A 144,179-nucleotide genomic window follows, 5' to 3' on the forward strand; every position below is an offset into this window, starting at 1 on the left:
AAAGCAACAAAACCTGAAGTTCGTGAGATCGATGTGCCTCTGATACTTTTGCAATTATGGGCTTGGGAACGATTTCCAATAATGGCTCCACAACTCCGACAGTAAATGACGCTCAATTAGTTGGACGAGCCTATGGTTCTTTGTATATTATTTTAATTCAATTTAATTTAATATTCTTATATGACTTATCTAGTTAATTTTAAATATAAATTATTAATATAAAAATATAGGTGGAAAGATAATTTGTGTGACTAGGACAGCTACACGTGTAGTTAGTCAATACAGATACATGTTTGATATGCTTCAACCTGATCAGGTGCATTAATACTGAACTAAATTGATTTTTTTATACAAATTTGTAATGTATTTGTCTTTAATAATTATAATATTTTATGTTTCAGATTATTTGGAAGCGTTGCAAAGCTATTATGGACACTTTGCCCAATTTCTGTATAAACGGTCAAAACATATGGCGGACGATAAGTTCTCTCATATGTTTTCACATTGGTTTTGAAGGAAATTGAACACGGGGATTTCCATGAGTAGCGGAAGGATCTTTCCAAATTACAATCGTATATGAACTTTACAATTACATCCAAACGAAAACATGCGGTTATGCATAAAATAGAAATTACAGCATGCTTTACTACAGATCAAGGACAAGAAATAACAAACCTTTGCAGACTCATCTTCAAGTTCCTTGATCACGAATGCTCGATCACAGCAACACAGCAACACACAAATGTTCATCCAACACGACTGCTACACTGCACTCGAACTAAGCGATCACCAAGGTCATGAACACCCCAAACACCGTGAACGGCCTCCATAGAACCTTGACAGTGTCAAGTTGAGTATGACACCACCAAGAAGGTTACCTTGGTATTCTCAGTGTGAAAATCCAGAGGGTGGGCTCTGTGTGGACTTGGTTTGAGGCAGAAAACCGGAGGAACCACAATCGTGTAAACGATTGAGTGAGTGGGAGATGGAACAAACTATTGTATAGGTCGATGCTCAATCGTTTAGGAAAAGTTATTCAATCGTCTAGCAAAAGCTATGCAATCGTTTAGCTCATCATCTAGCTGAGTGTTTATCGTGTAAGAACACTCCATGATCGTTTAGCTAACTCCAAGCCGTCGCTTAGTAAATCTGATTTACTTGACAATTTCTTCGTGAGAATTTGACAAGAATAGAAATTTCAAAAATCAAAATTTTTCTTCCCTTTCTCTTTTTTCTTACTAAAATTAATAAAACATTTTTTCTTTTATCTCATGGTTACCATGAAACCACCAATAACCTCCCACACAATTGATTATTAGAGAAAAAGAGATAATTATCCAATAATTAATATTATTATAAATATAAATGATAACTAACTTATCATAATATATTTAAACCTACAGTTTTAATATTTCATCTCATGATACATATAAATCATAACTCTTTTTCTATTCCATGACACTTAATGTAAATCTCATTTACTTTAATCCTCCATTTGATGTATCTCATACACCATACCAATCATATCATATATAATCGAATTACCTCTTGTTAATTTGAATATTTCAAATCAACACCAAAAACTGATCCTTAACTTGAATCCATTGAGCTACCAATGTGACCTTATGGACTTGTAGCTTGAAGTTCCAATGGTACGTGAATAACAGACTAAACTCTTTAGTCACGGGATCCACCATCCGTTAACTGTCAGACACTCCACTAAAGACCGACAGCTGAACTCTCCTTACCACAAATATATTATGTGTCCATCTTAACCAATCAACAGTGCGACAACCCTTCACAGATCGCTTGTAAGTACAGCTCGGTCAATAACCGTTATACCCCTGTAGTTACATCTAACTCCTTAAGTACCACTAAATCCTCTAATGAACATAAGTCATAGTTCTATTATGAGTGAGTTCTCTCTTCCAAAGAGAAGTTGTGGCCACTATGTTCAAGTCCCGAAATCAACACTTAAGGGAGCAATTTCTCTACTTACCCCTGCTTCGGGGAATGAGTGAATTCTATCTTGTGTATTGAGTTCCTAGTTCCCAAATCAGACAAGTCCCCAGAAAGGTAGGCATGTTGAGTTGGAAATCTGACCACTCTCACCTATACTAATCAAAGGATCACCCTCAAAGGCAGGAGTTCCTAAAACACTAAGGATTGAGGTCGTGTCACCTATGGTTGTTTAGGTGAGATGTAAGTCTCCAGTATCAACAGCATTATATACAGAGTCTAGTCATCTCGTGGTCCGGTCTTATACAAAATCTTTGTATAGGATACCCCGCTCGCATGTCTTCACATGAATGGTCAGGATCTACCATCTGTAGTAGTTTACAACACTTGCAAACCTCAACAAAGCGAGTTGTATTTGTAATGTCACTAGGATCAGGTATCCCACCTTAATCATTATACTATAAACCCATTTAGGTTATCACTTAAGGCATGATCCGCTTGTTTACATAAGATAACCATGGAGCTTTGTTTATTGGATATGAGTAAATGCCAAAATGAAATAACAATTGTTTTATTCATAAAACAATGTGTATAATTACAAACAACGAGACTCCGGGAGAATTAGGACACCAATCCCAACAGGTTTCTAGTAGGGTGTCCCATCGCCTTGTAATACTGAACCCCTACTGCATGACATCGACTTAAGAACTAGAGATTGTCTAATCATTTTATAATTCACAAAGATTGAACAACAGTAACTTCCGTGATATTGCAAATAATTCAAACCAAGTTTTTGCTATATGTAGTAACAACGATAGCTATATGGAGGAGATACATTATATGTACGATATACTTATTGTTCCTCTACCAGTTCCTAGACATAGGGGACCTGTTCGAGAAGAAGAAGATGAGTTTGATGAGGTTGCCCACAATGTGAAAGAATTGCCTCATATGACCCAGACTTAGAGACAAACTAATTATGTTAGTTCGATGATGATGATGTCAGCATTTGGTTCAGGATATTATGATTCAGAGGCTGGTTCATCGTCTTTATACCTGCATGGACATGGGCGCGGCCGTGGAGTGCATAATGAATATTTATATTATGAAGCACATGCAGAAGTACCAGAACAACATCAAGAAGAATCAGAGGAACCTCAAGTTCAAAGTTGACGACGACAACTAGCTCAAAATCGATGGCGTCCGCCTTGTGAGACACATTGATTTTTTTTAATTATTTTAAAATGAATGAGATACATTAAATAGTTGTATTAATATGAACATTTTAATTAACATTTTATTATTTTTTAAATTATGAAATAATACGTGAATGAGAATTTATTTATTTCTATGATGTCTCTTAAGAGTTAAGGAAGTTGATTTTATTTATTATTAAGAAATACAACAACATCCAAACTAAAAAACTAAGGATTCGATCCTCATCTTTTTCTTTTTTTCTTTTTTTTATCGATGACCTATGTTATGTATAAAGTAAGAAAAATTCTTTGGATTTCAAGGGAAAAAAAAAACTTTGCTTAAAATTGTTTGTTTGATTAGAAGAGTCCTCCAAATATTCGAGTCTTGGATTAATGATCAATATTTTTTTTTCTTTGTGGAATATGAATAGAGAATGGTGGTAAAAAAAATAATAAAAATAAAAAATAATGGCCTTTTTCAAGTGTTCAACACCCGACGTGCATTTTTTTTATTTGTTGAGTGTTGAAGTCTCGACATACAGATTTTTTTTTTTTTTTAAAAAATACCATATTTCTTTAAATAGTTTTCAAACTACAATATTTTTCTAATGAGTTTTAAACACTGCAATATTAATCTAAATGAAAATTAATGGAGAATGGCCACGAGACAACAGCTCTCAGGGGTGGCAGGTAGATGTGACGAGACACCTGCTTTATCACAAGTTGGACATGGTACCCACTGACAACAACTATATTTCTCTAGATATTTTGAAAACAATCTTATTTTTTAAAAATATTTTTTAAACTACAATTTAAAAAATATATATATATCCTTTCCAACGGTCTAAATATGTGTTTAACTTCAAATGTTAAATTCCTCTAATTTCAAACTCATTTCAAGAGGGGAATATTGTAGGGCTAAACAGAGAAAAAGCAAAATAAGAAGTTTCATTTTAATAAATGACCATAAAAAATTTGAAACTAGATAAATGGTAAAAAGATTTTCTAAATTATTAATTTCAAATTTTCAATGGACCAAAATAGTCCTATCAAATCTTACTCACTAGTAATTCAAGTTGCGAGATAAAATTAAAATCCTAACTACCTAGATTTCATTGCTATTAAAATAGAAAAAATAAAACATACATAGTATTTAAAAATTATTTAACCCAATTATTAGATATTCTAAACTGGTCATATTCACCATCTAGTAGGCATGAAATAGAAATCTAACAATTTTTTTTTTTTTAAAAAAAAGAGAGGTATTTTTTTAACTTAAATTCACAAAATTAATGGGTATTCAAAGTATTTGTATATAATTTGTAATTGGTTATTTTTTAAAACACAATTACTTAAAAACTAATGTTATTCAATGGCAATCGATAAGAAATATAGTGTAGGTATATTGTAAACTCTAGAAAATATAACAAATACAATGTAGAAATATTGCAAACTCTCGAAAATATAAGAAATAAAATATAATAAATACAGTGTAGAAATATTGTAAACTCTAAAAAATATATGAAATACATGAAGGAACTCTTATTCAAGAGTACCTATGAGCAGAAGCGGATCTATCCAATTCATTGTGACAGAATTTCTATATAAACATTCAAACATACTAAAATGCATTCATAATGCTAAAAATTGACATGCTCAAAAGAACGGTAAATAAGAGATCGGGAGATCATACCAGTTGAAGACTTCTTCTTCACAGAAAATCTCATTTTTGCTGAGATGGTAAGCTATTACTCAGCAAAACCCAATCGTCTACCTCGAACAGTCACCATACAAACAGAAGGAAATGAAGATGACACCACCACTCAGAGCCCTCAATATTCTTGGAGTGAGAATCCAAAGGGTGGACTTTCTTCAGATTTGGTAGAGGGAAGGAGGAAGAGAGATCGTATACAATGATCAAGCAAGTGGGAGATAGACTCGTCTATCGCATAGACAAATTGTTTGATCGTTTAGGTGAAGTATACGGTCGTGTAGGAAAAAAGTAAACGATCGTGTAGAAAAACTAAGCGATCATCTATACGATCGTTTAGTAAACGTTAAATGATCGCTTAGGAAAAAGTAAACGATCATTTAGTAAATAGCGCACGTGGGTGTAATCGTTAAGCGATCGTTTAGCACTATCGTATAGGTAAGCGATCATTCAGGCACTATCGTATAGGCACAAATTTTCTAAGTGATGACACACTTCAACACAATGTCCGTGCATACCATGCTTAACACATCGTGAGCTATTTATGCGTCTCAAAGTGATATTTCAACTTACTCATCCGTTATTAAAACAGAAGAGATGTCGTCCCATTACCCTTTTAACTGTCTAATTAATAGACAATGAATATAATCACATCATATTTATAACTTATGAACTAATATCATATATTAATCATAGTATTTTTCCTCCACTATATATAAATCATATTTATATCTAATTTCCTCCAAATTAATATATCTCATACATAAATTTAATTATATCATATATAATTAACTAGTTCAATTATATCATATATAATCGAACTCCTTCTTGTCAATTTGAACATTTCAAAATGACCCAAAAACTTACTCTAAACTTGTATCCAAGCTACCAAGGGGACCTTATGGACCTATGACTTGAAGTTCCAACGGTTCTTACAAAGTTGTTTACAAACTACAGTCTAGGATTGTATCAGCAACAGCGGAAGCACAAGGATCATCTAAGCACTCTAATTTACTAATTTTGGCAAAATATAAAGCATGCTCTTGCAGAAAACAAGTGAGTTTTATGACATACCTCTTCTAGAACTTCTTCAAAGTTTATTCTCCAACTGCAATCTTCTCTAAATCTTGTTGCAAACCACCTCAAGATCTTCCCCATTATTCTCTTGGTGCTCTAGATTGAGTTGTGGGACTCAAAACTGTTGGGATTGGTGTCTTAATTCTCCTGGAGTCTCGTTGTTTTGTAAAGATACACATTGTTCAATGAATAAAATAAATGTTATTTAATTCTGGCATTTACTCATATCCAATAAACAAAGCTCATTGGTTATCTTATGTGAACTTAAGCATGTATATGTGATATACAAGTGGATGTCTTAGGTGATAACTTAAATCAGTCTGTAGTATAAGGATTAAGGTGGGATACCTGATCCTGGTGACACTACAGATACGGCCTGCTTTGTAGAGGTTTGCAAGTATTGTAAACTACTATAGATGGTAGATCTTGACAATTCATGTGGAGACGTGGAGTGGGGATGTCCTATACAAAGAGTTTGTATAAGACCTGGATCACGAGATGACTAGACTCTGTATATAACGCCGTTGATACTAGAGACTTGTATCTCACCTAAACGACCATAGGTGACACGACCTCAATCCTGAGTGTTTTGGGAACTTCTGTCTTTGAGGGTGGTCCTTTGATTAGTATGGGTGAGAGTGGCCAGATTGCCAACTCAATATGCCTATCTTTTGGAGACTTGTCTGATCTGGGAGCTGAGAACTCAATCCATAAGATGGAATTCACTCATTTCCCGAAGAAGGGATAAGTAGAGAGATTGCTCCCTTAAGGGCTGATTTCGAGGCTTGAACATAGTGGCCATAGCTTCTCTTTGGAAGAGAAGACTCAGTCATAGTAAGACTATGACTTATGTTCATTAGAGGGATCAGTGGTGCTTAAGGAGACAGATGTAACTACAGGGGCATAACAGTTATTAGCCCAGCTATACTTACGAGCGATGTGTGAAGAGTTGTCGCACTACTGATTGGTTAAGATGGACGGGTAATATATCTGTAGTGAGGAAGTTCAACTATCGGTCTTTAGTAGAGTATCTGGCAGTTAACGGATGGTGAATCCTGTGACTAAAGAGTTTAGTCAGTTATTCACGTACCGTTGGAGCTTTGGATCTACAGGTCCATGAGGTTCCCTTGGTAGCTTGGATTCTGTTGAAGATTAGTTCTTGGTGTTAATTTGAAATGTTCAAATTGACAAGATGTATTTTGATTATATATGATATAACCGGCATGATGTATAAGATATATCTAGTGGAGGATTGATGTAAATGAGATTTACATTAAGTACCATGGAATAGAAAAAGAACTATGGTTTATATGTTTCATGAGATGAAATATTAAAACTATAAGTTATAAATATAGTATGATAAGTTGGTTATCATTTATATTTATAATAATATTAATTATTAGATAATTAATTCTTTTTCTTTTAAATAACCAAAGTAGTGGGTGGTTATTGGATCATGCTAACCGTGAGTTTAAAAGAAAATTGGTTTCCTATTTTGAAAAGAGTTTTTTCAAAAGTTTGAAAAGGTTTTTGAGTTTTCTCTCACGAAAAAGAAACTCACGAAGTCATCAATTAAATACAGATTTACTAAACGATGGCTGGGCAAGCTAAACGATTGTGCACGTACGAGCTAAACAATCGTGCAGTGTTTACTAAATGATCGCATAGCTTTGCTAGACGATCACTGGCCCAAGGTAAACAATCGTGTAGAGTCTGTACGCGACATACTGAGCTAAACAATAGACTAAACGATAGCATAGATTTTGCTAGACGATCGCATAGCTTTATCTAAATGATTGGGCATCGACCTATACGATACGTCTTAACCATCTCCCACTTACTGTCACACCCCGTCCCAGACTACCCTCTGAGCCTAGGAAAGGACATGACTGCAGCAGTTATCAACCCTTTTGTTGACACTTACTGCCTAATAACTCTTGCGGAATAACTCTGATACCAACATATAACTCATATACAGTGGATGCCTTGTAGGCCAAAAAATTATTAATTAAAAAACGCAACATATTTAGAGTAATTATATCACTAGATTCACAAGTCCCGATGCCCAAAACCCTAGTATGAACAGTTGTAACATGTGTACAATATTTACAGTAACCACCTAAACAGACGGGTTACGATATCCTTGTTCTTTAGTGGCAGAGTAGATGCAGAGCTATCTCCTGAGGATTTGACCGCTACCTGGGGAAAAGGAAAACATTTGAAGATGAGGTGAGCTTGCTAGCCCAATGAGTGACTTAAGAAAGATAACTGATTCTCATCCAAAAGTCTCAATAAAGAGATTAAATTGAAATATAAACTTCTACAGTAACTTTGTACTGCAATATAAACATTTTCCAAGCATAAAACACATAAAGTTGTTTTTATCAAAAAACATTAAAACTGTTCCTTGGTTGAGAATAACCCTGCTGCGGTTAAATCCCAACACCAACTGCTAGTCAAGAGAGAACCCTTTTGCTCAATCTCTGACTTCAACTACCTACGTGTACGTGGCCATACTAAGTACCGTCATACCTTAGGTCTTCTACTCAGATACCTTCTCTAAACTTGTCCTTTAGTATCGAGTTGCTCAGATACCTTCTCAAATGTCCTTCGATATCAAGTTGGTCGGATACCTTCTCAAATGTCCTTCAGTATCGCGTTTCAAGTAAAACTAGTCATAAATGACTTTTTCTTGAAAGCATGTAAAGTATAACACATATAAAACATGTCTTTAAAGATTCTAACGCATGTTGGGTGTATTTAACACACATAAATAGATTTTCAATAAACTTTTCATACATGCATGCATTTAAAATATAACTCATGGTTTGCTTGGAAATTACTTTGTAAAACTAGCTGACATGAGAATAATCTTTCTTTAAAACATGATTTCTTTAAAACATTGTAAATATTTCAGTCACTCACCTTGATCGTTTAGGAACCTTTCTCTCTAGAAGTTCCTTGTTTACCTTGGGCTCCCTCTTACACCCCTAAAATCCAGATTCAATTTAAAACTCAGATTACTCATAGTTCTAAGCCTTATTTTGAGATACTTCCTTTTACAAACATGTTCTAAAATATCTTATCTGAGCTATGAAATCCTCGTGGTTTGGCCGAAATGCACGAGTATACTGGGAGAACTTCTCGTCCCAAGTTGATGTTGTTTCCAGACTTCACTGTCTACTGCGTCCCCCTTGAAGCTTTATGATCAACGCATGGATTTGCTATCAACGCAATGTTTACTCAGCTTTCCCACTCTTATTAATGTCTTTTGAATTTTGATATGAAAATAAGCCCTTGGCCTTATTTATAGGCATCCAAAAGCTCTCCAAGGTTGACACCTCCTACTTGGTCGCATGTCCAAGTGTTTCTTCCTCACACTATCAACGCAATCTTGTATCAGCGCAACCCAAGGTGTCTTGCTCCCCTTTTACCAACGCATAGCCCTCGACTTTACATGTCTTCTTATGCATCCACTTCATTTGCTTAAGGCTTAAGATTTCTTCCCAATAAGCTACATGTCCGGATGACGTTCTTGAATGCGTCCATCCTCTATATGCGTTCACCTATACACACACGCGTTAACCACAAATGCGCCCATCCAATTACAGCAACCTACTTATGTCTAACGCATAGCACATCACCAACGCATAGCACATCACCAACGCATAGCATATCACCAACGCATAGCACATCACCCAACGCATAGCACATCATCAACGCATAGCACATCACCAACGCATAGCACATCATCAACGCATAGCACATCACCAACGCATAGCACATCACTAATGCATAGCACATCATCAACGCATAGTATTGCACTGTCGCATCCATCGCATCCATCCCTGCTTAACATTGCATAGCACTGCCGCATCCATCGCGTTTATCGCTTCCATCGCTGCTTACCAACGCATAGCATTACCGCGTCCATCGCATCCATCGCTACATACCATCGCATAGCACTGCCGCATGCCTCACACCGCATCAGTGCATACCCTCGCATCACCGCATGCCCTTGCATCGCATGCCCTCGCATCACCACAATCTACCAATGCATTCCTTCGGCCACTAGCATCGATGCATCGCATCACCATGTGACACCAACGCATAGTGCTTGCTGTATACCGTTGACGCATACCTTCGACCGCACAATGTATAGCACCGTCGCATGATGCCAACACATAGTTGCTGCCGCATACCGTCGATGCATACCCCCATCACCGCATGCCATCCATCGTTGCATCCTTCATCGTCGCATGCCATCCATCACCGCATGCTACCAGCACATCCCTTTGGCCGCAAACCATCGGCTGCATACTCTCGCGTCCAACGCATCCATCGCGCCTACCTCTATCACTGCATGCCTCTATCTATCGCATCCATCGTGTCCAACATATCCATCACATCCAACATATCCAATGTCCAACCCCCTTGGATGCGCAACTTGAGGCTGCCGCATGCGTTGTTCTAACCTCTTCCAGACCTTGGCTGCTGCGTGCACTACTAACCTCCCAAATAACCTCTCAAAGTCTAATGGCCAACGCATGGCACATACTAATGCATTATCAAATACTTAGTAAAATTTTACCAATTAAACTCAAAACTACTCAAGGAAATTCTATTCAACACTTAGAAATTTCCTTTTCCTCAACATAGGATTTAACTTTCACTTAGTTAATTCCTCTTAACACCTGCTTAAGTAGAGATAATGGAAATCTGGGTTTCACACTTGCCCAGTTGTGTACGCGATCGTTGTTTCGTCCGTTTGTCTTCCTCATACCAAGTCCGAACAGAGCCCACCCTCTAGATTCTCATATCGAGAATACCAAGGTCGCTTTGTTGGTGGTGTCAGACTCAACCCGATACTGTCGAGGTTTTCTAGAGGCCGTTCGTGTCGCTGAAGACGAGTGCAGAGTTCATTCGTTTTGCGGAGGAATTCGTGACCGAGGAGATCGTTGAGGACGAGTATAAAGTGTTCGTGCAGTGTTGCAGTCGTGTAGATCGAGTGTTCATGGTCCCTGTTGTTCGATCAGAGTGTGCATCGAAGCGTGGAGACGCTTCTGACTATGTGTGTAGAGTTTTACTCTCTATTCCTTTGTATTTTACATGCTGTAATTTCTGTATGAATCGCATAACCGTTTGTATTCAAGTCGACTGTAAATGTTATGTTAATTCATGATTGTAATTTGGAATAGTCTTGTTCCGCTGCTCATAGAAATCTCGAGTTCCAATTTCCTTCAATTCGTATCAGAGCTAAGTTCTCTGATATTCTAAATTACAGATCTGAATTGAACGTTTTTTACAGTCGTGGTGGGTTTCTGCATTTGTAGTTAATCGTTTTCTGCATTTGTGGATGGATTTGATGAACATGTCGGGTTTGATTTCCTTTTTGTTAAAGCTTTCAGTATTACAATGTGTTAATTGTAAAGGCCCCAACGTTTTTGGGCGAAATTAACTTTGCAATCGAGTCTGTAATTCGAAAAGTTCGAGTTCATCAAGTCATTCATGATGAAGCTTTGGCGCATTGCGATGCAGTTCTCAATGAAGAAGATGACCAAACGTTGGTCGGATTGTGTAGCCTCAGGTAAACAATCGTAAGGATTTTACTAAGCAATCATTTAGATTTTTCGTTCTAGACGATCGTGTAGTATTTTCTAATCGATCGTTTAGCTAATGCTAAGCGATGGGATAAATTGTTTACCATATTACGTGGCGTTGGTTGCGCGATCGCATAGGCGCTGGAGGTAGGCGATCGTAGTGGGAACATGCGATGCTCGTCGTTTAGAAGAAAGCGCGTGCTAGACGATCGCGTAGTTAGCAAGCTTCATCGCTTAGTTACTACCTATGCGATCGCGCATATGTGATACGGAGACGTTAGCTAAGCGAACGCTTAGGTGATGATGCTTCGTGGCATCGTAGTCGCTTAGACGATCGCAGAAGGCGGGCATTGTGTGGAGTGTGCTAAGCGATCGTATACTTCAGGCTTCATCGCTTAGTAAAGGTACACGATCGTGTAGTAATAACTAAACGATCGTTTGTATTTTTCTAGACGATCGTATAGTAAATGCTAAATGATCGTTTAACTCTGGGAGCGCTGGTAAGCGATAGAGCAAAGAGTTTGTTTTATCGTCTAGACGATCGAGGGGTGCTTAGTACACGATGGATGGTTGGAGAAGCGATGTCTAAGTGGTTCAAGACCCGGTTCGCCTGTTTGAATCGGAGACTCCTTGTCTTTGTAATAGTTAGCTTTCTTTTTATGTTTTAAGGCAATTTTACCTGGTTCATCAACTTTTATTGCTTATACATGTGATGTATGGTGCTTAGATGTCAAAGTGTTTGTCATATAGTTAAAAACCCACCTTAGGTTATGCAATTATTCATGCATCATGTATTATAAATGTTATAATCTTGCATGAAGAAATTACTTAAAAGCATGCGCATGCATTATGAAATATAAGAGTTATATTTTGCATGTAGTAAGCATTATCATGCATCATCCTTTTCTTATAAACGTTATAGTCTAAGGGTGAATGGAAGCATGTTTTTCTTGTTTCATTGTTGTTTTGTATAAGTGTTATATAAAAGAAGTAACAATGAATAGAAAATGCATTGAGCATGACACTTAGGCCGTTTATAATCATTATGAATGTCTTGCATGTGTTAGCTTCACATTGTGGTGGTTGTTTCCATTTATAAGTGTTATAAAGGAAATTAGACCTAAAATCAACAATTCAAAGTTGCATGCGGACTTAGGGTGAACTCAAGTTTTTTAAAAGGGTTTTAAAATTAGATTGAGATAGACCTAAGTTCAAGTGGTTCTAAAGAGTTTAGTAACCTAGATTAATCTTTTAAAATCGGTTTAATAGGATTAAATTGGTTGGAATAAAAGATTAAATTTGTTGTAAACCTATCTATAAGGGACCTTTTGTCTAAGGCAGGTTCTGGCTAGGCTGGGGTTCTTAAGTCGACGGAAACGTAACATCCCTACCTGGGAACCTACTTGGAAAGGTGAATTAGATAGATTGTCAATAAACATGCGACGTTTTGGTCAAAGACTCCATTAAAGAGTTTAATGGATGATGATCAAAAGTTGTTCAACTATCCAAGGTAAAAGTTACCCTTAGGAAAACCTAAAAGTCACTTAGTTAAAATCATTAGCTGTGTTTTTTCTAAGTAAGCTAAACCCTAGGTTATAAAATACTCAGTGGGAGGATGAGGCATATCAGATATATCTATGATTTCATTCACGTTTGTCCATGTATGTTTACACCGTGAGATTCTTGATTGGCCTCGAGATGCCCTAGGATGCATCCCCCTTCGAATGGTGTTTGCATGAGTCAATATCAAGGTGGACAGAGAGAGTATTTATAGTAAGTGGGTGAAGGGTGTATGCCAACACATCCTATGGTCTCTGTCATTGGTTCAAACCATGAAATCATTCTGTACGCCCCCATGTCGCCTTTGGAGCAGCCCCTTCGGATGGGTTTTGTGCAGTTGGTCAATATCAAGGTGAACTTCAGAAATGGATAGGGTCGCTTTAGGTTTTGCCCCAATCGGATTTTTTCCCTTTGAATTGGCCTTTTGGGACGGACCTCTAGGGCTTAAAATAGCGAGTCACACTTACGGGAGATTGTTAAGTAAGTTAATGATCTCTTGGCCAAATCAATAATGGCTAGTCATTATAGAAACAAGAGTTGTTCTGGTATTAATGACTGGTTGAGATCTTCTCAATTCAGAGGAGGGATAACTGACCTCCCTTCGGCGAATTTTTTCCTAAACCTTTGAAGCATCATTGCAAAACTAGATATCACACGGGGTACATGTTAGTTTTGCTAAAACCTTATTGGATGTTGTTTTGTTTTACAATGGGTATTTGCTTAAAACCTAACATAGCTCAATGTGTTTTTCTTTTCAACAACTCGTTAATATTTCCGTTTAAAGCTTATAAAAATGATCGATTTATTACAGTAGAAAGAATCGTGTGAAATGAATTTCGTGGCAAACGACCTCCATCCCACTACTCTCCAAAAGAGGAGACAAGACAGTAAATATGATTTATTGGTCTTGGAGACATGTCTGGTAGAGAATGATGATTCTACCTGGATCCTTGATTTAGGTGCTACCAATCATGTCAGTTCCTCTTACCAAGGATTTGGTTCCTGGAAAACGTTGCCACAGGGAGAGACGACTCTTCGAGTCGGTAATGGTGAGATAATAGCTGTAGGCAGGCTGAAGTTATTTGTTGACAAGAAACGTTATCTGTTACTGGATAATGTTTTTGTAGTTCCTCATATTAAGATGAACTTAATCTCGGTTTTTTGTCTCATTGAACAAGGTTATACTGTCTTATTTTCTAAGAATAAAGTGTTTATTTTCAAGCATGGAAGGGAGATTGGTTCTGGTTCAATGGAAAATAACTTATATGTTCTAAGGTCGTTAGTCATAAAAGCCTTGTTTAACACTGAAATGTTCAGTACGGCAACAACAGCTAAAAGACCAAAGGTTTCTCCAAAGGAAAACACCCATCTTTGGCATCTAAGGTTAGGTTACATCAACCTCAATAGGATTGAGAAGTTGGTGAAAAGTGAACTTCTAAAGAGTTTAGAAGAAAACTCCTTGCCGGTATGTGAATCATGCCTTGAAGGCAAGATGACCAAACGACCTTTTACTGGAAAAGGTTATAGAGCCAAGGAAGCTTTGGAGCTTGTACATTCAGACTTCTATGGTCCGATGAATGTTAAAGCTCGAGATGGGTATGAATATTTCATCTCTTTCATAGATGATTATTCAGGGTTTGGGTATCTCTTCTTAATGCAATGTAAGTCTGAAGCCCTTGACAAGTTCAAGGAGTGTAAGGCTGAAGTTGAAAACTTGTTAGGTAAGAAGATAAAAACACTACGATCTGATCGTGGTGGAGAGTATATGGATCTCCAATTCCAGAATGATATGATTGAACATGGGATTGTGTCCCAACTCTCGGCCTCAGGTACACCTCAACAAAATGGTGTATCAGAAAGGAGAAACAGGACCTTGTTGAACATGGTTCGGTCTATGATGAGTTATGCTCATCTTTGAGACTCGTTTTGGGGTTATGCAGTGTAGACTGCATGTTATATCTTGAACACCATTCCCTCAAAATATGTATCTGATCACGCTTTGAGTTATGGAGAGGTCGTAAAGGTAGTTTACGCCACTTAAGGATTTGGGGTTGTCTGGCACATGTGCTAGCGACTAATGCAAAGAAGTTGGAACTGCGTTCGAAGGTTTGCCTCTTTGTGGGCTACCCCAAGGAAACGAGAGGAGGATACTTCTATGATTCAAGTGAGAACAAAGTGTTTGTTTCCACTAATGCTATCTTCTTAGAAGAAGATCACATGAGGGATCATAAGCCACGAAGTAAGCTCATTTTACGTGAGATCTCCAGTGAGACTGAGACTGCTGAGGGTTCAACAAGAGTTGTTGAACAGACCGACAGATCAACCAGAGTTATTGAGGTCGAAACGTCCAGTCAACTATCTCAAGAGTTGAGACTGCCTCGATGTAGTGGGAGGGTTATGAACCCACCAGATCGTTACATGGGTTTGACTAAAGCCCATAACGTCATTACAAATGATAGGGTCGAGGATCCATTGTCTTTTAAGAAAGCAATGGAGGATGTTGACAAAGATGAATGGGTTAAGGCCATGAACTAGGAAATGGAGTCTATGTACTTCAATAACATTTGGGAGCTTGTTGATCCACCTGATGGGATCAAACCTATTGGGTGTAAATGGATCTATAAGTGAAAGAGACGTGTAGATGGAAAGGTGCAAACCTTTAAGGCTAGACTCGTGGCAAAGGGTTATACCCAGGTTGAGGGAGTTGACTATGAGGAAACTTTCTTACATGTTGTCATGCTAAAGTCTATCAGGATTCTCCTGTCCATAGCCACATTTTATGATTATGAAATATGGCAAATGGACGTCAAGACTGCCTTTCTGAATGGTAATCTTGAGGAGATCATCTATATGACTCAACCAGAAGGGTTTGTAGTTCCAGATCAAGAGCAAAGAGTTTGCAAGCTTAATAGATCAATTTATGGGCTGAAACAAGCATCTTGATCTTGGAATTTGACACTGCTGTCAAGTCGTTTGGCTTTGACCAGAACGTTGATGAGCCTTGTGTTTACAAGAAGATCATCAACAACTCAGTAGCTTTCCTGGTACTGTATGTGGATGATATTCTACTTATTGGGAATGATGTAGGGTATCTGACTGACATTAAGAGTTGGCTAGTTACCCAGTTCCAAATGAAAGATTTGGGTGAGGCACAGTATGTTCTCGGGATCCAGATCATTCGGGATCGCAAGAACAAACTATTAGCCTGTCTCAGGCATCGTACATTAATCAAATGTTGATCAGGTACAGAATGTAGGATTCTAAGGGGGGGTTTTTACCTTTCAGGCATGGAATTGTTCTGTCTAAGGATCAATGTCCTAAGACACCTCAAGAGGTTGAAGAGATGAAAAGGATTCCCTATACTTCTGCTGTAGGAAGCTTGATGTATTCAATGTTGTGTACCAGACCCAACATTTGTTATGTAATAGGGAATGTCAGTCGTTATCAATCCAATCCAGGATTTGATCAATGTGTCCTAATTCTCTCGGAGTCTCGTTGTTTTGTAAAGATACACATTGTTCAATGAATAAAATAAATGTTATTTAATTTTGGTATTTACTCATATCCAATAAACAAAGCTCCTTGGTTATCTTATGTGAACTTAGGCATGTATATGTGATATACAAGTGGATCATGCCTTAAGTGATAACCTAAATCGATCTGTAGTATAAGGATTGAGGTGGGATACCTGATCCTGGTGACACTACGGATACGACCCGCTTTGTAGAGGTTTACAAGTGTTGTAAACTACTACAGATGGTAGATCCTGACCATTCATGTGGAGACGTAGAGCGAGGTTGTCCTATACAAAGAGTTTGTATAAGACCTGGACAACGAGATGACTAGACTCTGTATATAACGTTGTTGATACTAGAGACTTGCATCTCACCAAAACGACCTCAATCCTGAGTGTTTTGAAAACTCTTGCCTTTGAGTGTGGTCCTTTGATTAGTTGCCAACTCAACATGCCTACCTTCTTGGAGACTTGTCTGATCTTGGAGCTGGGAACTCAATCCACAAGATGGTATTCACTTCTTTCCCGAACCAGGGATAAGTAGAGAGATTGCTCCCTTAATGACTGAATTCGGGGCTTGAACATAGTGGCCACAGCTTCTCTTTAGAAGAGAAGACTAAGTCATAGTAGGACTATGACTTATTTTCATTAGAGGGATCAGTGGTACTTAAGAAGACAGATGTAACTACAGAGCATAACGGTTATTGGCCCAGCTATACTTACGAGCGATCTTTGAAGGGTTGTCGTACTACTAATTGGTTAAGATGGACACATAATATATCTGTAGTGAGGAGAGTTCAGCTGTCGGTCTTTAGTGGAGTGCCTGGCAGTTAACGGATGGTGGATCACTTGATTAAAGAGTTTAGTCAGTTATTCACTATCGTTGGCGCTTCGGATCTACAAGTCCATGAGGTCCCTTTGGTAGCTTGGATTCTGTTGAAGATTAGTTCTTGGTGTTGATTTGAAATGTTCAAATTGACAAGAGGTATTTTGATTATATATGATATAATCGGCATGATGTATAAGATACATCTAGTGGAGGATTAATGTAAATGAGGTTTACATTAAGTACCATGGAATAGAAAAAGAACTATGGTTTATATGTTTCATGAGATGAAATATTAAAACTATAGGTTATAAATATAGTATAATAAGTTGGTTATCATTTATATTTATAATAATATTAATTATTAGATAATTAATTCTTTTTCTTTTAAATAACCAAAGTAGTGGGTGGTTATTGGATCATGGTAACTGTGAGTTTAAAAGGAAATTGGTTTCCTATTTTGAAAAGATGTTTTTTCAAAAGTTTGAAAAGGTTTTTTGAGTTTTCTCTCCTGAAAAAGAAACTCACGAAGTCGTCAAATAAATACAGATTTACTAAACGACGGTTGGGCGAGCTAAACGATCGTGCAGTGTTTATTAAAAGATCGTATAACTTTGCTAGACGATCGTTGTCCCAAGGTAAACGATCGTGTAGAGTCTGTACGCGACAGACCGAGCTAAACGATAGACTAAACCATCGCATAGCTTTTGCTAGACGATCACATAGCTTTATCTAAACGATTGGGCATCGACCTATACGATAGGTCTCAGCCATCTCCCACTTGCCCAATCGTGTACGCGATCGTTGTTTCCTCCGTTCGTCGCCTCATACCAAGTTCGAACAGGGCACACCCTCTAGATTCTCACACCGAGAATACCAAGGTCGCCTTGTTGGTGGTGTCAGACTCAACCCGACATCGTCGAGGTTTTCTGAAGGCCATTCATGGTGCTGTGGAGGCCGTTCGTGTCGCTGAGGATGAGCGCGGAGTTCGTTCGTGTTATGGAGGAGTTCGTGACCGAGGAGATTGTTGAGGACGAGCGCAAAGTGTTCGTGTGGTGTTGCGATCGTGTAGATCGAGTGTTCATGGTCCCTGTTGTTTGATCAGAGTGTGCATCGGAGCGTGGAGACGCTTCTGCATATGTGTGTAGAGTTTTACTCTATATTCCTTTGTATTTTACATGTTGTAATTTCTCTATGAATCGCATAACCGTTTGTATTCAAGTCGACTATAAATGTTATGTTAATTCATGATTGTAATTTGGAATAGTCTTGTTCCGCTACTCAGAAAAATCTCGAGTTCCGATTTCCTTAAAAAACAAGCTTGAATCAAGGGATGAAGAAAAAAAGCTCACAGCAGCAATCTTGTTGAAGAACCCTTTCTTCAACTCGAATTTTCTCTAAAATTCTCTCTTGTTTGCATGCTCGAATTTTACTCCAAACTCTTCATTATATTGCGTATCAACATGGAAGGAAGAGAGTTGCATGAGTTGCAACTCATGCTTGGAGTCAAACAAGGCAAAGTTGAATGTTTTTTGTGTAAGCAAGTAAGGAGATGGATAATGGAAAATATCATTTTCCATTTTAGTGTTTTTTTTTCTCCTTTTCAATTTTATCTCAAAAATCAAAACTTGATTTTAAAATTCATTTTGATTTTAAAACTGAAAAATAAAATTAATTTCATAAATTAATTTTAAATAAAACTTAATTAATTTAATATCAAATATTAAATTAATTTTTATACATATCCATCTTTATATATTTAAATCATATTTAAATATATAAATTCTCCTATTCTGTTTAATTCTAAAATTAAACACGTAATTATATCTCAAATAATTACTAATTCTCTTAATTCTAATTTGAACGCTTCAAATTAACTTATCATGCTATTCTAGAGCTAGTCCGTTATAAGCAAGTAGGGGGACCTTGCGGACCTACAGATCATGGACTCCAACGATCCAAGATTAATTGACTTAACTCATTAGACCAGATTAATCCTCATCCGTTAATTAATGGGTCACTCCACTAGTTGCACTTCCCTCACTGTAGATATATTATGTCCACATGATTTAACCATAATCAGCAAGTCGACCCTTCACAGGTTGTTCGTAATAACGGCTGGGTCAAATATCTGTTTTACCCCCGAGGTTACGTCTTATTCCTCAAGTTCCTACTGATCCTCTAATGAACAACTGGTTTGTGATCCAATCACTAAACCAAACTCTATCAGTCTAGTGAGAGGGTGGGGCCCCTTGTTCAAGACGTGGATTCAATATTTGAGAGAACAACTTTTCTCCTGTCCCTAAATCGGGTAGGCGTGAACTCCATCTTATATCCTATGTCCCCAGCTATCTATTCGGTCTTATCCCTGAAACGGGAGTCTTATTGAGCCGACGCTGTTGAGCCAACCCTTATCTATGCAAATCTAAGGAAAATCCCAAATAAACAGGAGTTCATAGTTAGCTCAGGATTAAGATCGAATTACCTAGGTAATCTAGGTGAAATAGTCAGTCTTATACAATAAACAACGTTATAAAATAAGAGTGACTTATTTCTTGGTCTGATCTTATGCAAACTCATTGCACAGGACGCTCCCACTCCTCATGTCATAACATGTACAAATTAGGATCACATCGTATGTAGCACTTTACAACTCTTTGTAATAACTATAGAGTAGGCCGCATCCGATGGTGTTACCAGAATAAGGTACCCAACCTTATTCATGCACCATAGATCCTTTTGCCTATTTACTCGAACCTGATCCACTCTTATGTCTCCACATAAAGTTCAAGTACTCATACAATAGTCATGGGTCTTAGTTTATTGGATTTAGACTTTCATACAATTTATGAAATCAATAATAAGTATATTGATTATAGAAAATGTTTATCATTTTACAAACTGTGAGTTTTAGGATATAAAATCCAACATACAGGACACGAGACTTTAGGGCACAAACCCCAACAATACAATGTTGTTATATTGTGATCACTTCGGTAAATACTCTATATACGTAAATTAGAATTACCTTTGCAAAAAAAAAAAAAAAATCCTACACTATATTTTAAGAGTATATTACAACTTAACGTGCATTCAAAAAGCGCAAATAAAGGCACAAGAATTAAAATGGAAGATTTAAAAGTATAAATAAAATTATAAAGTTTTTGGATATTCAAACCAACCAGTTAAAAAAGATGCATAATTTTAAAGTATTCTCTTGAAAATTGAAATAAGAACCAAAAGAAGGAAAATAAATCATGGGCTCGTGAAACCGTCTAACGAAATCTCAAGACTAAAGGGCAAAAAAATTGAAAAAATCTCAAACTTTTAGTCAACAATCTAGAAGAGAAATTAAGAAAAAAAATCTATAAGAAATTGAAGAAAAACGATAAGCAACGAGGTATGAGTTTAGAAAGCAAAGCTGATCATGTTTCATGACAGGTGATGTGTTACATGTGATGGGAAAAAAGACGTAAAACAAGGAGGAGAGCAAGAGAAGAAAGAAAATTGAGAATGAAGGGATTTTGAAAACTATATATATATATATACAGTGTAACTAAATTTGGATGAAAGAATCTGTCTTGAGGGTATTTTTGGAATGCGATGATCAATCTACACGTGAGTAGATGTGTTTTGCCAAAATTCTTATTAATTTTGAATTCTGCCAAATATCCAAACAAAACCTAAAATTTTGCTATATTATCCAATTTCATGACAATTTTCGATATAAATTGCAATTAAATTCTGTAGCTGGGCCTGGAAGAAGTGAGACGGAGGCTGAAGCCCAATTAAAATTGGAGCCCGGCCCAATGTTAATTTTTCCATTTTATTTCCCATGCGATTTATGTTTAAATTTTTTTTTTAAAAAAAATGAAATAACAGAACTGCGTGTGGTCCCAGACTCCCAATTCGGCGGTTAGGTTATGGAGAATCTTTGGCGCAATCACGAGGGCGTTGGACTTTAGCACGCGTGGTGGGGCCCACACTCCGCTGGAACCAACTCCTCTTTTTCTAAATTTTAATATTGCCTAATCAACTAACACTCCTTTTGTTTTTTTGTTATACTTCCGTGTATATATAGGTTTAGATAGGGCCACAGGGGTGAGGATGCCATAATTAAACTTAAATTGCAAAAATAATAATAATGATAATATTATGTGAAATAATTTTTAACCATAAAACTGTAAAAAATATTTATACATGATAATAAAATATTACAGTATATATGTAATAGACAGTGATAGACTACTACTATCTATATATATCATTATCATATAGATAGTAGTCTATCGTTGTCTATTAACATCTATAGACTATGATATTTTGATATCATTTGTAAATATTTTAGTTCATTTTTCTATACTTGAAAACCCTAATCATAATATTAAAAAAAAAAACCTAAGAAACATACGAAATAATCCAACTTCAAAATATTGAAATTTACGTACCGTTTTAGTCTAACTTTGAAATATTGTATTAAATTTTTCTCGACATGTCTTTTTTATAATTCCATCGTTATTTTCATATTTTCATGTGCTTAACATCAAAATGACACGCATTTCTATCATTTTATGAAGAAATTAGGAAACATATGAAATAATCAATAAAATATCACTAATGTTATATTAATGATAAATGTTAAACTTGTTTAAAAATGTCAAATGTTTATTTATTAACTTGAACCTTTTGTTTTTATTATTTTTTCAAAAATATCGATATGACATTTTAAACATTGCTCGCTTAATTTTATTTACGAATTTTCTTTTAAATATATTATTTGAGTCTTTTTCTTTTAATAAATCTTAAGTTTAGTATTTCAAAATTAGTTCTTATCGAAATTAGTTAACTACTAATATTAAAATAATATACTAAATATGTGAATATACTTCCAAAATTTATAATAAAAGTTAGGGTTGTAGCAAAAAACCAAACTAATCCGAATTGATTTAATGGTTTGATTTAGTTTTTTAAATATAAAATTGGACATACTGATTTATATTTGGACAAAACCAAAAAGTATTGGTTTGGATCGATTTTTTATTTGAAAAATCAATCAAAACTGAACCAACCATGAACGGTATATATATATATATATCTTTTGAAAATATACTCTAACATTAGGTATCTTTTAGTATTTTAATTATTATTGTGCATATATATTTTTACTATTTAGGAAAAAACCAATTATTATGACGATTGTATGTTTTTTATTTAAAAAGTGCAAATAAAATAACAAAAATGTCAAATTTAAATCTATGAGAAAAAAATAGATCTAATTCTAATTTAAAATTAGTAAAATGAATCAATTCAAAACAAAAGTATAAATAAAAACATGGAAGAAAAATACTAAAAACCAAAAATCAAATCGATAATAAATCGAACCAAATAAAAACCAAATCCATTGGTTTTGTTCTTTATTGAACATTTGGTTGTTTTTTTTTTCTTTTTTTTGTGTAAAACCATCGGTTCTTAGTTAGTCTTCAAAACCGATAAAACTTAATCAACTACCACTTCTAATAAAAAGATGTTGATCAATAATAAGTTTTTCATTCAAAAAATTATAATAAACTGATATTAGGAATTAAATTTAAGATTTATTGAAAATACAGTCATTTGTATACTAACCAAATGTATGTATGTTTGTATAGATAAGCAACATTTTGTTCTAAATTTTCTTCTTTTGAAAAATACTTTTAATTTGTAGATTGTAGGTGGAGTGTTAAAAAGGCAAGGTAGAGATAAGTATGACTTTTCTGCCTCCATCCCCTATCTCCTTCCCAACCCTCATATTATCCTACATCCTACCAAAATTTATTGTAGGTCTCAATTCCGCAAATTAATTTTTCTTTGTATTTTAAACACATTGACTAGATAAAAGAAATTATATTGAATAAATAGCCATTTTAAAAAATTAAACCCATTTTTTTTTTTTTTATCAATTTCTTACCACATATCCATTTTTCTTGATTTTAGACTTGAATTTTTAGACAAATTTCAAAACTAAAAATAAGTTTTTAAAAATGATAATTTTTTTTTAGTTTTCAAAACTTAACTTGAATTTTTAAAACATCGATAAAAAATGACAATAAAATTAAAAATTTAGGGATGAAAAAGATGTTTATAGATTTACTTTTCAAAAACTAAAAACTAAAGATCAAATGGTTGTAAAATTTCATAGACCTATTAAAAATAAAATTGAAATTTCAACATCCTATTACAAATAACCTTCCACATATATATATATATATATATATTAAATAGTTTAGTTCATATTGGATGGACCCATTTATACAAATTTAAAAATTCATATATTTATTAGATATTTTTAAAAATTTAATTATCTATTTAGACATAAATTGAAAATTCAAAAATCTATATAATTGAAAACATATATAAGTTTAAAACATAATTATTAAAAAGTGGGCCCTATTGCTTTGTATGTTTATGGCTTGAAAGGGGATAAAATCAAATGAAAGCATATATATATATCTCTAAAGTGCATGATTTGGCTACTTTAATTAATGGTGATCTCACATTGCCACCACTTAGCAAACCACTTTTCTCTTTTAATGAAAAGCCACTTTCTTTTCTAAACCTTTTTTTTTTTTATTATTATTATTATAGCATCATGGTTCAAGTAACATGACAACAACAACTCCCTAACTAGTTGTGTTATTTTTAAAATAGTAAAAAGAAAAAAGAAAAAAAAATTGACAGAGTGAAGTTGATTTATCATTTTCTGTTTTTAGTTGACAAATTAGTCAATAAATTCAAATGAAATATACTACAATTCTTATTTTTAATACAATACTATTTGATAGTGGTTGGACGCTTAATATTTTGATTGAGAATGTAATGTCTCAATCAATTAAATTATACTAAGTTGGCTACTATTATTTAAATATTAAAATTTTATTACTCATTGATTATGGATTATCATGCATATATATCAAATATCCACAAATATGTGTTATAAAAAATACATGTTTTTATTGTAAATATATACATTTTTTTATTTTTTAAAAAGGCATTATAAACCTTCTAACTCTAAAATGTACCAAGATCATACATTTTCTACACCGTTTTGATTTTTTTCTCTTTTTTTTTAGTAAATTAATCTCTTTTGTTAAACATCATATGTTTCTAAAGAAAACAAAAAAACAGTAAAAAAAAGAAATAAATAATACAACATAGCTTCATTTATCATCACACCGACTCAAGAAAAATTAATCTAACGAGCACATAGTACATCTTAAGAAAAAAACACTTTGATAAGGATATTAACAAAAAATAATCAGAGTCTTAAAATTGTGAATGCAATTTTATTTTTAGAGCATAACTTGACTAGAACATAGTTGTAGATATAGAAAAAAGAAGACAATTCATATCAAATTAAGTCAATCTCGAACTATTAGAAATTAATTGTTTGAATTTTTATATAAATGGAATGCTATATTCTAAAAAAATCAAACGAAGGAGACATATATTTTTAGAAAATATATTAAAAAAAATTTATAAATAGAAAAAATTCAAAAATATTAAAAATTTCCATAAGAAATTAGGGAACTTTTTGCTATTAAAAGTAAATATTTTTATATTCAAAAAGATCTCAAATATATTTGACATATATTAAAAATATGGAACCAAAAAATTCGAAGTTATAATTAATTAGTGCCTAATTAATTTATTTCCAAATCAGACGAAAGAGAATCAAAATCATGGAGTCGATTTTGGTTGGTATGAAATTAATCATTAAATAAAGAAATAAATGTCTCAATAAAATAAAATAAAATAAATAATAGCAAACAAATTGGCGCTAATTTAGGTTCCGTCACGATGACGCCCAGCTTTCCCGCCGCGTACTACACACCAATCAAACATTGACAGCGACGCCGCCAACCATAAGCCTTCATTTCTGATTTTCGCTTTATAAAAGGATTTTTTTTTTTAATGCATACGTTTGATCTAATTTCTATTTAGTTTCTAAGTTTTAAAATGTTATATATTTAATTTTTAAGTTTTAAATTTAATTTTAATTTAGTCTTTAAATTTCAAAATGCTACAATTTTATCTTTAACATTTGAATTTTACTTCAATTTGGTTGCTATGTCTCGAACTTTACACTTTTAATCTCAAAATTTCACTAAATACTCACTTTCCGTTTTTTGAAGTTAATTTATGTTGATAAATTAAAAATCGTTATAGAAATTATAATTAATTAAGCTTCATTATTTTATCACTTTTAAAATTAAATTTAAAATTTTACTTCTAATTATTTTTAATTGATTAATAGAAATTGATGTCAATGATGGCAAATAAGTATTTAATGAAAAATTGAGGTTAAAATGTAAAATCTTTAAATTCGTGGACCAAATTGAAACAAAATTTAAATTTCAAGGATAAAATTGTAATATTTTGAAACTTAGGGACTAAATTAAAACAAAATTTAAAATTAAATAAATATTAAATACAAAGAACATGGAGTATATAGTTGAATAAAAATAAATAGATTATGCTAAAAATGGGTAAAGCGATAATCATAGGATTTTGTTCCTTTAAAAAAAAAAAAAAAAAAACAAAATAGAAAGTAATAATGATAATAATAATAATAATACATGTTTGGTCCCTAGGTTTTGGCTTTAGTTTCAATTTGATGTTATATTTTGTTTATTTTTTACTTTAAAGTATTCAATTTTAGTCGGTTCAATTTCAATAAATCTTATCGATAGTCTCTGTTGGATGAGAAATTTGGACCAATCACAAATTGCCATATCATTCATGACGAAATTCCAAATCATCAAATTTGGGACCAATTAAGAGTTAACATGTGTCCCAATTTGAAGTTGGAGACAAATTCTGATGACGTCACATAGTTTCATTTGATATTATTATTTGGGTTAAAATCCAAATAAGCCCAAAAATGGACTGAATTTGATCTAAATTCAAATCAGACCCAAGTCCAACTAATCGAGCCCAATGACCAGACCCATCGACCAACCAAGCCCAAGCCCACGAGGCCCACCAGAGAACTCTATAAATAGAGGAGCTCTCCTCATTTGTGGGGTCAGCAATTCTACATTCCAGATAGCCTGAAGAGAATTCTCCTAACAATCAGAAGACTCTCAGACTCTTGAAATTGACCACAATTGAAGACTGAAGTCCATCGGAGATACAAGCATTCTTCCAAGACTTCAACTCCAAGAAGATCACGCGCTTCGCTTCCTCAAATCAAGCATACACATTCGAATGAGAGAGAATAAGAGAATCAAGTACTAGATATTGAAACACATCGCACCAAATCAACATCAATATCAACACCAACTCAAATTCAACTCCACGAAACAAGTTTCTCCGGAAGTCTCGTACAAATACTAATCGTCCAAGAAGATCGATAAGCCCAAAGACCAATCATCCAAGAAGATCAACAAGCGCAAAAGCCGATTGTCCAAGAATATCAACAAGTCTAAAGGTCGATCTTCCAAGGAGATCAACAAGTCCAAAGGTCGATTGTCCAAGAAGATTATTAAGCCCAAAGGCCGATCATCCAAGAAAATTAACAAGCCCAAAGACCGGTCATCTAAGAAGATAAACCAACTTAAAGATTAAAGTTTATTTTAAACACATCAAAGAATTATATATTAGAGATTGTACTTGCTATACTAAAATCAATACAAATACAAAGTTCAAATTCCACGAATTAAGTTTCTCTGAAAACCTCGTGCGACTAGTCTTTATTATTAATTTATGGTAGATTTCTCAATATATATGAGTCTTGCATCTAGGATATATTTTTTTTTCATATTGTAGTTATTAAACTTAAAGTATTATAGTTTTCCAACTATTTGTTTGTTTTAAATAGCTAGATATTACTAACATAAGTATAATTTGACTATCATGAATTTCTATTATTAATCTTAAGATCAGATTTTTTATCCCTTACCTCATATGTTGTAAAAAAAAAATGGGGATATTTCTTGTGTCTTTAACAAAAACATCAATAAAGGGACATCTGACATACAAAGTTGAGTTGAATTGGTGATTATTGTCTAGGAAGTTGGATTATATGTGTTTGAGGTGCAGAGTTAAGTCAAGTTGAGTTGGAATGTTTATGCTTGAGGTGCTGAGTAGGGATGTTCAAATTACCTAACAACCCAAAAACTCGGACTACCCAACCTAAAATATAAGAGTTGGGTTGGGTTGGTTTTGTCCTTGGATTGGGTTGAGTTAAACTTTTTCTATTTTTGTTAGGTTGGGTTTGGTCATGGTTTGGCTAAAAAAAAAAATTATTTATATATATTAATAAAAAAAATTATATGTTTCTGTTTGTTTAAAGTTTGATTACTTTGTATTGATTAATTTGTGAAATTTTAATTTTTTTCCTTTTAAAATTGTTATGATATTTGTATTTGTTTAAAGTTTGTAATAAATATCATAGATATTTGGTATTTAACATTTGAATTTTATGAGATTTTAGTTATTAGGCATGTGTTGTAGATAAATTTACATATTATTAATTAAAAAGAACAAAAGTTATAACCCAACAACCTCATCCAATCCAACTGGTTTTAAGGGTTGTGTTGGGTTGGAGACTTTATTTGGATTTGTCAACCCAACCAACTTGAATTTTCGAGTTGTCCAAAAAAAACACCTTCAACCCAACCATGTACACCCCTAGTGCTGAGTTGAGTTGGATTGAGTTAAAAAGTCGGTGTTTCGGGTGTAGAGTTGAGTTGGGTTAGAATATTAAGTGTAGTTTTTCTAGACAAAATTTATTTTGTATTGGATTTTCTTTTGCTATTTTTAAAAAAATAAAATTCAATTGCACATTTTTTCTAAAAATTTTAACACAAAAAATACTTAATCTTTTTCCGTTCTTAAAACACAACAAATTTCTACAAAGTAAACATATACTATATATACACAAATTTTGAATACAATTTACGGACATTCAATTACATAATTTTTTTTCCATTCCTAAACAACAAACATATTTCCAAACAAATGAAATTTTTTTACAACTACTTAGCCCTTAATCATGAGCACTGAAGAAACCTGAAAATTGAGCAACTTTTTACTTTTCCTTCTTGAAAAATATAACATATTTTCACCACACAATTTGAACACTCAATTGCACAACAATTTTATTTACATTTCCAAAGACATGTCACATTTCAATAAAATGAACATTTTTCTCTACTTCCTAACATTCAATTTCTAACACTCAATTAATTTTGATGCAACCATAAATGTTAATAATAATTTTTTTAAAAAAATTCTTATTTGTTTTTTTGCCCATTAATTGGAGGAAATGTGTAATTAGTTTGGGCTCTACAAAAAATATAACAAACTATAATTAGATTAGAATGAAGGTAAATACAAATAAAATTAAAAATAAATATACTAGAACATACCTTGTCTAGAATGAATTAAATCAAAACACTAAGACTTAACGGAGGCAAAATAGAAATGTGATCTAAAGTAAGATGTATGAAACCACATCAATGCAACCTCTAATTTATTATAAAAGAAAGGAAAAGTACCTTTTTTAGCATAGTCTTTCTTTTATAACCATTCTTATTTGAATTTCGAAAAAATGAAAGTCAGAAATGGAAAATAAGAAAATTACAAAAGGATTGCAAAATCTTTTTTTAGTAACCACTCTTTACATACAAATATTGCATTTAACATAGACAAAATACTAGTATTCATATATCCAACAACCCTACAAAAAATAGGGTTGTCATTAAAGGTCTCGTTAGAGGTGACCTTTCGCTGGAGTTGGTTCCCTGATTGAATGTTAGTGTTGGTTGTCAAATGTGGTTGTCACTTGAGTTGATCATCAAAGGTACTCTTCGTCGGAGTTGTCGTTGAAGGTAGTTGTCGGAGCCTAGAGTTGGTCGTGGGAGTTGGCCACACGAAGGTAGTAGTCAGAGTATGTCGTCGAAGTTGTTTATGTGAAGGTGGTCGTTGGAGTTAGTTGCTAGAGTTGTTATCGAAAGTGGTTGGCAAAGCCCGTAGTTCATCGTTGGAGTTGACCGTGCAAATGTGGAAGTTGGAGTATGTTGCCGAAGTTGCTTTTGTACGAAGGTGGTTGTTAGAGTTGATCATCAGAGTTGTCATCTGAGGTGGTGGACGAAGCTCGGAGTTGGTCACAGAATTGGCCACTCGAAGGTGGTCATTAGAGTATGTCATCGGAGTATGGTAACGGTAGTCAGCAATGGTGGTCAATCGGTGGAACCATTAAAAACATTTGAGGAAGAGAGAATTGGGGAGAGTTTGAATGAGTTGGTAAAATAATCAACTCAACTCCACCAACATTTAAAGTTGGTGGGCTAAACACTGGATTGGTAAAAAATACCATGAGTTAGGTTGCTAAATACCCCTTTAGAGTTTTTTTGTTAGAACAACTGCCCTTCCATGGACAAAAGATGACAGCAGCGAACAGTCACGAACTAGGGTTGGCAACGGGGCCAGGGCGGGGAGGGGGAGGGTCCCCTGTCCCCGACCCCTTGGGGGAAATTACCCTCATTCCCGCTCCCGTCCCCACCATTTGAAGACGGGGACGGGGGCGAGGATTCCCCGTCGGGGAAACGGGGTCCTCGCGGGGCCCAATTCCCCATTTCCCCGCGGGGATTCCTGTGAAATCCGAATTTCCATTATTCCTACTTAAGCAGGTGGCTAAGGAAATTAACTAAGTGAGAGTTAAATCTTATGTTGAAGTGAAGGAAATTTCTAAGTGTTGAATAGATTTTCCTTGAGTAGCTTTGAGTTAAGCTTAAATTGATGAAAATTGACTAAGTGTTGGACTAGGCATTACCATGCGTTGGCCATAAAATCTTGGAAAGATTACTTGGGCCAAGGGAGAAGTTGAAGAGGGAGTGACGCATGCCTTGGAGGTTAGACCAACGCATTAGGCTAAATGGATGTGTTTGAGGGTAGTACGTGGTTGAAGGAAGGCAGCCGAGGATGATGCATAGGGGTGGCACGCGGGCATGCGAGGATGCATGGGGTAAGCTAGGACGCGGGGTAAGGCAGGCGCTGGAGGGTGACATGCGTCGATGCACAGCGCCTATGCCAAGTGCCCATGCATCGGAGCCAAGTGCCCATGCCAAGCGCCTATGCGTTGATGCGGCTGAGCGAGCCATGGTAAGTCGACGCGGTCAAGCGCCTATGCGTCGATGTGGCTGAGTGAGGCCATACATTGGCACCGTGCGACCTTGCTATGCGTTGGAGGTTGACGATGGTTTGCATGATGGATACGTTGGACATAGGCCATGAGATGAGCTAGGTTGGATGCATGGTGGTTGGCTCTTGCGATGGTTAAGGCTTGTGATGTGGGTGCGTTGGATGCGATGGACGCGACATGGTAATACTATGCGTTGATGCACTATGCATTGATGATAATCTATGCATTGAAAGGAGTGTTGGTTGTTATCCTAGTTGAACACATATGAAGTTGGATGAACGCATATGAAAGATGAACGCATATGAAGGATGGACGCATTCAAGGACGTCATCCGGACATATGGCTTGTTAGGAAGAATTCTTAAGCCTTTAGTAAAAGAGGTGCATGCATAAGAAGACATGCAAAGTTGAGGCTATGCGTTGGTGAAAGGAGAAGAATACACCTTGGCTTGTGCTGATGTAAGAATGCGTTGATGGTGTGAGGAAAAGACACTTGGACATGCGGCCAAGTAGGAGGTGTCGGTCGTGGAGAAATCTTGGACGCCTATAAATAGGGCCAAGGACTTCTTTTCAGATCAAAATTCAAAAGACATTAAGAAGAGTAGGAAAGCTGAGTAAACATTGCATTGATAGCAAAATCCATGCGTTGATCATAAAACTTCAAGGGGGACGCAGTAGACAGTGAAGTTTGGAAACAACATCAACTTAGGACAAGGAGTTCTCCCAGTATACTCGTGCGTTTGAAGTGATTTCAAATCCACCTGAAAGCTCTGCAAGTCTAGTTTTCAGGGTAGGGCTGCTGGAGAAGAAGCTATAAGGGATCGGGCTGGAAACTTAGGAAAAGATAGAGGGGTCAAGCTGTCGGGTAAGCTTGGGCTAGTCTTGATGTTTTGATTTTTCCGGCCAAACCACAAGAAGTTATGAGCTAAGATTTTGAGGTAAGCTTTCTGAGACATTTATAGCATATTTGTAGAAGACACTATCTCCAGATAAAACCTAGAACTATGAGTAATATGAGCTTTAAGTTGAATCTGGATCGTAGGGTTCAAAAGGGAGCCCGAGGTGACCAAGGAAACATAAGGAACTTCAGAAAGGAAAGTTCCTAACCAAACAAGGTGAATGGTTATTGTGTGCTGTATTGTTGATATAATTTCTATATATAGGTAAATATATATAGGGGATAATTTTAAATTGGCATGATTAGGGATATATGTTTATCTTGTTACTATGCTTGTTAAGATATTACTTGTATGTTTGTGTTGGAAACTGGAATTGTACCCGGGATATATAGTTAGCATGCTTGAAAAGGTACTGGGTGGGAAAATATAGTCGGCTTCGGTTGGCGGGAAATTATAGTCGGTGACGACTGGCAAGAAATATAGTCAAGTTACCTAAGCATAGCTAGCAGGAAAATAGTCGATGTGCACATTTGCGGGATAATAGGGTACAGGGAAAGTCTCCACCGGAATTGTTGATACATTGCTTTAGTGTACGTGTAAAAGTACTGAGGAAAATGTAGGATCATGCTAGGGATAACCAATGGTAAAGCTGGGGATGTTTTTATTATGTGATAACCAGCAGTCAAGCTGGGGAATGATTGTTTTAACCAGCGGTCGAGCTGGGGATTGTCCAGTGGTTTAGCTGGAAAATAATATTGAACTTGTAGTAATGTTCTTGTTGATTATGTATTACTTTCCAAAAGTATATTTTTGTTGACAAAGTTATTTGTTTATTTAAAGGCACCACTCACTGGGCTTTATAGCTCATGTTTTCCATGCTTTATGTTTTATCCTTCCTCCCTCCCAAGTAGCGAAAGATGAGGAGTTCCAGGGTGCTGCTATGGTCAAGATCTGCCACGTGCCACAGTTACACTTCCGGAGGATTTTATAGTTGTTGATTGTAAACTTTGTTGTTAAGACTTGGAGTTGTATAAACATTACTTTGTTGTAATAGAATGGGCCTCCTTAATCCGTTGTTGTTATCTCCTTTATTTAATCAGTTGGTTCTTGAATTTGTTTATTGGCATCAGAGTTATTTCCACAAGAGTTATTAGGCAGTAAGTGTCAACAAAAGGGTTGATAACTGCTGCAGTCACGCCCTTTCTCAGGCTTAGAAGGTAGTCTGGGGCGGGGTGTGAAAATTACCCTACTAATTCCCCGTGGGGATTCCCCAATTTTTTCTTTTAATTTTTTAAGTTTGGGCTTGACTTTTGGGCTTAAATTTAGAATTTATATATTTAATATTGGGCTCACAACACTATAAATCTATAGTATACATTATAAACATATATATAAATAAGTTATTTTATATATTATAAATATATATTTATAAAATATTAAAAATATAAATATATAAAATCGGGGTCGGATCGAGCCGGGGATACCATCCCCATCCCCGCCCCGGCCCGGACGGGGCCCCAAAAAGATTCCCCAATTTGACCCCATCCTCGGTCAAACCGGGAATTTTCCGTCTCGATCGGGGCGGGGCCCTGCGGGAAATTTTGCCAATCCTATCACGAACGATAGTCGTCAGAAAGTAGAACCTGCAAAAAAGAAACTCGTTATAGGCTGAGTCGCGGATCTCGCTTTCTTTAAGAAGTTTCGCGGCCCTGCCCAATGTGCAAGCAGTTCTACATAATTGTTACGCCGTCCCCAGGATAAAACATCCCACAAAATGTACTATCTCGATTAAAACTGCACTGGAACCCGATCCAAAGAACCCACATCCTTTTCAATGATTACTCGATAAACAGAAAAGAAGACAAAATGAAGGTACAATGAGAAGAAACTGAGAGAAGATGTTTGTGATATGTGTTTTTGAAGTTTGAGGCGTACCCTTTATATAAGCCTCGAAGGCCAAGGGAAGATGCCACAAAAACCGTAAAGCCACGCACCACGCAGAGGACTTGACCGAATGTGGAGGACTCGACCGACGCCATTAGTTCACGACACGTGTTGGAGTTGATTTTTGAATTAAAGGATTTTAAAATATAATATAAAATCAAATAATAATTTTTTCAAATAAAAAATATTTTATTTAAGCCTTGCCTGCTCGAATGGACGAACGGTGGCAAGGACGAGCACGTGGAAAGCCCACCAAGCCCATATTTGCCTATTTCCTCACCCCCTCTAAAACTTTGGTATCCCGTGGGGCCCAAATTCATAACCAAAGAATGGGGCATATAAGGGGACCCTCCCTATAGTAAAATAAGCAATGTGGGATTCCCACTTTTCCTTGTCCCAAGTTAAAAACCAAAAAATTTCATTTTGATAAAAATTTTCACCAACAGTCCCCTACTTGAAAATTTTTAAGAACACAAAAAAATAAATTTTCATCGAGAAATATCAATATGTGTAACATTGTGCATAAGCAAAGGTGTCTCATGACTTGAACTTTTATGTAGTGTAGATGATTCAGAATATACTAGAGTAACTCTTGGTTTGAAACTCTATCTCTAACAACATCTCACACACAACATTACTAGGGTGTAGTTCAAAAGATTGTGCTTTAAGGCCTAGCACGTGTATCTCGGTTTAGTGAAAGCTCTAGAGAATTTGCCTAAAATTCTATAGGAAGCGGCCCTCACTTCTACATTCACATAGGTGAGTCTATCAAGAGTACTCATGTAGCTAGGTACCCCACTTGACATCAAGTATAGATCTCATTAAGAACTAAGTTCAACATTTCTTACGCTTCAGGATATCATGCTCAGACTCTAGGTCACAGGAAGGGAACTCTGTGTTCGCTTTAGCATGATTCACTTCATATCATCTATGGTCAGTTATTACTCGTTGGACATGTTTCTTGGAATCTCCAGTCTACAAGTTGGGTTTTCCTCATAGGTGATTCATCTCTCCATAGGCATGAATCTCATCCTTTCTAAGATTTCGAAAACCTTCTCTCTGACCAGTCATTTCCTCAAAGGATCTGCCAAGTTTCGTCAGTTCGTATGTGATCCACTCTAACTGCACCAGTAATGAGGAACTATCTAATGGTACTGTGTGTTGGGTTTTATGTCCTATAACTTGTGGTTTGTAAACAATAAACTCATCCTGTAAATCGATAAAGTTGTTATTGAATATATGAATTGCTTATTTCGTTTTAGAAATAAATCCAATAAACTAAAAGATCCTTGACTATTACATGAGTACTTGAACTTTATGTGGAGACATAAGAGTGGATCAGGTTCGAGTAAATAGTCAACATGATCTATAGTATATGAATAAGATTTGGTGCCTTATTCTGGTAACACTATCAGATGCGACCCACTCTATAGTTGTTACAAGAAGTTGTAAAGTACTACAAACGAAGTGATTCTAATTCGTTCATGTGATGATATGAGGAGTGGGGGCGATGCAATGAGTTTGCTTAAGATCGGACCAAGAAATAAGTCACTCTTACTTTATAACGTTGTTTACTGTTTAAGACTGAGTATTTCAAAATGATGTCCTAGGTAACTTGACCTTAATCCTGAGCTAACTATGAACTTCTGTTTATTTAGGATTATCCTTAGATTTGCATGGGTGAGGGTTGGTTCAACAGTGCCGGCTCAATAAGCCCCCCATTTCAGGGGTAAGACCAGGTAGATAACTAGGGACATAGGGTGCAAAATAAAATTTACTCTTACCTGCTTTCAGAGATAATAGAGAGGTTGTTCCCTTAAGTGCTGACTCGGGTCTTAAACAAAGGGTCCACCCTCTCATTGGCCCAAGAGGGACTCACTTTGATGATCGGATCACAAACCAATTGCTCATTAGAGGATCATTGAGACTTAAGAAACAAGATGTAATCTCAAGGGTAAAACAACCTTTTGACCCAACCATTATTACGAACAATCTGTGAAGGGTTATCCTACCAATTATGGTTATATCGAGTGGACACAATATATCTACAGTGAGGAGAGTGCAACTACAAGGCTTTAGTGGAGTGACCTGGTAGTTAACGAATGGAGGTTAGTGTAAAGAGTTTAGCCAATTAATCTCGGATTATTGTAGCCCATGATTTGTAGGTCCATTAGATCCTCCTATTAGCTTACAAACGGATTAGCCTTAGAATAGCGTGATAAGTTGATTTGAAACGTTCAAATTCGAACAAGAGAATTAGCAATTATATGTGATATAATTACACGTTTAATTTTGAAATTAAACATAATTGGAGAATCGATTAATCTATAAATATGATTTAAATATTAATTTCATGAATAGGGATTCATGGTAATGGAATTGATGATAATTTAATTTAATATTTTATATTAAATTAATAGAATTAATTATTAATTTTATTAAAAAATTGATTATTGAATTAAATTTTGTAAAATTAATAAAATTTCAATTTTAGTTAAAGAATAAAAATTGGAAAAGATTTTGATTTTGAAAATCAATTTCAAAATAAAAAAAAAAATTGAAAATGGAGAAAAATCCCAATGTGGGATTTTCCCACTTTCAAGCAAGAAGGTTAGTCACCTTCTTACACACAATTCCTCCACCAAATTCAAGGGATACCTGGAATCACTTGAAGTATCAGTTTTGCATGAGAGTCACGTAATAAAATCACTCTTGATTGAGTGGAAAAGAAGATGCAATTGCTGAATTGCTGAGTTTTTGAAGGTTGAAGAAGTTGTTCTTCAACTAGCTAAAAAACCAGAAAACCTCTCCCCCAATTCCCTAAGTTCAAGCTCGTTTTGAGTCCCACAACTCAATCTAAGGCTCCTAGAGAATAGTAGAGAAGCTCTAGTGGTGGTCCACAACAAGAATTAGAAAAGATTGCAGCTGAACTTTGAGTTTGAAGAGGATCTTCAAAGGTATATAATGAAACCCTCTTAATATCCTATGGACATGCTTATTTTGATGTCAAAATTAAGGAATTAGAATGATTATTGTGAAGGAAATATGAAACGGGGATCTTCATGAGCAGCGGAAGGGGTCGTTCCAAATTCTATTCAGATTGAACACAAACAATTACAGTCTTAAAACGGAAACTAACAGGTCATGCATAATTAGAAACTAGCATGCTACAAGTGATTCAAGGGATAGAGTATGTGTACCTTTGAAGAACCATTCTTCAAGTATCCCTCAAACAGTCTATAATGTGTCCACAACAACACTCGAACGCAACGAACAGAAACACCAATAGTACGAACAACGAACACAGCCTCCACGAACGTCTGAATGCTCCTCAAACTCAATCGAATCCAACTAGATTTATGAACGAAGTAAGGACACTACCACAAGTATTACCTTGGTATTCTCGATGTGAGAATCCATAAGTTGTGGGCTCTGTATGATTTTGGCTTGAAGAAGAGAGGAGATATGCGATCGAGTAAGTGGGAGATATAAAGTTGTTTATCGCATAGACGATGTCCTCGATCGTTTAGTAAATGAAGCCTATCACATAGACTTTGCTACTCGATCATGTAGCAAGATCAGCTGAGTAACTATCGTATAGTCAACTCTTAACGATCATTTAGTCTCTCAACGACTATCGGTTAGTAAAACAATTTTAATTGATAACCCTTTTCCGTGAGTACTTTTCGAATGGATCAACTTCTAATTTTGGAAAACTAATTTCCTTTTTATCTCTTGATTACCATAAAACTTCCAATAACCTCTCACTCAATCGGTTATTAGAGAAAAAGAATTAATTATCATATAATTAATATATTATAAATAAATATGATAACCAACTTATCACATTATATTTATAACCTATAGTTTTAATATTTCATATATGAAACATACAAACCATAGTTCTTTTTCTATTTTATGGTACTTGATATAAATCATATTTATGTCAATTTCTCCAATTGATGTATCTTATATATCATACCAATTATATCACATATAATTGAATTTCCTTTTGTTAATTTGAACACTTCAAAGTAACCCAAAATCTGATTCTCAACTTGAACCCATTGAGCTGCCAAGGGGACCTTATGGACCTGTAGCTTGAAGCTCCAATGGTACATGAATAACTGACTAAACTCTTTAGTCATAAGATCTACCATCCGTTAACTATCGAGCACTCCACTAAAGATCGATAGCTGCACTTTTCTCACTACACATATATTTTTGTGTCCATATTAACCAATCAACAGTGCGATAACCCTTCACAAATCGCTCGTAAGTGAAGGATCTCTTACCGAAGAGTTCCATGAGCACGTTCAGATCACTCCGATCTCACAGTGACCGAAATATAACAATATACATTCAAACGCACAGTTATGCAAACAAATCTTAATTAACGGCATGCTTTGAACAACAATAAACAAGGGAGATGAGTTGCCATATCAGTTGAAGACAATCTTCAATCTTCGAAACTCAATGCAGCCGAACCCTCCACCCGATCAACCAACGCCCAACAGCAGCATCGATTATAGTAGCACGAAAAACTGCACGAACACGAACGTCGCGGGGACAACACCACCAGAAAAGAGCCTCGGGTATTCTCGGAGTGAGAACCCAAAGCGTGGTCTTTGGTGAATTTGGTAGAGGAAGGAGGAAGCACAGATCGTGTAGGCGATAAGCAAGTGGGAGGGAAAAAGGCACTATTGCATAGCACGATGCTTACCGTTTAGAAGATACTACACGATCGTGTAGGTTTTACCGAACAATCGTTTAGGAAATGGTATATGATCGTTTAGCAAACTTAGCACACACTACGATCGTTTAGAGAAGCTATGTGATCATGTAGGAACTAGTGTGCGATCGTTTAGGCGCGAGGTGGACGATCGTCTAGACGAAGAGCGACTATCGTATAGACTCTCGAAAAACTTAAGCGCTTGTTTTCTATTCACCAACACGATCTTCTATCTTTTCCAGACGAGAGATTCAAAATGAAAACTATTTTCATTTTAATTCATCGATTACAATAACCGACGCCGCCCCATTAACCCACGTCCAAACGTGATTTTTAGGTTAATTATCATATAATTAATCAACTAAAATATTAATAAATATAATCATATTATATTTTTAACCTATAGTTTGATATCACATATCTACTATAGTATTTTCTTCTCTACTTGATATAAATCATATTTATATCTAATTTCCTCCAAAATAATGTATCTCATACATTTAGCCAATTATATCATATATAATTAACCAGTCCAATTATATCATATATAATCGAACTTCCTCTTGTCAATTTGAACATTTCAAATTAACCCAGACACTGGTTCTCGACTTTATCCAAGCTACCTAGTGGACCTAATGAACCTAAGGCTCGAAGCTCCAACGATCCGTGAATAGTTGATTAAGCTCTTTAGCCACAAGATCTACCATCTGTTAACTATCAGGCATTCCACTAAAGACCAACAACAGAACTCTTCTTACCACAGATATATTTCTATGTCCATCAGATATAACCAATCATGAGTACGATGACCCTTCACAGATGCTTGTAAGTACAGCTGGGCCAAATTACTGTTTTGCCTCTGAGTTACATCTTACTCCTTAAGTATCACTTATTCCTCTAATCAATAATACAACATAATCCAACTATGTGTGAACACCTTTTGGGCCAAGAGAAGGTGTGTGGCGCCACATCGTTCAAGCCCCGGAATCAGCCCTTAAGGGAGCTATCTATCTACTTATCCCTACCTCGGGGAAAGAGTGAATTCCATCTAGTGTAGTTGAGTTCCCAGCTTCCAAATCAGATGAATCCCCAAAATGGTAGGTTTGAGTCGGCGACCTGGCCACTCGCACCCATACAAATTAAAGGACCACTCTCAATGACAGGAGTTCCCAACTCACTCAGGATTGAGGTCATGTTACCTATGGTCATCCTAGTGAAGTGAAATCTCTGTTATGAACGGTGTTATATAACAAGACGTTAACACTTTGTGGTCCAGTCTTATACAAACTCTTTGTATAGAACACCCCCGCTCGCATGTCCCCGACACGAATGATCAGGATCAGACCATCTGTGATAAGTCACAACACTTTTAACCATTCCACAAAGCGGGCCGCATCCGTAGCGTTACTAGGATAAGATTTCCCTCCTATATTCATATACAATAGACCATTTTGGTTATCACTCAAGACATGATCCACTTGTATGTCACCACATACATGCTTGAGTCACATACAGATAACTAGGGATTTTATGTTTACCGGTTTGTAGTAAAGCAAATAAAACAAGCAATTGAGCAAAATACAAGATGTGAAGTAAATATCATATATTACACAACACAAGTGTTCGTACAAACTGTTTACAACTATAGGACACGAGACTTTAGGGCATCAACCCCAACAGTAAGTACAGGTGGGTCAATTTACCGTTTTACCCCTGTAGTTACATCTAACTCCTTAAGTACTACTAATTCATCTAATGAACAATAAGTCATAGTCCTACTATGACTAACTCTCCTCTTCCAAAGGGAGGGTGTGATCACTATGTTCAAAACCCGGAATCAGCCTTTAAGGGAGTAATTTATCTACTGACCCCTACTTCGGGGAATGAGTGAATTCCATCTTCTGTAACTGAGTTCCCAGCTCCCCAATCAGAAAAATTCTCAAAAAGGTAGGCTTGTTGAGTTGCAATCTGGCCACTCTCACCCATACTAATCAAAGGACCACCCTCATAGGCATGAGTTTCCAAAACACTCAGGATTAAGGTCATGTCACCTATGGTTATTTAAGTGAGATGTAAGTTTCAATTATCAACGACGTTATATAAAAAGACTAATCATCTCGTGGTCCGGTCTTATACAAACTCTTTGTATAGGACACCCCCGTTTTCATGTCTCCACATAAATTGTCAGGATTAGACCATTTGTAGCACTTTACAAAACTTGTAAATATCTACAAAGCGGGTCGTATCCGTAGTGTCACTAGGATAAGGTATCCCTACTTTATTCTTATACTACAGACCGTTTAAGTTATTACTTAAGGTATGATCCACTTGTATGTCTCACATACATGCTTAAGTTTACATGAAATAACCATGGATCTTAGTTTATTGGATATGAGTAAATGTAAATAAAATAACTCTTATTTTATTAATAACAATGTGTACAAAACTTTTTACAAACTACAAGACTTCAGGAGAATTAGGACACCAATCCCAACATAATGATCATGTTTTCTTTCGTTGCTTGTTTTTGTATCCCAACACTGTGCTTACGACGTATTTGTCGTCTCTTTTCGTTGTAATAATGGTTCTGGACTTTTGTGATTGTTGCAGTACTATCGCAATGGATCAATATGGTTGGTACCGACTTTTCCTATAAGAAAATCTTTGATAGCAGACTTCTAAGCCAGCTATTTCTTCACTATCTATTGCTAGTGCTATCATTTCTGACTCCATCATAGATTAGGCTAAAATAGTCTGTTTCTTGGACTTCCAAGAGATAGCTTCGCCTACTATATTAAAGATATAACCATTTGTAGCCTTTGAATCATCCAAGAGGTAGTTCCAGTCAACATCACTGAACCCTTCTAGGATAACAAGAACTTCTGATAATGTAATCCTAGGCTTTAGGATTTCTTCAAGTATCTCATAACTCTTTCTATAACATTCTAATGCTCTATATCAGGTTTTCTCGTAAACCTACAAAGTAATCCTACAACATAAGCTATATCAGGCCTACTGCAGTCAGTAGCATATCTGAGGCTGCCTATGATGCTCGCATACTTAGTTTGATTAACATGGTCACCAGTGTTCTTGAACATCTTAACGCTAGGGTCATAAGAGCACATGTTGGTTTACATTCAAAGTAATTATATTTCTTTAGAATCTTTTCTACATAGTGAGATTGATTTAAAGAAATTCCCCTTTCAATATCTAGTTATTTTTGTGCCTAAGATTATACTCGCTTCTCCTAAGTTCTTCATATCAAATTTCGCACTCAACATGGATTTCACATCATTTATAACATGCAAGTTCGATCCAAAGATTAACAAATCATCTACATACAAGCATAAGATCGTGCAAAGGTCATTTTCAACCTTGTAGTAGATGAATTTGTCACTTTTATTGACTTTGAAACCTTTGAAGAGAATTTTCGACAAAAGATCCTCTGAGCTGAAGAAAAGATCGTCCTAAATTCTATTTTTATTGAATATAAAGTTTTATAGTAAAACAATAATGAGATATGCATTTACTTAAAATTTCCAGCATGTTTTAAAACAAATACACAGGGTTTCAGAAACCCTTACCTTTGAAGAACCATTTCTTCAAGAACTCCCTCGTACAAACCACGAACGAAACTCCTTCCACGCGGATCTTCATCTTTAAGAACAGACACCACCACTTGAGAACCCTCTGTATTCTTTTGGGATAGAGGATTCAAGCAAGAGTTGTGGGCTTTGCTTGAATCCTTGGAAGAGGGAAGGAGATAGAGAAGAAGAGAGAGAAGAGAATAACTTTTATTCTCTGTGAGTTTTTTCTTAGAGAGAACACTTCTTCTCTGAGAGAACTTAGGAAGAAGATGACACATCCAACTTTTTGAATATCCCACGTTAGTTAACTTGAGGGAATGTAGGGAAGGAGTTATAACTCCCTCCCTTTTTATTAATTTCAATTAAACTAATAAAATAGAATATATATATATATATATATATATATATATATAATAACTACTTTATTATATATATACACTATATGTATATCAGATATAATATATAGCTTATAGTTTTATATTGCATCAAATACAACATAGACTATAAATTTTATTTTCTCTCAACTATGCATGGCATTTAATATAAATCACATTTATATTAAATCCACTTATATGAATCTCATCCATATAAATGATATTTGGATCATGTCCAATTATTTAATTCCTCTCAATATAAATCATATTTATATTTAATTACATGAATCTCATTCATATAATTGGTATTTGAATCATATTCAAATTCTTCTCAATTATAATGTATCAAATACATTATAATTAATTACATCATATATAATTAATTCCCTCAATTAATTTGAACACTTCAAATTAATCCTCGATTAAATCCCTGTTGAGCTATAGAGGGGACCTTATGGACTTGTAGATTGAAGCTCCAACGGTACTTGGATAATTAATTAAACTTTTTAATTAAATTACCCAACATCCGTTAACTGCTGGCCGTTGTACTAAAGACTGACAGCTGCACTCTTCTCACTACAAATAAATTTATGTGTCCATAGGATATAACCAATCAATAGTGCGATGACCCTTCACAAATTGTTCGTAAGTACAATTAGGCCAAAATACTGTTTTGCCCATGTAGTTACATCTAACTCCTTAAGTACCACTGATTCCTCTAATGAACAATAAGTCATAGTTCCACTATGACCAGGTCTCTTTTGGGCCAGGAGAAGGTGTGGGCATTATGTTCAAGACCCGGAATCAGTCCTTAAAAGAGCAATTTATCTACTTGCCCCTGCATCGTACAACTCCACATGAATGATCATGATCAAATGATTTATAGCACTTTACAACACTTGTAACACCTACAAAGCGGGTTATATCCATAGTGTCACCAGGATAAGGTACCCAACCTTGTCCATCTACTACAGACCATTTAGGTTATTATTTAAACAAGATCCACTTGTATGTCTCTACATACTTGTTTAAATTACATGAAATAAACTCGGATCTTAGTTTATCGGATTGAGTATATGCTTATAAAATAACACTTATTTTATTAATAACAATATGTTTATGCAAAGTTTACAAACTACGAGATTACAAGAAGATTTAGGACACCATTCCCAACAACCTTTAGATAAGATTAGGTTATCAAACTTTTCATGTTATTGCTTAGGAGTTTGTTTCAGGCTATAAAGAGATTTATCTAGCTTATAAACCTTATTCTCTTGACCATGGACTATAAATCCCTCAAATTGTTCCATATAAATCTCTTCTTCAAGTTCACTGTTTAGGAAAGCGATTTTTATGTCCATCTGATGTACTACGGTCTACGAGATTATTTAAGAGTAGTTAGAGAAAAAAGTACACAAATTGAGGTAATTCTAGTGACCGGGGAGAATGTGTCAAAGAAGTCTATGTTTTCTCTTTGTCCTAAGTCTTTTACTACTAACTTAGCTTTAAACTTGTCAATTGTTCCATTAGGTCTAAGCTTCTTCCTTAGGATCCATTTGTAACCTATTACTTTGCAACCAAGGGGTGGGTCTACCAAATTCTAAGTCCTATTTGACTCAAGAGAGTCCATTTCATCATTTATAGCTTCTTGCCATTAGTTGGCATCTACAGATGATAGGGCTTATTTTATATCTTTAGGGTCTTCTTCTACGTTATAGGTTTAGAAGTCATCCCCAAAATCCTCGATGGTTCTTGTTCTTTTGCTTCTTCTAAGTTCTGGGTCAGCTTCCTTTATAGAGGTAGGATTTCTAACTAGGGTTAGACTACTAAATCCTGAGCCCCCACTATTTTTCAGTTTAAAGGGAAATCTATCCTCAAAGAAGTCGACATCATTTGACTCAATGATCATTTGGTTTACTAGGTCATAAGACCTATAGGCTTTATTATTTATGGCATAACCTATAAAGACACACTCATAGGCTGTACTAGAAAGCTTTATTCTTTTGGGGTGGAGTTCTTACAAAGGCTAGACAACCCCAAATTCTAAAATACGACAAGTTTGGCCTCTTATTCTTAAGGACTTCGTAAGGTGAAGTTATGCTTTTAGATTTGGTATTTTATTTAGGATATAACTGTTGGGGTTGATGCCCTAAATCTCGTAGGGTTCTATAGTTTGTAAACACTTGTATGAACAAACATTATGTGATTTATAATATATGATATTTTATTCACTTCAGTCTATGAAATATTTGATATTTTAGTTGCATTAATCATAAACCAATAATCTAAGATCCATGATTATCGTTGTAACTTAAACATGTATGTGGAGACATACAAGTGGATCGTGTTTTAAGTGATAACCTAAATGGTCTGTAGTATATGGATAAAGAGGGATACCTTATCCTGGTGACACTACGAGTGTGGCTCGCTTTGTAGGTGTTACAAATGTTGTAAAGTACTACAAATGATCTGATCCTGATCATTCATGTATTAGACATGTGAGTGGGGATATTCTATACAAAGGAGTTTGTATAAGACCGGACTACGAAATATTTAGTCTCGTTATATAACGCCGTTCATAATTGAGACTTTCATTTCATTAGGATGACCGTAGGTAACATGACCTTAATCCTGAGTGAGTTATGAACTCTTACCTATAAGGGCAGTCCTTTGATTTGCATGGGTGAGAGTGGCCAGATTGCCAACTCTACAAGCCTACCACTTTGGGGATTCGTCTTATTGGGGAGTTGGGAACTCAGCTATACAAGATGGAATTCACTCTTTCCCCGAAGCAGCGGTAAGTAGATAAATTACTCCCTTAAGGGCTGATTTCGGGGTTTGAACAATGTGACGCCACACCTTCTCTTGGCCCGAGAAGGGTTTAGTTTTAGTGGGACTATGATCTATTGTTCATTAGAGGAATCAGTGGTACCTAAGGAGTTAGATGTAACTACAGGGGAAAAATAGTAATTTGGCCCAACTATACGTATGAGCGATTTGTGAAGGGTCATCGTACTGTTAATTGGTTATATCCAATGGGCACAGAAATATATATATAGTGTGAAGAATGCAGCTGTCGGTCTTTAGTAGAGCACTCGAAAATTAATGGATGGTGGATAATGTGAAGTTAGTTATTCACGTACCGTTGAAGCTTCAAGCTACAGGTCCATAAGGCCCCTTGGTAGCTCAATGGATTCAAGTTGAGAATCAGTTTTTTGGTTAGTTTGAAATGTTCAAATTAACAAGAGGGAATTTGATTATATAAGTATAATTAAATTAATTAAATTATATATGATATAATTGATATGATGTATTTGATACATTATTATTTGATTGGAGGAATCAATATAAATATGACTTATATTAAATGCCATAAAAAGAGAAAAAGAACTATGGTTTATATATTGTACATGATGCAATATTAAAACTATAGGTTATAAATATGATATGATAAGGTACCTATTGTATTTATTTATAATTTATTAACTATATGATAATTAAAATTTCTTTTTCTCAATAACCGACCTTAGTGGGTGGTTACACCATTCTATGGCAACTGTGAGATAAAAAAGAAATTAGTTTTTCAAATCATTCAACGAAACGTCTCACATAATTGACTATTAAATAATTAATGATAGGATCGAGTTTACTATATGATAGTACTCTTTTCTAAACGACCGAGTATCGATTCTATGCAATAGGCTTCCTTCTTTTATACGATACTTCTGTCGCTTACTCGATCGTTTTACTCCAATCTTTCCCTCTATCCAAAATAAGCCAGAGCCCAAAACTCCTGGATTTTCACACCGAGAATACCAAGACAATCTCATGGTAGTGTTCGTTTCTGATCGAGGATCGAGTTTTACTCGTTGCTGGTGTTCGAGGAAGTTCGAGTTCGAGTTGATCGTTGCATTCGAGTTTATTCAAGGGATATACGTGAAGAAAGAGTTCTTCAAAGGTATTGTGTCTCTTATCCTTTATATTTGATTTGAAGCATGCTGTAATTTATTGATTAATGTATAATTTGTTTAGTATGATTGTAAATGTTTGAATTCTTTCACAATGGAGTTTAGAACGATCCGCTTCCGCTCAAAGATCCTCTATATTTAGAGTTCCTTCAATAACACACGGTGAGAATGATTTCACCCCACCAATAAGATATTGTTGGATCAACACCATTACGCAGTGGAAGAAATCAAGATCCATAAGCACTCTAATTCATTAATTTTGGTTGAAAAGAAACATGCTAAAATAGAGTATAATGGGTTTCAAGAACATACCTTGGCCGAACCAACGAAATCTCCATTTTCAGCAGCAAAATCCTCCGAATCCTTATATAAACCACCACAAGATCTTTCCTACTATCCTCTTGGTGCTCTAGATTGAGTTGTGAGACTCAAAATAAGCTGGAATCAAAGGGAATATGGAGAAAGTTCACTGAACCAACCCATTGAAAAACATCTTCTTCATCCGAATTTTTCAGCAAAAATTCAGTCGGTTCATCATCTCTTTCTTCACTCCAATCTCTTCAATATATTGCAGACTATCATGCAAAGAGATGTGTTGCATGGGATGCAACTCATGCTTGGAGTAAACAAAAGGAGAAGGTGGGTTCCTTGTAAACTAGTTGAAGATGAAAAACCCATTTTCAATTTTGTATAATTTTTCAATTTCCAAAAAATCCAAAATTGATTTTAAAATCAAAATTTATTAATTTTAAAAATTAATTTCATAAATTAATTTTCTAATAAAATTAATAAATAATTATTTAAACAATTTAAATAATTATAATTAATTTAATGTCTAATATTAAATTAATTTTTACACAAATTCATCTTCATATATTTAAATCATATTTAAATATATTTTCTCCAATTCTGTTTGATTCTAATTTGAACGTTTCAAATTAACTTATCACACTACTCTAGAGCTAATCCATTTTCGAGCTAGTAGAGGGACCTCATGGACCTATAGATCATGGGCTCCAACGATCCGAGATTAATCGGCTAAACTAATTAAACCGATCTAATGTCCATTCATTAACTAATGGGTCACTCCACTAAATCCCATAGTTGAACTCCCTCACTGTAGATATATTATGTCCACTCGATATAACCATGATTAGTAAGTTAACCCTTCACAGGTTGTTCATAATAACGGCTGGGTCAAATCTCTGTTTTACCCCCGAAATTACGTCTTGTTCCTTGAGTCCCCACCGATCCCCTAATGAACAATTATTTTGTGATCCAATCACAAAATCGAGTCCCTCTCATGCCAAATGAGAGGGCGGGATCCCTTGTTCAAACCCCAGAATCAGCACTTAAGGGAACAACCTCTCTGCTATCCCTAAAGCGGGTAGGAGCGAATTCTTTCTAGCACCCTATGTCCTCAGATTCAGTCTTACCCCTGAAATGAAAGTCATATTGAACCGGCGCTATTGAGCCAACCCTCACCTATGCAAATCTAAGGGCAATCCCAGATAAACAGGAGTTCATAGTTAGCTCAGGATTAAGGTCAAGTAATCTAGGTCATCGCTTTGAAATAGTCAATCTTAAACAGTAAACAACGTTATAAAGTAAGAGTGACTCATTTCGTGGTCCGATCTTGTACAAACTATTTTGAACAAGGACACCCCCACTCCTCATGTCCAACATGAACGAATTAGGATCACTTCGTTTGTAGCACTTTACAACTCTTTGTAACAACTACAGAGCATGCCGTATCCAATAGTGTTACCAGAATAAGGTACCCAACCTTATCCATGTACTATAGATCATTTTGACTATTTACTCGACCTGATCCACCTTTATGTCTCCACATAAAGTTCAAGTTCTCATCCAATAGTCAAAAGACTTTTAGGTTTATTGGATTTCTATTCAAGTAATAGATCTATTCAATAACACCTTTATTGAATTTTTAGAATAAGCTTCATTGTTTACATACCACGAGTTTTAGGACATAAAACCCAACAAACTCCCACTTGGACTAAAACTCCAGTGATAACTTATACATCCGAGATATAAGACTAAGTTTCTGAGTTTTATAGAGAAATACAATAAACTAGTACATCCCATACCCATCTTTTACCATTCGGTATCTCTATACCCAATATTTCTCCCACTACCCTAGGTTATCTGGTATTCCTAGTCCTACTAGGTAATTCTCAAACACTTTAGCCGAGAGAATTATTGTAAACATTTTAGGTATACAATAGGCTTTTGATAAAACTATAAGGTGATTGCATCTTAATCTCAATAATTGCCAGGAAGCACACTTTCCTCCCACTATATTGAGGTACTCTCAACTTTTTGAGCAAGATGCATCTGACCTGTCTCAACAACTCTTTGTTAACAGTTAGATCTAGAAATCTTTAAACTTTCTATACTTTGATCTATCCATCTAGATATCTGAATATCTACAAATGGCTTTTAACAATTTGATTCTCAACAAAGGTTGCTAGAACAAATATAATTTTTGAAAATGAACATTTCATTTACACAAAAATATATACAATTTGTTCCTTACAAGCTTTAACAGTTAAAAACAAGTAGCAACTTCAGTGAGCTCAGCAAATGGTCCTAGAGTCAAGTTAGCCTAGTTACCTTTTCTCTGCTCTCTTATTGACAAGATATTGAGGGCAGTGTCTCCTCTAGTGCCCTTCATCGTTGCAGTGGAAACATTTCCCTTTGCAGCGTTATCTTTGCCTTTCAATTCAGTAGGAATCTTCTTCCCTTTCTTTTTGCCCTTCTTTACAAGAATATTCTTACTCTTTGAAGAGGAGGCAACATCAGGCTTGGAGGACATTCCTTTCTTCTTGGCAGTAGTAACATTTACTTCTGGCACCAGACCCTTTGTTCTCAACATTGTCTGGTAAGCCTGTAGCTCATTTAGTAGAGTAGTCAAATTTTATTCATTATTGCATTCAGAATTGCAGAAAACTCTTCAGAAGAGATTCAGAATAAAACAAACTTGACTTCTCTCGTTCATGACAACACTGTTTACTTCTGCCATATGAAAGTGGACCATCATGTCTAGGACATGTTCACAAACATTCGTCCCCACTTTGATGCGACTGTTGTAAACGTACTTAATGGCATCCCTTGCAGAGATTCCATAATCTCTTTGGCAGTACTCATGTCCTCATGCTTCTTTTGTCAACACATCAGATAAGCCGGCGAGGATATAAGCACATGCTATATCATTAGCCTTGACCCATTTGTCATATACATCCCTAACATTTCGATTTGTGTTTGAGCTAGGAATGGGAGAACAGTCTTCAGTTAAGACAAACCGAAAATTGTCTATCACAAGTATCATGTTCAAATTTGATTTCTAATTCACATAATTATCCCCAATAAATTAATCTGACACCAACACTTGTATTACTGAACTTGTCATTCTAAAATTAAATATCCAATCAAGTTTTAGCAATTTTAATAATTTACACAAGATTATTCTTTTGCAACGATACTACATCAAGACATTCTTTACTAAATACTACCTCCAGAATAACTATATTTCGATAGTCATTTAGGTATCGCTTTTGGAAAGACATTATTAACACTTAATAATTCTGTTAGTGTAGACTCGCCATTTTCGGACGTCAGACGCCACTAATTACCAAAGAAATCCTAACCATTTCTGGAGCTTGAGTTGTTCCGAATCTTATGTTACAACCCTCCGAGGGGATACCCATTGTTAAATGACTAGCAAAGGGGCACTTAAAGCAAACCAGCAGGCGCAACATAGGAATCTCACGGTTCAAACTAATGTAGGAGATTGCAGGATATGTTGACACATTTCTTTCACCCACTTACTATGAACTACTTCCTCCGTTCACCTTGGTATTGACACATACAAAACACTTTCTGAAGGGAGGTCACTTCTAGGGTGACACGAAGCATCATATGAATCTCACGGTGTGAACTATATGGAGATGTGGCAGTTGAAATCATACCCTCGATTTTTTTATTGAAAAACTTCCCCCTTATTCACCCGAATCTAAATTTAAGCTAAAAAATACTTTCCGAAGGGAGGTCACTTCCAGATTGACACGAAGTACCGCTTAAATCTAGACTGTAAACTGTTAGGGACGAGAGAGCTAAGAATAACATACTGCGTAGGTTATTAATCTCCTGCTGAAGTTTTCTAATAACTCTATCATATAGAAGTTATTCACTACCACTGAAGTATTCTAACGTTTAGGTAACCTTTTACTTAGGTTGTTTTCTGGCTAAATAAAAATAACACTAAATCTATGTGGTTTATCCATGTATAACTCTTATAAATGGACTTAAACCTACGATGTCTAGGTGATAAACACTTCTATTACCTCACATTGCTCACGAATACTCATAAAATTGGTTATCAACGCTCAATTATTTGGTCATAATCCCCAGGTAGGAGGTGTTTTGTAGACCATCAACTTAAATTCCCCCAACCTTCGACAGGATTATATACCGATTGAGTTTATAACCCTAGTTTTACAAGTTTAACAACCTATTTTAACTAATTAAAACAAGTGGTTAACCTACGTGAGCATGCAACTATTCTTTGTTATGGATTTTAAATGTCTAACCTAATTTTATAACAATTTATAAAACTTTAAACATGCTAAACATGCTAAACATCCACAACATACAGGCATTCAATATCTAATATAACACTTAGATTAAATACAAGAAACCCTAACATGCATACTATATATTATAACAAATTATAACATACTTTCTATGCATGTTGCATGCTTCCTATGATGGGATTTTAAATCTAAATCACGTGCTATATGCACATATAAGATTTATTTAATTATAACATACATCCAATGCATAAATAATTAAACACGTACTGATATGGCTTTAGTTTTGGCAAAAACAAGCAAACAAAAGTCTAACTATTACAAAAAGGGCTTCAACACCGCTCGAACCTCTCCAAAACCACTTGAACTGGACCCGAACCTTCTGAACCGGACCAGCAAAGTCTGAACCGGACCAACCACAAACCATTTGAAGCTGAATCGGACCAAACCTCAAGAGAACCGGTTGAATCAGCTGATCTTGCTCTCGCCCAAAATCTCGCTAAGTCAGATCGTTTAGCATTGACGACCATTGTCTGGCATTTTCCTGATCGTTTAGCAACCAACACCTATCGTTTAAAAAAACAACATGATCGTGTAGTGTTTCCTTCTATCGTATAGTGTCATCGTCTAGCACCAGAGGATGCTACACGATCGTTTAGTGTCAAACACTATCACATAGCTCAATCATTTAGCATCGCGTCTTGATCGTTTAGCACGCGCTCGAGGTAAGTGATCGCCCAGTGCTATCGTATAGCAATCGATGCATCGCTCAGCTGCCGTTCATAGGTAAACGATCGCTCAGCGCCATCGCATAGCTCTTCACCACATCGCTTAGATCCCGATCAAAGGTAAACATCGTGCAAGCGATCACTCAGTGCCATCGCATAGCTCTTCGCCGTATCGCTTAGCTCCCACCCAAAGCTACACGATCGTGTTGTTCCATCGTATAGCAAAACAACGTATCACTTACCTCCGGAGGTAGACGATCGTCTAGCGCACAACACCTAAACGATTAACGCCCAAAGCTACATGATCGTTTAAATTTTTCTTCATATCGTGTAACGCATGAAGCTAAATCATCGTTTAGCTACTGAAGCTTAACGACGATATGAATAGAGGCTGATCGTCTGGAATCTACAACTCAGCCCCTTCGCTTGTTTCTTCGAATTACAGCTTAATTTCAACTCTAATGACTCCAAATAAATTACAGACTCTTAGAAAGACATTAAAGCTGATCAAGCAAGAGCCAATTACAAATTTAAACGGGAAATCAAAGAGAAATTAAAGGCCAAAACTCAGAAAACCATATCCTTACAACAGTTTCATATTTTCATACAAAACACCCACCAAACCAGAATTAATCCGAACTGAATGCTTATAAGATGCTCCAATACCAATTGTTGGATCAACACCATCACGCAGTGAAAGAAATCAGGATCTATATGCACTCTAATTCATTAATTTTGGTTGAAAAGAAACATGCTAAAACAGAATATAATGGGTTTCAAGAACATACCTTGACCGAACCAATGAAATCTCAATTTTCAGCTGCAAAATACTCTGAATCCTTGTGTAAACTACTACAAGATCTTCCCTACTATCCTCTTGGTGCTCTAGATTGAGTTGTGGGACTCAAAATAAGCTGAAATCAAAGGGAATATGGAGAAATCTCACTGAACTAACCCATTGAAGAACACCTTATTCAACCGAATTTTTCAGCAAAAATTTAGTCGGTTCATCACCCCTTTCTTCACTCTAATCTCTTCAATATATTGCAGACTATCATGCAAAGAGATGTGCTGCATGGGATGCAGCTCATGCTTGGAGTAAACAAAAGGAGAAGGTGGGTTCCTTTTAAGCTAGTTGAAGATGAAAAACCCATTTTCAATTTTGTGTAATTTTTCAATTTCCAAAAAATCCAAAATTGATTTTAAAATCATATTTTATTTCTAAAATAAAAATTTATTAATTTTACAAATTAATTTCATAAATTAATTTTCTAATAAAATTAATAAATAATTATTTAAACAATTTAAATAATTATAATTAATTTAATATCTAATATTAAATTAATTTTTACACAAATTCATCTTCATATATTTAAATCATATTTAAATATATTTTCTCCAATTCCGTTTGATTCTAATTTGAACGTTTCAAATTAACTTATCATCTACTCTAGAGCTAATCCATTTTCGAGCTAGTAGAGGGACCTCATGGACCTACAGATCATGGGTTTCAACAATCCGAGATTAATCGGCTAAACTCATTAGACTGATCTAATTCCCATTCGTTAACAAATGGGTCTCTCCACTAAAGCCCATAGTTAAACTCCCCTCACTGTAGATATATTATGTCCACTCGATATAACCATGATTAGTAAGTTAACCCTTCACAGGTTGTCCGTAATAACGACTGGGTAAAATCTTTGTTTTATCCCGAAAATTACCTCTTGTTCCTTGAGTTCCCACTGATCCCCTAATGAAAAATTGTTTTGTGATCCAATCACAAAATCGAGTTCCTTTCATGCCAAATGAGAGGGCGGGATCCCTTGTTCAAGCCCTAGAATTAGCACTTAAGGGAACAACCTATCTACTATCCCTAAAGCAGGTAGAAGTGAATTCCCTCTTGCACCCTATATCCCCAGCTATCTATCCAGTCTTACCCCTGAAATGGCAGTCATATTGAGCCGGCGCTGTTGAGCCAACTCTCACCTATGCAAATCTAAGGGCAATCCTAAATAAACAGGAGTTCATAGTTAACTCAGGATTGAAACCTAGGTCATCGCTTTGAAATAGTCAATCTTAAACAGTAAACAACGTTATAAAGTAAGAGTGACTCATTTCGTGGTCCAATCTTGTACGAACTTTTTTGCACAAGGACACCCCCACTCCTCATGTCCAACATGAACGAATTAGGATCACTTTGTTTGTAGCGTTTTACAAATACTTGTAACAGTTACAGAGCAGGCCGTATCCAATAGTGTGACCAGAATAAGGTACCCAACCTTATCCATGTACTATAGATCATTTTGACTATTTACTCGAACCTGATCCACCTTTATGTCTCCACATAAAGTTCAAGTACTCATCCAATAGTCAAGTGACTTTTAGGTTTATTGGATTTCTATTTATGTAATAGATCTATTCAATAATACCTTTATTGAATTTTCAGAATAAGCACCATTGTTTACATACCACGAGTTTTAGGACAAAAAACCCAACAGATGCAACTTCTGAATTGAGTAAAATAGCAACTACTAGCTCAACTAGAGTTCTATTTTTCCTTTCGACTTTTTCGTTCATTTCAAAAGAGTAAGGTGCAGTCTTTTCATGTATTATTCCATGTGAGTTAAAGAATTCATTAAATTCGTTTGAGTCGTACTTAGTTCCTATATCACTACGAAGTCTTTTATCTTTTGGTTATACTGATTTTCTACTTCAGTTACAGACAATTTAAAAGCATCAATCGCATCACTTTTGTTTTCCAACAAATATACAAAGGTGAAATCAGAGAAATCATCAATAAAAGTAATAAAATATCTTTTATTTTTCCTAGTCAAGATACCATCAAATTCACATAAATCATAACAAATTAAATCTGGAGGTTGTCCCTAATTACAAATTTATGCGGAGTCTTAGTTATTTTAGTTTGACTACAATATTCGCATTTATCAAATTCATTCATGGATACCTTAGGAATCATTTCTAACCTACTCAGGTTATTAATTATCTATTTATTTACATGACAGAGTCTAGCATGCCAAATATTAAATGAACACAACATATAAACAGAAGATTTCATCTTATTCATTTCAAGGTTAAGTTTAAACATGTCATCAGTTGCATAGCCTTTTCCTATGAAAACACTATTCTTAGTAAGAGTATATAAGTTTGACCCTATAGTTTGAGTAAAGCTGTTCTTATTGAGGAGATAGCCTAAGACTAGATTCTTCCTTATCTTCAGAGTGTACAGGGTTTACTTCAATGTGAAAGTTTTCTCAAAGGTAAACTTCGACTCCACCTCTCTGGTTCCAACAACTTTCATTGAGTGGTGATCCCCTAACAATATGTTCTTATCCTTAGTTTTAGTGTAAGTTTTAAAAAAGATTAAGGTCGTGACAGACATGGCGGTAGTGCCAGTGTCCATCACCCACCCCTGAGAACCACTGATCACATTTACTTATGTGATCGTTGAAACTAACGATTCTTCTGTCAGGTTCACCTGACCAGTAGGACGATGCCTATTCCTACAGTTCTTAGCAATGTGTCCAGGTTTCTTACAGTTAAAGTAAAGAAACTGTATCATTTCTCCTGATGGGGGTTTTTTCTTCTTTTGATTGTTCTGGTTGCTGTATCCATGATTTTGACCATTTCTCTTGGTTCCCTTTAACTTTTGGTCAGGCTTTATCACGGTAGAGGCAGATCTCCCAGAAACAATATTCACCTCCTCCCTCTGGTCCTGCTTTCGGACTTCCTCCTCAATCCTCAGGCGAGTGATCAGACTCTCCAAGGAAAGCTTATTGGTCTTATGCCTCAAGATGTTCTTAAAATCCTTCCACAAAGGAGGTAATTTGTCAATAATAACGGAAACTTGGAATTGCTCGTTTAGGGGCATATCTTTACTTATTATTTTGTGGGCTATCTTCTGCAGTTCATTGGACTGGGCCTTCACAGATTTGTCATCTGTCATCTGGAACTTTAGGTAACGACTGACGAAATACTTTTTAGACGCGGTCTCCCTAGTATTGTACTTCTTCAATAGAGCGTCCCTTACATCTTTTGCTATCTTCATTGTACTGTAATAATCATACGAATCGTTATAAAATTTTTGCACAAGAAATCCTTTTCTTCCCAGTCAGTTGCATCTTTTATTTGTTGTTCAGTCGGATCTTCCTTTGGGATAGTTGGTTTTTCTGTAGTACAAATGTCAACAATCTTCTTAATTGTGAGAAAAAACAACACCTTCTGTTTCTACCGTTTAAAGTTCGCTCCTTCGAATCAGAATGGACAGTTGAGGTCAGAGGACATAATATCGTTGTGGGTTTCCATGACAACAGCAGTAGATGAATACGTCTTAAAATTTTTGGAACGGTTGCCTTCTGATGGACAAAAGATAACAGTAGAAAACAGTCACGAACGACAGTCGTTAGAAAGTTGAACCTGAAAAAAAGAAACTCGTAACAGGTTGAGTCGTAGATCTCACTATCTTTAAGACGTTTTGCGACTCTGCCCAATGTACAAGCAATTCTACAAAATTTTCACACCGTCCCTAAGACAAAACAACCCAGAAAATATACTGTCTCGATCGGAACTATTGGGTTTTATGTCCTAAAACTTGTGGTATGTAAACAATCGAGCTTATTCTGAAAATTCAATAAAGGTATTACTGAATAGATCTAGTGCTTGAATAGAAATCCAATAAACCTAAAAGTCCCTTGACTATTGGATGAGTACTTGAACTTTATGTGGAAATATAAAGGTGGATCAGGTTTGAGTAAATAGTCAAAAGGATCTATAGTACATGGATAAGGTTGGGTACCTTATTCTGGTAACACTATTGGATATGGTCTGCTTTGTAGTTGTTACAAGGAGTTGTAAAGTGCTACAAACGAAGTGATCCTAATTCGTTCATATTGGACATGAGGAGTGGGGGTGTCCTTGTGCAAAAGACTTTGTACAAGATCAGACCAAGAAATGAGTCACTCTTACTTTATAACGTTGTTTACTGTTTAAGACTGACTATTTCAAGGCGATGACCTAGGTAACTTGATCTTAATCCTGAGCTAACTATGAACTTCTGTTTATCTGAGATTGCCCTTAGATTTGCATAGGTGAGGGTTGGCTTAATAGCACCGGCTCAATATGACTGCCATTTCAAGGGTAAGATTGGATAGATAGCTGGGGACATAGGATGCGAGAGGGAATTCACTCCTACCCGCTTTAGGGATAGTAGAGAGGTTGTTCCCTTAAGTGCTGATTCTGGAGCTTGAACAAGGGATCCCACCCTCTCATTTGGAATGAGATGGACTCGGTTTTATGATTGGATCACAAAACAATTGTTCATTAGGGGATCAGTGGGGACTTAAGGAATAAGAGGTAATTTCAGGGGTAAAACAGAGATTTGACCCAACCTTTATTACGATCAACATGTGAAGTATTAACTTACTAATCATGGTTATACCGAGTGGACATAATATATCTTCAATGAGGGGAGTTCAATTATGGGCTTTAGTGGAGTGACCCATTAGTTAACGAATGGGGGTCAGATCGGTCTAATGAGTTTACAACTAATCTCGGATCGTTGGAGTCCATGATCTGTAAGTCCATGAGGTCCCTTACTAGCTTGGAAATGGATTGGCTCTAGAGTAGTGTGATAAGTTAATTTGAAATTAGAATCAAACGAAATTGGAGAAAATATATTTAAATATGATTTAAATATATGAAGATGAATTTGTAAAAATTAATTTAATATTGGAAATTAAATTAATTAGAATTATTTAAATTGTTTAAATAATTATTTATTAATTTTATTAGAAAATTAATTTATGAAATTAATTTGTAAAATTAATAAATTTTTATTTTAGAAATAAAATATGATTTTAAAATCAAAATAGATATTTGAAAATTGAAAAATTACACAAAATTGAAAATGGGTTTTTTCAAAGTTCATCTTCAACTTGCTCACTAGGAACCTACCATCTCTTCTTTGATTTACTCCAAGCATGAGCTGCATCCCATGCATCACTTCTCTTTGCATGATAGTCTACAATATATTGAAGAGATTAGAGTGAAAAAGGATGAAAAAACCGACTGAATTTTTACTGAAAAATTCGGATGAAGAAGGTGTTCTTCAATGGGTTGGTTCAGTGAGCTTTCTCCATATTCCCTTTGATTCCAGCTTATTTTGATTCTCACAACTCAATCTAGAGTACCAAGAGGATAGTAGGGAAGATCTTGTGGTGGTCTACACAAGGATTCAGAGGATTTTGCAGCTGAAAATGGAGATTTCGTTGGTTCGGGCAAGGTATGTTCTTGAAACTCATTAAACTCTATTTTTAGCATGTTTCTATTCAACCAAAATTAATGAATTAGAATGCTTATGGATCCTGATTTCTTCCGCTGCGTGATGGTGTCGATCCAACATGAACTACATTGAAACCCGATCGAAAGGACCCACACCCTTGATTGCTCGGTAAACAGAAAAGAAGACAAAGGAAGGACGAGGAGAGGGAACTGAGAGAAGATGTTTGTGATATGTGTTTCTGAAGTCTAAGGCGCACCCTTTATATAAGCCTCGAAGGCTAACGGAAGACGCCACGAAAATCGCATAGCCATTGAACGTGCAGTTGTGCAAAGTGCGTGGAGGACTCAATCGGTGCCATCAGCTCATGGCACATGTTGGAGTAGATTTTTGAATTAAAAGATTTAAAAAAATAATAATATTTTTTTCAAATAAAAAAAATTTGCTCACCTCGCCCGGACGACGGTGGCACACGTGTGAAAAGCCCACCAAGCCCACATTTGTCTACCATCTCACCCTTCTAAAACTTTGGTACCCTTGGGGCCTAAATCCATAACCCCCGATAGGGGCATATAAGGGGATCTCCCCTTAGTAAAATAAGTAATGTGGGATTCCCACTTTTCCTTCTTCCAAGTTAAAAACCAAAAATTTTCATTTGGATAAAATTTTTCACCAACATTTTTAAAAAATGGTAAAACTTAGAAACTATGCTTTTTTTCCCTCTTCATCTTCTTCGAAATAGAGGGACAAAAGACAGCTTTATATCGATACAACATGCTACATGACAAGAAAATTGAATCCATGATGACGGTCAACTTTGGTCAACATTGGGTTGAATAGATGCTAACAAATTTGTTTATTTTGAATAATATAAAGAAGAAAAAAAATTGTAAAGCTACCAAATCAATAGACAGAAGAACATCGATCCATGAATGATGGTTTTCAAGTAAGATCTTGGACACGTTAAGTCATCATACATTACATACTATAATGTGAGCAATAAAATTATAGTTTTGTGGACAAAAAAAGAAGCCTAAAACAATGCCTCATCGGATGAAAAGCTTGAATGTCATCAACAAAGGCTTGGAATTTGTTGTTAAAATAGTATCGACTTTCAAATAAGCTCCAAAGAGCCATTGAATCTATTTCAACTGATAAAGGATAAGTCTATACTTCCTCAACTTTAATGATTTTGTCTTGGAGAGTAGTAGCCTCAGTGAGCTCAACAATATCGATGAACTTTAAGGTTTTTTGCATCAAAATGATGGGTTCACCATTAGAATCACGAACAATGACTCCAAAGTCCATCGTTTCATTGTTGAGGGAAGCATTCGAGTTAAGTTTATAATACGAGTTACCCTCAAGGGGCTTCTAGTGATTGGTGCAAATGTCATTAATAGTCAAAAGAAAGGGTATTTAAGGCTATGACATACTTTATCTTATTTGAACAATACATACATCCACCTCCTCAACAAACTCCCAAGCCTAATTGGATAGGGTCAAACCACATCTTCTTAGTCATATCAAACATCGTTGAGATACATACTAATTCCAAATAGCAACTATTATCAATGCGAAAATATGCATTTCCATTGATCGAACTTAGAGCACTGAGACCCTACAAAAAAGAGAAGTAAAGTTAGCGTAATTTGTGTTCATATATGATAACACAAGGAACCAACGTCTTTTAATTTTGCTTGTTTGTTTATAATCCTAGATAATATGGAGCTTTGTTTCAAGAGCATTTTTGTAGAGAGGTCAATAGCCTTAACCGCAAATTTTTCTATGATAAAGATTTACCTTTACAGGAATGACTTCAATAAAAGCATGTAAGTTGTCACAAAAACAATAAATTATTAAAGGACGTTTATACTCCACAGTAGGTGCCACATTTCTTTACTTTGATACTCTATTGATGTAGAGTCTCACAAGCAAGTTATTAAGCTAACTTGTATCTACTTTTAACAAAGTATAACCCTTCTCCAATCATAGTGTTAGAAAAAGCGATCCATGGAGGAAGTGTGAGCTAATGCTTAAAATTAACTTGATGCTACCAAATTCAAACCTTAAGAATAAACGTATGTTTTTTTTTTAAAAAAATGTTGCTAGAAACTTATGAATATATTTTATAAGTAATTCACAAGTAATTGATATTGTTAGTAGTATAAAACTAAATTTGCCTTCACCCACTAATTTGATATCAATCTATATTTCTTTCATTTATATTTACTTTTTAATGGAAAAATGTTGAAATTATTTTCAAATATAACAAAATGTCATCATCTATTCGTGATAGATAATGATGATATGATACACATGTCAGATTTATGCTAATAAACAATAATATTTTCTATATCTATAAATAAGTTGTCTCATTTTTCTATATTTGAAAACATTCATTCTACCTATCAAATTGAATAAAAAATTTAAAAAAGTTTATTATAATTATACAAATTACTAAAGTTTCATTCACATAATTTTTTGAGGTTTTCATTCTTTTTAAAAAAAAATTGGAAAGAGGTTTTTAATTTATTATTGTGGGTTCGCTCACAATTCACCTTTTATCTCATTTCTTAAAAAGTTAAATTCATAATCCATAAAATAAACATAGGGTTGCAATTTGATAAAGACTCTACTAAAATAATAAAAATAATTAAAAAAAACAAAACAAAAAATGATAAAAGACTGAACCAAATTCCCTCTTTCTCTCTCTCTCTTCTAAGCAGCACATGCACTGTGAAAACTAGTGGAAAATGGCGGATGGGTGAAGTCGAAAACCAAATCCCACAAGCAACTATATGCTTTCTTTCTTTCAAGCAGCTGAATCCTTCCATTGATTATCCATTTTCAGTGAAACCCATTTTCCTTATTTCATCATTTACATTCAGAAATTCCTCCATATTCCTTTCTTCTTCTTCTTCTTCTTCTTCTTCTTCTTCTTCTTCCCAATTTTTCCTTCAAACAATTTCCCTCTCTAGAAATTTCTCAGGTCTTCAATGGCGACTCTTGGGGATATTGGGGTTTCAGCATTAATCAATATCATCTCTGCCTTTGTCTTCCTTCTTGCTTTTGCTCTCTTGAGAATTCAACCCATCAACGATAGAGTTTATTTTCCTAAATGGTATATCAATGGCGGACGAAATAGTCCTCGTAGTTCCAGAAATTTTGTTGGGAAATTTGTTAATCTCAACATTTGCACTTATCTCACTTTCTTGAACTGGATGCCTGCGGCTCTGAAGATGAGTGAAACTGAAATTATTACTCATGCTGGGTTTGATTCTGCTGTTTTTCTCAGAATTTACACTCTCGGGTTTGTTCCCCTCCATTTTGCTGATGTCTTGTGTAATTTATCTGATTCCCGTTAAGTTTGAAGATGGTTTATGATTTACAATCTTTTTACCCTGTTGTTCATGTCGTGCTGATTTTGATTTTAAGCACTTTTTTTTTTTTTTTGCATTGTGGATCTTTACTGTTTGGGTTTTTAGGCCATTTGTATGATTTTATTTGGTGGTTATGGTTTTTCCTCTGTTTCATAATGATTTTGTTTTGTGTTTTTGGAGATTTATCTGTTGTGTTCTTCATCTTTGTAAGAGATTTTCGATCTTTTTTCCCAGATTTTGGAAAAAGAAACAGAGTTCTAAAGCGTATGGTTTTTTTTTTTTTTTTTTTTGTTGTTTTTAAACCATTATTTGGTGAAATTATATTTTGGTAACTAGTTTTTTAAAGTTGTACTTTTTGTCTTTTTTTTTTTTTTTTTTTCTTTTCTATATTCTCATCAGGGACCTGTATTTAAAATAAATAAATTAATATATATAAACAATGATATCAATGAGTACAGTAACATTTTCATTGACAAAGTCAGTGCAAAAAAAATAAAAACAGAACTATTTTGAAAATAGTTTCTGAAACAAAACTCTGTTCTTTAGTATTTAGAGCTTGAGATGAGAAAAACGTTTTTGTTTTTAAAAAAGTAAAAATAAAACAAAAATGGTTATCATACGGGATTTTTCTTGGTTTTTATAATTCATAACTCATAAGAAATAAATAACAATTTATAAGGTTTTTCCTCCTTATGCTTATTGGCAGGTTGAAGATATTCTTCCCAATAACCATTGTTGCACTACTTGTTCTCATACCAGTCAATGTGTCTAGTGGGACATTGTTCTTCTTAAGGAAAGAATTGGTTGTAAGCGACATCGATAAGCTTTCGATATCCAATGTTCGTCCTCAATCTATAAGGTGAGCTGTTCTTGTTGTCGTGAAAGACAAAAACATGAACATTACAATTTATTTTTGTGTTAAAAAATGCTCAAATTTGTGCGTTGATGTCACATTAGGGTGAAGTGTCATTTATTTATCATCTATTTTCAATACTTCTCTACATGTTTGATCTCCTATTTTAACTTGAATTAGATTTCATACTATGACTTGTTGGGAAATTCACACTTACTTAACATTTGTTACATTTGAGTTTTAGGTTTTTTGCTCATATAGGATTGGAGTACTTGTTCACCCTATGGATTTGTTACATGCTTTACAAAGAATATGACAATGTAGCACAAATGAGATTGAATTTCTTGGCATCACAACGCAGAAGGGCCGAGCAGTTTACTGTGAGTAAAGAATTTTATTGCTTAATAGTTGTTCTTCTGGCCCTCTGGGAACCATTTTCCAATGTGTTTATCATTGAGAAAATCTTTGCACCGACTTCTTAATGTTATTTTTTTCAGGTGTTGGTTAGAAATGTACCACATTCATCTGGTCGATCCACCTCGGATGTGGTTGATCAGTTCTTTCATAAAAATCATCCCGAACATTATCTTTCTCATCAGGTAATAATATTACTATATAAAAATTTATTTAAAGCAAATTGGGCATGATTCATAGCTCCCCCCACACCGTGCGGGGACCTTTTCTCTAGCTCATGTTTGTTTTTTTAAAATTCATTTCTTGTTTTAGGCTGTATATAATGCCAACAAGTTTGCTAAACTAGCAAAAAAGAGAGCGAGGCTCCAGAATTGGTTGGACTATTATCTACTTAAATTTGAAAGGCATCCGGATAAGAGACCAACTACAAAGGTATCCAAATTCCCATGCACTTGATTCAACTATTTAGTTTCAGTGTATCACATGGGCTGCAAACCTATTGGTTCATTGTTATGGTTAGAGATTAGACCAGTTGAACTATTTCTTTCAGACAGGATGGTTCGGAATTTGCGGTAGAAGAGTTGACGCTATCGAATACTACAAAAAACAAATGAAGGATCTCGATGCCAAAGTAAGTCTTGAAAGCAGATTCAATAGTTCACCGTATTTTATGAATTGGATTCTTAATACATAAAAATTGAGCAATCTAAATTGGGCTTGATGTATTTTTGAACCCCCATGTGTATAGATGGCATTGGAGAGACAGAAAATTATCAAAGATCCAAAAGCAATACTACCAGTTGCTTTCGTTTCATTTGATTCTCGATGGGGTGCTGCAGTTTGTGCACAGACGCAGCAGAGTAAGAATCCCACATTATGGCTGACAAATTGGGCTCCAGAACCTTATGATGTTTATTGGCAGAACCTTGCTATACCATTTGTTTCCTTAAGCATCAGAAAACTAGTTATATCATTATTGGTTTTCGCCCTAGTATTCTTCTACATGATACCAATTGCTTTTGTACAATCACTTGCCAATCTGGAAGGTCTCGAACGAGTCGCTCCTTTCCTAAGGCCCGTGATAGAATTGTAAGTCAATGCACATTGTTCCCTCTGTATCTATGCTCCATAATTTTTGTACTTGGCAACATTTTTATATTTTGATTGTGATCCATTTGAATACCTCCTTATGAGGAATCTTCGAAGGTTGATCATTTAAATTTAATCATGCTATACAGGAAGTTCATCAAGTCATTTTTACAGGGTTTTCTTCCGGGTTTGGCTCTCAAAATATTTCTGTATATACTTCCATCGGTTCTAATGGTCATGTCAAAAATTGAGGGGCATGTAGCAGTTTCTTCCCTTGAAAGAAGGGCCGCGGCGAAGTACTATTATTTTATGCTTGTAAATGTGTTCTTGGGAAGTATTGTGACTGGTACAGCTTTTGAGCAACTGGATTCCTTCATTCACCAATCTCCTACCCAGTAATGCCTCACACCCTTCAATGATATTCAATTTCCCATTCATTTTTCTTATCTCTAATAATGTATATGGACTAAAGATCAAACTTCAAATGGCCCTTCAATCATATTCTTCTTATTATACTGAGCTTCTTATGCATATTTTAATTATTTTTTTTTCCTCATCAAACCTGTTTGCAGAATTCCTCGGACAATTGGAGTTTCCATACCGATGAAGGCTACTTTCTTCATTACATACATAATGGTCGATGGGTGGGCTGGGATAGCAAGCGAGATTCTTCGATTAAGACCGCTGGTCATCTTTCATCTCAAGAATCTCTTTATGGTGAAAACTGAAAGAGATAGAGCGAAGGCAATGGACCCAGGAAGTGTGGAATTTCCCGAAACTTTACCGAGCTTACAATTGTACTTTCTTCTGGGAATTGTGTACGCTGTGGTCACCCCAATTCTTCTCCCATTTATACTCGTCTTCTTTGCATTTGCATACTTGGTATACCGACATCAGGTTTGTCACCTTACACTCTGATTATCTGACTACTCAGAAATGAATTGTTTTTCTCAATGGACACATTAGAAAGAGCAAAAACACTTGGGCACACTTCAATACAACAAGCTGCACAAATTCACTAGAGAACAGAGTATTTTGTTGTAATTGAAAAGCAACACAGTTGACGTTCAGGGATTTATTCGATCCTGTTATTTCTTACGTCTAACTGAATCATGGATTGTATGTGTGGATTTATTTGTGCAGATCATCAATGTATATAATCAGCAATATGAGAGTGTTGGTGCCTTTTGGCCCCATGTCCATAGCCGCATCATAGCAAGCTTGTTGATATCTCAACTACTTTTGTTGGGTTTGCTCAGTACAAAAAAAGCTGCCAATTCTACCCCGCTGCTCGTCGCCCTACCAATACTGACTTTATTCTTCCATAAGTACTGCAAGAACCGATTTGAACCCGCCTTTCGTAAATATCCTCTCGAGGTAAAATCTAAGTACTTCAAATCTAGTTGTTGAAAAGGATCTCAACCAATATGTATTTGATATTTTGATGCGTTTCTTCATGACTTGCTGATACAAGCACATAAAGTCTTGGGATAACATAATTATTATTGAATTGCAATGATTTCATAAGTGTGAAGGTAAAATTATAGCAATTTCTCAAGCATAATTTTAACAACCTTTAAAGTTTGACTCAATATTGAATGTTTGGAAGTACGATGGTAACAAACATTATAATTCTTAGTGGGCTTTTACAGTTTTCCTTGAAGTCTTTGTTAGATTATATAGTATTACTTTTACCTCCACCCATCGGCTAAAGTTTTGGGTCATCTATGATTTAACATGATATCAGAGTAATCAGGAAATCCCGTATTCAAATCCTTGCAATATTATTTTCTCCCTAATTATTGTTAATTTCTATTTGTTGGGTCTTCTACATATTTCAAGCCCACCAGGGAGAGGTAGTGTTAAATTAAATAATATTAAGTTTACCTTCACTCATCAACTCAAGATCTCGGTCAATCAATTATTTAATAATCTTATATTCTTTTGTTTTCTTTTCTCTAGGAAGCGATGGCAAAAGATACACTGGAGAAGAGCACGGAACCCGACCTCAACGTAAAAGCCTTCTTAGCAGATGCTTACTTGCATCCAATTTTCAGGTCTTTTGAGGAAGAAGAATTATCAGAGGTTAAAGTTGAGAAACAAAAGTCTCCAGTACATGATGATAGCTCTGTGAGTGAACTCAGCTCTCCTTCCCCACCACACATTGTTGATAATCATCATCATCATCCACAGTCCCCACCTCATTATATCTATCATCCCCAGTCCCCTCCTCATTTTGTATATCCTTCATATCCTTCACACCAATATGCCTATAGTTATGATCCTGAGCATTAGAACAATTAAAATTAATCAATATAGGAATTGACCCCCCCAAGCTAATAGGTTTAACCAAACTTTATGTTCTTCTTTCATTAATTGTAATTATCATTCTCAATGAAAAATATTTGAGTGTTGTTTAGTTTCATTCTCTTGTCTTTTAATTGATGAGATTGGCCTTGGAAATCATACCAGATGGTTATTATAAGTTTAGGTTTGATTTGGTAACCATTTTGTTTTTAGTTTTTGGTTTTGAAAATTAAATCTATGGACACTATTTCTACCTCTAAATTTCTTCTTTTATTATCTGTTTTTCAACAATGGTTTAAAAAATCAAGTCAAATTTTGAGAACTAAAAAAAATAGCTTTCAAAAAGTTATTTTTGTTTTTAGAAATTGGCTAAGAATTCAACTACTACACTTAAAGAAAAATGTAAACTATTGTAAGAAATGTGAATGAGATAGATTTAATTTTCAAAACCAAAAACCAAATGGTTATCAAATAGGATTTTAGTGTTTCTTTCAAATGGGTTGGAATTTTTCATGTTGATGTATATAATGACTTTATTTTGTTGAATTTGGTTTGGCTTCTTGTTGTTTTTCTAAGATTGTGATTGGAATGGCTCTATATTGAGTTGACAGTTTTTAACTTGGATCACATGATTGTATTAAGTGAATGAAAAACGGTGACAAGAACCGATAATTAATATTAGTCATTATGGCTATCTACTTAGAATTTAATATTGTATGACTTTCTAAGGCAACCAAATATAGTATACTTGGTAGTTATGGTTGTTTGACAATAATGCTTAATTATTGTAAATTGGAAAAGTAGTAACATGTATTGAAATGTTTTTTTATTATATATTGTTGAATGAGAAATTTTAGACCAATCACAAGTTGTCACGTCATTTACTAAATTAATGACGAAATTCCAAATCATTAAATTTGGGCTCAATTAGGAGTTGACATATGTCCTGAATTGAAGTTGAAGACAAATTTCGATGATGCCACGTGGTTTTATCATGACCGTTGAATCACATAAGATTAATTTGACCTAATTTGATATTATTATTTGGGTCAAAGTCCAACTAAGACCAAAAATAGGCTGAATTTGACCCAAATGTTAAATAAGGTCTAAATCCGATTAATTGGGCCTAAAGGCCAAACCCATAGACCAATCAAGTCCACATCCAAATCCAACTAATTGGGCCCAAAGGCCAAACCTATGGATCAACCAAGCTCAAGCCCACATGTGAACTCTATAAATAGAGAAGCTCTTCTCATTTGGAAGGGTCAACAATTCTGCATTCCAACTTAGAGGAAATTCTCTACGATCAGAAGACTCCCTTGACTTCTAAAGTTGACCACACCTGAAGACTGAAGTCCTTCGAAGATACAAGCATTCTAAAGACTGAAGTTCTTTGAAGATACAAGGATTTTTCTACATTCAGAGAGCCCAGAGAATTCATCAATAAGCAAAAGACTCCTAATACTCCTGAAGCTACACTCCTAGAAGACAGAAGACCTTTGAAGACACAAAGACTCTTCCAAGACTTCTTCAAGAACGTTCGGTGTTTTTCTTCTTCAAGTCAAACACATTCACCCAACTAAGAGAGAATCAGAGGATCAAGTACTAGAGATCGAACCACATCGCATCAAATCAACTTCAACATCAACATCAACTCAAGTTCAACTCCACGAAACAAGTTTCTCCGGAAGCCTCGTGTGAACAAATTGGCACGTCCAGTGGGACATCTCTACCTCTCATCTCTCTCTCAGCATCCAAATAAGGCAAATGGCACCTAAGAAGATGGCATCCAAGGCTTCCTCCGCAAACGGCTCATACATGGGACCTTCACCCGCAGCCGCTCAAGAGAAGTCATGCAAGAGTAAGAATAAAGCTCCCTCATTACCCACAACATCTTGAGGCAAATGACGGAATCCCCACAAGGCAGGGTTGTCATCAAGGAAAACCCCCTGTTTGACAATTCTATTTTTGCCTCCAGCAAGCCAAAAAGAGATTCAACGCCAGATGTAATCTTTGTCATGATGGCAGATGTGACGGCAGAAGTGGCCATGGCAGGAATGGAAAGGAAGATTAACTTTCTGATGAAAGCCGTTGAGAAGCGAGACTATGAGATGGCTGTCCTGAGAGAACAAATACAGTCTCGAGAGGCTGCTGAATCCAGCTAAGTACCTACGGTCAAAGCAACTGACAAGGGAAAGACCGTGCTGCAAGAAAACCAAGGGCGACAGTTAGACTCAGTGGCCTCTCTGTCGTTCCAACAACTGCAAGACTTGGTCATGACCTCCATAAGAGCTCAATATGGAGGGTCGGCTCAAACTTCCTTCATGTATTCCAAGCCATACACCTAGAGGATCGACAATCTAATAATGCCTGCAGGGTACCAACCCCCAAAGTTCCAATAATTCAACGGAAAGAGCAACCCAAAGCAACATATCGCCCACTTCGTAGAAACATGCGAGAAACGGGAACAAGGGGAGATCTACTAGTCAAAAAATTCATCAGAACCCTCAAAAGAAACGCTTTTGACTGGTACACAAACTTAGAGCCTGAGGCGATTGACAGCTGGGAGCAACTTGAAAGAGAATTCTTGAATCGCTTCTACAGCACTAGGCGCACCGTCAGCATGATGGAGTTGACAAACGCCAAACAACGGAAAGGGGAGTCGATCGTCGGCTATATCAACCGATGGAGAGCTCTGAGTCTGGATTGCAAAGATCGACTCACCGAATTATCTACTGTAGAAATGTGAACACAGGGGATGCACTGGGAACTCCTCTACATCCTGCAGGGAATAAAGTCTTGTACCTTTGGAGCTAAGTATCGTCAATAAAGGAACGAGGGACTTCTTGAGCCACGAACCGAAGAAAGATAAGAAGGAGGTGAAGGGCACTGAGAAAATTGTGAAAGGTGCCACAAAGGAATCAATAGTCGTTAATACGACCCTGTTGAAGTTCTCCTCGAAAGGGAAAGAGAAGAAGATAGAAAAGAAAGACGAAGGAGGCGAAAGACATTGCCTAACCCTGAAGGAACGATAGGAAAAAGTCTACCTATTCCCCGACTCTGATGTTGTGGATATGCTTGAGCAACTACTATAGAACCACCTTATCCAGCTACCAGAATATAAACGATCGGAACAGGCCAGCAAAGTGGATGATCCCAACTACTGCAAGTATCACAGGGTCGTTAGCTACCCAGTTGAAAAATGTTTTGTACTGAAGGAATTGGTCCTCAAATTGGCCTATGAGAGAAAAATAGAGTTGGATCTAGACGAGGTGGTCCAAATGAATCATGTTGCAGTGACAGTAGCTCCAAACGTGGCGACACCAATCATATATTATGAAGAAAGGGAGAGCTCTGTCCAGTTTGGGACCTTCGAACCTATGGTAGTGCGGTTTCAGCAGGAGGTCCAAGCTACAGATCCTCAAAATGGAGGAGAGCGCGCTGACGATGACGATGACGAAGGTTGGATTCTTGTGGCACGTCGTAAGAAGGAAAAACTGGACTCTACCCAAAAAGAGCTACGCTCTCATAGAAGCTACAAGAGAGAGAGCAAGACACAAAAAAGAAAAGGTAGAAAGAAGGCTTGAAGGCCCAAAGCTGTTGATGAGAGAGACGAGGATGTTCCTCGTCCCAGACGATAGATGACGTTAGCAGATTTCCTCCCGAAGAACTTCTGCAATTGGGGTTCAGAGGAGACACCAGAGGTTGTTGCATGTCATACTGTCAGTATCAGAGAGGACAAAGATACCGTTCTAGGTCCATTAAAGTCGACAGGAGAACCAAAGGGTTCGTCACCATTCAACATAGATGACCTACTTTCACTCCCGCGAGAAGCTAAGATGACCCTCATTGAGGCACTGTTAGAATCCAACGCCTCTGGTGCATCGATCTCCACAGCACGTGCTTATGCCTCGTGTTGCACATCCATAGGCTTCTCAGACGAAGATCTGCTACTAGGATTCAAATTGCATAATAGGCCTTTGTACGTCTCTAGATACATTCAAGAACAGAAAGTGGGTCGAATTCTCATCGACAACGGATCCGCCGTTAATATAATGCCTAAGGCGACTATGAAACAGTTGGGCATACTCATGAAAGAGCTATCAAACAGCAAATTAGTAATTCAGGGTTTCAATCAAGGCAGCCAAAGGACGATAGGCATGATACGCTTAGAGCTCTTCATTGGCTATCTGAAGGCCGACGCGTTGTTTCATGTGATACTCAAAGACCACCTACAAGCTGCTATTGGGACGCCCTTTGATTCATGGGAATGGTGTGATTACATCGACACTACATCATTGTTTTAAGTTTTACCAAGACGGGATTAAGAAGGTTGAAGCAGATTCTAATCCGTTTTTCGAGGCCGAGTCTCACTTCGCAGATGCAAAGTTTTACCTAAAGAGTGAGAATTCCGGTGAGACTATGCCGGCAGAGAACTTGTTGGCAAAGAAAGCAGGTGGATCTCGATCGAGGTCGCTAATAGACACAGAGAAAAGTGCGGGTAGCAAGGTACAAGCCTCCAACCCTAAAGAGAGTAGAATATCCCTCGGTGTTGGAGAAACACCCATGGTGAGGGGCAAAAAATCCTCAAAACCTTCGATTCTACGCTATGTCCCTTGGTCGAGACGAAAAAAGGGTGAATCACCTTTTATGGAATGCTCAAAAGGTTTGCAGGTTGGAGACATAGACATTCTAAAGGAGAGTTTCGTCACACCTCTCACGTCGATAACAAAGCAGGTTGTCCACAAGTTGGAGGCGGAAGTGACAGGGTTAAAGCTACCCGAGAGGCGAATTAAAGACAGATTCGATCCCAAGGCTTACAAGCTGTTGGCGAAGGCGGGCTATGACTTCACAACTCACACTGAGTTCAAGAGTGTGAAGATTTATGAGCAACCCCGATTCTCGCCAATCCAAAAGAAACTTTTGCAAGAAGGACACGTTATACCCACGTCGAGGGCGGGACTCGGATATGAGCCGTCAGAGCCAGTCCGCATAATCAGAAAGGCGAAGGGGAAAGTGGCCAATAGCAATCATATCACTACAAAAGAAATCGATGATACAGGAGAAAAGGAGAGAAAAGATAAAAGAGCCTCAGCCCTCGACCGTATTAGACCGTCTGCCGCACACGCCTTGGTCTTCGAGAGGTTAAGCATGACAAAAACAGAAAGGGAAAGCCCACATACTATTCCCAGAGTTACTCGACGTTCAGTTTTTCGAAGGTTGACTCTGCTAAATGAAGGAAATGAGGAAATCATCTGTCAATCGCCGGTGGTAGAGCGACCGTCGGCCTTCGGGAGACTAGGCGCAGTTACGACGGAGAACGAAGGAAAACCCCACGCTCCTGTTTTTGATCGCCTGAAGCACGAGAGGGCTGAAGATCCCCTCGACCAATATGTCCTTAGTAAGACAAAGGAGAAGGGAAAAACCTGCGCTGATGCCCCCGAAATGACCATGAGAAAGAGGGGGTCGATACCCCAAGCGTCCATCTGGCGACGAATCGACCTTAAAAACGCTGAAGTGTCATTGGATTAGAAGCCATCAGGAGAGGCAAGAAGTAATGGAGAAATCCGTAGTACCGTCCCCTCACGCATGAAGAGAAAGACCTTCGTTACTGTAAGCATAAGTGAGGGCACGCTCAAAGTAAAGAGGCACGACATCGTTTTCACCAATCCTCAGAATGAAAATTTAGAGCAGGAGGAAGGCGAAACTTCATGCCACCACATCACAATCACCGAAGAATCCAAAGAGGCTATGGCTAAAGAGGAAGTGGAGGACGCTCCGCAAGGTCTAGAGGACGGTGGTCAATCCACGGAGGACGAGCTAAAAGAGGTGAATCTGGGCACTGTATAAGAACCGCGTCCGACTTTCATTAGTGCGTCCCTCTCGGAAGAGGAAGAGGACGAGTACATGAGTCTGCTCATCGAATACAGGAATGTTTTTGCCTGGTCATACAAAGAGATGCCGGGACTAGATCTAAAAGTAGCAGTCCATCATCTCGCAATCAAACAGGGGTGTCGACCCATTAAGCAGGCTCAACGACGCTTTCGGCCAGAACTTATCCCCCAGATTGAGGTTGAGGTCAATAAGTTGATTGAGGTTGGGTTCATTCGCAAAGTTAAATATCCAACATAGATAGCCAACATTGTCCCGGTTAGAAAAAAGAATGGACAGCTTCGTGTTTGCGTAGACTTTCGCGACCTAAATAACGCATGCTCGAAAGACGATTTTCCATTGCCCATCACAGAGATCATGGTCGATGCGACAACAGGACATAAGGCCTTATCCTTCATGGACAGATCTTCCGGGTATAACCAGATACGAATGGCCCTCGCAGACGAGGAAATGACGGCATTTCGAACCTCAAAAGGGATATATTGTTACAAAGTAATGCCCTTTGGGTTGAAGAACGTCGACGCTACTTATCAACGTGCCATGCAGAAGGTGTTTGACGATATGTTGCACAAACACGTGGAGTGCTATGTGGATGACCTTGTGGTCAAGACCAAGCGACGACATGACCATTTGAAAGATCTAAGAACCGTATTCGATCGCCTGCGAAAGTACCAGTTAAAGATGAACTCCCTCAAATGCGCGTTCGGCATAACTTCAGGAAAGTTTCTGGGCTTTGTTGTGAGACATCGAGGGATAGAGATAGACCAATCCAAGATCGATGCCATCCAGAAGATGTCAGGCCAAGGAATCTACATGAGTTGAGAATTTTGCAGGGACGTCTGGCCTACATCCAGAGGTTTATTTCTAACCTGGCAGGGGAGTGTCAACCCTTTCAAAGACTGATGAGAAAGAGAGAGAAATTCGAATGGGATAAGGCCTGCCAGAATGCTTTCGATAGCATAAAGAGGTACCTGATTAGTCCTCCTGTCTTAGGAGCCCCAGTAGTGGGCAAGTCGTTGATACTGTACATTGCAGCGCAAGAGAGATCACTTAGGGCACTATTGGCACAAGAAAGAGAAAAGGGAAAAGAAGCGCTCTCTATTACTTAAGTAGGACCTTGAATGGAGCCGAGAGCAATTATTCCCATATAGAGAAGACATGCCTTGCGCTCTTCTTTTCCATAGATAAGTTGAGGCACTACATGTAGGCCTTCACAGTCCACTTAATTGCGAAAGCCGATCCCATCAAGTACGTCTTATCCAGGCCGATCATCTCGGGACGTTTAGCCAAGTGGGCAATCATGCTTCAACAGTACGACATTGTTTATGTACTGCAAAGGGCAGTTAAAGGGCAGACATTGGTTGACTTCCTGGCAAATCACCTAGTTCCATCGGATTGGGAGTTAAGTGAAGACTTGCCCGATGACGACGTTCTCTTCACAGAAACCTCAAGGTTGTGGGTCATATTCTTTGACGGTGTGGCACGAAAAAGTGGTGCAGGGGCAGGTATCGTCCTCATTTCGCCAGAAAAGCACATGTTGCCTTATAGCTTCGCACTTGCCGAGTTATGCTCAAACAACGTCGCTGAATACCAAGCCTTGATAATTGGTCTCCAAATGGCCTTAGAGATTGGAGTAGCTTGTATAGAAATCTTCGGTGACTCAAACTTGATAATCAATCAACGCCAGTACGAGGTGAATCATGACGACTTGAAACCCTACTTCACTTACGCTCGCTAGTTGATGGAGAAGTTCGAAAGCATGGTGTTGGAACATGTCTCGAGGACAGAGAATAAGAAAGCAGATGCCTTGGCAAACCTAGCCACTTCCTTAACGGACCTGGATAATGTGCCCCTTAATATATCGCTTTGGCAGAGATGGGTTCTACATCTGGTTGGGACTACATATGGGGAAACGAATGCGATATCAGTCTACCTAACCAACGAGGAAGACTGGCGGCAGCCCATCATAAATTACCTTGAGCATGGAAGGCTCCTAGATGACCCCCGTCGTAAAATCGAGGTTCGTAGGAGGGCCGCGCATTTCATTTACTACAAAGGGGTCCTATACCGTCGATCCTTTGAAGGACTTTTCCTTCGATGCCTCAGTAAAGAAGAGTCAGCGAAGGCTTTGGAGGAAGCACACTCAGGCGTATGTGGCGCGCATCAAGGTGGACCAAAGCTACAATTCCAGCTAAAAAGAATGGATTACTATTGGCCGGGAATGATCCAGGACTCAATGGATTATGCAAAGAAATGTGAAGCCTGTCAATATCACGCGAATTTCATTCATCAGCCACCCGAGCCTCTACATCTGACCATAACCTCGTGGCCTTCCGAAGCATGGAGGCTTGATCTGGTCGGCCCTATAACACCTAAGTCATCAGCAGGGCACTCCTACATCCTCTTAGCCACTGACTACTTCTCAAGATGGGCTGAGGTTGTGCGCTAAGGGAAGCTAAGAAAGAAAACGTGGTGGATTTTATCCGTACTCATATCATTCATCGGTACGGTATTCCCCATTGGATCGTGACGGATAACGGAAGACAATTCTCCAACTGTTTGATGGACAGGTTGTGTGAAAAATTCAAATTCATGCAGTACAAGTCATCTATGTATAACGCCGCTGCAAATGGGTTGGTTGAGGCATTTAACGAGACATTGTGCAACCTACTGAAAAAAAGTTTCCAAGTCGAAGAGAGATTGACAGGAGAAGATCGGTGAAGCGTTGTGGGCTTATCACACCACTCACCGTACCCCTATAGGAGTCACCTCGTACTCTCTCGTTTATGGGGTAGAAGCTGTCCTTCCTTTGGAAAGAGAAATTCTATCGCTAAGAATGGTGGTGCAAGAAGGGCTCACTACAGAGGACAACGCCAAACTGCAGCTCTAAGAGTTGGAAGCACTGGATGAAAAACGATTAGAAGCTCAACAAACGTTGGAATGTTACCAGGCGCGAATGTCTAAAGCCTTCGATAAGCATGTAAAGCCTCGGTCCTTTCAAGTCAGTGATCTAGTGCTTGCCATAAGGAGACCAATTATCACGACAAGACATACGAGGAATAAGTTTACACCTAAATGGGAGGCCCTACGTCGTCAAAGAAGTCTACACAAATGGAGCGTACGAGATAGTTGATCAAGATGGGCTAAGAATTGGCCCAATCAATGGCAAGTTTCTCGAGAAGTTTTACGCTTAACAAATGTTAAAAAAAAAAAAAAAAAACCCTTTGTACGAACTACGTTACGACTTGATCCCTGTCATTATAAAGGGTACATAGGCAACTTAAAGAAATTTAAGTTTAGTCGCGCATAAAAAAAATCCTTTTTGAACTACGTTATGACTTGATCTCTATCATTAAGAAGGGTATGTAGGCAGCTTGAAAGAAACTTCAAGTTCAGTCCAGTTAAAAAAAAAAAACTTGAACTATGTCATGATTTGAACCCTTTCTTTAAAGGTACGATGGAAACTTAACAAAATTTAAGTTTAGTCCATCAGAAAAGGTACCACAACCACCTAAGTATGATACTACAAGATTGATGTTGATCATCCTCGTTAAAGAATGACATTCCAGATTAAAGATGTTCATCCCTATTGGGGGCAACACAATAGATTGAAGATGTTCATCCTTCGTAAGGAGCCAACACAGTAAATAAAAGACACACACTTGGAATGTGCTTCGCTTCCTCTTTAAAATCAAACTTCGATGCTCTTCAATCTTCAAGTTCAGAGGCTTCATCGATGCTCCTCCATATTCAAGTTTAGAGGCTTCATCGATGCTCCTCCATCTTCAAGTTTAGAGGCTTCATCGATGCTTCATCATCATGCTCAAGTCTGGAAGTTTTGCGATGTCATCTTCACGCTCAAAGTCGCGAAGTCGAGCTCAATGTGAAGATTCATCGATGCTTCGTCAAACTCAAATGCGGAGGATTTGCCGATGCTTTGTCAAACTCAAACGCGAAGGTCCCGTCGATGCTTCTCCATCTTCAAGTTCAAGGTCGGTGTGCATGGCTCAGCTCCATCTTCAATGACTCGGTCTACAAAATCATGACGCAGCTTCACTTCATCTCCAAAGTCTGGCGTGGTTCGCTTCATCTCCAAACTGATGATGCGACTTCACTTCATCTTCAAAGTCGTGGTGTGGCTTCGTTTCATCTCCAAACTGATAGTGCGGCTTCATTTCATCTCCAAAATGTTGACGCAGTTTCGCTTTATCTCTAAAGTCGTGGTGCGGTTTCGTTTCCTCTCCAAAATGTTGGCGCGGCTTCGCTTCATCTCCAAAGTCGTGGCGTGGCTTCGTTTCATCTCCAAACTGATGGTGCAGTTTCACTTCATCTCCAAACTGATGACGCGACTTCACTCCATCTTCAAATTTGTGGTGTGGTTTCGTTTCCTCTCCAAAATATTGATACAACTTCACCCCTTCTCCAAAATTAGCGTAGCTTCGCTTCCTCTCAAAAAATGTGGGTGTGGTTCCACCTCATATGCGAGATCAAGTTTGGTTTGCCAAGCTCTACCTCATATGCGAGGACAACTCTGGTCCATCCGGCTCCACCTCATATGCGAGGACAACTCGGGTCCGTCCGGCTCCTCCTTGTACGCGAGATCGACTCTAGCCAACCTGACTCTGCTCAAACGCTTGATGGCATAGTCTTCTCATCTTTAAAGTTTGATGGCATATCCGCCTCATCTTCAATACTCGATGGTATATTTTCCTTATCTTCAAATTTTGATCAAGGAGTAACATAACAAGGTAGACCTTATCGGGATCCTCCCTAAGGTGAAAGCATGGGAGAGTTGTAAGCCTTGCAGGGCCCCTCCCATGACGTTCAGGATATGCGAACAGTGCTACAAGGTAGACTTTATCGGGATCCTCCCTAGGATGAAAGCATGGGAGAGTTGTAAGCCTTACAGGGCCCCTTCCATGACGTTCAGTATATGCGAATGGTACTTCAAGGTAGACCTTATCGGGATCCTCCCTAGGGTGAAAACATGGGAGAGTTGTAAGCCTTGCAGGGCCCCTCCCATGACGTTCAGGATATGCGAACGGTGCTACAAGGTAGACCTTATCGGGATTCTCCCTAGGGTGAAAACATGGGAGAGTTGTATGCCTCGCAGGTCCCCTCCCATGACATTCAGGATATGCGATAGATGCTACAAGGTAGACCTTATCCGGATCCTCCCTGGGGTGAAAGCATGGGAGAGTTGTAAACCTTACAAGGCCCCTCCCATGACGATCAGGATATGCGAACGGTGCTACAAGATAAACCTTATCGGGATCTTCCTTAGGGTGAAAGCATGGGAGAGTTGTAAGCCTTGCAGGGCTCCTCCCATGACGTTCAGGATATGCGAACGGTGCTACAAGGTAGATCTTATCGGGATCCTCCCTAGGGTGAAAGCATGGGAGAGTTGTAAGCCTTGCAGGGCCCCTCCCATGACGTTCAGGATATGTGAACGGTGCTACAAGATAGACCTTATCGGGATCCTCTCTAGGGTGAAAGCATGGGAGAATTGTAAGCCTTACAGGGCCCCTCCCATGACGTTCAGGATATGCGAACAGTGCTACAAGGTAGACCTTATTGGGATCCTCCCTAGGGTGAAAGCATGAGAGAGTTGTAAGCCTTGCAGGGCCCCTCCCATGACGTTCAGGATATGCGAATGATAACTGGCAGAAATGTCAGTTATTACAAGCCTTTTATTTAGAATCATGAGGGCTAATAGGTAGAAAACGCGGTGATAATACTTAGAATTTGCGAAAAATTGAGTTTTGCGTCAATTAGTACCTAAATCCTCACTCACCCCAATATTATGCGTTACTTCATGCCAAAGTGTCTATTTTTGTAGCTATCGCATGAATCAAATGCATGCGTTTGAAATAAGCTATCGTAGACAAACACATGCGCTGAAGCCAGACGATCGCAAAGACAAACGCATGAGCTAAGCAATCGCAGACATTAATCACATGCGTCCAACGCATGGGAATTGCGGTGACCAAATGGAGATTTCGGCCACGAAGTGATAGCCATAATAGAAGATCGCAAGATGGGTAGAACGCGTTGATAACTTCAAGCTAAATTAAGCTCGGATGCATACCTTGGGAGTATCAACAAGATAAGGCAATGTGACAATGCCCATACCACGACAAAAATAGCAGTGAGCCATACCATCATCATTATAGCTGTCGGCGTCCAAACTCTATAAATAGCCCTTGGGACCTTCATTTTAAGACATCTGAATTTCTATCTCAAGGCAGAAGTTTGTGATCGCAGATGAGAGCTTGAAAAAAAATTTCAGTGAGAATTCTTCATCTCCACAACCTAGACCGAGTGACGATCGGAGCATTCGCCGGAGATGGAGCTCGAGAGAAACATCTCCACCATCCAACCATGGCACCACCGGCAGCCTTGACGTAGAGTCCTTCCTCTCCCTTCTAATCTCTGTGTTGTATTACATTTTAGCTTAAGATATTAAGATGTTTTATGATCAATGCAAATCTTAACTCCTTCATTGTCGTCTTCTTCATCATCTTCATCTTTATCATAGTTTATCTTCAACGTTTATTCATCAAAGAGAATCGCATGCTTAATCGTGTAGCCTAGAGATAGGACGCATGAAGCAACCCATTGAGAGGTGCGCGATGTGCGAGTATAATGAGTTAATCCTCTTTGCTTGGTGAAAGGCTATAGCAGCGCTTGTCTATGGGATGTTGCATTGCTTGTCTATAAGTTAAATAGTCGTGTCTAACTACCTGGGAAGGTAAGAGATAGAACGCACTAAAGCAAAGTTCGCATTGTTCTTAGAGATAAGCACAATCTTATGCTCGACGCAACCATGCACTATAGAGATATAGTCATGCGGCTGACCACCGAGAGGTGTGCGACGCGTTAGTGCAATGAGCTGGGATTATTCGGGCGATTTAAGATAATAAACATTACTATGCGTTAATGGTTGTTGTGTCTCTGCTTATTCTCATTGCAAGTCTTCTATTGCTCAATCTGTTTAGTTAGGAGTAGGAATAGTCTGTATATGTATTAAACTTCTTTTATTTTCCTTTTCATCGCCTCAAACGCATTGCCTCACAAGAATTATTGAGTGACAAATCCCTGTGTTCGACCTCGGATTACCCGAAAAACTTGCGTTTGCATTATACGTGGCGCAAGCGTAAGAAAACTTGTGATAGGAATGCGTGGTCATTACATATTAGTCTAACGCATGTTCATTCCGACGCATGACCTCAGACGCATGGGTGCAAACGCATAAGCTATGTCTAACGCATGAATTCATGTACAGTCCCATCCATCCATAATAAATAAATAAAACAATTCGTTCCTAAAAATATCAACAGCGAATAGTGCTACAAGTTAGACCTTATCGGGATCCTCCCTAGGGTGAAAGCATGGGAGAGTTGTAAGCCTTGTAGGGCCCCTCCCATGACGTTCAAGATATGCGAACGATGCTACAAGATAGACCTTATCGGGATCCTCCCTAAGGTGAAAGCATGGGAGAATTGTAAGCCTTGCAGGGCCCCTCTCATGACGTTCAGGATATGCGAACGGTGCTACAAGGTAGACCTTATTGGGATCCTCCCTAGGGTGAAAGCATGGGAGAGTTGTAAACCTTGCAGGGCCCCTCTCATGACGATCAGGATATGCCGATGCTACAAGGTAGACCTTATCGAAATCCTCCCTAGGGTGAAAGTATGGGAGAGTTGTAAGCCTTACAGGGCCCTTCTCATGACAATCAAGAAGCATGAACAGGCATACAATAGATAGACCATACCAAGGCCATTCCACAAAATATGCAGTTGTACTCCCTTGAGTTGCGTTTTAGCTTCTACAAAAAGAGGGACAAGTTAGTAAACCTACGCAAAAAAAAAAAAAAAAAAAAAAAAAAAAAAAAAAAAGAAGAAGAAGAAGAATAAAAGAAGAATAAAATACGAAATTTTCTTTTTAAAAAATGAAAGAAGAAAAGGAAAAGGAAAGAAAGGAAAGATTAGAAGAAGAGGAGGGGATGAGAATAATGGAGGGGTTTGGATCCTATTTATTGAGGTTCCTATGTTCCATAACAAATTAGGAAATCCAAATCAAATAAGGATTTGCTTCAAAATATAAGATTTTTTTTTTCTAATTTGATTCTATCCTAATGTCAAATTAAATTAAATAAATTCCCTATATAATTTGATTTTATTAGATTTTGTTCTTAAATTTATCTTTAACTAAAATTGGGACATATTCCAAATTTTATTCAAAATAAAATTTAAATTGTGGATAAAATCACAAATTAAAATTTGGCCATATTCCAAATTTTATTCAAAATCAAATTGTTCAACATTGAGATTAAATTGTAAATAAAATCTCAAATTAAAATTTGGGTATATTCCAAATTTTATCTCAAATCTAAATCACTAAATCACCAGACTTTTAGCCAAATTATTAAGGATCAAATCTCAAATTAAAATTTGGATCTTCCAAATTTTATATCAAATTCATCTAAATTTAGGTTCTAAATCAAGTTGTGGGAAATATCTAAAATTTATCCCAAATTAAAATTTGGCCATATTCCAAATTCAAGTATCCTATTGAGTTTTTATTTTCGATCAAAATAAATTACAGAAAAAAGTCTCAATTGATCTTTTATTCAAATTTGGGTATATCCCAAATTTTATCTTAAATCCAAATCAAATTAAATTGGGACAAAGTTCAAAATTTTTCGTAAATTTGGGCAAGTTAAACTTATGTACTAAATTCATAGTATGACTGACACATCAATTGAGGTCAAATTCAAGAACAAATATATTTGGATTTTGATTCCGACTTTATATTTTCGAGATTCATCCTATGTGCATAAATCTCGAAAGGGCATTTGTTGAATGAGAAATTTTAGACCAATCACAAGTTGTCACGTCATTTACTAAATCAATGATGAAATTCCAAATCATTAAATTTGGGCTCAATTAGGAGTTGACATATGTCCTGAATTGAAGTTGAAGACAAATTTCAATGACGCCACTTGTATGTTGAATCGCATAAGATTAATTTGACCCAATTTGATATTATTATTTGGGTCAAAGTTCAACTAAGCCCAAAAATAGGTTGAATTTGACCACAATGTCAAATCAGGGTCAAATCTGATTAATTGGGCCCAAAGGTCAAACCCATGGACCAACCAAGCCCAAGTCCAATTAATTGGGCTCAAAGGCCAAGCCCATGGATCAACCAAGCCCAAGCACACCTGTGCATTCTATAAATAGAGAAGTTATCCTCATTTAGAGGGGTCAGCAATTCTGCATTCCAGAGAGCTTAGAGGGAATTCTCTACAATCAGAAGACTCACCTGAAGACTGAAGTCCTTTGAAGATACAAACATTCTGAAAACTGAAGTCCTTTGAAGATGCAAGCATTCTGAAGAGATGCAAGCATTTGAAGAGATGCAAGCATTCTGAAGTCCTTTGAAGATACAAGCATTCTGAAAACTGAAATCCTTTGAAGATACAAGGATTTTTCTACATTCAGAGAGCCCAGAGAATTCATCAATAAGTAGAAGACTCCTAAAGCTGCACTCTTAGAAGACAGAAGACAGAAGACACTTGAAGACACAAAGACTCTTCCAAGACTTCTATTTCAAGAACGTTCGGTGTTTTTCTTCTTCAAGTCAAACACATTCACCCAGCTGAAAAAGAATCAGAGGATCAAGTACTAGAGATCGAACCACATCGCATCAAATTAACTTCAACATCAACACCAACTCAAGTTCAACTCCACGAAACAAGTTTCTCCAGAAATCTCGTGTGAACATATATAAATTTATATTTTAGTGTTTTGTAAGTGAGAAAACAATACATATTGAGTAGTTAAAATTTTGAAATACATTGATTAAATTACTACATGCTAAAATTTTGGATAAATAATCATCTCGTTTGTTACAAATTAGAATTTAAAGTCTAAATTATTACTTTCATCAAAAGTTTGATGAAAAGTTTAATACAAAGTACTTTTTCAACTTTAAATTTTATGACTATGATACAACTTTAAGCAAGGAAATTTTGCTTTTTTACAAATAAAGCCGCTTTCCCTATTTCACTAAACAGATAAAGACCTCGCCAAAATTGCTCGATATTCTTTTCATCCTTCCTCACCTTTCACTTTTAGTTTTTTTTTCCCCCAAAGAATTAATGTACTAAGTAAGTATTAACTCATGGATATTTGTAATGCAAAAAATTTAAAAATATATTACATTTTAAAAATATTTGTAAATATGGATGAATTGATTAGTCAATCTTTGAATTTTTTTTAATTCTCAATTTTGTCCTCCTTTGTCTTATTTTGTTGTACAACTTTTTTTTAGTCTTTTTATTTTATTTCTCTTCTTTGATTTTTGCTTCTTCCCTCCCTATTTTCATTTTTTCATTTTATTTTCTTTCTTAGTTTTTGCTTCTTCTCCTTTTTTTTTTTTTTTTAATTTTATTCTTTCCTTTATCCGATTTTTTATTCTTTCCTTTATTTTTTTATTTTCTTTCATTTCCTTCTTTTTTCCTTTCTTTTTTTCATTTTTTTAATTTTCTTTTCTTTCTTCAGTTTTTTATTATTTCTTTTTTTTCTTTCTTCAGCTCTTACTTATTCCTTTTTTTAATTTTTATTTTCTTCCATTTCTCCGATTTTTGCTTCTTCTCTTATCTTTTTTTTATTATTTTATTTTCTTGTCTTTCTCCGATTTTTTACTTCTTGTCTTTCTTTTTCTTTTTCTTTTTTAGTTTTTCTTTCATTTTTCCGGTTTTTGCTTCTTCTCTTTCTCTTATTTTTAAAATTTTTCTTTCCTTTATTTGAATTTTTTCTTCTCCCTTTTTTCCACAAGAATTATGAGACTGAGTTCCATATGCACGACTTGAAAGTATTCAATTCATAAGTGACTTAACACCAACAAGTCAATCATCAAGTTTGATTATTATAACAAATAATAAATATAAATAGCAAATGAAAGTTTATCAGTGATAGCCACTAATATTTTCTATCATTGATAGCTTAATCTTTGATTATATTTTCGTAGTTAATAGCCACTTGTAGAAATCTATCATTAATAGCCAACTTAGTGAATTTAATTAATAAAGTTGAATCTCGAACTAAAATGTAAGTGGAATGCCTAAAAGTTATCACTAATAGAATGTTTATCAGTGATAGAAGCTATCATCGAAAAGAAAAGAGACTTATAAATGTTTGGGAAGGACAAGAAAGAGGCAAAAAGGTGTTCAGTGGTTATGATTGATAGAAGCTACTACTAATAACATGTTACCAATGATAGGAGCTAATACTAATAGCATGTTATCGATGATAGAAGTTATCCGATAACACGTTATCGATGATAGAAGCTACCACTGATAGCACGTTATCAGTGATAGAGAACTATCACTGATAGCATGATAGTAGTGAGATCGTTGATAGCATCTCATTAGTGATGTTATCAGTGAAAGAAGCTATCACTGATAACTACAATATGAGTGATGTTAGTGATATCGGTGATAAAACTTAAGTGATATCTATATATCGAGTTTCTTTCAAAGGTGATAACCAGTTATAGAAATCTATCATTAATAGCCTTAAGTGTTAATATTTCAAGGTTGATTCTAATTGATGAAAGTCTATTAGTGATAATAACTGATAGCTGCTATCAGTGATAGCCATGATAAAAGATTATTAGTGATAACTACTATGGTAATCAAAGTTGTTGGTCTTTTTTCAAAGTTGACCACTATTTATAAATCTATCATTGATAACCACTGATAGCCTTAAATAGTAATATTTCAACGTTGATTCCAATTGATGAAAGTGAATCAATGATAGCTAATAATAATTGATAGCAAATTAAAAGTTAATATGTCAAGATTATATTAAATTTTCTAAAATTGAAAGCTATCGCTGATAGCAACTATCATCGATAGCAATTGATAGAAGCTATCAACGATAGCAGCTGATAGAACCTATCAGTGGTTATCACTGATAGCTGCTATCAGTGATAGCTTTTAATTTGAGAAAACTGGGAAGAAACGAAAAAAATGGGGGCTAGGCATGGGTTTTTTAGTCTTTTACCATTTTTTGATCTATATATGCAATTATTTTATCTTTGTACTATATATTCTATTATTTTGGGCTTAAATTCTATTTATGCAACTAGCCTTTAACTAATTGTCACATCAATATCCTTTTTAAAAAGTAGGGACGGCCAAATTATAATACGAACAAAGGAGTACCATGTATTCCCGTAATTCAAAAAATTTCTGGTTCGAAAATATCACTTTGGTCTTTTTATTATAAGATGTGTATTATTTTAGTCTATGTAATTTTATATGGGTAAACTTAGTCGTCAACATTTCAATCAAATTTAATTTAGCCTTTATCGTGTTTGTTTATGATTAAAGCTTCCAAGAAAAATAATTAGTCTGAATCAATATTTCCAATTATGACTTTTTTTAGTGGACATTGTTATAGTTATTATTATTGTTATTATTGTTATTACGCAAAGTTACACAAAAACTAACTATAATATTAAGACTAAACATGTTACTTTTGCAACTTCAATGACCAAAACTCATATTTCAATGGTCAAGAGTATCATTTTTGAAAACTTAAGGACTAAATAGAAATAAAGTAAATTTTTTTGCCTTAATTATTCTTATTTTCATTTCAACTATTTGCCTTCCCCTCCCTTCTATCTCTAAAAATATTCTCCATCCCAAAGTTTCATTTCAACCAAACCTTCAATAGCAACCCTCATGGATATTAAGGTTTATGTTACTAATCAATAACCTCAATCCCTTTGTTTTTCTTCTCCATCAACCACATTTTATTTTTCTATATATATTACCTATTTCCTATGTTAAATTCTCCCACCCCTACACTATTGGGCTTTATAGGTTTAATGGGCAGCGAGATACATTGTAAACTTGAAACAAAGTTGATTTGGTGGAACAACACTAACTCAAAAACAGTGTGCTAAAAGCGCAATCCATGTGAAGAATAATCTTCACCCTACATTTTGATGGTTGAGATTAGTTTCAAGCACTCTGAGGATTCTAGACTTTCAATGACTATTCTTTCTTTTCTTTGTTGCAGAAAGAAATCGAGAGAAAAAAAAAAGGGAGAACCTGAGGGAGATGTTGCTGGAGATCGCCTGGACGATGAAGCCAGCTATCGTCTAGTTGATTGAAGGTAAAACAGTGATTCGTCTAGACATGAGGCAATATTCATCTAGACGATGAAAGTTTTACTAAAGATCGTCTAGACGATGAGGTTCGATGTGGAGGAGAGTCTACACGATGGGAGTGCCGAGGTACACAATCGGTGTCAAAGAAGTACATGATAGAGTAAAGAAGCTCATGGAAGATGAAGAATAAGAAGGTTTTACGTGGTTCGGCCAAAGGCAGCATATGTTCGCAGAAAAGCTGATGATCTTGATAGGGGAGTTACAAAAGAATTATACAAGATAAGTCTGATTTGCTATATTGATCTCTCTGTATTTTTTTCCACTCTCTTACTTGTACAAGAAAATACAAATGTATATAAAGACACTTGTATGTAACTAATTTCTAACAACTTTGAAGTTGTTTTCATTATCTGTAATAATATTTACATTCTAACTAAACTCTGATATCATTTACTTTTATCATAAACTTACACTTTTAAAAAAAAATCATCTAAAATGTCATGTAGTAAAGATATTGTCTCTCACTAATATATCTCAACTATGGTATTGTTTCTCAACCAACTAAATTATACAATCACAGTTTGCCACATGAATTTCTTTTTCTTACTCAAATATTTTTTAATTTTTCCTATGATGTGTTTGCAGTGAACTGCATACAACCTAAGATGCACCTTAGTATTGATCTCTATTTTTTTTTAGTTATTTTTGTTATTTGTACTTAAAAAAAAAGTGTTCATGTTCATGTTCATTTCTTTTGTCTTTTTTATTAATGAGATCTTGTAAATCATATGCTAGATTGTGCAACTTTCATATTTTTGTTAGTCCTCGGTCGTGTAGATTTAGTATCACATCTGCATTTTTTAAGTTGAAATTATTATTATTCTATAACAAATTTGGATAAAAATTAACTTGGAGGAATTCAACCTTTATTGAAATTTCATAGACTAAAATTAGATATTTAAAAATATAATAACTAAAATTGACAAATTTCAAAAGTAGTAAAAAAAAATGGTATTTTAAACCATTTTTCTTATTCTACAATATCCTTGTACTTACATATTTTAACAATATTTTTAATTCCCTATATCACAAAACTACCACTTATACCAACTAATTAACAAATCAAATTGGAAAGATATCAATTACCATTTTAAAAGTCACTATCATTTATAAATTAAATTTAAAAATGAAAGAGACTTCTAGGCCTTTGCTGATTGAGTTTGAGAAAGTTGTTTGGGGGCTATAATTTGGTGATAAAGGTCTCTAATTTTCAAACCAATAATGGTCTGAAAAAGGCCTGTTCCATTATTGCTTCCTGGAAAATCAGAGTGCATCAATATTTGTTGAGTAATTTCACCATAATATTTGGTGGAAATGTTGCTTAGATGACTTTCTACATAGATAAGCTCATCCAATTTATCAAACTGTCCATCCATCTCCAACACAGTTACCTGAAATTACCGCAAAACAAATCTTTATCAATGAATTTTAATTTGGCATATGATCAAAACTTTAAGATGTTATGGTGTCGACAAACTAAGAAAACAAAAGAATCAATAGAGAGATTTACGTGGTTCACTAATAGTGTGTTAGCTACATCTGTGAGAGAGAGGAAGAACCGTTTTATTAGAGAGAGTTATTCATAATATAGATGTGCGTCTTAGAAAGTTTATATAATGCATTTTTCTAAATCCTAAGATCATAAACGTAAATAATTTAGAGTTTAAAATGCTACGTATCATATCCAAGATATTTCGAATATAAGAGATGGATATCATGATATGTGTATTTTACTATTTGTAAAGACTTAATTGTAACATTTAGAATTAAAAATTCGAGATTATATAACACTCCCATTTAATTCACTAGTGATTTTTGCAAGTTCCATTTGAAAATTTAGAAATAAAATAGGCTAAGCATAAACCTTTTTTTTATTATTATTAAACTAGCCCATTAAATGATTCCATTAAATTCCTAGAGAGATGAACCAAATATATCAGACTCATAAAGTTGACCACTAACACAAACATGAAAATTTAAGTCATTTTGCAAAACAAAAAAGTTTAACTCATTTTTATTTAAATATTTTTTATAAAAATGATTGAAAATACACTTCAAAAGTTATTTTGAGCAGTTGTCAAAACATTTTAATTTTTTTTTTTCAAAATTACTTATTTTTTAAATTAATCACTTAAAAATACATTCCAATTACACCCTTCACTAATTGAAAAATGTTTTTAACCCCTCTCTCCCAACTTTTAAATCTGTGTTAAAAAAACATATCACTGAACTTAAAAAGTTTGTCCCTGAACTTTCAATGTCATATCTAATAGATCTTTGATGTATTAAAATTTTTAAGAAATAAACTAATATATTAGATATAAAATTAAATTTTATGTCCAATGTCTAGTATGTCCATGAGTTTCTTTATATATATATATATATATATATAAGTCAAATTGGTTAAGTACATATTAGACACAAACTTGAAACTTCAAATATTTATTGGATACAAAATTGAAAATGTGAAGACTCACAATAGACCCATGTAACTAAATAAAAGTTTAGACCTCATTTCGTAACGATTTTGTATTTTTCTTTTGAAATTTTAAGTTTTGTTTTCTCTTAAACTACACACTATGGTTTTTCACATTTCTTGAAGAACCACTTAACTTTTAAGTCAAAATTTAAAAAAAAAAAATAAGTTTTTGAAAACTATACATTTCTATTTGTCAAATTTTGGGTTGGTTTTTTAAACATTAGTGCAAGGTGAATAGAAACTTACGAGGGATAGTATCTATAAACTTAACTTTAAAAAACAAAATAGTTATCAAACAAAGCTAACCATATTTTTAATTAAATACTACTTTGATCTATATACTTCTAATTTTTAGTTTATTTTGGTCTCTATCCTTTCAATTTTATTTCATTTTGGACCTTATACTTTTAAAACGTTTATTTTGATTCTTGTAATTTCAAAGGCCAAAATAAATATTTTAAAAATACATGGACTAAAATAAACCAAATTTGAAATTATTGAGACCAAAATAAACCAAATTTGAAATTATAGAGATCAAAATAAATATTTTAAAAGTAGATTGTGTGTAGCTCATCTAATTATATGTTCCTCACTCCTTTAGCACACAAAAAAAGAAATTGGAAAAAAAAATTAGAAAAATTAAAACCGCCACTTGATAGTATTATATTATATTAGATGCATCAAGATAGGTGCATTTAAGAGAACACCCAAAATTTTCTAGTATAAATATCGAAATGAAGTAAAGCAAAGAAAATTTAAACTAATAGACAAGAACCCGAACGATTAAACACAAAACTGTTAATTTATCTTAAAATGGAGAGAGAAAAAAAGAAATAAGAAATAAAAGTGTTTGCATGAAATGCATGAGTTGAGACAAGATTACCTCATGACCAAAGTAAGTTTCAGGGCCACAAGATAGCCTGATTCCAGGATAAGAACATGTAAGCTTTCTTCCACAAGGAATCCATGAGATTGTTGATCCTTCATCGAACAGGTAAACTGGATTGAAATTCTCTATTCCTTCTTTCATTATCAATCTAACCCTAAGAATTTTCCCTTCATTGTCATTTGGAATCAATCGCGTCGGCAACACTTCCATCACCGCATCTGCGTATTGCTTCTGTGGATCTAAATCCAAAACAATCGCCATTCAGATTCAAGTAAGTTTTTCTTTGCATCTTATTATCTATGGCGGATTTTGAAGCTTAATTATTACCGATATATGCGTCGAAATCTGGTTTTCGTGCTTCGATGCTTGCTTTGATACTCTCAAGGCTATGGCCTCTCTCTGCCATGTCTCTCTGCAATCGTTTTGATTTCAATTTCTAATTGGAACTGTAGAGTAAGTAGAATAATACTCTGCCCTACTTGATTCGTATATACTATTTGATTAATGTATACCTGAATCTTCCAAACAAATTTGACCTCGTTGCTGATATCTAAGTAAATGCTGAAGTCTAAAAGATCCCTAACTCGTGAATCGTACCTGCATAAACATAGATCCAATGCATGAAATTTCATAAAAATTACCTCAAATGGTTTCACATTGTCTTGGCCATAAAATTTTAGTGCGGATCCTTTCTCCTCTATTGTGGAAATGGAATGGTTTGGCTTTGATTGATCAGGTAACAGAGGATAAGAAAACATATGAAGATGCAAAGCAAAAAGGACTCTTCATTTCAAGTAATCCCTTCATAACAAAGTGGAAAGCTAGGTTTGGTTGATCAGTGATATATAGAAAATAAGAAAACATTGAAAACTCTTTACTTCAAGTGATCCCTTCACAAGAATCGAATGCAGGAGGAAGGGCGAGGATGTTGTAAAAATGGAGATATCTATTCAATTCCTTTCGCCCTTCTTCAAGAAGAAAAAGGGTTGGAGAAGTTTATGTCTCAAAGTATCTATGAACATAGAGATATTAATAAGACGCCTAGAGTTAATCGGTATTTCATAACTAATCGATTGAGCAGCTGTTCGTAAACGACTTAAAAAGGAATATTTGTTGTCGGATTCATATTCTGACATAAGAAGTTAGAGGTAAAAGAACTTACATTGGGTGTAGACCTTCAATGACGAGGATCTTAGGAGGCTTAATAAGCTCAGGTGGATCTAGAAGACCTGTAACATGATTATAAATAGGCTTCTCAACTGCAATTCCATCTTTGAGAGCCTTAACTTGCTCATACATGAGATCAAAATCATTGGCTCTTGGGTCAAGTGCAGTAACTCCCTTCTCTTTTCTTCCAGTTCTATCCAGTGAATGATAATCATCTAAACATATCACAGTTGTTGTGTCACTTATGAGTGTGTTGGAGTCTGGATTTCCACCTCTTGGTGGCTTTGCTGCACCTCCAAATACACTGGTTAGCCTTCTCATGAAAGTGCTTTTCCCACACCCTGAATCTGCTGCTAGACCAATCACAACTGTCTGTTGGTCACCAGCTGAGCAGGTTATCAGCCATGGGTTTGGGTTGCCTTTGCCTCTCTTGGATTTTTTTCCAGTTGTGAAGAAAATTACCTGTTCTTGGTGACGTCCTAAGCTTGTTTTTGATGATGAAAAGACTAAATTTATGTAGTTTAGGGACTTGGCTGTAGAGACTGTTGCCATGGTCTGAAATTTGGATCTTTGGTTACTCTAAATTGGTTTTCTGAAGCATAAAATGGGTTTGGCCTTCTCTTTTCCTTTCTTTTTTTTCCTTGCAGAGGAAAGATTTAGAACACAAAGATTTAGAATGGATCAAGAAAACAGAGAACTACTTGAAAAGGAAAATGCTATAATATATACTTACTGCTAAGTTTCTTCAATTACCCCTGATTGCTTAGTGAAATTTAGGTTGGAAAGAGCGGTTATGTGTGAGTTTTTGACATTGGACATTGGTAAAACTGTCATTTCCTAGTTTTTCTTATGAGAAGTTGAAATGTTGGATTTCTGATTGAAGATGGAGTTCTTGATGAGTTGATGACAACAGTGATGAGAGGAACTTTGTGGTGGATCTCGTTCAGTTTTGGATATTTTTATGCCACGTGGCAATGGTGGATTGGATGTTTATGGATGAGGAGTGAGAGGTGTAGAATGGAGAAGAGGTGAAAACTCTGAAATCCAAATTACTCAATCTTTGGCTCTTTGAACTGTACAGTTTCTCAATGTCCTCCATCAAATTTGGACCACAAATTCAATGAAAAGAAGAGAAGGTTGTTTGAGAAGACCATATATAATCGAACAATCTTAGATTTATATTTACATTTTAGATTGTAATTTATTAAAAGTAACCCCTGCAATTGGATCTTGACTGTTATTAATTCATCAATGGTAGAAAAAGAAACTTTCAATAGTAAAGTGGTGAATAGACATTGTTATGTATACAAGTATTACATGAGAATGACGATCAATGTATTTCTTACCTCTAAAGATTTGAGGTTTGAATCTCATTTTAAAAGGGCAAAAAATCATATTTATAAACATGAAATAAAATTTTCATGGAAAATTATGCTGACATTTTCATTTTTAAGGGGTTTGGTGCCAATAATGAGAGGGAGAAAAATGAGCAGTGTGAGAAATAGTTCACTTGACCACTTCAATGATGGTACCAATTGAAGAACCTCTTCAGAATCTCATTCAGCTTAATTTTTATACTGAAAAGAAAATTAGTTTTAGCCAACATACAAAGAGAAAATTAGACTTATTTTTCTTGTTTTATTCTGAATTAAATTTATTAATATAATCAAAGAATTTAGTTCTTCGACTTTGGAAGAACTAACAATCTAAACTACCAGATAACTAGCACTTTATGTTTCTGGTGACTTGAAATAGAAAAATAAAGTATCCAAAATGTGGTCTTTTCTGTTAATTACTAACCAATGCCTTTCAAATTTCTTCCCAACTAATTTTCAAGTATACACCCCACATTATTATTATTTATATAACTATTTTTAAATATAATTAGAGGTAGGGAGATTCAAACCACGACAGACCCGTATGCCAATTGATATTGTCCACTTTGGGCATAAATCCTCACGGTTTTGTTTTTGGTTTCATCCCAAAAGGCCTCATATCAATGGAGATAGTCATCATCACTTATATGCCCATGATCCTCCCTTGATAATCAATGTGAGACTTTGATCGCATTTCCAACAATCCTCCCCTCAAATCTAGGTTAACTCCTTTTCACTTGACATACTGCCTATCCAATAGAGTTCAACCACGGACCACACCATGACTACTTCCATGGCCCCACTATATATCTTTGTTCAGCATCGAGAATTCTATCGAGCATGATTAAGTTAGGGGCATGACTCTGATACCACTTGTGAGAAATTAAAAGAAAACAATAAAACTGAAAACACAAGAATTTACGTGAAAAACTCCCAATTCGGAGAAAATCGACCTACCAGAATTAAATCCACTTTGTGAAAATTTGTTACAATCACACAAAACAATTCTCTCCCGTGATTCCAATTACAAGAGCATCCTCTCAAAGCTTTTAAATACTCGTGATTCCAATTACAAGAGCACCCTCTCAAAACTTTTAACTACTCGCACCTTTTTTCTACTCTCCAACTAGAGAATACAAAAGGAATTTAATTAGAGTTAACACACTAAACTTAAAGTGTTTTTAACGGGGACAACCTGAAACTAGAGGCATAGGTTCCTTTACATGCTTGGAGCTCATCCCCATTTTTCAATTTAATCGATGTGGAACAAACCACACTTCTAATATTTTACCAAAATCCAACGCAGCAAGCAACATTAAATAATCTATGATATGATAGACCATACAAAAATACAGCACCAAATTTGCGCAAAATTATATATTTATATCACATCAACAATATCAAATCAATCAACTTTAGAATCCACATCTATCTCTCAGCTCATTAAAAAGGGGAAAAAAAATCCTAGAATACAATGACCATACTCCCCGCCACAAGAAATATCAACCCAAGGATTTAACAGCTGCCACATCGCAACCGTTGCTTCATCTCTCACTTTGCATCACTTGTTTCCTCTAAAATACAAATAGATTTTCTGCAAAAATAATTACAATAAATAAATAAGGAGAAAAAATAAGACGTTGAACAGATCCAAAATATAACCAAATTTTTGCAATTTAATAGAAGAAAAAAATGCAGAAGGCAAAAATCAAATAACGAACTCTCAAAACCTTTTGTTTCTGGTTTTCTTTAAAAATTAGACATGCTTACTCACAATTTTTTATAAGCCTCCCACTTTCTTCAAAAAAAAAAAATGACACTAAACTATAAATGTGTTTGGATTATATTTTCAAGTGTTTAATTTAAAAAATAAGTCATTTGGTAAGAAATTAGAGTATTTGGCAACCACCTAAAATAATTTTTCAAATATATTTTAGTCAATTTTTACCAAAAGTGTTTAAATAAAAATGAATTTAAAAAAAAAAAAACACTTTTTTCCAAGTCAATCCAAATGGTGCTAGATTCCGAAACGAAATTAAGTGTTCTCTTTTTCTAAAAAAAAAAAAATTAATGCTTTTAGGAAGTAGAGTGATAAATCAAGAAAACTACAAGAAAATCTCTAGTACTACATGAGCATATCATAGTTCATGTTATAATTTGCCTTCATAAATACTAATGGACCTCACAATGTAGTGGGTATCACACTATTCTTTAATACATGTTGATGTGACACCCAATAAAGGGTGGGAGTATGGAAAATTTTCCTCACGACCATGGTAAAAGCTTAATTTTCCAAAAAAGAAAACTAAAAATAAGATGATTGATTACCAAATAGGACTAAGAAGAAGATAAATCATAAGGAAATTAGAATATCGAGAATTCGAGATATTCATGACTTACCTGAAGGACCCACAAACTAAGAAGTGATTCCAAGCAAAAAAAGCCAAATCCAATGAGGTAGAATATCTGCAAAGAAAATCCCAATATCAGTCAAACTCGGAATAGTATGAGCGCTAACAAATAATAGGGAGAATCTGATCTTCAGTTACATTTATGTTTGTATTCCGTTCAAATGTGGTTCTATTGGTACAGCAGTTCAAAGCAATCACGTCACTCAATCACTAAATACTACGAAAACGTAACTAATTGTAATTGTAACAGTCCTAATAATAACCACCAGAAGCATATTCAAACATTTTTCAAAGTTCTCTCATATAGATCTAACGGCGTAAAATCATCAGCGAGTACAAAATCACACTATTGACATTGCTAAGGAACCTAGAAAGCTGCATATGCTTATGCCTAAAGAATGACTAGCAAGAGAGCCAAGACCAAGTAAGATAGTTTAAACTCAATTTTTAAGCACGAAGCAGGACCTAAAAAGATGCATGGGTGAGGCAACAAAGACAGTCCAATTTTTATGTTCACCATTCTATCATGATGAAAATTGATCAGATCCACCGTTCCTCTTTATAAATAAATAGACAGTCTACGAGATTTATAGTTGTATATTTTTATCTATTTGAAACTTACCCCAACCAAGACATGATCAGAAAAGACGTCGATTGCTGCTAAGATGCCCCTGAAAATGTTTAAAGGATATATTTAGCACAATGCAAGTGACAACAACGAAAAAAATAGGAGCTACTTGAACAGGCATAAGAATGGAACTTCATTTCATAAACATATTGAGGTTGAAGCATATTAGAAGCTGAAATGATAGCCATAAACTTACGTCAATGACTGCCCATGAAACACGACGGGAGGTGCAATGGCAGCAAAAATGCAAAATGCGATATGTAGCTGCACGGTGGTGGAAACTCAGTTAATGACTAGTAAACAAGGTTTCTTACCCAAAAATAATTATGACTACTAAATAAAAATAAGGGATAAAACTATCCTTATCTTGAAAGAAAAAAATTCACTACAGTATTTAGTTTTCATACCAAGTAGAACATGAAGAACCAACCAAACTTCAAGGCACTATCTGTCCTGCAAGTTAAATAACATGAGCAATACAAAATATCATCAGCAGTCAGCATACTGTCTACAGCATAGGATAATGAGCAAAAACAACAGTAGCATCTTAGGAAGTTAATAACAAGAATATAATGAGAGAGCAGAAGAAAAGAGCGGCTGGGTGAATACGAGGGAAGAAAGTAACCCAATAAAGGAAAGCCTCTTAACCCATTAGAATGAAATATAAAGATCATTCGATCTCACCTCATAGCACGGTATAGAGGCCTGTACCATAGCACATAGGAAAGAGGAATTCCAAGTATGGCATATATTACAGCAAGGAAAAAAATTTTGACTCCTGCAAGTGGTGACAACAGTCAACAACAAATCCATTTGTTGCAGCTTAAGGTAACCCATTGCACAAAAAAAGAAATTTGAGAGTAAAGTAATTACCCCCGCCTCTAATCCAGCAGACAGTTATAGCAATAACATTGAAGACCAAGCACAAAACTATACCTGCAAAAACATCAAGGGATAAAATGTAGAGTTCAAATAACTACGTTGCATGGCACACGCTTAGAAATGAAAATGTCAAGGATGAGAGGCAAGGCAAGAACTTGAGTGAGGTGAAGAGCATTATACACACATAGAAAAGCAACTCTTTGAAGAATGCTTAAACTCAAATATTTGGATTAAGTTTATACAACTAAAAATGTGGGTGTGGGGATCAATTACTGTCTCAAATACAATGCACCAGATGTGATTTTTTTTATTAGTAAAAATTAAAAAGTAAATAAATAAAAGGGGAGAGAGAGAGAGAGAGAGAGAGAGAGAGGGAAAGAAAAAAAAAAGGAGAGACAATTAACTTTGCATACCTAGCCAGCTAGCAAAAGCCAAGTACTGCAACTTCTGAGCATGTACTGGTATTTCATTAGCTATATCATGATGAATAATGGGGAAAAATGGAGGCCAGTTTCTATCATCAGCAGGGACACCAGCTGTGCAATATAGAAAAGGTTATAGACTGTCAATAGCTTCATAAAAACAAGAGCAAACAACATTGTATGCCATTTCTTGTAGCATCAACAACCTTTAGAAACAGCTTCTTCCCTCTTTTTGATTTCCTGGTAAAAATGAGGCATAAGAACAGTGAGTAAACCACTACACAATAAGAAATATCACATCTTTGTTTTTATTGTCTTTTTTCGGAATGGAATCGAATAAAACAAAATCAACTTGCATAAAGAAATGGGCATGTGAACAACTACAAAAATGTATTCATATATGTTGTCAAGTTATGGACCAAGCAGTAGGTAGTATCATTCAGCCTCACACGAACACAAATCATGGATATCAAAGAATAACCTTTTCTTTCCTAGCGAGTTCTGCTTCCCAAGCAGCAAGCTCTCTCTCCTTCTTCTTCGGATCCTACACAAACCAAATAAAACATTACTTCTTCAATTTAAAAAAAAAAAATGCAAGCAAGAAGGAGATAATATGATAGTCATTACATTCATCGTATCCAGTGGGATATCTACTGTAGCATCATGCTTCTGTCCAAAGCCCAGAGTTTCTGATACCATTTGGGGGATTCGAAACTTTGATCCAGGAGCACCACCACCTTTCTGCAAATGTAACAACAAGTGATATCATTACCATTTCAAGCCTCCTAAGAACAAACATGATTGGCTTACTTACAGATATCAGATGATGTTACAGGTGAATACAAAAGTACTACTAATGAGTAGAGCATTGTCAATAATCAACAAACAATTCCTTTCAATTTATGCATATTCAAATAACAATTCCACACAGATTGTAATGACGCTCATTTTCAATCGCAAATGATGAAACGAAATCGTCTTCCTCAGTATTTCCAAAACAACTACTACTACTGTAAGTCTACTTTTAGTATCCTTCAAATTCCAAACCTGAATTTCTACTTTGTCCTTCAACAGTTCCACGCCACTCCTATAATTCTCCCAAGATATTTCTCAGCAGCCATATGCTAACCGTATTCCACCAAATTTAGCAAGATTTCCCTCAGATCCAGCTTAAAGAACAATCCAACAACCTCACTCTCACCCTCTCAAAACTCAGAACCCGATCGCGACACTCGCCGAATACAAATCGCATGAAACAAGAAATGAGAGATGCATAGATCTATAGAAAACTGCGATTAAGCCACGAAAGAGAGAGAAAAAAAATTTACCGAGAATGGATTGACCTCTTCTTCCTCGAATGGATTGGGATCATTGTGGCGATTCATAGCGAATTTTCAGATCCCTAAATTTGAGCAAAATTGTTTTGTTGGAGAGAGGAGAAATGCGAGAAGGCGGTGAGTGGTTAGCGATAGAGTTGAGTGAAGGTTTCCTCTTGTAATGCCTTTTTATTACCGGTGCTTGTTTGCTACGCGGGATCTGGCTTGGAAATTTTAGCCAATGATTCTTTTTTGAATTTATATTATATTCTTTTCTTTTCTTTTCAATTCAAACTTATTTCAATTTTTTAAAATTTGAATTTGAACTTAAGACTTGGGACAATTCCAAAAGTTTTCTTATACTTTTGTTTATACTCTCTCATTTTTTGCCCTTTGGTTTCATTTTTTAGCCCTTCTACTGTTGAATATTATTTTTGTGCAGAAGGAGAAAAAATAACTCTTTAAAGTAGGGTAGTAATTACAACTTCACCCTCAAACTTTTAATTTTAGAAATTGAATCCTCAAACTTATGTAAAATCACGTTTATATCAGTTGAAAGGTAATCCATCAATGGTAATGTAAAAAGCGGACCTCAGTTGATTACTTTTATTATTTATCTATTTTCTGTAATGGTAATGAGATGTGGGACCCGTCTTGAAATTTGTAATCAAATTGTGTTATCTAATTAAGGAATGAAAGGTGCTCAATTGAAAATTACATGGGATCCATTACTTTTACCATTACCATTACCGTTGCAGATAATGTTACGTATGAAAATTTTGCCACATTTATTTATGTCTTTATCTTTATCGCTAGGGTCAAGTAGTAATAATAATGATGACGGTAAAGTAAAATGTGACAAAATCATAATTCTAAGTAAACACGGTAAAAAAAACAATCCAATTATGTTTGCAAGTCAGGCATATTACGATTCATCCATCAATTAAATTTCATTTCGATTACACTAATTTGTTAGAGTGTAATAACATGTAGTGGAAGTAACAAGGATCAATAAGCATTCAAATTTACTAATTTTGGGAGAATCTAAAGCATGCTCATCTAAGAGGGATTTAGATCATACCTTTGTAGAACTCTTCAAGATCTTGATCAAACAGCAGTAGTCTTCTCCAAAGATCACCGTGAACCACCTCAAGATCTTCCCCACTATCCTCTTGGAGCTTTAGACCGAGTTGTGGGACTCAAGAACAGCTTGAAGCAACGGAATTACAGAGAAAAGCTCACAGCAGCACACTACCAAAGAACACTTTCTTCCCGCCAAAATTTTCTCTAAAATTTCTGTAGAATGCATACACTCAAATCACTCCATTCTTCTTTATTTATTGTAGATGAACATGCAAAGAAAAAATTTGCATGGCTTGTAGCTCATGCTTGGAGTTAATGAAGTAGAGAAAATGGGTTTTGTGTGAGCATGAAGAAGATGATAATGGAAAACTATGTATTTCCATTTGTGCATGTAATCTGAATTTTCCAATTTTTCTTTAAAACCAAAACCAATTTCAAAATTCAATTTTGATTTTAAAATTGAAAAATCAAATTTCTAAAATTAATTTCATAAATTAATTAAAAAAATATTAATTAACTTAATATCAAATATTAAATTATTTTGCACAATAACCATCTTCATATATTTAAATCATATTTAGATATATATTCTCCTAATCCGTTTAATTTTAATTTGAACGTTTCAAATTAATCTCTCAAGCTACTCTAAAGCTTAACCATTTACGAGCTAATAGGGAGACCTTGCAGACCTACAGATTATGGACTCCAACGATTCGATATTAATCGGCTAAATTCATTAGACCGATCTAACCCTCATTCGTCAACTAATGAGACACTCCACTATAACCCATAATTGAACTCCCCTTACTATAAATATATTATGTCCCACTTTATAACCATAATCAGTAAGTCGATCCTTCACAGGTTGTTCGTATAGCTAGGTCAAAAAAAACGTTTTACCCCTGTGAATACATCTTGTTCCTTAAGTTCCTACTGACCCTCTAATAAACAATTCTGATTCATAATCTCTATGAATCAAATCCTTTCTCTATCATGAGAAGGCGGGGCCCCGATTGTTCAAGATTTGGAATCAGTACTTAAGAGAACAACCTATCTGCTAACCCTAAATCGAGTAGGAGTGAATTCCATCTTGCAAGGTTATGTTCCCAGCTATTCATCCGGTCTTATCCCCAAAATGGGAAACTTGTTGAGTAGTGCTGTTGGACTACTCTCACCGTTTGCAGATCAAAAGATAATCTCGAACAAACAGGAGTCCATAGCTAGCTCAGGATTAAGATCGAGTTAACCTAGGTTATTTGATAAATGAGATAGTCAGTTTTAAAAGTAAATAGTCGATATAAAGAAAAATGACTATTTTCGTGGTCCAGTCTATATGCAAACTCATTGCATAGGATGCCCTCACTCACATGTCTCAACATGAACGATTTGTGGATCATATTGTTTGTAGCACTTACAACTTCTTGTAACAACTACAGAGTAGGCCACATCCAATATTGTTACCAAGATGAGATATCCAATTTCATCCATATACTTATTAGACTATTTAAGTTGTATACTGTCAACTTGATCCTGTTTATGTCACTACATAAAGTTACAGTATTCAGACTATAGCCATGGATATGTTTATTGGATTTTCATAATAAGATGCAAAATCAACAGGTCAATATTATTGATAAATAAAATGTTTAACACGAACTGCAAGTTCTAGCACATTCCCAACACAATTTTCACTTCGGGTTGGTAAACGTGGCCTAAGTGTTAAAATTATACCCTCAAACTTACAATAGTTTTAGGAATTGGACTAGGGTGTAATTGGTTCAGTTTGACAAAATTGAACTACACATTGATTTATTGTTGAACCATCCAAACTGACCAACTGTCGATTTAGTTTAGCGGTTCACCACTTAGCTATCAAGTGATATGAACTAGGACGCCCTCGTGTTACCTCCGGGACCAATCTCACGCTCAATAGCCAAGAAACTACAGTTAGCGTTGAATCCTCATGTACAAATAGAAATAGATTCAATTGAGGAGATTCAAGCAGTAATATCTTATCAGAAACTCTGCAATTGGTTTCAGTTGATGCTACCAAATGAAACCGATTGAACTTTCTTAAATTTTTAATTCACTTTTTTTTTCAATCTGCAATAAGTATTTTCATTATTGTACCCATATTGTTGGATTTTATGTCCTAAAACTTGTAGTTTATAAATAAATAAACATATTCTGTTTTGTTTTTCGATAAAATTGTTATTGAAATTATAATCTTGAATCCAATAAACTAAGGTTCGAGGCTATTTAATGTAGTTTGAATTTATGTAGTGACATAAAATGTGGATCAAGTTCAAATATATAGCCAAAATGGTCTATAGTATATGAATAAGGTTGGACGCCTTATTCCGGAGACACTATGGATGCGGCCCATTTTGTAGTTAGTATAAACAATGTGATCCTAAATCTTTCTTGTGGAGATATGAAAGTGGAGGTATACTATATAAAGAGTTTACATAAGACTAAACCATGAAATAGTCACTTTTTACGTTCTAAATGTTGTTTTATGTATAAAACTGACCATTTCGTTAATTGATGACCAAGGTAACTTAATCTTAATCCTGAGCTAACTATGAACTCCTGTTCACTCGAAATTATTCTTAGATCTGCATTGGTGAAGGCAACTCATTATCGCTGGCCCAATAAGCCTCCCATTTAAGGGGTAAGATCAGGTGGATAGTGATAACAGGCAGAAATGCACGTTATCATAGTACTAAGTTCTTAAACAATGTTGGATTGCATTGATGAAATATGTTAAATTGCGTCCATTGAGCATAAATTCTATAATATTGCGGTCACATGCGTCCAACGCATTAGAGCAGTTTATCTTTATATTTTTGTGCAGAATATGCGTTAACGCAATGCAGAGATTGCGATCATAGGAATATATTAGTCGAGCACAACTTCACCGCAAGACTTTGCGTTGATCGTGCACGCAAACATTCGCCCAAGAAGAATTACCGCAACTTGGTCGACGTAACATGGTGAGCGCATCTGGGTGAAAGAATAATTAAGATCGATGGGAAAGAAAGCTAACGGCAGTGAGGAATTAAAGTTGTCCCATCTGTACAACCAGGAGAGAGAAATCACCTTTCACCATGGAAACTCTATAAATCCTAAGTGCATTCTTCAGATAAGGGGTTAAGCAGTCGATTACTTCATCACTTTACAAGTTCACGCCTCTTCCATAGTTTTATTTCATTTAAGGCGGACACGAGGAAGAAGGTGTGCCGGTAGATCGTTCCGGCAAGCTTGGAAAAGCACCGGAAGCTTCAAGACAGGGAGAGGGCCGACGCCTACGGAAGCGGGAATATTTGTAGATCAGAATAGAGATACAGTGTAAAAAGTCTCGGTCAGCAAGGAATTGTTACCAGGCTCTCTACCTTTACTTTCTATTGTCATTTTGTACTCAACTCAATTATAAGAATGGAATATCTTTCTCTATATCTATTCACTCCCTGTTGTTTATGCATCAGTAGCTAACTTAGTTGAATGGGTTGAGAAGTAGTTAGCTAGCATAACGAAGGAATCTTCATCTTTGCGATTATCTTGTTTATGTATGCTTCATTCGTCTATTAAAGATACTCAGGAGGGTAGTCTAAAGACAGGATCTAGACTTGGAAAGGTCAGGTAAGAATCTAGGTTTGGAAGAACCAGATTAGAACGCATAAACGGGAGATAGGCACTTAGGAATGAGCACTATTTGTTATTCATGCATCACATGCATCTTAGTAATAAGGTATGATTGTATACGGTCACCTTGCTTACATGCATTTTGCATCAACGCATAGGACAAGAGTAGAGACTCAGGGATAAGCTCTATGGACATTTGCATTCAACACATGCGTCCTAGACTTAGGAGCATCGCACTAACATTGGGAAATGACTTGATGTGCATGGTTGTAACATGATCACAAAGTTTGACGCATTCCCGAGTAATGCTAGTTAAAAGACCTTCTCAACCCGTTCATCACATACTCATTGCATCTATCGACGAAACTATCTTTCTCAAATCCGCTGCCTTTATTTACTTCTTTTTCATCAACGCAACAACACACCCAAAACTTATTATTTACTTGGTTACCACAAAGTCTTCATAAATATTACCAACGTAACTATTTTCACATGTCCCTATGTTTCGATCCTGAACTTATCAGGAAACTCAGGGGAATTTACACTTGAATTCCGCTGGGGAAACTTGAGTGCACAACGCAATCCATCAACGCATATCATCCATATTTCCATTCAATAAAATAACGCATCAAGTTTTTGACGTCGTTGCCGAGGACTTCGGCAAAATAGTTGTTAACGATAATTTTTGTGATTTCTTTGCAGAACTCTCAATCTCTATCGAACTACGACCCGGAGATTGAGAGAACATTTCGAAGGAGATTAAGAGACCACCAACAACAACCACAATCCGACAAAGAAGAGATGGTGGAGCAGCCTGGAAATAGAGCACCAAACAACAACAATGTCATGGCAAATCTGATTCTGTTGGCAAATGATCGCAATAGGCTCATTAGGGACTACGCATTGCCAAACCTCTATGATTTCTCTCTAGGAATCATGAGGCCTGCCCTCAACGGAAGTAGATTTTAAATGAAACCGGTGATGTTGCAGATGATCCAGGCTGCAGGTCAATTCGGAGGAAGGCGTGGCGAGGATCCACACGCCCACCTCCGAAGTTTTATTGAAATCTGCAATACTTTTGTGTTCCCGAACATCTTTGCTGAGGAAGTTCGACTAATGTTGTTCCTATTTTCTCTCTATGATCAGGCTAGGAAATGGGCTTATTCGCTCGAATCAGGAAAGATTACTTCTTGGGAGCAGGTGGTGGAGAAGTTTATGAAGAACTATTTTCCACCTACCGAGAACGCAAGACGAAGAAAGCTTATTATTAATTTTGAACAAGAGATGGACGAATCGCTCAGCGATGCTTGGGCGAGGTTTAAAAGGTTGGTTCGGCATTGTCCGCATAATGGACTGTCAGACTGCCTGCAAATGGAAATTTTCTATCATGGTTTGAATCCTGCTTCGCAGACCGCTGCCAATGCGGCGGCAGCTGGTGATCTGCTTGACAAAACTTACGATGAGGCGGAGAATATTTTGGACCGCATCTCCAAGAACCATGAAGACTGGAGGGAGAGTGACTAGAGATTGAGACTTAAAGATTCGGATGCAAATAACGGTGCCATTGTTTCATTACAAAACCAAATGACCGCAATGATGAATTTGATTCAAGGAATGGCGATCAGTAGCCTAACACCGTAAGGTGGGCAAATCAACGCAATAAATCAAAACACCGTAAGGTGCGTGACTTGCGGTGATAGGCATACGATGGAAGATTGCCCGCAAAATCCACAGTACGTATATTTTGTAAAGAATAACCCCTTTTCAAACACTTACAACCCCGGGTGGAGAAACCACCCCAATTTTGCCTGGAAGAATCAACAACAAAATTTTCAATCTGTGGCACAAAAAGAAGGGCCACCAGGATTCTTCCAACGCAATAACAGTCAATAGAGCAACCAAACAAGCAGCTCACAACAACCAACGCAATCTTCTTCTCTAGAGAGCCTATTGAAGCAATATATAGAGAAAAACGAGACAATGCTTTAAAGTCAGGCTATGTCCATCCGCAACCTCGAATTGCGAATGGGCCAGATTGTGAATGAGCTAAAAAGTAGGCCATAAGGGGCGTTGCCAAGTTCAACCGAGCTTCCACGCAACCCAGGGGGATCAGAAAAGGAGCAATGTCAGGTCGTGACATTGCGCAGTGGAAAGAATGTGGAAGGAGAAAAGAAGGAGCAGAATAGATCAACTTCCATTGCAACTAAGCCTGAATTGCAGTAACGAAGAGAAAATGTAGCAGCAAAACCTGAGGTTGCGTCAACCTCAAAGTCAAATGAAATAGGAACCGTGAAAGTTCAGTTACCACCTTTCCCTTAGAGGCTAAGGAAGAAGAAAAACGAAGAGGTACAATACCAACATTTCCTGTCTATGTTAAAACAATTACATGTTAATATTCTTTTCAGTGAAGCGATTGAGGAAATGGCTGCCTATGCCAAGTTTCTGAAGGACATGGTAACTAAGAAGAGAGGTGTTGGAAAATTTTCCACGGTGGCATTAATGCAAGGTTCCAAATCCATAATCCCACTAAAGATGAGCGATCCTGGGAGCTTCACGATTCCTTGCTCCATAGGAGGACTCTATATTAGGCAAACCCTGTGTGACTTGGGGATCAGCATAAATTTGATGTCGCTGTCAATCTTTCGACAATTAAATGTGGGGCAACTTGTGCCCACCTCCGTGACTCTCCAATTGGCTGACATATCTCTGGTTCATCCAGAAGGTAAGGTGAAGGACGTGTTGATCACGATTGATAAATTTATTTTGCCAGCTGACTTCATCATCCTAGATTATGAAGCCGACAAGGATGTACCCATCATTCTGGGATGACCTTTTCTATCAACGGGTCGCGTTCAAATTGATGTACACAAGGGAGAAATCACTTTGAGCATAAACGGACAGAAGCTCAAGTTTAACATAATTCGTGGCATGAAATTTTCGAATGAGGAAGACCTGCAAGATTCTGATGATGACCCGAATTTGATTGAAGAAGAAAAGTCTGATGAAGAGTGTGAAGAAGAAGATGCCAATACATACGTAGTTGCCTGAAATGCGAACGTAGCAAAAATAAACAAAGAAGAAGGAACGATCGCAACACAAGAAGAATAGCCAAAAGAAGAAAGAAAAACAACGTAACCTTCCCTTATGGAACCACTAACACTTGAACTGAAAACCCTACCAACACAATTGAAGTACGCATTTCTGGGGCAGAATGAGAAGCTGTCAGTGATAATTTCCTCTGCCCTCAACGAAGATCAAGAGAATGCGTTGATGAGCATTCTCAAGAAACATGTGCGAGCAATTGGCTGGACACTCGCTGACATCAGAGGAATCAGCCCCATGTACTGCATGCACCACATTCGTCTCGAGGACGACCACAAAGCAACTATTGAAAATCAACGCAGACTTAACCCTGCGATGAAGGAGGTTGTCAAAAAGGAGATTATCAAGTGGCTGGATGCGGGCATTATCTATCCCATTGTAGATAGCATGTGGGTCAGCCCAGTGCAATGTGTGTCGAAGAAGGGAGGAATGACGGTAGTCCCAAATAAGAACAATGAATTAATATCGCAAAGAACCATCACTGGATGGCGCATCTGCATGGACTACCGCAAATTGAATGCGGCCACAAAGAAATATCACTTCCCTTTGCCATTCATCGATCAAATGCTGGACAGATTAGCAGAGAACGATTTTTATTGCTTTTTGGATGGATATGCCAGGTATAATCAAATCATGATAGCTCCTGAAGACCAAGATAAGGCCACATTCACCTGCCCATATGGGACATTTGCTTTTCGTCGCATGTCGTTTGGCCTCTGCAATGCGCCAAGCACGTTCCAGAGGTGCATGATGGCGATCTTTTCAAATTTTCTCGAGGATTCAGTGGAAATATTTATGGATGACTTCTCCGTTTATGGGAACACTTATGAAGTTTGTCTGGCAAATTTGGAGAAAATTTTGAAAAGATGTGAAGAGACGAACCTAGTGCTCAACTGGGAAAAATATCACTTCATGGTGAAAGAGGGTATAGTGTTCGGACACAAAATCTCCCGGGAAGGGTTGGAGGTGGACAAAGCAAAGATCGACGCAATTGAAAAGCTTCCACCTCCAACCAACGTGAAGGCTGTGCGAAGCTTCTTGGCCATGCTGGATTCTATAGACGATTCGTTAAAGACTTTTCTAAGATTGCATGACCATTGAGTGCGTTGTTAGAAGCGGACAGAAAGTTTGAATTTGACAACAATTGCCTCAACGCATTCCGAATTTTAAAAGATGCACTGATTATCACGGTCGTCTTGATTGCGCCGGATTGGACATTACCGTTTGAAATCTTATGCGATGCAAGTGAGTATGCGATGAGAGCCGCATTAACGCAAAAGAAGAAAACTATTTTGCACCCCATCGCATATGCGAGTAAAACTCTGAACCCTGCTTAAATCAATTATACCACCATTGAAAAAGAACTCCTGACTGTGATTTTTGCGTTAGAAAAATTTCGGGCATATCTATTGGGAACCAAGGTACTCATTCACACTAATCACTCGACAATCAAATATTTGATGACAAGGAGGACAGAAAGCCAAGGTTGATCAGATGGGTTCTCCTTCTTCAAGAATTTGATATCGAGATAATTGATCGGAAGGGGACAGAGAATCAAGTTGCGGATCACTTATCCAGACTGGAAAATCCCAAGGTTGACCGCAATGAATCTAAAGTGAGTGTCGTGTTTCCGGACGAGCAGCTATTCCATATAGAAGAATTGCCTTGGTATGCGGACATCGTTAATTATTTGGTTTGTGAACAATTTCCTGAAGATTACGCATACCATCAACAGAAGAAGCTCAAGCATGAATGCAAGCATTATTATTGGGATGAGCCGAATCTGTATAAAAGAGGTGCATATCAAATCATTCGATTATGCGTACCAAACGCTGCTCAACAACGCATATTGTCACAGTGCCATGATTCGCCATATGGGGGGCACTTTGGAGGACAACGTACTGCAGCCAAAATTTTGCAAAGTGGATTCTTTTGGCCTTCATTATTTAAGGATGTTGCTGACTACGCAATGAAATGTGATCGGTGTTAACACATCGGTAATATTTTATGGAAGAACGCAATGCCAATGAACACTATCTTGGAGCTGGAATTATTTGACGTCTGGGGGATTGATTTCATAGGACCATTCCCTCCTTCGCATGGCAAGCATTATATCTTATTGGCCATCGATTACGTTTCCAAGTGGGTAGAGACAATTGCATGTGCCAGAAATGATGCGGCGGTAGTCTCCTAGTTCCTCAAGAAAAATATTTTCACTCATTTTGGCACTCCCTGTGCCATCATAAGTGATGAAGGATCACACTTTGTCAACAACAATATAAAGGAGCTGATGTGCAAGTACAATATCCTCCACAAGGTGGCCACCGCATACCATCCCCAAACAAATGGCCAGGCTAAAGTGTCCAATCGTGAAATTAAATTAATACTTGAGAAGGTAGTAAAACCTTCGCGGAAATATTGGGCGATGAAGCTTGATGATGCATTGTGGGCATACTGGACCGCATTGAAAACACCTATAGGTATGTCCCCCTACACGTTGGTATTTGGCAAGGCGTGCCATTTGCCATTGGAGCTGGAGTATAAAGCATTGTGGGCGGTCAAGAAACTGAATTTTGATTTGAAGAAAGCAGGGGAAGCGCAAAAATTTTAGCTAGTCGAGCTAGAAGAATTGAGGGTCAACGCATATGAGAATGCGAAGATTTATAAATAGCGCACCAAGTGTTGGCATGATAAATGCATATGCGCTAGAAACCTCCGAGTCGGGCAAAAAGTCTTACTCTTCAATTCGAGATTGCGGCTCTTCCCGAGAAAATTAAAATCGCACTGGTTCGGTCCCTTCATCATCAAAGAAATATTTCCACATGGTGCAGTGGAACTGATCACCGAAGATGGCAGTCGAACATTTAAAGTTAATGGACAACGGATAAAGACATATTGCGGAGGATATTTCTAGCCAGAAACAGTCTCCGCAAAGTTGAACAACCCAGACTATCCCTTACTCAACTTTTGAACATTTAACTCTTCGTCATTTTAGATTATCAGTATTTCACTTATTTCTCTAAAAAAAAAAAAAATTGTTTTGTTTTAAAATCGTTTTACCCCCTCTTTGTTTTTTTACAAGGATTAAGGCACAGGAGTGCGAAGAAGCAAATGATCTCAGTCTATCACCGCAATCCACAGAAGCAAAGATCGTCGCAAGGATGGATGCATCAATACACAATGCGGACGACGGCGCAAAATTTGGGAGTGTACTCTTCCTTATCTTTATTTCAAATTTTGCGCTATTACATTGCATTTTAAGTTTTATCACCGCATCTTCCTTAATTACCACAATCATTTTCCAAGTAGATAAATTTAGTAATTCACCGCATGTTGTTTCTTTGTCAAGTATGATTTCAATGATGAAAAATATGCTTCTATCTCTTTCGTATATACTAGAGTCAACTTAAATCTTAAGATAGTCACCTCATGAAATATTTCTAGAAGTTAGGAGTTCGCTAGCTTTATTTCAAACTTCCTTTACAACGCATTCTATGACCATCGCATGACTTATTTTAATTTCTTTTGGCAATAAGGACATTGTCGTACTTTAAATTTGGGGGTGAGGTATTTATTTTCGACCTTGCTATAAAAAATATATATATAAATATTTGAGAATAACAACTCCACTGTCAACGCAATGGGAAACCCATGTTGATAAGAGTTAAGTTGTGAAAGGCACTTACCCGTAGTTGGATGCCTGCATGACACACGTGGGGGCAAGCCAAAATGAAAGTAAGTCACCAGGATCAATGCATAAATCAATGACCACAACTCCACTACCAAATCAGTATGAGTTTCGTCTGAGAAAGAGTGCATTGCTCGTAGTTGGATGTCCACATGACACACGTGGAGGCAAACCAAAACGAAGGCAAGGCACTCGGATTAGCGCAAGGTCAGAAAAAAATAGAAATGGAGAAAATTTTTGTGTAAGGATAAATCATATGACACCCCGGGGGGAAAATTTTCTTTTTGAAATAAATCATTCGATGTTCTAGAATTTAGTAAAGTCCTTTTGAAAGTTAAGTTTTCAATCTCTAAGTCTTAGAAATATTTTAGGAAGAGACTTGAATAAGACTAAAGGAAATTCTGGCATATATGATTTGAACGAAGTATCATTGAGAAATCTAGGGAAAGAACTTTGCGGTTAACTTGCTAAAGGAATTTTTAGCTTATGCTTGAGGACAAACATTATTTAAATTTGGGGGTGTGATAACGGGCAGAAATGCACGTTATCATAGTACTAAGTTCTTAAACAATGTTGGATTGCGTTGATGAAATATGTTAAATTGCATCCATTAAGCGTAAATTCTATAATATTGCGGTTGCATGCGTCCAATGTATTAGAGCAGTTGATCTTTATTTTTTTGTGCAGAATATACGTTAACGCAATGCAGAGATTACGATCATAGGAAAACTTCACCGCAAGACTTTGCGTTGATCGTGCTCGCAAACATTCGCCCAAGAAGAATCACCGCAACTTGGTTGGCGCAAATGGTGGGCGCATCTGGGTGAATGGATAATAAAGATCGATGGGACAGAAAGCTGACGGCAGTCGGATCCAAATTAAGTTGATAGTCGATAACGGTCACAAAGTACATTCAGTTTTATCGATGACAATTATCCAGTGCATCAGTCAGGAATTAAAGTTGTCCCATCTGTATAATCGGGAGAGTGAAGCCACCTTTCACCATGGAAACTCTATAAATACCAAGTGCATTCTTCATAGAGGGGTTAAGCAGTCGATTACTTCATCACTTTATAAGTTCATGCCTCTATCCATAGTTTTATTTCATTTAAGGCGGAAGCGAGGAAGAAGGTGTGTCGGTAGATCGTTCTGGCAAGCTTGGGAAAGCACCGAAAACTCCAAGACAGGGAGAAGGCCGACGCCTACGGAAGCGGGAATATTTGTAGATCAGAATAGAGATTCAGTGTAAAAAGTCTCGGTCAGCATGGAATTGCTACTAGGCTCTCTACCTTTACTTTCCATTGTCATTTTGTACTCAACTCAATTATAAGAATGGAATGTCTTTCTCTATATCTGTTCACTCCCTGTTGTTTATGCATGAGTAGCTAAATTAGTTGAATGGGTTGAGAAGTAGTTAGCTAGCATAACGAGGGAATCTTCATCTTTGCGATTATCTTGTTTATGTATGCTTCATTCATCTATTAGAGATACTCATGAGGGTAGTCTAAAGATAGGATCTAGACTTGGAAAGGTCAGGTCAGAATCTAGGTTTGAAAGAACCAGATTAGAATGCATAAATGGGAGATAGGCGCTTAGGAATGAGCACTATTTTTTGTTAATGCATCGCATGCATCTTAGTAATAAGGTATGATTGTATGTGATCACCTTGCTTACATGCATTTTACATCAATACATAGGACAAGAGTAGAGACTTAGGGATAAGCTCTATGGACATTTGCATTCAACACATGCGTCCTAGACTTAGGAGCATCGCACTGACATTGGAAAATAACTTGTTGTGCATGGTTGTAACATGATCGCAAGGTTTGACGCATTCCTGAGTAACGCTAGCTAAAAGACCTTCTCAACCCATTCATCACATACTCATTACGTCTATCAACGCAACTATCTTTCTCAAATTCGCCGTCTTTATTTACTTCTTTTTCATCAACGCGACAACACACCCAAAACTTATTATTTACTTGGTTACCACGAAGTCTTCATAAATATTACCAACGTAACTATTTTCACAAGCCCCTGTGTTCGACCCTGGACTTACCAGGAAACTCAAGGGAATTTACACTTGAATTCCATTGGAGAAACTTGAGTGCACAACGCAATCCATCAACGCATATCATCCATATTTTCATTCAATAAAATAACGCATCAAGTTTTTGGCGCCGTTCCCGGGGACTTCGGCAAAATAATTGTTAACGGTAATTTTTGTGATTTCTTTGCAGAACTCTCAATCTCTAGCGAACTACAACCTGGAGATTGAGAGAACATTTCGAAGGAGATTAAGAGACCGTTAATAGCAACCACAATCCGAGAAAGAAGAGATGGCGAAGCAGCCTAGAAATAGAGCACCAAACAACAACAATGTCATGGCAAATCCGATTCTATTGGCAAAGATCGCAATAGGCCCATTATGGACTATGCATCGCCAAACCTCTATGATTTCTCTCCAGGAATCATGAGGCCTGCCCTCGACGAAAGTAGATTTGAAATGAAACCGATGATGCTGTAGATGATCCAGGCTGTAGGTCAATTCGGAGGAAGGCGTGGCGAGGATCTGCACGCCCACCTCCGAAGTTTTATTGAAATCTGCAATACCTTTGTGTTCCTGAACATCTCTGCTGAGGAAGTTCGACTAACGTTATTCCCATTTTCTCTCTGTGATCAGGCTAGGAAATAGGCTTATTCGCTCGAATCAGGAAAGATTACTTCTTAGGAACAGGTGGTGAAGAAGTTTATGAAGAACTATTTTCCACCTACCGAGAACGCAAGACGAAGAAAGCTTATTACTAATTTTGAATAAGAGATGGACCAATCGCTCAGCAATGCTTGGGTGAGGTTTAAAAGGTTGGTCTGGCATTATCCGCATAATGGGCTGTCAGACTGCCTGCAAATGGAAATTTTCTATCATGGTTTGAATCCTGCTTTGCAGACTGCTGCCAATGCGGCGGCAGCTGGTGATTTGCTTGACAAAACTTACGATGAGGCGGAGAATATTCTGGACCGCATCTCCAAGAACCATGAAGACTGGAGGGAGAGTGACCAGAGATTGAGACTTAAAGATTCGGATGCAAATAATGGTGCCATTGTTTCATTACAAAACCAAATGACGCAATGATGAATTTGATTCAAGGAATGGCGATCAGCAGCCCAACACCACAAGATGGGCAAATCAACACAATAAGTAAAAACACCGCAAGGTGCGCGACTTGCATATAGGCATTTTGCCTGGAAGAATCAACAACAAAATTTTCAATCTGTGGCACAAAAAGAAGGGCCACCAGGATTCTTCCAACGCAACAACGGTCAATAGAGCAACCAAACAAGCAGCTCACAACAACCAACGCAATCTTTTTCTCTAGAGAGCCTATTGAAACAATATATAGAGAAAAACGAGACAATACTTCAAAGTCAGGCTACGTCCATTTGCAACCTTGAAGTGCAAATGGGCCACATTGTGAATAAGCTAAAAAGTAGACCACAAGGGGCGTTGCCAAGTTCAACCGAGCTTCCACGCAACCTAGGGGGATCAAGAAAGGAGCAATGTCAGGTCGTGACATTGCGCAGTGGAAAGATTGTGGAAGGAGAAAAGAAGAAGCAAGATAGATCAACTTCCATCGCAACTATGCCTGAATTGCAGTAATGAAGAGAAAATGTAGCAGTAGAACCTGAGGTTGCGTCAACCTCAAAGTCAAATGAAACGGGAACCGTGAAAATTCAGTTACCACCTTTCCCTTAGAGGCTAAGGAAGAAGAAAAATGAAGAGGTACAGTACCAACATTTCCTGTCTATGTTAAAACAATTACATGTTAATATTCCTTTCAGTGAAGCGATTGAGGAAATGTCTGCCTATGCCAAGTTTCTGAAGGACGTGGTAACTAAGAAGAGAGGCGCTAGAAAATTTTCTACGGTGCCATTAACGCAAGATTCCAAATCTATAATCCCATCAAAGATGAGCGATCCTGGGAGCTTCACGATTCCTTGCTCCATAGGAGGACTCTATATTGGGCAAGCCCTATGTGACTTGGAGGCCAACATAAATTTGATGTCGCTGTCAATCTTTCGACAATTAAATGTGGGGCAAATTATGTCCACCTCCGTGGCTCTTCAATTGGCTGACAGGTCTCTAGTTCATCCAGAAGGTAAGGTGAAGGACGTGCTGATCACGATTGATAAATTTATTTTGCCAGCTGACTTCATCATCCTAGATTATGAGGCTGACAAGGATGTATCCATCATTTTGAGACGACCTTTTCTATCAATGGGTCGCGCTCAAATTGATGTACACAAGGGAGAAATCACTTTGAGCATAAACGGACAGAAGCTCGAGTTTAACATAATTCGTGCCATGAAATTTTCGGATGAGGAAGACCTGCAAGATTCTGATGATGACCTGAATTTGATTGAAGAAGAAAAGTCTGATGAAGAGTGTGAAGAAGAGGATGCCAATGCATCCGTAGCTGCCTACAATGTGATCATAGCAAAAACAAACAAAGAAGAAGGAACGATTGCAATATAAGAAGAATAGCCAAAAGAAGAAAGAAAAACATCGTAACCTTCCCTCGTGGAACCACCAACACTTGAACTAAAAACCCTACCAACACATTTGAAGTACGCGTTTTTGGGGCAGAATGAGAAGCTGCCAGTGATGATTTCCTCTGCCCTCAACGAAGATCAAGAGAATGCGTTGATGAGCATTCTCAAGAAACATGTGTGAGCTATTGGCTGGACGCTCGCTAACATCAGAGGAATCAGGAGCAAGATCAGGTGGATAGCTTGGAACATATGGTGCAAGACGGAATTCACTCCTACCCGTTATAAGGATAGTAGATAGGTTGTTCTTTTTAGTACTAAATCCAGGTCTCAAATAAGGGGCCCCACCCTCTCCTTGGCCCGAGAGGGGTTCGATTTATAGGTTGGAACAAGATGTAGTTTTGGGTGTAAAACGGTTTTTATGACCCAGTCGATATTATGAACAGCCTATGAAGGATTAGCTTACTAATCATGGTTATATCATATGGATACAAATATATATATAGTGAGGGGAGTGCAACTACGAGATTGTAGTGGAATGACCCATGAGTTAACGAATGTTGATTAACTCCGTCTAAAGAGTTTAGCCAGCTAATCTCAAATCATTGGAGCCCATGATCTATAGGTCCATTAGGTTCCCTTACTAGCTCATATGGAATAAACTTAGAACAGTATGATAGAATGATTCGAATTGTTCGAATTAGGTGAAGAGAGAGAAACCGACAATATATGTGATATAGTAGTCAGTTTTCAGTTTAGAGATACAACTTTAATATTTAAATGTGATTTAAATATCAAGAATATGTATACGTACATATTCGGAAGCTCGAAAATGATGGAAATGGTCAAAGATATAAAAAGTCAAATAGTTGACTTTTGACTTTGAAAAGTCAAACTTTGACCGACCTTACATTCAAATGTGATTTGAATTTCGAGAAAATGAATGTGGATTCATGCTCGGGAGGTCAAAGTTAGTCAACACGGAAAAAATCATAAAAAGTCAAAATGTTGACTTTTAGGTCAAAGTTTGACTTTGACAAAATGACTATTTTGCCCTTTGACTAAAGTTAGTGGGAAAATCTAAACTTTTGTTGGATAATTCCACTAACAAAATAGTGGGCTAGGTGTTGGCTTATAGTGGAGACATTAAGCCCACTTAGATAGTGGAATCTAGGTGTTGGATTTTTTATGAATTGATTTCATGCAATTTTTACATGGCTCTTTTCTATAAATATGGACTTTGAATTTGGATTAAAAACTTTTGCCTTTTTGCCAAAATTCTTTTTCTAAAATTGGGCTGGAAAAATTACTACTTTGGAGCAAATTCAAAACCCAAACCTAACCCAAAATTCCATCTTTTTTTTCTATCTCTTTCTCTCTCTCAGGTTCTTCATCCATCGGGTCCCACAACCCGGTTCTGAGTCCAGAGGATAGTAGGTCAGCTTTAGTGGTGGTCCGGAAGAGTTCGGGTCGAGATTCAGTGAATAAAAGCATTTCGGGAGCTTCAAAGGTAATTATTAATTTACTATTTTTTCCTTCATTTGCATGTTATTTTCCTTTTAATTAAAAGAAATTAGAGTGTAATTAGATCCTTATTTCTCTGCGTATGTCTCGTGTTCCATCACATATATGTTTTATTTGGGTTCTTTTTTAGTTAGGGGTAGAATGGACCTTTTAAATCCCTTTAGTTAAGTATGATAGGTTTAAAGGGGGAACAAAAACACAGTACGTCAATTTTGATGTTTTGAAATTCTGGGATTTTCTCTAAATGAAAATTTCCTGGTAGATGACAAAGTCTCATCGCCATCTTTTGCAATTCTTAAATCAGGGTTACATGCCAAGAAATGTAATATTCAAGTAAGTTTGTTCATTTTGCTTGTGGAGTGTTCGAAGTTGGAGTAAGGAACTAGTTCTCCTTATCTCTTGGTCTTCAATCAAATGGTAATTCAAATCTAATCCTTTCCTTTGGATTGTTGTCAAATTGCCTGAGAATTTTATAATTTTGACATTTGGGGTTCAACAGTTGGATTCCTAATTTTCAAATCATAAGGTTTTTCATATCATCGGATATCAGAGCCTAGGCTTTAGATTGGGTATATGCTTGCTTTGTTGAGTCTATTTTCTTTTTAGGACTAGAGTTTTCTGTTTTGTGGTTCTTATGAAAAGGAAAAAAATATTGGATCAAAATCTAAGGTTTAATCGATGGTTGAAATTTGCGATTAAAATTGAGTTGAAAAAAAAAAGAAAGAAATTGAAGTGTGAGCGGCGTCGGACATTTAAAAAATTTTGAGAAGAAAAATTGGGAGTGAGCTCGGGGTTGCAAAATCGAATTGGAAAAGAAAAAACGTGGAAAAAAATTGAAAATCTAAGAGGCAAAATTGGCTTGGGCAGTTGCATACTATGAATTTGAGAAAAAGAAGTTGGGAAAAATTTTATGGAGAAGTGGAAACGTACAAAAGTTTTTGAGAAAAAGAAGTTGGGAAAAATTTTATGGAGAAGTGGAAACGTACAAAAGTTTTTTTTCAAGCAGGCACGTTAAACAGGTAAATCAAGCAGGCACATCATTTAAGCAGCTTAATTTTCATGAGTTTTAAGTGGTTGAAATTTCATAAGAAAAGATTAATAGTTTCAAAGATGCATTTACATGCTGAGATTAAATTGGAGTTTCAGTAAAATTAATGTCTTTAGTTTTTATTCCTAATTATTTGTTTCCTTTTTATTATTGTTTTGTCTAGTTTTTGCCTTTTTTTTTTTTTTTTCTGTTCATCTTGCACAACTCTTTGAATCTTGAATCTTAAATTCTTAGTTCAAAATATCTTGCTTTTTTGCTTTCTTATCTAGTTTGTTGAATAGGTTCTTGATTTCAAGTTTTTTTTTTTTTTTTTTTTTTTTTTTTTTTTTTTTTTTTTATAAATTCTATTAGTTCCTTGCTTGAGCTTGACATTTTATGCTCATTCTGGTATGATTTGTTTTTGGCTTGCCCTTGTGATCTTGATTGCAAAATTTTTGCTCATCACCTTTGAGAGAATTCTTTTTTATGGGAGAGCGCCTAGATTAAAGAGTGTAAACACAAGCAAACATCACCTATTAAGTGAAACATGTGAGGGAGTGACTTATGAGATCCACTTTTCTTTCACTTGTTTTTGTTTTGCAGCAATGTCAAACAATAGAGGTATTCCATGGAGGCAATTACAAGAAGGACTCAATGAGGGAGTCATGCACAATTTGGAAACCTTAATCAATGCGAGATTGGATAGAATAGAACAAAAGCTTCAAGATAGGGAAAGACTTTAAGTAAGGAGGTAAGTTGTGGAGGCTCATAAGGAGGAAGAAGACTTAGAGCAAAATGAATCTAACTCTAGCCCTACTATAGGTGGACCCAGAAGAGGGGAGCGATATTGGTGGAGAGGAATAAGAGGTCTTCATAATAGAAGGTCGCAAGATAGAAAAGAACACCACTATGGAGATCGAGGTTTTGGAAATATAAAAGATAAATTTCCAAAATTTTATGGTACGTCTGACCCTAAGAACTACTTCCAATGGGAACATGAGGCGGAACATATTTTTCGTGGTAATGATCTCTATTAAAAGAAAAAGGTAACTATCTCTATAACAAATTTTGATGGAGATGCACAAACATGGTGGGATAATGTGTGTTTTAAGAGGAGGCGGCATCAAGAGGGTCCTATCGAAACATAGCTAGAATCGAGAGAGCTCATAGGGAGGAGATTTGTACTAAAACATTACTTGAGAGATTGTGTACAAATACTTCAAGCTCTACACTAAGGGAGTAAAAGTGTGGACGATTATTTCAAAGAGATGGAGATGTTGATGGAGTGATTGGAGATAGATGAGGATGAAGAGAACACCGTGGCTAGGCTTCTTCATGGTTTAAATATTGATATGATGGAACATGTTAAATTGCAGGTATACAAGGATATTGAGGAATTAGTGCACCGCAGAAAGTGGAAAAGCAACTTCAGAGGAGAAAAATCAAAGTACACTTCTAAAATCTTTTCCAATTCAACTTTTGGGAAACACAATGACAAACCTATAGAATCTAAATTTAAAGCCAAGTTAGAAGTTGATAAACCTAAAGATAGGGAGAGTCCTCATCGAAAGCAAAACCAAAGATGGAGGCACCCACAGATCGAAATACAGACCTTAAGTGTTAAAAATGTCAAGGAATGGGACACATAAGTCGAGAATGTCCTAATAGGAGGACAATGATCATTAGAGAAGGATAGATAGTCATTGATGTGAGTGAAGATATGAGAAGATAGAAAGGTTAATGAGTGACTATGAGGGAGGGGAAGAAATAGAAGATATGTCATAATTATCCCTAGTCATTAGAAGGGTCTTAAGTACACACATGAAAGAGGATGATTTGGAGAATCAAAGAGAGAATATTTTTCATACACGTCATCTTGTACAAACCATACCATGTAGTGTAGTGATTGATAGTAGGAGTTATTCGAATGTTGTGAGCTCTAGTTTGATCTCGCGATTAGACTTGGATACTACATGTCATCCACAACCTTACAAACTACAGTGGCTTAATGATTGTGGGGAACTCAAGGTGACTAAGCAGATGAAGATTCCTTTTGCTATAGGGAGATATAAGGATGAAGTATTGTGCGATGTAGTGCCTATGCATGCAGGTTACATACTCCTTGGTAGCCCTTGGCAATTTTATAGGAATATTATCTATGATGATTTTCTTAACTGTTACACTTTCACATACAATGGTAGGAAAACTGTACTTATACCCTTATCCCCTAAAGAAGTGTTTATTGAAGAAGAAGAAGAAGAAGAAGAAGAGAACATGAAGAAGAAGAAGAAGAGAAAATGAAGGATTGAGAGAAAAGCAAGATCACAGCTTGCAACCTAGAGAGAAAATAGAGAGAAAACTAGCAAGTTAGAGTGTTAAATCTTGTGAGGTTAGGAAAGCTACGTTTTCGGAAGGAACCATACTCGTGGTTATATTTAAAGAAGCTTGTTTGCTAACCAAGGACCTTGAATCCTTTTTGCCTAGTATTTTTATGTCTCTTTTGTAGGAAATCAAGTAAGACTTTCCCAAGGAGTTACCAAAGGAGTTACCACCTTTGAGGGACATAGAACATAAGATTAACTTTATTCTAGGTGCTTAGATTCTAAACTGACCAGTGTCCTGGACCAATCTACAAAGAGGCTAAAGAGATTTAGAAGCAAGTTGATGAGTTGCTTGCTCACAAATATATGCATGAAATTTGAAGTCCTTCTAGTGTTCCTATCTTACTTATACCAAAGAACGATGGATCTTGGAGAATGTGTATAGATTGTAGGGCTATTAATAAAATTAGAATTAAGTATAGACATCCTATCCCTAGGTTGGATGACATACTAGATGAACTGTATGGTTGTAGCCTATTTACAAAAATTGACTTAAAATTTGGATACCATCGAATTATGATGCATTTTGGAGACTGAATGGAAAACCGCTTTGAAAATCAAGCATGGTTTATATGAATGGTTGGTTATGACTTTTGGCTTAACTAATACATCTAGTACCTTTACAAGACTTATAAATCATGTATTGCGTGAATTTTTAAGAGAGTTTGTAATTGTTTATTTTGATGATATCTTGATATATTCTAAGACACTAGGGGATCATGTTATGCGTGTTAGATGTGTTCTGGTTACGCTTAGAAAGGAAAAGTTTCATGCTAATCTAAGAAAATGTTGTTTTTGCATGGAAAAAGTAAATTTCTTAGGTTTTGTAGTGTCTAAACATGGAGTGGAAGTTGATTCTGAGAAAGTTAGAGTAATTAGGGACTAGGGAGTGACCTACACCTAAGAATGCTAGTGAGTTTGGGAGTTTCTATGGCTAGTCGGTTTCTATAGGAGGTTCATTAGAGACTTTAGTTCCATAGTTGCACCACTAAATGAACTTATAAAGAAACATGTGAAATTTGAGTGGAGACAAGCATAAGAACGTGCTTTCAGTGAATTGAAAGATAAGCTATGTAATGCACATTTACTTGCCCTGTCTAATATTGAACCAATATTTGAAATTGAGTGCGATGTCAGTGAAATAGGGATTTGAGCTATTTTAATGCAGGATCAAAGACTGTTGATGTACTTCAGTAAGAAGCTGAATGAGGCTACCTTGAAATATCCTACATATGACAAAGAACTTTATACCTTAGTGAAAGCACTACAAACATGGTAATATTACTTGTGGCCAAAGGAATTTACTATTCACACTGACCACCAATGCTTACAACACTTGAAAGGCCAACACAAGCTTAATCGAATACATGTGAAATGGTTAGAATTATTGAGACTTTTCCTTATAGGTATAAGAAAGGTAAGGAAAATGTAGTAGCGGATGTACGATGGGTTTCTGTTTAGGAAAAATAAACTTTGCATTCCCACATATTATATTCGTGAATTACTAGTTAAATAAGCCCATGGGGGAGGTTTAATGGGACATTTTTCATAATTAAGTCATATGACATGTTAAATGAATATTTTTATTAGCCTAGAATAAGACATGATGTACATAAGGAGTGTGAGAGATGTATTGCATGTAAGGAAGTTAAGTCTAAGTCGAAACCACATAGTCTATATATATATGCCTTTGCCAACTCCTAGTGGACCATGGTTAGATATTTCAATGGATTTTGTGCTGAGTTTACCTCGATCTAAGAGAGGGAAGGATGGCCTTTTTGTGGTAGTTGATCGGTTTAGCAAAATGACTCATTTCATTGCATGCAATAAAACTAATTATGCTAAACATGTCGCAGACTTGTTCTTTAAGGATGTGGTTGAATTGTAGGGCATTCTTAGAAGTATTGTTAGTGATAGGGATGTGAAATTTCTAAGTCATTTTTGGAGGGTAATTTGGGGAAAGTTTGGTAGTAAGTTAGTTTACTCTACTACATGTCATCCCCAAACTAATGGACAAACTGAGGTTGTCAATAGGACAATGGTGATTATGCTTAGGACAATAATAGATAGAAACACCAAAATTTAGGAGGGTTTTCTACCATTTATTGAATTTGCATATAATCGAGCTATTCATAGTGTCACTAAATGTACATTGTTTGAGACTATGTATGGATTTAACCCTTTATCACCTATTGATTTTTTGCCTTTACTATCTAACGAGGTTGTCAATTTACAAGCCGATGAGAAGATCGTCATGATTCGAGAGCTACATAAAGAGGTTAAAGAAATGATTGAAAAGTAAAATGCCAAGGTAGCTGAGAGGGTTAACCAACATCGAAAGCATATGATATTAAAGGAGAGAGATTGGGTTTGGGTCCATCTTCGAAAGGAAAGATTTCCACATCAAAGATATTCTAAGTTAAACCCAAAAGAAAATGGACCTTTCTAAGTGATGAAGAAAATTAATGATAATGCCTACCAGATTGATCTCGAAAATAAATATAGTGTAAGTGCTATTTTTAATGTTTCTAATTTAACTCATTTTGATGTAGATAATAAACTTGATTCTAGGACGAATCCTTCAAAAGGGGAGAAGATAATATGAATCAGAATGTCCTCGTGTTACCTCCAAGACCATTCACCCACTCAAGAGCTAAGAAACTATAATTAGCATTGAATTCTTGCAGATAAATGGAGATAGACTTGTTTAATTTATAAATTAATTTATACAAATTATAAACTTGATTGTTATGATTTGGAGAAAGTTAAAATTTAATCTTTATTATTTTAAAAGTTGGAAGTTTATCTTGATGGTTTAAATTTATTTATGAAATTGAAGTGAATTGTTGTGTGTTGTTGAGTACTCTAATGAAGTTATGATAATGATTCCGTTGAAGAGAAGAAGAGATTTATTTTCTTATTTCTGGAAAATTATTTTGTTGTGTATTATTGTCTTCTCGTGGAAGTTTCTTATTAGGTGTTCATCTCTTCAATTTTCCAGATCTGTAATTGTTATTGTGTAGAATATTATTCGTCTTCATATTACTTGAATTAATGCAAGATTCTTGTTAGATTGAATTCTTTTGTTTGCTTTGGATATGTTATTATTGGCAAGCTTAAAATGTGTAGTGTTCGTTTTATAATTTTATTTTTTGAGGCTATTCGTTTTCTTATTATAACTTTATGAATAATAGATAGAGCATTTTGTTTTTATTTTATTTTAAAAACTTGGATATAATATAATGTTATAATCTATAAATAATATGAACGCGCATAGTAAAATTGGATAAATTAAAAAATTATTAGTTTGATTCAATTTTGCTTGAAAAAATAAAAATGAAAGTATACTTATATTATTTGAAACTATTAGTATTTTATTAAATATTGTGCTATATGGGCAGAATAAGTATAACTCAATTTGTATACGAATGTATTCAATAAAAAGAAACGGACCAAATGAAAATTTTCTCAATTTTGATAAAATAAGAAAATTGAAAAAATGAAAAGGAAAAGAAAAAAGATCATTGGGCCCAAATTTAATTTAAAATTAAGTAATAATTCCATTTTGGTTTCATATATTGAAATTTGTTCAATTTTAGCCAATATAGTATAATTGTCTAATTTTAGTCCATACACTTCCAATCAATTTGAAATTTAGTCTTTCAAAATTCATTTTTATCGATAGGGGAAAGAGATGAAGGATAACGAGAAGAGAGGTGAAGAGAAGAAATTTGCTTTTTTAAAAAATTATATTTTATTTGTAAGATTTATTAAAATAAAAAATAGGTATCACCCAGCTTTCTGTTAGATATTAACGACAAACTTGAGGAAGGAACTAAAAGCAAACCTCATTGATCAAATTGTTGAGTTTGAAAACTCATGGACACAAACACATAACCCAAATAAAAATAATAATAATAAAAACTACATACAGATAATACCACTAAATTGTAATGACTTGTAAATCAATTATCGATCAACTTTGTAATTTTACTAATATAAAATTGGTAAAATAACAAGTTTACTTTATGATTTTTTATATTTGTGATACCTGAGTCAATAAACTTTAAATTTTGTATCTAATTGATTGTTTTTAAAATGGCAAATAGGTCTCTCAACGATCGAGTTTGACGTTTAAAGTTGAACTTTCACATTTGTGTCTAATAAATCATTGATCTACTTAAAAAAAAAAATCACAAATCTAAGGCACGTGAAAATAAAAAACTTGTTCTAGTTAAGAAAAAAATCAATTTGTACCTAATAGATGCGTTTATTTAATAATATTGAATATATATATCACATATATAACTTATTAAACATAAAATTAAAAGTTGAAAAAATATATTTGATATTTTGAAAGTTATTGAAATTATCAAACACCATATTGAAAGTTTATAAAACTATGATTTATTTTTCTAAGTTGGATCACATATTAGAACATGAATATAAAGTCAAAGTTTAATTTAATCAATATATTTTTTAAAAAATAATTTAGGCTCAATACTATTTTGATTCATGTATTTTGAGTTCTATTTCCTTTAATCTTTGTAGTTTCAATTATCCAAAATTTTAAATTTAGTCCATATAATTTCGATGTATCTTAAATTGAGTTATATATATATATATATAAATAAATTACGAGACTAAAATATAAGTAAACTAAAAAAATAAAAGAGGTGGAAAAGCCCATAAAAAATATCAGTGAAAATTTGATTTTCAAATGAGCATTGCAATATATAGGCTCTTTTAAAGTTTTCCTACTTTTTCATTTCACAGTCCAAAGAACATCAACAATGGCCTCTACCTCAAGAAAGTCGATACATTTGTTCACCTCTGCCTTGTTCGTCGTTGTAGTCCTTCTCAGCGGCTCACATTCGTCATTGGGTCGGTTCGATCTTGTCCTGTCCTAAAAAGTGAAGGCCAAAGTTCGTCTTAGGTCCAAGTCCAAGGCTTAAGGCATTGTTTAGGCTTGGATCGCCGATCCAACCTTCAATAGCTAAACCCATGACCTAACTCTTGAAAACATTTTTCAATTAGAGTGACCAAAATAAATTTGTGCAATAGGGACCAAAATAGACATTTTAAAGTGTATGTATTGGGGTGATTGAAGTTTCCATACCGATGAGTGCCACTTTCTTCATTACATACATAATTTATTTTGGTCCAGATATGGATGTTTCCATACCGATGAATTATTTTGGTCTTGATTTGGAAGTAGTTCCAGATATGCCCCTACCTATCATACTGTATTGTGACAATAGTGGTGCTGTTGCTAACTCGAAAGAACCAAGGAGTCACAAACGTGGAAAACATATTGAGAGAAAGTACCATTTCATCAGAGAGATAGTACACCGAGGAGATGTGATCATCACAAAGATAGCCTCTGAAGACAACCTTGCTGATCCATTTACAAAGGCCCTCTCTACTAAAGTGTTCGAGGGCCACCTGGTTGGACTAGGACTCCGAGCGATGTAATCTAGGGAAAGTGGGAGAATATCTATGGTATTAAAGATGTCCTAGTTTATTGTATTTTTCCTTTATGTTTCTCAACATTGTATTGTATCTATTTGTTCTCACTGGAGTTTTAGTCTAAGTGGGAGATTGTTGGGAATGTCCTAGAACTCACAGTTTGTGTTAAACATTCTATTTATCAATAAAATATTATTGAGTAATTTATTCAATAAAGTTGTTGATTTTGCATTCTATTATGAAAATCCAATAAACATATCCATGGCTATAGTATGAATAATTTAACTTTATGTGGTGACATAAACATGATCACGTTAATAGTATATAGCCTAAATGGTCTACGAAGTATATAGATGAAATTGGGTATCTCATCCTGATAACACTATTGGATGCGACCTATTTTGTAGGTAATACAAATGATGTGATCCACAGATCATTCATGTAGAGACATGTGAGTGGGGACATCTTATGCAATAAGTTTGCATATAGACTAGACCATGAAATAGTCACTTTTCTTCATAGCGACCATTTACTATTAAAACTGACTATTTCATTTTAAGTAACCTAGGATAACTCGATCTTAATCCTAGCTAGCTATGAACTCCTGTTTGTTTGAGATTATCCTTTGATCTGCATGGGTGAAAGTAGTCCAACAACATTGCTCAATAAGCCTTCCATTTGGAGATAAGACTGGATGAATAGCTGGGGACATAGCCCTACAAGATGGAATTCACTCCTACCCGATTTAGGGTTAGCAGATAGGTTATTCTCTTAAGTACTGATTCCAGGTCTTGAACAATCGGAGCACCGCCTTCTCATGATAGCTAAAGAACTTGATTCATAAGTATTATGAATCAAATTGTTCATTAGAGGGTCAGTAGGAACTTAAAGAACGAGATGTATTCACAGGGGTAAAACGGTAATCTTGACTCAGTTGTGATTGCAAACGACCTGTGAAGAATCGACTTACTGATCATGGTTATATTGAGTGGACATAATATATCTATAGTGAGGGGAGTTCAACTATGGGCTTTAGTGGAGTGACCCATTAGTTAACGAATGGGAGTTAATTCGGTGTAATGAGTTTAGCCAATTAATCTCGAATCGTTGGAGCCCATGATCTGTAGGTCCGTGAGATCCTCATACTAGCTTGTAAATAAATTAGCTTTAGAGTAGTGTGATAAGTTAATTTGAAACGTTCAAATTAGAATTAAAGAAATTAGTAATTATGAGATATAATTACACGTTTAATTTTAAGAATTAAACGGAATAGGAGAATTAATATTTAAATATGATTTAAATATATGAAAGTGAATTTGTGTAAAATTAATTTAATATTTGATATTAAATTAATTAGAAGTAATTAAATTATTTAAATAATTATTTATTAACTTTATTAGAAAATTAATTTATGAAATTAATTTTGCAAAATTAATAATATTTTCAATTTTTGAAATCATTTGGTAAAAATTGAAAAATTTGAAAAACAACACAAAATGGAATAATGATTTTTTTCCATTAATACCTTTAACTAGCTCACACGAAACCCATTTAAATTTGGCTTCAATAACTCTAAGTATGAGCTGCATCACATGCAACCATCTTCATTGCATGAAAGGCCTGCAATAAATAAAAAAAATTGGAGTGGAATTGAGGCATGCATCTATAGAGTTTTTGCTGAAAAATCGGGTTAAAGAAGTTGTTCTTCAAGTGGGTTGTAGCAGTGAGTTCTTCTCCAAATTTCCTTCATTCAAGCTGATTTTGAGTCCCATAACTCAATCTAAAACTCCAAGAGAATAGTGGGGAAGATCTTGAGGTGATTCACAGCAAAATTCAGAGAAGTTTACAGTTGAGAATCAAGATTTCAAGAAGTTCTACAAAGGTATGACTTGAAACCCTCTTGTTTTTGTATGAGCATGTTTTAGTTACTGCCAAAATTAATGAATTAGAGTGCTTATTGATCCTTGTTGCTTCTGCTGCTTGCTGATATACTCTAACAAAAGGTTTATAGTATATGGGTAAGGTCGAGTGTCTTATTCTAGTAACACTATGGATACGACACACTTTGTAAATGTTACAAGAGTTTTAAGTGTTATAAACTATTTGATCCAAATAGTTCATGTGGAGACATGTGAGCGAGGGTATCGTGTGCAATGAGATTATATAAGACCAGACCGCGAAATATATAATCTTTCGTAATAACACTATTAACTGAAGAGATAAAAATATTTCAAATGATAACCACGTAACTCAATCTAAGTCTTGAGTGAGTTATGAACTTCTGCTTATGAGGGTTGTTCTTTGATTTGTATGGGTGAGAGTGACCCTAATTGTCGACTCAATAGGCCTACTATTTTGGGAACGATACCAAATGAGGAGTTGGGAACATAGCATCAAAATATGGAATTCACTCATTCTTACCTTTAGGGAAAATAGATAGATTGTTCTCTTAAGTTCTAACTCTGGGGCTTGAACAATGAGGTCTCACCCTCTCACTAGCTCGAGAGGGATTTTGTTTGTGGTTGGACCATAAATAGATTGTTCATTAGAGCTCAATGGTATTTAAGGAGCAAGATGTAACCACAGGAGTAGAACGGTAATTTGACCCAGTTATAATTACGAACAACCTGTGAAAGATTGACTTATAAAAAATGGTCAATATCAATGGACATATAAATATTCTACAGTTCATAAGAATGCAACTATAACTATTTAGTGAAGTGCCCTATAATTAATGAATCTTGATTAATTTAATTAAAGAGTTTAATGAATTAATCTCATATTATTGAAGCGTATAACTATAGGTCCATAAGGTCTCATGCTAACTCACTACGAGTAAAATAAGAGTTGTTAATTTTTTTTTTTTAAAGAATTTGAAGTGTTCAAATTATTAAAGGCAAATGGTGTTAACTATATATGATACATTATAATATAGAATTTATTTTGAATAAAATTCAAAATTAAACTATATAATATGAGAGATTTAATTTATTTGAATAAGATTCAAATAATAAATTATATGAATTAGATTCATACTAAAACGATAGGTTAAAAATAATATGGATGAGATTCATATTAAAACTATAAGTTATTGAGAGATATGTGCATTTGAATACAATTCAAATATGTCTTTATTTGATTAATTTATTTTTTAATTTAATTTGATTAAATTAAATTAATATAATTATATTATCAATTAAATAATTTATTATTGTTGTTGTTATAATAAATAATTCCCCTACGGTTATTTACATGAGAGTGGGGTAGTGGGAAGAAAACTTCCCTTCTGTATTGATGTGAAATACATAGACTATTCTCAGTGAACTCTCACTCTCAATATAAGGGGAAAAAAAAAAGAAAGAACTATTTGGTCTTTTAAAAAGATACTAAAAAATTTCTCCTTTCTGGAGCATTTTCTCTCTTTCATCAAAAGGATTCAAACAAGCCAAACTCTTGCTAGAGAATAGCAGAAAAACACTTGTGGCAGTGTATGGTTTGAGGAAAAGTTTTGTAATGTTCGTGACGTAGATTAAGAAAAGAAGAAATTTGAAGAAAGGTGTTCAAGGGTTTGTGTTCCTATTTCTTGTAATTTTAGTCTAAAGTATGCTTAAAAATAATTTTTACTGTTCTGTAATTTGATTCTTGTAATACAATTAGTCAAAAAGAAATCAATCGCTTCTGATCTAAGAATTCTATTCCTTCAGGCCACCAATCACATCCCAACCCGCTAGCTTAATGGGAGAAGCATCACAAAGCATCTGTATTTAATTTCCACGTATCATGTTCTAGAGGAATCCATCCCTAGGTCATTAAGTGATGACCCTCCAATTTAGTCTTTCTACATGGAGAGCCATCCGATCTCCTTGAACTTCAAATGTTGATCAACGACAACACAAATGGAGTCGATATCTGCTTAACGAATAACCCTCGAAGTTGAAGATCTAACCTAATATATAAATCTTAAAAAAAAAAAAAAAAACATGATTCACTTATAATGGATGATGAATATAGATTACGTTACAAATTTAGTTTCTTCAATTTTTATCATTTCAGGGTTCAATTTCTACAACTATTATAAGTTTGAGAGTTCAATTTTACACTTTCAAAAGTTTGAGGGTCCAATTTTTACGATAGAAAGTTTGAGGGTATAATTGTAAATACAATTATAATTCAAGTTTTTGCAATTTAGCCAAAAATTTTCAACAATCATTGTGTTCCAGTCAATGTAGCTCCAAATTGAAAATAATTTTCCTTAAGGGGTGTTTAGCAACCCAAGAGAATTGGGTTGGATGGGCTTTTTAAGCCCACGTGTTTGTTTGACCAATTAAAAGGAAAACGGTGGGTTTAATTGTTAGGGTTGATGCCTTAAATCTTGTAGGGTCATGTAGTTTGTAAACACGTGTATGAACAAACATATAATATGAAATATTTTATTCACTAGTCTATGAAATATGAGATATTTTAGTTGCATTAACCACAAACCAATAATTAAGATCCCTGGTTATCGTTGTAACTTAAACTTGTATGTGGAGACATACAAGTGGATCGTATCTTAAGTGATAACCTAAATGATCTGTAGTATATGGATAAAGGAGGGAAACCTTATACTGGTGACACTACGGATATGACTAGCTTTGTAGATGTTACAAGTGTTGTAAAATGCTACAAATGATCCGATCCTGGTCATGCATGTGAAAACATGCGAGTGAGGGTATCGGACAAAGGAGTTTGTATAAGACCGGACCACGAAATGTTTAGTCTCATTATATAACGTCGTTCATGGCTGAGAATTTCATTTCACTAGGATGACCATAGGTAACATGACCTTAATCCTGATTGAGTTGGAAACTCCTGCTATGAGGGCGGTCCTTTAATTTGCATGGGTGCGAGTAGCCAGATTGCCGACTCAGACCTACCACTTTGGGGATTTATCTGATTGGAGAGCTGGGAATTCAACTACACAAGATGGAATTCACTTCTTCCCCGAAGCAGGGGTAAGTAGATAAATTGCTCCCTTAAATTCTGTGGTTTGAACAATATGGCACCACACCTTTTCATGGCCCAAGAAGTGTCCACTCATAGTAAGACTATGATGTATTGTTCATTAGAAGAATCAGTGTACTCAAAGAGTTAGTCCAACTGTACTTACGAGCGAACACAGAAATATATCTGTAGTGCGAAGAGTGCAACTGTCGGTCTTTAGTAGAATGCCTGACAGTTAACGGATGGTAGATATCGTGATTAAAGAGTTTAGTCTTGGTAACTCAATGGATTCATGTCGAGAATTTGTTTTTGGGATAGTTTGAAGTGTTCAAATTAACAAAAGGAAATTTGATGCTTCTCGTTTACTAAACGATCGAGTACCCAGTCTATACGATAGATTTAGACATTCCTCCCACTTACTCGATCGTATACTTCCTCCTTCCTTCTACTAAATCCACACAAAGCCCACACCTCCTGGATTCTCACACCGAGAATACCAAGGTAACCGAGTGGTAGTATCGAGTGTTGTTGTTCGAGGGTCAAGGATCGAGTCTTACTCGATTGGGTTTGAGGATCTGACAGCTCGTGAGTTGCACTGGTTGTTCGTGCGTTTGATTGAGGAAATATGCGACGAATAGTTCTTCAAAGGTATGTCACTTGATCCTAGTTGGTTTTAACTTAATAACATGCTGTAATTTACTTGGTGATGCATAACTGTTCTTGCTTGTTCGTAAATGCTTTGTTCTTTCACAATAGGTTTGGAACATTCTTGCTTCCGCTCAATGGTTCTCTTGTATAAGAGTCCTTCATTAATAACCCACCATTTTTGTTGAAAGGTGTTGTAATTAAGTACAATGGGGTGAGGGAATCGAACCTCAGACCTCGAGATCGATAGTACAAGCAGTATGTCAGTTGAGCTACGCTCTTGTTGGCAATAACCCACCATTTTATTCCCAAAAAATCAGCCCTAATAATGTCTATTTTCAATTACTTCTCTCTTAACTCTCCTTTGACATTTATCTCTCTCCCTCGTTTGTCGCTTCACATTTCTTCCATTTGTATCTCTTCCATCTTCTCTCTTCTTCATCCGACTGGTAACATCCTCTTCGTCTACTCGATTTCTCCTCTCCAATTGTCTCTTCTTGCTAGATTTTCTCTTATTGCATGAAATTTTTTGTTCAAATATACTTTTTTCGCAAGTTCTTGGTTTAGATCTTTTTTTTTTTGGGAGATTTTTTTTAGATCTACTTTTTTCTTTTGTAATTTTACGTTCATGTCTACTCTTTTTGGAAGTTTTTTTTTTTTTTGTTGAGATTTACTTTCCTCTAGAGTTCTTTATTCGAATTTACTTTTTTTGAGGATTTTTTCATGGGTCTTGGATCTATACATCTGTAGATCTGTAGGGTTTTGTGTGGTTTTGGATCTAGTTTTCTCTGCAAGTTAGAACTGTAGAGTCTTGTGTGGTTTTCTTCTTGGATTTTTTGGGGTTCGATTTTATGATTTTGTGTTCGATTTTTCTTGGACATCATATGAATGAAATAAATTTATATTTTTCTATAATATTATTTTTTGTACCTTCAAATGCTCGTAACTGTATGCATAGAAAATGTTATATTGAATCCATTAAAAAAAACTTGTACTTCAAGGGTAACTAAATTGTACAAATTTTCAATATTTTCATTTAAGATGTTAAATAAATTTTTTGTTGTATTTAATCGGAAAAAATGTAATAAAATTTGGACAAAATGTAAATTTTAATATTGCCTTTGTACATTTTTTTTTTTTTTTTGAAAGTAGGTGATAAACAAAGCAGGTTGAAGAAATTGTTCGATAAATTAGTTTAAAAAATAATAATAATAAAATATATATAAGCAAACAAACTGTTCTAAAAAATATTTGGTAAATAAATTTAGGAAAAACAATCGGTATACAAGTTTAAAAGAAAACAATATTTGGTAAAAATTTCAATAAATATTTGGTAAACAATTTTTCTAAGAAAAAAACGTTTATGGGTAAACCAGTTTTCAAAAAAGTATATAAATTAAAATGAAACTAGTTGGTAAATAGTTGGTAAATAAAATTAGAAAACAAATAGTTATTAAATAGATGTTAAAACAGTATAATTGTTAGATAAGTTATAAAAAACATGGTTTGGGATTAAACTTTTACATAGTTCGTAAAATATAGTTGGTAAACATATGTTAGATAAATTTGATCTCTTCTTAGGTCGAAGATTAAGACAATGAAATATTTGTCAATCTAATTAATTGTAAAGATAAGCCTAACGAACCATTACTTATTGAGACTTGCTTATGAGAACTCCTAATCCATAACCATGAAAAGTTGAAACCTCTAAATCCTAACCCCAAAAAAATCATTTACGTTAGAATTAGAGTTTTTATCGTTTTTGAAAAGAATATGTAATGTTTTACAAATTGAAAAAAATTAGAATTTTTACCCTTTTTGTCATAACAAGTTAAGAAAATAGATGTATAATTGAAAAATAATCAACCATAACAAAGCAAAGCAAAATAAAACAAACAAACAAATAAAAGAGAATCAATCTCATTAAAAAAAACTGCACCGGATATCCAACTGAACTGAACTTAACACTACGTCCAAACATAGACTTTTTTACTGGGCTCAATTCTTCAATTACAGATAATAATTATTAATTACCAATCCAACTCAATTTTATATCTCAAACACAAACCATTTAACTTTTATATAATAATTATCAACTCGCCGGGAAAATTAGATAATATATAGTTTCTGCCTTTTGCTTTTAATGTACTTCTTTGGGTGTTCCATACCTTCTGTCAAACCGACCTTTCCATATTCTTCACAGCTTTATCAATTCACTGTTAATTTTGTTAGCGATTCTACGAAAGCCAATCCGTTCAATTTTACTACAAAAGGACACCGAAGAATCAAATCCAAAATCCCAAAACCCCATTCGTCAAGCAAAGCTACAACTTCGTTTTCCATATCCATCATCCAGACCAAACCTATCCTTTCGTTTTCCATAACCCAATTTCCCATTCTTCTTCTTCTTCTTCTTCTTCTTCTTCAATTCAAGAGAGAGAAAACGACTTCTGTTCCTCTTTTGGACTAGTCGAGATCCGATCCTTATTGGGTTTCAAAAATTTTGGACTCTTGTGTTTGTCTATGGCCTTTGGACTATTATAGAGAGAGAAATTGAGAGACCCTTTGAAGTACAGAGAGTGAGAGAGGAGTATATAGGGCAAAAGGCGGCGAGATCTCAATACCCATTTCGTTTTTTAGAGTAATTTTTGTTTTAGGCCTTTTATCGAATAGATGGTGGGAATTTTTTCAAGGTTTTCTGCTAGCAGAACAGGGCATCGACGAGCGCAAAGTGCCCTCGTAAGTAGTTTCTTTATCTCTATTTGGCGAATGAAGATTGCTTTTTATTTGCTTTAACTATTTCGAATTTGTGTATTGCTATGAATCTGTCGCTGTTTGTTTTTCCTTTTGAGGTTTTGAAGTGACGGGTTGTCGATTGATAGTTATATATCTTGGGATTGAGATTATTGGTTCTGTTTCTGAAGAATCTGAACTCATTTATCGAAAGGTTCAAATTATTTTCATTTTCTGGTTTTTTCATGGCTGCTAGATTGGTTGACTTTTGATAAATTGGAATCTTACTTGCCTCTTGTGGTGGAGTATACGATTCTATTCAGCCATTTTGTAGAATACTTTGACTTGGGTCATCTGAAGCTCGAATCTAGTGCTGATGTTTGGTCTACTTTTTTTAAAATAAAATTAATAATAGTAAACGTTGTTGATTCCATAGTAGTGGACCAGTTAAGCTTTTATGCTTCTGATTTCCATGGCTGGTTCTGAGACCTTATCATATTTGCTATTTTACTTGTCCTATTTTACTTTGAAACTTTGATGGAGGTAGGGAAATTACCATCTGGGTCGATTTTTTCTTTTACCCTTTTAGATTTGTTAAACATTTAGTTGGATATTTTGGGTAGCTGTGATGTTAATAAAGTGTGTTTATTTGACGCAGGATGGGAGGGAAGGACTGCCTCCAAATCCAGAAAGTACAGGTGTTAGTGCTACCTCTGCTGCTGCTTCTCATGGAATTGAAGTAGCAGTGGAGTTCAAGCCCGTCGAACACCCAATTGAGCCTCTCGACAACGATAGGCCAATTCAGTGCCCATTGCCTGAACCGTCTATTCTGAATGTAAGTTGCAAAATTGATCCTCTTACACAATTTTGTTCAGTTTAATGCCCATCTGATCAATTATATATCTAGTTGCTTTATTGCATATATTGATGTGTATTTGTCTGAGGGTGAAGGGGAAGTGTTGGACGGGTTCAGTCTCGAAAGTCGTTTATTCATTGATTCATTTTGGGAAGTTTGTTCATGATTTTAAAGATGAGATTTAGAACTGTGCAAGAAACCAATATGGTAAGCATCATAAAGTAGAGATGTCCCTTATACTAAAGAGCAAACTTATTGCACAAAATCATCAGTTCCATCTGAAATAACCATTTCTACCCATCCCCCAAACACAATTATATGTAAAAATGATGACTCGGTCTCGAATTATGCTGATTACAATCAGAATAAATAGTTGTGATTTTGTAAATATGAAAAATATGAAAGATTCGAATCTTATTGTCCTTCCTTAAGCTATTCAAAACTTTGTTTGAATATAACATTTATGATAGATGAAATTTGAAAGCCATGAAGCTGATTTTGGTTGAACTAATTGTTAGAGAAATATGATGTTGTTTGCTTCCTTGTTGATTTACCAAACCTACCAGTGAAAGTTGTAGGTTTGTGATATATTTTGTGATCTGATTTTGAACTTCTCAATCACTAGGATGGAAGAATATGGAAGGAACGTGTATCGAGTATACGGAAACTGCCAGATTTGCCTGTTATGAAAGAAGCCGAAGTCGGTGAGACAAGACCACGGGCAACACGCACAATCTTACCATCTATCAGTGCCCCCGAACATAACATCCTAAACCTACTTGAGGAATCCGGGATATAGCACAACTAGTTACTTAAATTAGAGCTCCCTATACAATATTTTTTAAAGTTTGCATCCCCTCACCCCACCCCTCAACCAAATTCTTACCTTTATTGTTTTTCCATGTACAATGCCATGTCACAGGTTCAGTGTTTACATAATATATCAGAAGTTTTGTGTTCAAATCTTCAGCTTTCTGTATTATCTCTGTTAGTTTTGTTGTTCAGGTACTATTTTGTCATTGAGGTCCCGAAATCCGAGGAAGAACGTTTGAGCATTCGAGAGTCGAGATTATAGGTTTGGCATTGCAGACTTGTTTAATAATGGGAAGAGGAAGATGATTGATGTTAGGTAAATACAACTGCCTGCACATGGCTCAAAAGGTTTGAAAGAATTAGAGTTGCAAATTATTAATGGAAAAATGGATGGGTTTAGCTGGATATCAAATATTGTGCATGAAAGGACCTTTACAGCTTCTTATTTTTTTTTAAAATATTAGCTCTAGGATTTTCTAGGAGACCTAAAATATGTGGGGATAGGACAACTATGGCCATTAAAGCCCTTTCTTGTGTATATATATGTTTTTTCTTGTTTCCTCTTTTTCTTAATAACTGTTTCTTGTTCTTTATTTATTTTTATTTTTTTATTAAAAATAACTTTTTTTTTCTAATAAAAAAAAAAAATCTAATAGAAACATGTTTAGTAATCGTTGCTTGTTTCTTTCAAAAATTTTAAATAAAAGTAAAACGTTTTGTATGAAAACTTGGTTTTTTTTTCCTAACATTTAAAGTAAGAAAATGGTAATGTTCTCTAAAAGTTTAGAGAACACTTGTGATCCACTAGTTTTCTTTAAATAAAAACATTTATATGTCCTACAAGTTTATAAATAAACAATTTATTCTATTAAACCTATATTGTATAGGACAGTTCTCAGCATATCTTCAAAAGGATCTAATTGTGAATACCTAACATTTGAGAGTTTGATTATTTAACTAATTGTGTGGCATTAAATTAAAAGCCAAAATAATCGAATGGACCCCGTTGATTATTTTCCTATAATTTGAAAATGTTAATATTTCGGTTAGTTTGACTTTATCAACACAATATTTAATGTGTGTATGATGTCTAGGGGAAAAAAAACATTATCTCTATTGAGGGAAAATGTAGCGAAGGTATTTTAGGTTCCATTGGGTAATTATTTTGTTTTTTGTTATTGTTTTTGAAAATTAAGTCTATGGACACTACTTTCCCCTCTAAATTTTTTCCTTTATTATCTACTCTTCATCAATGATTTAAAAAATCAAGCCAAATTTTGATAATTTAAAAAAAGTAGCTTTGAAATTATTTTTTTAGATTTGGAATTGGAAGAATTCAATCATTATACTTAAGAAAAATGTAAATCATTGTAAGAAGGTAAATAATATAGGCTTAATTTTCAAAAGCAAAAATAAAAAACCAAATGGTTATCAAAACGGGACCCTAGTTATAAACACTTAGTTTGTTTTTATTTTATTTTATTTTTTGATAAACTTGATTGTTTTTTTATGTGCGATAGGTGAGAGATTCAAACTAAAATTCTTGGTCGTTAACAAATATTTTATGCTAGTTGAACTAAGTTCGAACCGAAAAGGTTGAGTTAAAAATCTTCAATAACAAACTACTTTCATATTTGGCTCTATAATTGTAGAGGATATTTTTATTTGTTTGATCTAATATTGGAGTATGACAAAGTCTAAAAGGTTTTTCGGTTGAGTAATGTCAGCTAGTCTAGTCAAATTATACCATGTAGCAATTGACATGAAGCTAAGTTCCACCATGCTTATTAAAATAGATTGAATCAAATTTAAATAACCTTTAATTGGATGAAGCCCAAGCCTAAAAGTGGAGCCCAAAGTCAATTAAGGACAAGTCCATATAGAATCTCCCAGAACTCTATAAATAGAGGAAATTGTTCTTCCTTTGGGGGATCAAGATGTTGGGAATGCGACCAAAGACCCACATTAGTTAGATAAGAGGAGGATCATGGGTATATAAGTGAGAATGACTATCTCCATTAGTATGAAGCCTTTTGGGGTGAAACCAAAAACAAAGCCATGAGGGTTTATGCCCAAATAGACAATATCATACCATTGTGGAGATAGTTTAAGGGTTGTTGACCCTATCACCTGGTATCAGATTTGAGGGGAGGATTGTTGGAGAGTTGAATTCTACAAGAGTCAGAATTCAAAATTCAGAAGATTTAAATTTAGAAGACTTCAACATATTGATTCTCTCCCAACATACAATTTGAAGATTCATTTTCTTAAAACTCATGAAAAAACTCATAAGCCCATCCGAGCAGATCATTAAGTCAAAGGTCAGTCCAAACTGATTTACGGCTCAAAGACCGGTCCAAACTAACCAACAAGTCTAAGGTCATTGGTCATTCAATTGAAAATTATCAAGCTAAAAGACCAAGCATCCAAGAAAATCAACAAGTTCAAAGCTTGATCCCTCACGAAGATTATCAATCCCAAAAGTCGATCATCTAAGAAAATCTACAAGTCCAAAGATCGTTCATCTAAAAAGACCAACAAGCTTAAATATTAAAGCTCATACATTCAAAAAAAGAATCAAATGACCAAAATTCGAAATCGTAGCACTTACGCTACAAATCAATAAAATCAAATTCATTTCCATAGATTAAATTTCTTTGTCGAAATCTCATGTGAACAATGTGGTTAAGACTTTGAGAGCGAGAAAGTAATTTTGCCCATGTTTCAATCTCCCATCCCTACCACTAAAAAAATTAAAACCAAACTAATATTTGTTTTAGTCCTTTATGTATTAACATCTTTCAATTAGTTCATCAATATTGGAGAATTTTAAGTTTTGTTGATGATAAACTTATATAATATAATACTCTGGTGAATGGTTAAAATTTAGGGAAATACCTCTATAAAAAACACTTGAAAATTCTAAAAAGAAATCAAATAAAATATGGAGGAGTTATTATACCGTTATTTCAACTCTTAGATGACAATTTCCTTACTTAAGTCTTTGTCAATTGACCAAACATTTTAGGTAAATTTAGCATCAATGAATTTAAACAGTCACTAAAAGTGAGAGAGCCAAATGAAAATGTTGAAGTGTAAGAGATATAATTTAAAATTTTTAAACAATAAATACTAAATTGAAAAGGAACACTAAGACATTAGGATTTAAGATATGCATGTAGTTAAATTACACATTTAATCATTCAATTTTTAAATTTGTATCTAATAGCACCACAAAATTTCGCTTTTATACCTAGTAGATCATTAGAAGTCAAAAGAAAAATTCTAAATAGATCAAGAATCTATTACACATGATATTGAAATTTTGAAGACTTATTTGACACAAAACTTTAACAAGAAGAAATATAAATTCCCTTGAACTCACTAATTTCAATAATATTGCAAACTTGAGTTTGGCTCATTGAATAATTTTGCCAAAACTCGCCCACTTTAACAAAAAGTTAACCGGTCTCTGAGTTTGATGCTAAGTTTGTATATGTTTCTATAATTGGAATAGGAGGAAAAAGAAAGGAAAAGAAGAGAGAAAAATACCACACAAACTAAAAACCTACCAGAACCTTTCTATTCATTCAAATACTACATCAAGAGATCAAGTCATAAGTTAATTACCAAATCATCTTTTCATTAGATGACTAAGTAGGGGTGTTGTTCAGAAAATAAAAAGAACATACCTGTTTTCTGTTTTAACCTCCAAACTCATCATCAACTCCCTTTAACTCTGGTAAGTTCTATATATAAATAAGAACAGAAGTGAGTTGAGAGGAGTGAGAGTTCATTTTGTATATCTCTACAAGAATTAAAAAGCAATAAAGAAATTTACCTCCACCCCCCCCCCCCCCCCCATATGATCTTCATCATTTATAGCATTGATTTTACCTCCATCTTCGTCTTCTTCTTCAAGCTCTTGAGAGAATGAGAGAGGAAAGTTGAGAATCCCAAATTTTGCATGCACTAACATTAGAAGGGAAATTCATTTTCTGATTATCTTCTTTCTGAGTGGAAAAACACATGAGTGGAGAAAAAGAAGACTATGTGGTAGTGTTATTTTCACAAAAAATTTCTTTAGGCCAACTCTTTGGGCTTTAAGACTTAACAAGTGGTATCAGAGCCTAAAATAGTCCAAGAACAAACTAAGATTCAGATTCTTGAAGATCAAGATTCAAATATCAGAAATCTTGAGGCCCAAGAATGGCTGCAACAAGATTTGAAATTGAAAAATTTGATAGAAGATCAGATTTTGAGTTGTGGAAGGCAAAAAATAAAGCAGCTCTTGGACAATATAAGGCTCTTTTGGCCATCTCAGATCCTACAAAGCTTCTAGCCACCCTAACGGATATCGGAGGTAAATGCTTATGGAACCATAGTCTTAAATGTTACTGACAGTGCGTTAAGCCAAATAGTTGATCAGAAGATTGCCTATGATCTTTGGAATAAACTTAATGAGATATATCTCAATAAAGATTTACTAAACAAGGCTTTCCTAAGGGAAAAATTCTTACCTATCGAATGGACACTGCTAAGTCCCTTACAGAAAATCTAAATGATTTCAAGAGGTTATCTTCAACATTCAAGTTAGTGGGAGATGATATAGGTGAAGAAAATGAAGCTTTCATCTTGCTGCTTTCATTACCAGATTCATTTAAAGATGTTAAGGTGGCTACGAAGTATGGAAGAGAGAAGATCACCACAGAAGCTATTATTTCAGCAATCGAAGTTCTAGAATTTGAGTTGCAAATGACTAAGAAAGAACAACAAGGGGGTGAAGGGTTGTTTTCAAAAGGGAAGACAAAGAATTCCGATAAAGGAAAACATAATGGTGAAGATAAATCTAAGATAAATGCCATTTTTGCCACAAAGTGGGATATATGAAGAAGGATTGTTATTCCTTGAAAAGGAAGTTGAACCAAAAGAATAAAAGTGGGATACAGACAGAGACAATAGTGGGAAAAAATACCTTTGTGTACTCCGATGCTTTGGCAGCCACTGATGAGTGTGCAAGCCAGAACTCTATGGAGACCCAATATTAGTTATAGACTTCGGATGCTCAATTCATATGACACCATCTAAAGGATGGTTCTGTACCTACAAGAAGTGGGATGGAGGACTGATTTATGTGGGAAATAACAATACATGTAAAGCTGTTGGGATTGGTTCTGGTTACTTAAAGATGAAAGATGGCTCAGTGAAGCTCATTAGGAATATGAGGCATGTTCCTACTTTGAATAGAAATCTCCTATCATTGAGGATGTTTGACTCCATAGGGTGTGAGTATAAGGGAGTTGGAGGAACCTTTGAGATTATAAAAGACTCAAAGGTAGTACTTATGGCTACTAAGATCAACGAGTTGTATGTCATCAAAGATGTTCAGATGACACAATCATCTCTAATTGCTTCAGATGGAGATCCTACAAAAGATGAACTATGGCACAAGAGATTGTCACACATTAGTGTGAAGGGGTTGAAAGTCCTATCAAAACAGGAAATACTTCTTAAAGAAGTTGGAACTAATTTGCATTTTTGTGAGCATTGCATACTTCTAAAGGCAACAAGGCATAATTTTCCAAAAGGGTAGCACACTACTAAGGAAATTCTAAAGTATGTGCAATCTTACCTGTGGGATCCAGCTCACTCTCCCTCTCTAAGGGATGCAAGATATTTCCTTTCTTTTGTTGATAATTATTCAAGAAAAAACTGGGTATATTTCTTAAAAACTAAATATGAGGTTTTTTTGGAAATTTTTAAAAATGGAAAACTTTAATTGAAAAACAAACCTCTAAACACATTAAACATTTGAGAACTAACAATAGGTTACAGTTTTGTGGAGAGGAATTCAACTTATTTTGTAGGCAAAGTGGAATTTTGAGACATAAACAATGAGGTATACACCTCAACAAAATTGGGTGGCTGAAAGGCTTGATAGAACAGTGCTTGAAAGGGTGAGGTGTTAGCTTTCAAATGCACTATTACCTGAGAAATACTAGGCAAAAGTCGTTTCTTGTACAATCTATACCCTAAACAGATGTCCACACTATTCTATTGAGCTAAAAACACTTGAGGAGAAGTGGACAGGACATCTTCCAAAATTAGAACACTTGAAGATATTTGGGAGTGTGGGGTATGTACATCAAAGCCAAGCCAAGCTAAAACCTAGGGCAGTAAAGTGTATGGTTCTGGGCTTTACACCAAGAATCAAAGGTTACAGGCTGTGGCATCCTATTGAGAAGAGATGCATCAATAGCAGAGATATTGTGTTTAGAGAAGATGAGATGTTTATGTTGATTGAACAACAACCTACAATTATGCCAAAAACCAATAGTACAAGGTTTGAGGTGGAGCCATAAAATGTCTCTGGAACTTCTACTTCACAACAAAACTTAGGATTTGAAAGTGAATATATAGTGGAAGTTGAGGAAAATTGTTGGGGTTAATGCCCTAAATCTCGTAGGTTCTGCAGTTTGTAATTGTAATTGTAATGTACAAACGATTTATTTATTTAATAAAATATGAGGCATTTTATTCGACATTTAGTAGCCTTGACCCACAAAACCAATAAACTAACATCCGAGGTTATCTTTTGAAGCTTAAATATGTATGTAGAGATATACAGGTGGATCGTGTTTAAGTAATAACCTAAATGGTCTGTAGTAGATGGATAAGGTTGGGTACCTCATCTTGGTGACACCACGAATATAACCTGCTTTGTAGATGTTACAATTATTGTAAAGTGCTACAAAGGATTTGATCCTGATCATTCATGTAGAGACATGTGAGCGGGGGTATTCTATATAAAGAGGTTTGTATAAGACCAGACCATGAAATAATTGGTCTCATTATGTTGTTGGGATTGGTGTCCTAATTCTCCCGGAGTCTTGTTGTTTTGTAAAGATACACATTGTTTAATGAATAAAATAAGTGTTATTTAATTCTAGTATTTACTCATATCCAATAAACAAAGCTCCTTGGTTATCTTATGTGAACTTAAGCATGTATATGTGATATACAAGTGGATCATGCCTTAAGTGATAACCTAAATAGGTATATAGTATAAGGATTAAGATGGGATACCTGATCCTGGTGGCACTATGGATACGACCCGCTTTGTAGAGGTTTGCAAGTGTTGTAAACTACTCCAGATGGTAGATCCTAACCATTTATGTGGAGACGTGCGAGCAGACATGTCCTATACAAAGAGTTTGTATAAGACTTGGACCACGAGATGACTAAACTCTGTATATAACGCCGTTGATACTAGAGACTTGCATCTCACCTAAACAACCATAGGCAACACAACCTCAATCCTAAGTGTTTTGGGAACTCCTGTCTTTGAGTGCGGTCCTTTGATTAGTATGGGTGAGAGTGGCCAGATTGCCAACTCAACATGCCTACCTTTTTGGGAACTTGTCTGATCTGGGAGTTGGGAACTCAATCCAACGATGGAATTCACTCTTTTCCTGAAGCAGGGATAAGTAGAGAGATTACTCTCTTAATGGCTGATTTCGGGGCCTGAACATAGTGGCCACAGCTTCTCTTTGGAAGAGAAGACTCAGTCATAGTAGGACTATGAATTATGTTCGTTAGAGGGATCAGTGGTACTTAAGGAGACAGATGTAATCACAGGGGCATAATGGTTATTGGCCCAGCTGTACTTACGAGCGATTTGTGAAAGGTTGTCACACTACTGATTGGTTAAGATCGACACATAATATATATGTTGAATGGAGTGTTCAGCTATCGGTATTTAGTGGAGTGCTTGGCAGTTAACGGATGGTAGATCCCTTGACTAAAGAGTTTAGTCAGTTATTCACGTATCGTTGGAGCTTCGAGCTACAGGTCCATAAGATCCCCTTGATAGCTCAATGGATTCAGTTGAGAATCAGTTCTTGGTGTTGATTTGAAATGTTTAAATTGACAAGAGGTATTTTGATTATATATGATATAATTGGTATGATGTATAAGATACATCTAGTGGAGTATTGATGTAAATGAGATTTACATTAAGTACCATGGAATAGAAAAAGAACTATGGTTTATATGTTTCATGAGATGAAATATTAAAACTATAGGTTATAAATATAGTATGATAAGTTGGTTATCATTTATATTTATATTAATATTAATTATTGGATAATTAATTATTTTTCTTTAATAATCAAGTTAGTGGGTGGTTATTGAGTTCATGGTAACCGTGAGTTTAAAAGAAAAATGGTTTTTCTATTTTAAAAAGGAGTTTTTATAAAAGATTGAAAAAGTTTTGAGTTTCTCTCCACGCAAAAGAAACTCACGGGGTCATAAAGTAAATACAGATTTACTAAACGATGGCTGGGCGAGCTAAACGATCGTGTAGTATTTACTAAACGATTGCATAGTTTTGCTAAACGATCGCTTGCCCTAAGTAAATGATCATGTAGAGTCTGTAGGCGACAGACCGAACTAAACGATCGCATAGCTTTTTCTCGACTCTAAACGATTGGGCATCGACCTATACGATAGGTCTCCACCATCTCCCACTTGCCCAATCGTGTACGCGATCGGTGTTTCCTCCTTTGTCTGCCTCATTCCAAGTCCGAACAGAGCCCACCCTCTGGATCCTCACACCGAGAATACCAAGGTAGCCTTGTTGGTGGTGTCAGACTCAACTCGACACCATCGAGGTTTTCTAGAGGCCGTTCATGGTGCGGAGGAGTTCGTGACCGAGGCGATCGCTAAGGACGAGCGAGGTGTTCGTGCTGCTGTGTTGCGATCATATAGATCGAGCGTTCATGATCACTATTGTTTGAGCGATCGTACACAATGGAGCGTGGAGACGCATCTGCAAATGTTCATACAATTTTCCCTTTGAGGATTTGTAGTTTTTCATGCTGTAATTTCTCTGTGAATTGTATAACTGCTTGTTTGAAGTCGACTTTAAATGTATTGTTCATTCATGATTGTAATTTGGAATTATCGTTCTTCCACTGCTCATGGAAATCTCAGATCTAATTTCCTTCAAATGGTTTCAGAGACAGATTCTCTGATATTCCAAATTACAGATTTGAATTAAACGCATTTTTCAGTCGCGGTGGGTTTCTGCATTTGTGGTTAACCATTTTCTGCATTTGTGGATGAATATGATGAACGTTTCGGGTTCAAATTGCCTTTTTGTTAAAGCTTTTAGTATTACAAAGTGCTAATTGTAAGGGCTTATGTGTTTTTGGGCAAAATTAACATCGCAATTGAGTTTGTAATTCAAAAAGTTTGAGTTCGTCAAGTCGTTCGTGATGAAGCTTCGGCCCATGGTGATGCAGTTCTCAACGAAGAAGAAGACCATGCATTGGTCGTGTAGCCTTAGGTAAATGATCGTTGGGATTTAACTAAGCGATCGTTTAGATTTTTTTTTATCTAGACGATCGTGTAGTATTTTCTAATCGATCGTTTAGCTAATGCTAAGTAATGGGGTAAATCATTTAGCTCATCGCGTAGCGTTGGTTGCCCGATCACGTAGGCGCTGGAGGTAGACGATCGTAGTGGGAGCATGGGATGCTCATCATTTAGTAGAAGGCGCGCGCTAGACGATCGTGTAGTTAACAAGCTTCATGTACTTCAGCGATCGCGGGTATGCGATACGGAGACGCTAGCTCAGCGATTGCTTAGAAGATGTTGCTTCGCAGCATCGTAGTCGCTTAGACGATCGGGGAAGGCGGGCGTTGTGCGGAGCGCACAAAGCGATCATGTACTTCAGGCTTCATCGCTTAGCAAAGGTACACGATCGTGTAGTAATAGCTAAATGATCATTTGGATTTTTCTAGAACGAAGTGTTTGTTTTATCGTGTAGATGATCATGGGGTGCTTAGTACATGAGGTATGGTTGGAGAAGCGATTATTTACTGAGCGGTTCAAGACCCGGTTCGCCTGTTTGGATCAGAGACTCCTTGTCTTTGTAATAGTTAGCTTTCCTTTTGTGAATTTAAGGCAATTTTACCCGGTTCATCAACTTTTATTGCTTATACATGTGATGTATGGTTCTTATATGCCAAAGTGTTTGTCATATCATTAAAAACCCACCTTAGGTTGTGCAATTATTCATGCATCATGTATTATAATTGTTATAATATTGCATGAAGAAATTACTTGAAAGCATGCGCATACATCATGAAATATAAGAGTTATATTTTGCATGCATTGAGCATTATCATACATCATCCTTTTATTATAAATGTTATAGTCTAAGGGTGAATGGAAGCATGTTTTGCTTGTTTCATTGCGGTTTTGTATAAGTGTTATATAAAAGAAGTAGCAATGAATGAACAATGTATTAAACATGACACTTAGGTTGTTTATAAGCATTATGAATGCCTTGCATGTGTTAGCTTCGCATTGTGGTGGTTGTTTCCGTTTATAAGTGTTATAAAGGAAATTAGACCTAAAATCAATAATTCAGAGTTGCATGCGGACTTAGAGTAAACTCAAGTTTTTTAAAAGGGTTTTAAAATTGGATTGACATAGACCTAGGTTCAATGGTTCTAAAGAGTTTAGTAACCTAGATTAATCTTTTAAAATCGGTTTAATAGGATTAAATTGGTTGAAATAAAAGATTAAATTTGTTGTAAACCTATCTATAAGGGACCTTTTGTCTAAGGCGGGTTCTGTCTAGGTTGGGGTTCTTAAGTTGATGGAAATGTAACACCCCTACCAGGGAACCTACCTGGGAAGGTGAATTAGATAGATTTTCAACAAGCATGCGACGTTTTGGTCAAAGACTCCGTTAAAGAGTTTAATGGATGATTATCGAAAGTTGTTCAACTATCCAAGGTAAAAGTTACTCTTGGACAAACCTAAAAGTCACTTAGTTAAAATTCTTAGTCATGTTTTTTCTAAGTAAACTAAACCCTAGGTAACAAAATACTCAGTGGGAGGAAGAGGCGTATCAGATATGTCTATGATTCCACTCACATTTCTCCCTGTATGTTCATACCGTGAGATTCATGCTTGGCCTCGTGATGCCCAGTATGCATTCCCCTTCGGATGGTGTTTGCATGAGTCAATAACAAGGTGAACGAAGAGAGTATTTATAGTAAGTGGGTGAAGGGTGTGTGTCAACACATCCTATGGTCTCTGTCATTGGTTCACACCGTGAGATCATTATGTACGCCCTCGTATCACCTTC

The 144,179-nt window shown here is 35.8% G+C and overlaps 6 protein-coding genes and 1 pseudogene across 6 annotated transcripts; 4 read left to right on the forward strand and 3 right to left on the reverse strand.

Moving 5' to 3' along the window:
- Positions 1-54,924: 54,924 nt before the first annotated feature.
- Positions 54,925-55,536, reverse strand: LOC150032293 (uncharacterized). Its single transcript, XM_090306609.1, has one exon. It carries the CDS (start codon positions 55,534-55,536, stop codon positions 54,925-54,927), a length of 612 nt encoding a protein of 203 aa, XP_090162735.1.
- A 4,818-nt stretch (positions 55,537-60,354) lies between these two features.
- Positions 60,355-65,926, forward strand: LOC120081941 (early-responsive to dehydration stress protein (ERD4)). The gene is made up of 11 exons (XM_039037127.2): positions 60,355-61,075; positions 61,852-62,004; positions 62,243-62,378; positions 62,496-62,597; positions 62,725-62,844; positions 62,963-63,043; positions 63,161-63,501; positions 63,651-63,896; positions 64,074-64,398; positions 64,645-64,878; positions 65,464-65,926. The coding sequence occupies exons 1-11, from the start codon at positions 60,762-60,764 to the stop codon at positions 65,794-65,796; spliced, it is 2,385 nt and encodes a 794-aa protein (XP_038893055.1). The 5' UTR covers positions 60,355-60,761; the 3' UTR covers positions 65,797-65,926.
- A 3,435-nt stretch (positions 65,927-69,361) lies between these two features.
- On the forward strand, positions 69,362-72,664 carry LOC150032294 (uncharacterized; annotated as a pseudogene).
- A 795-nt stretch (positions 72,665-73,459) lies between these two features.
- On the forward strand, positions 73,460-74,421 carry LOC150032295 (uncharacterized). The gene is made up of 2 exons (XM_090306610.1): positions 73,460-74,137; positions 74,299-74,421. The coding sequence occupies exons 1-2, from the start codon at positions 73,460-73,462 to the stop codon at positions 74,419-74,421; spliced, it is 801 nt and encodes a 266-aa protein (XP_090162736.1).
- An 11,463-nt stretch (positions 74,422-85,884) lies between these two features.
- LOC120081424 (phosphoribulokinase, chloroplastic-like) lies at positions 85,885-90,400 on the reverse strand. Its single transcript, XM_039036272.2, has 6 exons — positions 90,217-90,400; positions 89,479-90,123; positions 88,829-88,913; positions 88,644-88,728; positions 88,311-88,555; positions 85,885-86,339 (listed from the first exon to the last, which is right to left on the reverse strand). The coding sequence occupies exons 2-6, from the start codon at positions 90,033-90,035 to the stop codon at positions 86,088-86,090; spliced, it is 1,224 nt and encodes a 407-aa protein (XP_038892200.1). The 5' UTR covers positions 90,036-90,123; positions 90,217-90,400; the 3' UTR covers positions 85,885-86,087.
- Positions 90,401-92,221: 1,821 nt separating this feature from the next.
- On the reverse strand, positions 92,222-96,758 carry SCAMP5 (SCAMP family protein). Its single transcript, XM_039036273.2, has 12 exons — positions 96,531-96,758; positions 95,830-95,943; positions 95,684-95,746; positions 95,409-95,442; positions 95,194-95,316; positions 94,772-94,834; positions 94,583-94,676; positions 94,306-94,351; positions 94,095-94,162; positions 93,893-93,941; positions 93,260-93,325; positions 92,222-92,453 (listed from the first exon to the last, which is right to left on the reverse strand). The coding sequence occupies exons 1-12, from the start codon at positions 96,585-96,587 to the stop codon at positions 92,421-92,423; spliced, it is 810 nt and encodes a 269-aa protein (XP_038892201.1). The 5' UTR covers positions 96,588-96,758; the 3' UTR covers positions 92,222-92,420.
- Positions 96,759-130,755: 33,997 nt separating this feature from the next.
- On the forward strand, positions 130,756-133,165 carry LOC120081150 (cystic fibrosis transmembrane conductance regulator). Its single transcript, XM_039035831.2, has 3 exons — positions 130,756-131,352; positions 132,005-132,181; positions 132,828-133,165. The coding sequence occupies exons 1-3, from the start codon at positions 131,287-131,289 to the stop codon at positions 132,999-133,001; spliced, it is 417 nt and encodes a 138-aa protein (XP_038891759.1). The 5' UTR covers positions 130,756-131,286; the 3' UTR covers positions 133,002-133,165.
- Positions 133,166-144,179: the final 11,014 nt, after the last annotated feature.

The sequence above is a fragment of the Benincasa hispida genome, chromosome 11 (assembly GCF_027475165.1).
Source record: "Benincasa hispida cultivar pf3 chromosome 11, pf3_genome.v1.1, whole genome shotgun sequence".
NCBI classification, from domain to species: Eukaryota; Viridiplantae; Streptophyta; class Magnoliopsida; order Cucurbitales; family Cucurbitaceae; genus Benincasa; species Benincasa hispida.

What these genes read in the sequence shown, in the direction of transcription:
- LOC120081424 (XM_039036272.2), bottom strand. Translation starts at nt 90,035, where the DNA reads ATGGCAACAGTCTCTACAGCCAAGTCCCTAAACTACATAAATTTAGTC. An exon ending in AGATTTCGACGCATATATCG is followed by an intron (nt 88,556 to 88,643) that starts GTAATAATTAAG and finishes TTTTGGATTTAG; the next exon opens with ATCCACAGAAGCAATACGCA. An exon ending in AAACTTACTTTGGTCATGAG is followed by an intron (nt 86,340 to 88,310) that starts GTAATCTTGTCT and finishes CGGTAATTTCAG; the next exon opens with GTAACTGTGTTGGAGATGGA.
- SCAMP5 (XM_039036273.2), bottom strand. Translation starts at nt 96,587, where the DNA reads ATGAATCGCCACAATGATCCCAATCCATTCGAGGAAGAAGAGGTCAAT. An exon ending in GGAAGAAGCTGTTTCTAAAG is followed by an intron (nt 95,317 to 95,408) that starts GTTGTTGATGCT and finishes TATATTGCACAG; the next exon opens with CTGGTGTCCCTGCTGATGAT. An exon ending in GGTTCTTCATGTTCTACTTG is followed by an intron (nt 94,163 to 94,305) that starts GTATGAAAACTA and finishes ACCACCGTGCAG; the next exon opens with CTACATATCGCATTTTGCAT.
- LOC120081941 (XM_039037127.2), top strand. Translation starts at nt 60,762, where the DNA reads ATGGCGACTCTTGGGGATATTGGGGTTTCAGCATTAATCAATATCATC. An exon ending in ATAAGAGACCAACTACAAAG is followed by an intron (nt 62,845 to 62,962) that starts GTATCCAAATTC and finishes TATTTCTTTCAG; the next exon opens with ACAGGATGGTTCGGAATTTG. An exon ending in TGAAGGATCTCGATGCCAAA is followed by an intron (nt 63,044 to 63,160) that starts GTAAGTCTTGAA and finishes CCATGTGTATAG; the next exon opens with ATGGCATTGGAGAGACAGAA.
- LOC150032293 (XM_090306609.1), bottom strand. Translation starts at nt 55,536, where the DNA reads ATGAAGATAGCAAAAGATGTAAGGGACGCTCTATTGAAGAAGTACAAT.
- LOC150032295 (XM_090306610.1), top strand. Translation starts at nt 73,460, where the DNA reads ATGGTGTTGGAACATGTCTCGAGGACAGAGAATAAGAAAGCAGATGCC. An exon ending in ACTTCTCAAGATGGGCTGAG is followed by an intron (nt 74,138 to 74,298) that starts GTTGTGCGCTAA and finishes AAATTCATGCAG; the next exon opens with TACAAGTCATCTATGTATAA.
- LOC120081150 (XM_039035831.2), top strand. Translation starts at nt 131,287, where the DNA reads ATGGTGGGAATTTTTTCAAGGTTTTCTGCTAGCAGAACAGGGCATCGA. An exon ending in GACGAGCGCAAAGTGCCCTC is followed by an intron (nt 131,353 to 132,004) that starts GTAAGTAGTTTC and finishes TATTTGACGCAG; the next exon opens with GATGGGAGGGAAGGACTGCC. An exon ending in CTGAACCGTCTATTCTGAAT is followed by an intron (nt 132,182 to 132,827) that starts GTAAGTTGCAAA and finishes CTCAATCACTAG; the next exon opens with GATGGAAGAATATGGAAGGA.